The sequence below is a fragment of the Limanda limanda genome, chromosome 4, assembly GCF_963576545.1.
Source record: "Limanda limanda chromosome 4, fLimLim1.1, whole genome shotgun sequence".
NCBI classification, from domain to species: Eukaryota; Metazoa; Chordata; class Actinopteri; order Pleuronectiformes; family Pleuronectidae; genus Limanda; species Limanda limanda.
This window is the reverse complement of record NC_083639.1, coordinates 20,413,458-20,557,636: the sequence shown is the minus strand read 5'-3', so window position 1 is coordinate 20,557,636 and position 144,179 is coordinate 20,413,458. Positions and strand designations below refer to the sequence as shown.

The 144,179-nt window shown below is 40.4% G+C and overlaps 5 protein-coding genes across 5 annotated transcripts; 2 read left to right on the top strand and 3 right to left on the bottom strand.

Moving 5' to 3' along the window:
* Positions 1-36,174: 36,174 nt before the first annotated feature.
* On the top strand, positions 36,175-38,667 carry svbp (small vasohibin binding protein). Its single transcript, XM_061069898.1, has 3 exons — positions 36,175-36,283; positions 36,936-37,069; positions 37,158-38,667. The coding sequence occupies exons 2-3, from the start codon at positions 36,956-36,958 to the stop codon at positions 37,242-37,244; spliced, it is 201 nt and encodes a 66-aa protein (XP_060925881.1). The 5' UTR covers positions 36,175-36,283; positions 36,936-36,955; the 3' UTR covers positions 37,245-38,667.
* A 1,164-nt stretch (positions 38,668-39,831) lies between these two features.
* fbxo2 (F-box protein 2) lies at positions 39,832-44,507 on the bottom strand. The gene is made up of 6 exons (XM_061069968.1): positions 44,424-44,507; positions 43,461-43,526; positions 43,060-43,186; positions 41,964-42,056; positions 41,740-41,878; positions 39,832-41,205 (listed from the first exon to the last, which is right to left on the bottom strand). Exons 2-6 carry the CDS (start codon positions 43,495-43,497, stop codon positions 41,071-41,073), a joined length of 531 nt encoding a protein of 176 aa, XP_060925951.1. The 5' UTR covers positions 43,498-43,526; positions 44,424-44,507; the 3' UTR covers positions 39,832-41,070.
* A 1,587-nt stretch (positions 44,508-46,094) lies between these two features.
* LOC133000464 (integrin alpha-5-like) lies at positions 46,095-93,443 on the bottom strand. The gene is made up of 30 exons (XM_061070410.1): positions 93,238-93,443; positions 85,933-86,057; positions 83,732-83,832; positions 82,590-82,713; positions 81,199-81,260; positions 80,988-81,033; positions 80,673-80,798; positions 80,174-80,218; positions 79,860-79,903; positions 79,598-79,654; positions 77,029-77,081; positions 69,690-69,898; positions 68,958-69,149; positions 68,821-68,866; positions 68,630-68,737; positions 66,837-66,892; positions 66,281-66,438; positions 63,607-63,744; positions 59,691-59,758; positions 54,085-54,235; positions 53,715-53,807; positions 53,291-53,370; positions 53,082-53,162; positions 52,890-52,995; positions 52,302-52,460; positions 52,081-52,188; positions 48,552-48,665; positions 47,500-47,601; positions 47,262-47,384; positions 46,095-46,901 (listed from the first exon to the last, which is right to left on the bottom strand). The coding sequence occupies exons 1-30, from the start codon at positions 93,441-93,443 to the stop codon at positions 46,818-46,820; spliced, it is 3,165 nt and encodes a 1,054-aa protein (XP_060926393.1). The 3' UTR covers positions 46,095-46,817.
* Positions 93,444-105,174: 11,731 nt separating this feature from the next.
* Positions 105,175-115,355, bottom strand: bin2b (bridging integrator 2b). The gene is made up of 12 exons (XM_061070060.1): positions 115,121-115,355; positions 113,368-113,448; positions 112,130-112,184; positions 111,588-111,682; positions 110,479-110,574; positions 110,249-110,356; positions 110,074-110,159; positions 109,760-109,835; positions 109,536-109,618; positions 108,144-108,828; positions 106,649-106,741; positions 105,175-105,645 (listed from the first exon to the last, which is right to left on the bottom strand). The coding sequence occupies exons 1-12, from the start codon at positions 115,211-115,213 to the stop codon at positions 105,532-105,534; spliced, it is 1,665 nt and encodes a 554-aa protein (XP_060926043.1). The 5' UTR covers positions 115,214-115,355; the 3' UTR covers positions 105,175-105,531.
* Positions 115,356-120,835: 5,480 nt separating this feature from the next.
* txnrd3 (thioredoxin reductase 3) lies at positions 120,836-135,464 on the top strand. The gene is made up of 16 exons (XM_061069183.1): positions 120,836-121,168; positions 121,837-121,897; positions 123,700-123,809; positions 125,283-125,390; positions 125,633-125,705; positions 125,814-125,933; positions 126,066-126,208; positions 126,668-126,783; positions 127,363-127,588; positions 127,904-127,996; positions 128,441-128,517; positions 130,591-130,747; positions 130,881-130,988; positions 131,401-131,496; positions 131,600-131,734; positions 134,270-135,464. The coding sequence occupies exons 1-16, from the start codon at positions 121,052-121,054 to the stop codon at positions 134,330-134,332; spliced, it is 1,803 nt and encodes a 600-aa protein (XP_060925166.1). The 5' UTR covers positions 120,836-121,051; the 3' UTR covers positions 134,333-135,464.
* Positions 135,465-144,179: the final 8,715 nt, after the last annotated feature.

Sequence of the window (144,179 nt, the reverse complement as noted above, 5' to 3'; positions counted from 1 at the left end):
GAAGTTAAAGTGTCAAAGTGTCACAGTTTTGAACAGAGAAGTTTACTTGAATGGAGTTTTTCTATGTACATATCCTCTTCGATAATTAAAGTTGGTTAAAAACAGTCAGATTTTCTTCACACCACAGTTCTCTTTTCCTGTACATCTTCCATTGACCTCATGATCTTTTCCATCGAGTTCAAAGATTGTTTTATTTTACTTTTAGCCTTTGTGTTTTGAAAATGTCCATTTCCATTCAGATCCAATTTAAATGTGCATGGAGCCAACAGGAGCTCAGCCACCTTGTCTCGGTTGTGCATGCTCTCAACTGCCTTGGATGTTTTCCTCAGAAGGGAAACAGTGAATCACTATGATAATAGTGTGTAAAACTCTGTATTTATACATACAGTTGGTATGTATATATGTGATAATGACTTCACATGTGTGTTTACATTTATATATGCAAGTGTTACACATTGTTCATGTGATTTAGCACATGTGACAGTGTTTGTGTGTGTGTGTTTGTGTGTGTGACAGTCGAAGCCCTCTGATCTATTTTCAGCATCAGTGTTCATTGTTCCGTCTGGAGCCAATTAGATAACCTGAATGCAGCACAGACAGTGTTTTGATACGGGGAAGCTCTGTCCTGTTGGTGTCAATGATGAGATCCCTGAAGAATGTTCACTCGCACACACACACACACACACACACACACACACACACAAAAGCCATATGATTACAAATTCTTCATAACTCTGTCGCTAAATTACACTATCGTTCTGTCACGCATCAACCCTCTTTGTCCTGTTCCGCCCATCCACCCACACATAAATGTTCTGTTGGCGAAGGTACTGGTGATGTTATTTGACAGAATTCTGATCTGTGTCTGCCACACGCAAAAGTCTGTGGTCCAAATCAAGTAATCTATCAAACATGTGTCCTTTCACAAAGCACAAGAGAACAAGGCGCTTGACACACACACACACACACACACACACTACAATCCTAAGCATAGGCGATATCAATCACTTCATTGGCATTCTCACATTGTAACATACTCTCCCACAATAAAACTGTATGTGTGGCTGACCACAGATTCTGTGGGCCAGAGGAATGTGACAATTTCCCAGGGAAGTACATTCAGGAACACATGGCCTGACCAACACTAGTTAACCACTATTATGTTGTGGGTCAATGTGACCCATCTTTACATCAGTCAAACAATGGTTGCTCTCATTTTCCCTTCCTGAAGTCTTTTGACCTTTTGTCATTGAGGGTCACGACATTAGGTATATTGTGAACATATTGATTTGTATACATTGATAATGTTACACTTTGGTAATTACAGTAATTTTAATTTGGAGGTGTATTAAAGGTACTCTGTTATGGCGCTTGGCACAACTCCCAAAAGCCCAGTCTGCTCTGACTGGTTCGCTGGCCATCTCTTTTGTGATTATCAACCACTTATAGTCTTTGTTGCGAATGCCAAGCCCCTCAACCAGAGGTTTCCTTACCAGTTTTAAACACTGCGGCAGCCACGGTAACAACTGTGTATTTGCTACCATACCAATGCAGGTCTGATTCAGATATTGAAAGCCCGGATGAACCAGCTGAATGACCCTAACCACCTTTACAAACAAAACTGGAGAGGGACATATGTCACCACTGTGAAAAGTTTTTATTCTGTTCGTCTATTATATTTCATACATAACTGTAATTGCATGCCATCACAGTAAAAACAGTACGTAGGCGGCCATGTTATTTAGTGACGTAGCAGCTTCATGGGAAAATAACAGGACCATTCATTTCAGGCTCTTTTTATGTGGGAGAGAAGGACTCTCTTCGCTGCAGATCTTGGCCATTGTAACTCAGCAGACCCTTTACATTCATAAAACAGATGCTTGGGCAGACATAAAATAAAAATGTGCCTTTCATGTATATTGTTGATATAACAGGTTTTATTGAGCCGACTGGTTCTAATTGGCCTGTCAGAGTAAAAATGACATTTCCCAAACTTTTCAAAAAGATGTAAAAAATGTTACCAAAGGTTAAAAATGGGCTTCAAAACACTGAACACTCGTCCGTGTGAAGCCAAATGTGTGTGTTGCATCATTCAGCGATGTTTTCTTTTATACTCTCATGAACAATTTGTACAGTTAATACATGTTCTTCTGTTTATAGACTGTCAGGTTCATACATGCTGGTCCACAAGATATAAATATATAAGATATGGTTGCGTGGGTTTTCTCCAGCTTCTTCCCACAGTCCATAGACTGGAAGCAGATTGGGACTGGGTTATTGGAGATAACTATTGGTGTGAATGGTTGTGAGTGGTTCGTACTGGTAATTAAATTAGTATGTAACCAGTATGTACCAATTAACCATTTATGAGGAAAAAAGATAACATAGTTTTCTCAAAACAAACCTCACAGCTCACAACAGGTACACTCGAGTAGAAAGCAGACATACCTCTCTCAAAGTGCATGGCTATGGAAGTTGGTAAGTAATATTTATAATGATACATTATATTATTTATATTTATAAAAATAGAAATATAACAAATAACAATAACGATTTACTGTAGTGGATTTGCAATCTGTCACATCTTTTACTTCTTGCAATTTAAGATTATAGATGTGCTTCCAGTGTCATTGTTTCTTGAACACTGAAGAATTTAGTTTTTTAAAAGCAGATTATCAGTAAACATAATCTTGTTGCATCAATAGAGACAAACTATTTATCTTGATTCAACTCTGGTGCTGATTCCTCCTGTGATTACACAATCAGGCACTAACACACAGTAGAAGACACACAAATGGATAAACACGTGTAATCATGTGCGCGCAGACACACACACAGATACAATCGTCACCCCCACAAAATTGCTACTGCTTGTTCGCGTCAGAGGTGTTTATGCTGGTAAGAATGGTGCCCGCAGAGCCGCAGGCCCTAACTGCCGTTTCTACACCTAATAAAACACAAATCTGTTGACAAGGATCAGGACTTAAGTGCCCCAGAGGAATGTATACAGAAATGCTGTATACAGTGTATGTATAGAGTTCATAGAGAAGTTTCCTTATAAGCTATTTCTACATGTGAGCAAATTACCCAGACTTGAGTTCTGTAGAAAGGTGTTTGTAAGAAATATTTTCTTCTTTATATTGACTACGTTTAAGTTATATAATGTTACTTTTCATTGCCTATTACAAATAACTTGGAGGATGTGAAGCTGTTGTGATCGCAATTATTTGGTTTTATTTTGTTTTATATCACTATAAAGATGTCGCCTTATGGTAACGAGTTAACTATTTCGATTTCTTTGATTTCTGGACGACTCATTGCATGAGATTGTTTTCTTTAGATGACAAGGTTGTGATGTCATCTTAGTCCAATGGTTTTTAAGGATAAACTAGAGCTGATGACTTTATAACTATGAGCAATGCAGTTTAGTTAGATGGCATGCACCATAATCAATGTGCAGAGGATGTGGCATCAGACTGTGCTGGCTTTTGTTGCGCCCTCTGGGCACATATGGATACAGGAGGGGATTTGGGAATTGATTATCATAATCATTGGGTGTGTTAGAGGTTGGTTAGAGTCCGGGATCAGTCACTACACTTACTCCTGTTACTGTGTAAACTGCAATGTTCTTCCAATCTCTATCATGATTCACCAATAGTTAAGTGCAGGGTTAAATCAAACAATGATGATCATTTAAAATTTGGTTTACTTATTAGCCTGTCATTGTGTATAGTGTCCCACAGTGTTTCAAATAAATGAAGTTGTATTGAATAGATAATCTCACAAATATGTAACAATTATTTATAAAATAATTCAAGAAAATTGTATTCAATACTCAAAACACTTATTATTGTCTTATAAAAATGGGCAACATGGTAGCTCCAAAAAAATTGAAGCCAAAGTTTTTGATCGCCACCTGGTGGTAGGCTGCAGTTTAGGGTATTCTCTATGTTAATGGAAGGGATATGGACCAAACTAAAAAGTCAAAGGACAAGTCCGATATATATTTGTCACACTGATGTATTTGATACTATAAAAGCTGGTAGAGACATCATGATTGACGACTCAGAGAGTCAGGAGTGGTCAAATATATATTGTATTGAAGGGAACCGGCTACTGCACCAACTCTGGCTCCACATGCACAAGATGGCAGTCCATAGTCGGGATACTTCATTTTTGTAATGGGAGGAAGTGGAGGTATATCACTGTGCACTCAAATAGACCTTTAGGTGCCATCTCTTTACAGATGTCAAGTTGTAACAGCAGTAGCTGTCTCCTGATTATTTGATAATTATGTTAGCCTCTTGTAACTTCTGAGTGTTCATGTATCATTGTAGCTCTCATCCATAGACGGTCTCTAAACTCATTATAATTGTGTAGGAGGTAAAAGCGTTAGTGTTGTTTGAGTCTGTAGTGGGGACAGGTCTGTAATATCATTTGCAAAGTAGGCTATGGCTTTTCTGGTCAACGTCCAACTTTTCACATCAACCACATCCATGGGCCACAAGTAGCCTCTCTTTTTGGTACGAGCTCCTTGTTTTGTCTTGGCTGGTCAGTCTTTCTCCTCTTTGGAATTACCCCATTCTGTGCCATTCACTCCATGCCGTGTGGAAGAACTCAAAGCAGCGTCCAAGTGATGAAAATGTTTGCAATAAAAAGTGATTTGCAGCACATCAAAATAAGTTGAGGATAATAGAGGATAATCGAGAATAATATGGTACGTAAGATGTTTTTCTATCATCACACGATATATATCGTCATATCAAGCAGTCCTCAAAGGAAAAAAATTCCGCCCCTGGTTAGTGGTTGCCGTGAACAGTACCCGCCCCATCGGCCGGTCATCTCGTCTTATGTCTGAGTGACACCACAACACACACAAGCTCGAGCAGCCTTTCATACCCAGACGGTCAGTCAGTCCATCTGAGGAGGTTCTGATGGCCGCTGGCCTCTCACGGTTTCCCATGGTTCAGTGTTTTTACGAGCAACTGGAAGCCATTATGGAGATGAGGGAGCTGAGCAGAGCGGAGCAGTCCTCTCCCAGTGATGACAGGCCTCTCAGTCTGGGTCCCCTTCCCTCCCAGTTTAAATTAAACACAAATGGCCTCTGTGCTGTCACACACACATTCTTTGGACATAGTTATATGCACATGTATTCACACACAAAACATGCACAGTACCACATAACCACACAAACATGTTTTCTACTATCACCAGAAGGTTTCACACATGGCTAAAACAAACATTTGTTATGTATGTCGCATATTTGAGTTCCCTGGTTTCTGAACTCAAACTCTATAAAAACCAAATGTGAATAACTGATCTATTTTCCTTTTACTTTTCGTTCTTTCATTCACTCTTCCTGGTCTGGACTTAATCATGAAAACATCTAAAGCTGATAGAGGACAAAGTGTTTTCTACCACAAGTGTGAAGTGTGTGTCTGACTTGTGTGTGTGTGTGTCTGTGTGAGTTTTGGACCTGCGATGTATCTGACTTCATATCTATCTGAGCTGATCACAGGGACAGGTGAGTATTTCCTACCTATGGACTTTTTTTGTGCCTATTCACACACACACACACACACAAACACACACACATGCGTAAATCTTTTAGTGAACACACTCACTTATCTAGTGGAGAGATAAAGTGATGCATCATCAATGTTTGTCTACGATCTGAGGTTTACATCAGACAAGTAGATTCACATCAAAGACTATTTGTTACAGTAAAAACGACTTGAGGTTGTCCAAACATTTTGCAGCTCTTTTACTTACAGCAATACTTACTGTATTAATATGGTACTTTCACTGTTAACCAGGCTGTAAATCAAGATCTTTGAAGAAAAACTTTTACAGATTGTCAAGAACTCCATCATTAATTTCCTCCATATGCCTGAAACAAAACTCCCCCTTAAACAACAATGAAAACTGCTGGCACAGATGTGACTCACACAAGCTTACCCTTCTGGTCTCTCTGGCAACCAACCGGCTTTGTTCTCTAACCAAGAAGTAACATTCAACAACAACAAACAATGCTGAAAGTGTCTTCAGCTTTGTTCTGTGAGGCAGCACTTTTTGTAGTTTTTGTAAGTAGACAGACAAAATGTTTGACCTTGTGATGTTGCCACATAAACAGTCAAAAGCAACGTTACTGCAGTTCATGCAGAATGGAACATGATTGCTTGTACCAAATTATATCTATCCACTAGTTGTTGCGTGAGTTTTACTCAAAACCACAAGTATTAGGAAGGTTGGCTGTAGAAAAGTAGAAGAATTACTAAGAACATCTATGTTCATCCTCTGGGAACCATGAACCAAACTAACCCTAAACCCAACGCCATGGTAATCCACAGAGTAGATGTTGAGATGTTTCGTTCTGGACCCAAGAGTTGAGTGGACAGACAGACAGACATTGGCATATTTTATTCATGCTGTGGCTAGTGAACATATGTGCCCTTTAAAAATGTATCTGTATTTACAAAGCTGGTAAAACAACAACACAGTGCAGCTTGTGGTGCACAAAATAAAGTTTCTACTTTGCTGTGCAATGGCAGAGCCAGAGCCCAACTTGTCAGCAAAGGGTGCTCTGAAATTTAGGGCTGCCTATTAAGGTGCCAACACGCATGCACATACATGCATGTGGACATGCACACAGTACTCACGGTTATTACAATGTCATTCTGTTAAACATAAGGTGAGATACTGGATAAAGATGACAGAAAACAGCAGCAAGCCACACACGCATGTTTGCATTACTGCCCCAGATTCTAACATCACTTCAGGCTACCACTTACCAACACTAGCACTAATGAATAAACAGTTTATTCCATAGACCTAATGTTATATCAATAACCATCACGTAGCAATAACTACCTTTAAGGATTCCGAAAATGTGCCTCAGCCACCAAATGAGTTAAATGTACAATAGCCAACAGAGGAGGATAACAACTGTTAAGACATCATAACACAATGTGTCATTTGTTTGGGTGGAGTGCAAAGGCATCAGTGATTTTGTCCAGGCTTCTTGGAGTTTGAAGCAAAATCTGCCAGGTTACTGGTCTGAGTCACCACTGCTGTAATAGTGGAGCTTATAGTAGTTCCTCATGTAGTAGAAAACTGTGCTCACACAGCTTTGCATATTGTTTAAGTCTATAAATGCATCCTCCTCATCTCCATCGATCAGCCTGTCCTGGTCCTGCTCAATGACTGCATTGTTGTTGTCACCTTAAGTCAGCTTCATTTCCACGTTTTTGAGTCTCCACATGTGAATATTAAGTAAGATCAAAAGCCCATTGACTGAAATGTATCACCCTGCCAGCACGCATGTGTCCAGGCCAGCTATCCACCTCGTGTCAAACTGAACATCACCTGAACAGAAAGCTCCTTTTGCCAAAAGATATGATATTTGTTTCACAGAACATTTCACAGTTTCACGTTTCTTCCACTGATGCCTCAGTGCCTCTTTCTGTGGAACAGAGTGGGAGGGGTAGTTCAGTTTACATATCTGGGCTTGCCAAACAGACAGATTAATATGATTACAACTAAGGTATTATTTTACACCATTTTATAGGCATCTCGCCTCTGAGTGGGATGGTCCCGCTGCTCAACATAAATCTACTAGTACTTCATCATGTCCACTATATACTTGATGACTAGGTTTGGGCTGTCCAAAAAGCACTCTTCTTAACTGTAATGGGTGAGTGGGCTGTAGGTGATGCCCTACAGAGCTGGAGAAAAGAAAACAAATAACATCCAAACACCCCTGTGTGTCTTTGGCCATCTATTATCATGAGAATATATCAGGGGACAGCTGAAGTAAGTTTGGCTGCTAAAGATGGTAACAGAATTACATACAGCCCTGGCAAGTTCATGCCAAAGTGATATATGGCCCATGTGGGCCGAAGGCTGAAAATAAGCAGGAATTTACTTCACATTGCATTATCCTTTATACCTTGTATATTTGTTTCTTTAAGGAAGGTTTACCGGCTAAATTAATGCATGGTTGTGTTAACAGTAGATATATGAAAGAAATAGCAAAGAAGTTGCTGTGAAAGAATTCCCCAAATCAGTTTGTCAGTTTAGTAGTTTTTGGAGTGAATGGCATGTGCCTAACAACATCAACAATCCTTCTGTACCACTCTTGTGAACATGGTTTTTCAAGACCGCCATGAGGGAATGTCTTCAAATCCGATACAAAGGTTCAGTTGGACTCAAGAATGAACTGATTACAATTTGGAGGTCAAGGTCAAGGTTATTGTGTCCTCACATAACTCTTTTTGCCACATGAACCCGTTGTCTTAAGAGCAGCCTGAGGGAACTCTTTGAAATTTGGGTGGTCAAAGGTCAGGGTCACAGTGAGTTAATGTTCTTGTGAACATGGTAGCCTATATCAGTAACACCCATAAGGAATTTCATTACATCTGTCACAAACTTGGACTCACAGATGACCTGATTAGAATTTTATAGTTAAGATCAAGGCCACTGTGATCCCACAAAAACGTTTTTTAGCCTTAAACGTTGTCAACGCTGCCAAAGAACTTGCAAATTTGGCACAAATGTTTACTTAGACTGACAGATGAACTAGATTAGGTTTGGGTGGTCAAAGGTTAAAGTTCAAGGTCATGGTGGCCTCAAAAATGTTCTAATTGGCCTCAAGAATCTCAAGTCTTCCCCATGGGAGTTTCAAATTATGACCAGTTGTCACTTGGATTTAAGGATTAACTGATTTGATTTCAGGGGTCAAAGTGAGTCTAGAAAAAATCTAAGGAGACTCAAACTGCACTGGATTACAAATACAAATACAATTGAACGTGTTTCACTTGTCCAATGATTCCATAGATGTTTTAGGAGAGCTACATTTGTATTTTGTGATTCAATCTCGGATATAAGATTTTTTAACAGATGACATATTTTTCTGTTAAATAACCAGAGGTGTATTTTTTCTTTCAAACATTATCATTGAGTCATGGTAGAAAATCTTGAACTGATCCTATTATATATCCTAATGTTTATGCTGATCTGATATGACAACTGATTCAGCTCAGAATAATTGAAAGTTAATTTTTAAAAAAATATTTTGCAAACTTTATAATCTGAAGACCTGACATATATGATAAAAAGGCCAATGTTAGCACTATCATATTGTATATAGTGAGTAAACAGATCAAAAAAGCTGTGTTCTGTTAGAAAAGGAAAAACTCACTAGGTTTGTTTGGCTGCCTGTTGTCTGTGATAAAGTGATGGTGAAGAGATGAGACTGAGAGAGTTGGCTGACCAGTGCATGTGTTTCCATCCATCACAGCAAGAAACAGATCGAAAGCAACAAACAGGGAAGAAGAGAATGACGGGAGACAAACTAACAAAAGGGGCGACAGGGGAGAACATGAGGAGAGAGGAAAGAAAAGGAGGCAAGAGGCAAAAGGAAACTACGGAGAGGAGACAGAAAAGACTAAAGAAACCGAGTAGGGGACTAAAGAGGGCAGGGAGGAGAGATGACTTAAAAAAGTGGTAGGGAAGGAAGAAGGGTGGAAAATAAAGAGGGGAGGATGCAGGGCCAGGACAAAGGATGAGGAATAGTGAGGGGGGAAATAAGTACGAAAGAACGAAATGATCGAGAGAATAAAAAGGTCAGGACAAGAGTGGAAGACAGAAGAGACATGACAAAACAGGCAAGGAAATGAGAAGAGGGAGCAAGTGGAGCAAGGGCACAGAGAAAGGATGAAAGAGCACAATAAGAGGAGAGGAAAGGAAAGAATATAGGACAGTGAATATAGAGATGGCGTGATGGGGAAAGAGAGAAATGTGGCAAGAAGACAGGAAATGAAGAATAGACGGTCCAAGATGAGAAGAGGTTAGAATGAAAAGAGAGGAAAAAAGAGGAAGATATAGAGAAGAGAGAAGACAGATGAAGAGAGGCAGACGGCAGGACAAAAGGAAACAAATTAAGATTGGATGAGAGGACATAAAGGATAGCATAAAGGGGCAGAGGAGATAAGTGGATAAAAGAAAGGGAAGGATATGATATAGGTGGCGAAAAAGGGGAAAGATAGGACAAAAGAGGAGGAGAGGAGAAAAGGGGGGATGAACAGGCAGACGGAAAGGTGAGCGCGATAAGAGCAGAAGAGGAGAGAAGACAAACAAGGGTAGATGAGGTACAGAAGAGGAGGAGAAGGGAGAAGATGACAAAACAAGAGGAGAGGAAAGGGGACATGAGGACAAAAGAGAGGTTAGAGGAGGTGAGGAACAGAAAGAAAGCAGATGAAAATAAAGAGAGCAGGACAAAGAAAATGGAGTAAATCAGAAAAGAGAGGATTGTAGATATACGTTCCAAACATGAAGTGAACCTGTGCAGTCTTCTCTCTATCAGTCACTGTTCAAACAAACACCATCGCTGCTGCTGCCTCCATGTGTCCTGCTGCGTTAACACACTGTGAGGTGTTCCAGGCCTCTCTAATATCCTGCCCTAAACAGGCAATGAGCACAGTACCACACACACACATACCTACACAGTGTAAGTTTTATTAGCGCTGTGTAAAGCAGATAAGGAATTCCAGGCTGAAGAGCTGGAGAGTTCAGGAGATCAGGTCGTATGCTAATAAAGATGTTTGGGAGCAGAAAGCATGTCTCGTGATGGATTATGCAGGAATGTTCGGTTATTCTGGTTTAAGAAAGCAAATAGAAGCTGCTCCGTGATGAATAATCAGCACGCACACATCAAATGTTCCCTCCACACCACCGCTTCAATGTTTCAGCTGTCCTGGATGTCTGCACCGCCCGACCTCAGGACTTGACTTCATGTCGAGTTCAAGGCTTGTGGACGGATCGTGCGTCTCGTTCCTGCAGTGATCACGTTTTTTGGTTTGTAGTGCTGATTCAGCTGCTCACAACAACAACATATAAGACACGACGAAAAGGCTTTTAGTATTTGCCGTTTACTTAAAAATGTTACAATATTTAATATATTTTTTAATTGAATGTTGAACTTTTGTGACAGTTATGATTATGCAAAAACTACAGCACATTTCGGTGGAAATTTAAAAGCTGCAGTTACAAATATGTTCATGTTTAAAGGTTCAGTGTGTCGACTTTAGTGACATCTAGTGGTGAGGTTGAATGTTGCAGCTGAATACCCCTAGCCTCACCCTCCCCATCTAAACAGGAAAGATAACCTGTGGTCATAAAAACTCAAAAGGTGTTTAGTTTGTCCGGTTTGGACTACTGTAAAAAAAACATGGCGGCGTTTGTAGACAGAACCTGCTCACAATGTGAAGTATTTTAAGAAATGGCCCATTTTAGGGTAAATAAAACAACCATTCTTACAATTTAGATGAAACACATTATTATTTTTTATTCAATTTCTGCCACTAGATCCCCTTCACCTAAATCAGGGATGCCCACACTTTATTGGCTTGTGAGCTACTCTTGAAACAACAGCTACCGACCAGTTAACGTTGGTATCCAACCCACCCCCCCGGTACGTACCCCCTCTGACAAGGTAGATGTTTCACACAATATGACCGCCTTGTTTGGCTCATTTGCCAGATAAACCTCTATCAAAGGCTTCTGAAGATAAACTAGTGACAACTTTACATTTTCAGTTTCAGATATGACATGTGGAAAAAGTCTGGAGAATTGGGTCTGGACTTAACCAGCAGTTTGCCTTTCACACATGCACAAGACCGCGGGAGGTTCTCTACACAGACGAGTTCACAGTTCGCATTATTCAGGCAAGAGGTGGAGCAGTCGGGTACAGCAGAGAGAGACAGGAAGTGTATGTAAGTCTTATTATTTTTTTATTTTTTTTCAGCAATTTCTTTTATTTTGTAAATTTTTACATATTTTGGGAATGAGAGAGCAATGCAGTTCAACCACCCACGGTCAAGGGTCTGGTCATATCTGGAAAGCAGCTTCACGGTTACTCTGGCAACATGCTGTCCCACCTTAATGACTACACACCAGTAATAAAGGATCTACTGGTGTGCCAAGTCTTATTATTAAGGTATTAATTCCACTGCAGAGATCACTTGGTTTTCAAAGACAAAGACACCGGCGTCAACTCTTATTGCCACTAACTCTCTTTAGATCTTTGTCGGTGTCTTCTACGTGTGCTTATTGACCCAGAGATATTTGTTATCTTTTCATTTGTTGCATTTTTGCATTTGTCGCATGTTAGAAGCTTCATCAATCACCACCATGAAAACTTCAAGTTTTTCTTCTTTTGCCAAGAAGACTCAATTGTGTTTTCCTCCTTTTATGAATATTTTCCATTTGCAGGCAAGTTCGGAAAAAGTTGAAATATTGCAAGTCAGGTGTTTTTTGCTTGATTGAGGCAGAGAACTGTTTTGACAAGTTAACAAAGAATAATGGAAGCACTCTCTGTGAACAAATACATGTTCCTTAAACATCCAGATGAAACCTCGGACCTGTGGGAAGCAATGACCTTCATCAAATTCATATGAAGACGAAACAAACATAAATGTCACATTTCCATCATGTGCTTTTTCCATCACTTGAGGTCTGATTGGATCTAGTTTTTCAATAACATAATTTGTCATGTTAGAACAACAGTTGTAAATGGAAACATATTAGTCTGCATTTCTAAAGCTGTAGTTATAAATATTGTCACTATAAGACAGGGCTTGTATTACAACACCCACACAGAATTTGGTTGTCTTGAAATTGTAATGAAAAATGACTTGCACGTCCATCTCAGTTATTATAAACAACAACATCTGCAGTGGTGTCATCATGAAGCTCACTTGTGCTGTGGCAATGTCACATCTTTTCCACTCTGAGGTCTCAGACTCATCGCACTGGGCAGAAATCATTCAGGCCTATATTTCAGTCAGGAACACTTTGTCATGATTTAACCTTTTATTGCACAATGGGAATACAGTTACTTTTGGTGAGGATGGCTCCATTCTTGTGATGTTCCCTGGATTAGCGGAGCAGCATGTTAAGATAAAACAAGGAACATGTGCAGAACCCCCCGGTGGGCATAGCAGGCAAGATACATTTGTTCAAGATGAAGACAATTTACCACAATCATGTTTGGACTCAATGGGGTGGTGGAGACAAGTTGCCGGCAGCAGGGTGTGTGTAGCAGTGTAGCTGAGCAGGGATCAGTGAGGAGGAGGTCATATTCAAAGGGGCGCTTTAGTGAGAGAATAGGCTTTGATTGGCGAGTGACTGACGTGCACCCATAAACCATCAGTAGCTGACAAAGCTGAGCTTATGGCGCTGAGCACATGACTCTTTGTCCTTCATGAAGTAACCAAATGCTTCATTTAGTTTACGTGACTAATGCTATATCCAGACTATTGGTTTTGTTTGAAAACGCACCTCGCGAAAGACAACAATGCTCTTAGAAGTTTGGAAGCACTACAGGTCACATTGAGCTTGAAAAATCCGGAGCAGCGGAGATCTATGGAAAAGATGAGGTTGACACTCACAACCGCTTGCTGATTGGGTCTTTTTTGTTCGCAAACTAGCCGGATTTGTCAAGCTCTCATCACATGTTCCCATTCCAGAAGAAAACACCGGGAATTAGCATCGCCTACCAGTGTAGAACACAACATGGCTAATGAATTACACGCGTTTCTGATCATGTTGTCTTTGCTAACAGCTGTTGTGCAGTTCGATTCAGAATTTAGAATTGTTTCTGATTATTACGCTGTTATTTGAGAAATACGAGGGAATTCCTGTGTCCAAACGGAACATGGATTACTTCCTGTTTACACTGGCATGCATATGCCCAGTGTATGTGAATGGTCACACATGTTGATATGGACAGGATTCAAATTGATATAGAAATCTTTTTACATCAATTAGCTGAGATTTTAGTCGTTATCAGTCCAGGAGGCTTATACTTAAAAAGTAAGGTCGTACAATACAGGTGACAGTAAAACAAGTGTGGGTGAAACCATTTAACAATGACAGTGTGTTTTTCAAATACTGACAAGCAGAAGGGAATAATATAGGGAAAATAAACTATGTAAATAAAAGATTTTTGGGAAGAAAGCGATGAAAGGGCGGATGTTGGACAGTATCATGAAAGACACTGTTAACATGTCGCCGTCTCAAGGCGTGGTGAATCTAACCCAGCAGGGAAACCAGACACTGGCTTCGGTCTGACTGTGAAGCTGCAGAACCAGATGTTACGAAGGAGACATCAAGTCCAAGACAAAAACAAACTACCGTGCTCTAGGCGTTTATAGAGCTGAAATGAAGAGTTTTAAATGTGTGTGTGTGTCTTTGAAACCACCCTCTTAACGGCCACACACACACACACACACACGTTACTGAGACAAATCTGAGCAATGCTTTGGTACCAGCATGTGACATTCGGAGTGCATTAACCTTGTCATCGCATCTCATTTGTCTGTCTGCATCCGTGTGATTCCTTCTTTCCACAGCTTGACCCGCTGTCACCATGGGTGGAGCTGCGTGATTGGACAGAGAGCGGGAAGTCGTCTGGAAGGTCATTAGCATAACAATGTTGATGGGAACGTTTTGAAACGAGCGTGGTTGTCGTGACATTGGCCAAACCTCATGGAACCGGTTTCCCCCTGTCCGCACGAGTGTTCCCATGTTAGCCTCTGTGATGTGTTTTTCATCCTGGGTCTCTGCTGCTTCCAGTGATGACAGGAGAAGCCACAGTGAGGATAAATAATCCCAGACAACAACAGTGGTTACACACAAAATGTGCAAAACATGCACACACACACACTAAAGCCGGACTGATTATACACAACTCAATTACACATCACAGCAAGAATCATCTGAAAGGGGGAAAACCTAATTAAGAACAAGCCAAAAAATGAGCCACTTTTTCTATTTAAAAGAAATATAGGCTGTATATATTTTTGGTTATAAACAGAAATTACTTTATTTTCTTATTTTTGTTGATTTACTGGAAAATTGGACAGAAGCATATGAAATAAATGAAAGTGAATGTTGCTCTATGTCTGCTGAATATGTAAATATGTCCAGTAACTGTTTGCTCCTGTTTGCTTTAGTCTTGCTCCCAAATGACCCAAAATACAATAAATATAATCAAAGTCAAAAGCAGTGGCTTTGCGATGCTGTATGTTTACATGTGCGGAGTGTTACCAGCCATTACATTGGAAACAGTAAAGGGACAGTTCCAAAGTATATGAGATATCGGTAGAGAGTAACTGCATGAGAGGAGCTGATGAGCAGCAGGGTGGCGAGCTGTAACATCACCCACAGTGCTGCTGACTGCAGGCCGCACAAGGCTCCTCATGATCCCGGCCCAGCTGCATCAGTGAGATGTTTTATAAACTAATAATCCTCTTATCTGGGTCATCTACTGTGCTGCTCTGCTCGCTTCACGCTACACTACACCACAGATACACACACTCCTCACCTGTGTATAACCGTGCATGCTCCAGCACCTTTGTTATCTGATGGTGCTGCGATTCCTCTCTGCCAGCAGCGGGACTGTCACTGGAGACTCACAGGTGGTGAGGAATCCTGGTACGCGAGTGTCTGCTTACCATGCTGCAGCCCATATGAGCAAATTTGACCATAGACACCAAAGAAAATGCTTATACCTGTACAGACAACGAGAACAAAACATATGGACTTCAATACATTGTGTTTTATTTTACTCCACTACATACAGCATGTGTTAATCTGGTAAAATATTATATAATATGTGTGTACCCCGACATTTTATTTAATTAGTCAAAGCATGTGGAATGCTACATACACATGGACACATCAGTAACATTTTAAAAGAAGCTGTTTTTACAATTATATAATATTCTATTAAATCATTTCTGTATAATGAGAATGAGAATTCTGATACTATAAGAATAATTTGCTGATAACACTACAGGACTTTAAGTATAATAATGAATGCATGACCTTACAATTCTTGTAGCTATTTATCTATTTTACAATTTTTATGTTACTCTAAACTCTTTGATACGCAAGCTATGCAAACCCCTTCTAATGCACAAATTGGGTCAAAATGACCCGTATTAATTTCCTGTGTTATTTCATGCATGGCTGGGTGTTCCTTTGCTTATATTCTGTTATAGCGTATTCTCCCTTCTCATTTAGGAGAAGGCTCCTTTGATAATATAGAAGACCCATCTGCTGTGTCATCAAAGGAGCCTTCTTCATTAAGGAGAGCTTGATTCCAGGACACACCCACAGCTCCAGCTTGATCCTGTAGAACATATTCTAGGTCCTCAACATCAGAGATTTCAGACTCCCAGGAATTGCCTCCTCATTTTCCTCATCCTGTTCTTCATACAGCCTCTTTTTGACCATTCCAACTGTAGGTCTAAAATGATTGTGACCAGCCATAAACTAACACTATGGATAAAGAAAAGCAAAGGCATAGTTTCAAATGCATATCAATCAGTCTATTAAGTATAAACTGTTATATTTCAAGTTTTATTTTGTTGATCTAGCTATTGTCAGCTAGCCAGAATAAACAAACTAGCTAGCTAGCTAACTGCTAGTTAGTATTGGACATTTTTCTTTCTCACTAGTAATGGATTGTAAAATAAGACCTACGTGCAACGTGTGGGCAAAAGTGGGACCTGTTGTTAAAATATCAATTCTCATACTCTGTCCCCCAACACACCAAGGCATCATCACTGTCAAAACGCTGTCTGGGTAGGAGAGTGATCAGCTCAGCCAGCAAACACTAGTGAGTGACTTTTTATTCTGTCTCAGTGAAGGTTTGCACATGAACAAAACCTCTGAAGCTATTAGTTTAAAGAAAATACGTTTTATTCACACAGGTTCAGGTTGAAAAGTGTCAACATCCTGTCCAGATAATTCTTCAACTAATCCACACAAATGTTACAGGTTATTATGCAAACTATTACAGGAAACAAGCACGTAATATGTTCTTAAAACAGACCTATTCAGTAGCAAAATGCCAAAAACCCGACCAAAAAAGAAGGACAAAAATGTAGTCCCCCTTTGATGAAAATCTATCTTTTGAACATTTTCACATGTCCCACGTGTGCCTTCCAAAAGCCATTTTTTGAGCAAAATAAACAGTCAACACCATGGATGAACATTTCTCCCTTAAAAGAAGTTTAACCAAAAATTATAATTCACTCCTTATGGTCCCATGGGTGAAATGGGATTGAGCCTTGATGTGGAGGCATTTAAGACACTAGATGTTGAATCATACCGAAATATTATTACCTGGGTATACTCTATATAAAAGCCTGGATATGATTAAAAACAGAAAAATACAGAACAGGGAGTGTGTGTTTGTGTGAAGGTAACGACTGACAGATGATTAAAGTTGAATAATGTTACATCAAAAACAACAATGTACAACTGATATAAAAATATATTTATTAAAATATATTCAGCCGTGAATTATAAAAAAAATCACAATCCCCAATAAACAAGATATGTTATTTTCACTTACTTGATGATGCTGACAATAATCTCATATAGTACTTGTACAAACCCCTTAAATTTGTTTTAAATGAGCACTGAATTTACATTCAGCGGCTCTGCAGCTGTGTTGTCTGTGTTATCTAACAGTGTAAATCACAAAGCATTGGGACTCCAGGTAATCACACAGTGTTAATAAACCCATTGAGTTTCTCTTCGTGTGCAGATGGAAATGGAAATGTGTTGTGAAAGCAGAGCTGGAAAATACCCTGCAGCTCTGTGCATGATGAAACCTATCAGATGCTTTATTATTTGTAGTGGAGCAGCACATGTGGAACAAAGCCCTGATGTTGAATATTGCCGTACCGTAAACTACATGATAAATGCACAGCAGAGCAAAGGGGACGGGGAATTCAGAACAGCAGACCCTGCGTGCTAAGACCAAAATGACAAGCATCTGGAGCAGTGTGCTCACGCCAACACACGTACTTTCTCCTGAAATCCACAGTTTGACATGATTGTCGGTCATTAACATCTGAGTGGCTGTCTTTATCTTGTACGATTCATCCAGTACTGTGGGTTTAAGCACTTAAGATGTTTAGACCCTTATCCGTGATGCAAACAGTGAAGCGTCTGATCTTGACTCTACAGCCCAAACATACTGCCATAAAGAACTACCAAGAAGAACAAAGAGACCTGCAATAGACATTAAGGGACATAATTGTCTCAAGTAAATTCAATTGCAATCTGTCTAGTATTTGTTGAGAGATATCACTCATAACCACAATTCACCTCACTGGTTGGGATCACCCTAAAAGGATGTGGCCTCTGTTCTCTAGAAACTTACAGAAGGTCGCTAATGCCATTCCTGCAAGGTCATAGTCTAATCTTCAGTAATGATTTTTCCACCTACAATGGGACATGAGTCTATACAGTACAATGAGGAATGGGTTGTTTGTCGTGATGCCACAGAGGATTGTTGGACTGCAGTTCCCCAGTTGTCTTTTAGTCCATTGGTTTCATTCCATTCCAAACTTAACTGCTTGAAAAAAGCTACAATAAACCCAGTCTTCTCCCAGAAAGCCAAAACAGTTCTGTGCTCTCGTTGTCAGCAGGTTGGGAGCTTTGTTTCCATCTCTTTGGTCAAATTTTTTAGGTTTGCTTGTATTAGCTGTTTATTAAGTGACTGACATCCCCTACCGTAAGCTGATCAGCCATGCTGCCATGTTGCACTCACCTACGTTTTTTGGAGATCTCTTATCGCTAACAGCTAGTGCATGACCCTAGGGGTGATGAGGGCACAGATTCATGCCAAGTCTCTTTTCCTTTATTACATTTCTGTGTGTTTCTGAGTGTGTTTGTGTGTGTTCAGAAGTTCAAATTGAATGAGTGGGCTGTCTGTCTCGCACGAAGGACCTATTAGTGCCAGTTTCATGCTACAGTCCATTTCCACGTCAATCCACTTTGTCAGTCGATTTGCCTAATGGACCTCTTTAACTTTCATGTTGAGCTGTTTATCTGGCTCCTGGCAACTCTGTTCTTCCATGGCCTCTGACAGTCTGCAAAAAAATCACACTATAAACAGTTACAAAAGCCAAGTGATGAGCGTCTACCTTTACCACTTACTTGGACATTTTTGTATTTTGTCATTATATTATCCACCAGGTAATAAAAACAGGTCACGTCAATTTAAACCAATATTCCTCCATGCCTGGAATAAGTCAATATGTACATAGACAAGCGAGAGAAATAAACCATCAGCTTTGTGAATGCATGTCCAAAGCCTTGATATCCGGCTGCCGTCCTGAGCATCCAATCAGGTCTCTGATCCTGGCTGAAGCAGCGCCAAGAGTAACTCTCTGTGGCTGCTCTGAAGGAGCAAGGCCGTGACTAACATGAACCACCGTCACCATCGTTGAGCTGCCAGCCAGGAAATAAATACAGCTGGAGACCAGTGTGGACCAACACGCCTTTCAGTGATGTTTGGTCCCAGGTGAACCTCCATAGAACGGGGGAACTACTAGATCAACACACTCACACTTGGCAGGCTTTTGGGGAAGGTGACAAGACCTCAATATTATGTCACTCAGCAACTACAGGTTCATGTGCCTATAAAATGAATGGTGTTGTGAAAAGACACATGAAAGCAAAAAAATAAAATTACATGGTGTGACTTTTTAATAAACTGGAACTGCAACATAAATAATCAGTCAAAACACATGTTCTGACTAAACTGAAAGAGAGTAACACTGACCCAGCTGCACCAGTCAACCAACTATTGACAGGTTTAAGGTCCTTTAATGCCCCTTCTCTCCCATATCTATTTACTATAAACCTTAAGAGCAGAAATTCCAGGAATTTATGTAATTAAGATATAAATATTGACTTACATTAGTATCATGTCACTTCATAAAACCAGCTGTGTGAAATCGTCTGTGTCTGTGGAGGAACTTCGGGCAAAATGACCCAGATGATGTCATCAGGGTTACCTTGGTTTAAACACTACTCTTTTAAATGAAGTGTGCAATATGAACAAGACATTTATAGTTCAAAGATTTGGGCATTTAGTAGCCATTAGGAGGTCGCACAATAGTAAATCTAGAATACAACATTTTAAGGAATCACAGCCTGGTTTCTTTAAAGAAAACTCTCTCAGTGCCAAATAATCAAGAGAAAATTATTAAATTGTCTATTAATTATAAATATATGATGGTCCAATACTGTTATGCAGATATTAGGAGTTTGACAAACAAGATTATATAATTAAAACAACACCAGTTAGAAACTCAAATTAATTAAATCAATGTAGAAAATGGCCTCCTTCCAGAAGCAAAGATGAAAGCCAGGTGATGGCCCCATTGCATTGCCTTCCACCTTATTTACAGGTAAGCGTAATAATTTAATTACTGTATGATTATAAATGCAACAAAAATGTGTAAAATTTAAGGACAGATGTAAATGTTCTGCAGGATATTAACAACTGTAAATACGAGCCATTGCAGCGTCTGTCACCAAGTACGATCCACGGCCCATTTGAGCTGCCTGGTGGAACCGTGCTGCCCAGGCCTGTGTAACTGTAATACTGGTCTGACCCATGTCCCGTTCTCTGTGGGCAGAGCAGAGGCATTCCAGCAGCTGTCACGCTCCCATCCTTGAGTAAACCCTGCTGGCGTAATCATCCGAGTGAGGCAGCCAGAGGAGTTGCTGAAAACACTGGAATCACGCACTCACTTAACAGTGCCCGCATTGAAAGCAGCTCAGTGAGCGAGGCGGCCCAGAGCAGATCTGCAACACCTGCGACACCTGCCCCCGTTTAATGTGCCGTTCCATTCCTGTGGGAGAGATGGCATAAATGAGATTCCAGCATTTAGAAGTTGTTCACGTCAGATTACAGCCAGAAAAATACCTTTGAACTCAGTTGTCCGGTTTTAGCTGTCGCAAAAATGGTCTGGGGATGGCGTAAGACCTGTCTGATTTGACATATTTTGAAATAACCTACGGTATATGTGGAAGGAAATCCGAAGTTCAGAAATAAGGAAATGATATGTTCAATTTAATTGACCTCAACGAAATGGGGAGCTTTCCCCAGACGCCTATACGGTGTTTACAAGTCAACAACAAACTGCATTTGTGTAAGATGGATTGATTGTTGGATGAACTTTGTAGATCTAGTTTGATTTACCTTTTTAACAAACAAACAACACTGTTAAAAATACAAAATATATATATTTGTACTATATGCAATGCAATAGTACAACAAACAAAAGTGCAGTGGACAGGTAGCAGCAAATTGTATGGATTGGTAGATATACATTTTCATGTTTAAGTTTTGTTTGACAGCAATCCCCCTACTCCCTTTCACTGATGCACGATGCAGTTCCAGAAATTAATTTCCCCAGGTTGCATGTTCATGCTCCTCCTTGAGATTCAGAGGCATTCCCAGGTCAAATGAGATATGTATAATATTTCCAGGATGTTCTGGGTTGACCCTGGGTCTCCCACCAGTTGGACGTGCCAGGAAAACCTCCAAAATAAGGTGTCCAGGACTGTTCCTTCAGGAGTGAAATGCATTACTGTACAGTAGGTATATGTAGGCATATCCTGTACAGTGGGGTCCAAAAGTCTGATAAATGAGATGTCTGATAAATGAAAAATTGGTCTCAGACTCTTGCACCCCTGTGTATGGACACAGTGAGATGAATTGTGTGAATCCTTTATTATAAACTGCAGAAAAGACCCATACATAACAGAAATTGCATGGCATTTACATGCCAGTAGAAACAATTTGTTCTGGGGGCAAACAGAAAAACAGTGAATACATACACTTCGTTATGTAATTTCATAAAATTGCCAAGAAAAGAACAGAAAAGCCCACTGAATATCAGACCATGATATTTACCGAAGCAAGTCTGATGGGTTCTCTTCATTCCATACAGTCTTGTCGAACTCACACTCTCTCACTCTTTCTGCAACACACACACACACACACAGAAGAGGGCCTGTAAGCGTCCTCCTCAATTAGGTGTGTTTAGCCTTAACAGTGCGCCAGCGTCGGCTAAGCCACAGCTCCCTTGAGACCAAGCCGCCAATCTCACTGAGTCAACACATGAATCCATACAGTACCCGGCCTGCTCCACAGGCTGAGGCAGACACGTTCAATCTCACCCACAATTTGCTGACAGCTGGTAGTAGTAGTTTTACTTCGGCAACACAGACAGCGCCCCCTCTGGAGGCCTTACTGCACGCACACACAATGCTGATACACAGGCAGTGCCACCAGCCTCACCTCTCTGAGCTGTGTTTATATGCTGAATTAACGTGACTGTGTGTGTGTGTGTGTGTGTGTGTGTGTGTGTGTGTGTGTGTGTGTGTGTAGGTGGGATACACTACACTCATTCATGCAAAGACACCTGGTTGTCTTGGAGAGCGCGTGTGTAAGTGTGTGTGTGTGTGTTTTGACAGCTGGGTCTAGGTAGGCAGCACTATGTCCTCGGAGGTCCCGCAGAAACCATAACCCTTAACCTTGACCTGGCAACTCGGTCGCCACCACACGCAGCCGGCTACAGACTGCAGCTCAGGCAACTATGTTAAACACAGTTAAACATTAGGTGGATTCAAGAGGTGTGGTTTCACTTCACATTCATGCTAAACGGAGTCTGAATCTGCTGATGACACAGACAATATGTGTATGTTCTTATCATTTAAATGGTAATGGACAATGTGTCACAAGATTAGGAGCTTTGGAAAGTGTTATGCATACTGACAGAGTCCAGCCTGTCGTCACCTGTCGCCCTGGTCAACAAATCAGTTCTCTTTTATTTGGAGAAGACTAGCAGTATGCCATGCTGTTTGAAAACTCAAATGTCCCAACAAATCATAAAAATGGCACAATAACCCTGTTAGAAAGAGAAAATAAACATACATATAAAAGAGAGTGGGAGGAGCCACAGGTTTCAGTAATTTAATCTTTTCAAATGATAAACCAAGAGTTCCTCAACATGTGAACAAACAACTCCAGTATGATAACATTTTTTCACTTAGGGATAATTAAGCAGCTTGTAAACACAATATTCACATATCACCACCATTTAAGTTGATAATGCGCCTTTCACACGTCCAGCAGATGGCTATGTTAGTTCAACATTCCCCCTCTGCCACCTGCTTAGGTCTCGACACCTGGAGGATACTAGCTTTCCAGCTTAATGCTCCTCTGTGTTCACCATCTCGTCTGCTGGGTCTGCTGCAGCTTGGTGCTAAGCAGGTAGTGTACAGAGGCATTTTAGAGCTTTTTCCCTAAGACGTTGAGAGTGAACCAAAACAATTTTGTTTGCCAAACACTGAACTGAAACTCACTGTAAAGCTCCAAAAGCTAGAGTGCACTTGCAGATTCAGGCAATATTACAGCTGCATCAAGGTAACTGTGGTGTCACGTATTGACTTTTAATTAAAAAAAAGAACATTCCACCTATGAGAGTAGATTTTTGGTTTGTTGAATGTTTTTTTATGCTAAATTTGTTGAAATCTTGAGGAGTTTTGATTCTAATGGCAACTGTTGTAGACAATCGCTTTTTTAGAATATGGACATTTTGTCTAGTTTTCTCGATAAATGCTGATCAATGTAATTCTTTAGCAAACACTTAATTTTAGTTATACAAGCAAATGGAAAAGCAGCTCAGTGAGTCACAGATGACTAGTGAGGAGACTAGTGATACTCACGTTTGTAAAGATGCCACAAAAGAGCTGAAGCACCCATCGTTGAAGTCATTGAAGCTGGGAACAAAATAGTCAGTGTTGCAGATTTAACCTCACATTGACCTTTTATCCAAAACTTTACTAATTTCAACTGAATATTCTAATATCAAGTAGTTGTATAATCTGTATAAGAGTATTGTATGGAAATCGAGCCCTGGATGTTGGAGGTGCCCTAACTTTTTCTCAATCTTAATAAACATATTTACCAGTTCAAACAGGAATTTGCTGACAACACTAATAAGTGTACGTATTGTGCTATAAATAACACAGTCTGCCTTGCGACTGACTACTGGGACAATTCAAAACTATATAAACTAAATAAAATAATTTAACAAATTAAGAATCAATACCCCCATTAAGAATGCACAACAGTTAAACTGGTAACTGGTTTTAGCATTGTAGCTGATCATTGTATATGCCACCCTTATGTGAAGCAGTTATGTTAAAGCATCATCACTGAATATACTGTACAGGGAGCCCCTGTTCTATAGTGGCCATTAGTCTCTTTCACACAGTTGATATTTGTACACGATTCATATTAACGTCAAGTTGTGAATGTTCCTATATGCATGACTTGCAATAATGTAATTTTTTTGGCAACTGTGTATTTTTTTCCGGCTTTAACGCTGCAGAACGGGTTCCCATTCCTCCAAAGAAAAGAGTGTCTGTTGGTCATAATTCAACATCATTCTGAAACATTTTAACCACAGGGCTGCAGTGTGTCTGGGCCCTGTTGGGAAACACTCTCTGTGTGTGTCTGTGTGTGTTGAGTGTGTGTGTGTGTGTTAACCTATGTACAGTAGTTTTAATGATTGCTGGAGGGCTCAGCCAGATCTGTCTGTGTGTGTGTGTGTTGACACGTGTCGTACTGCATGTATATCTGCATGTGCATGCATCTGTGTATACCTTTGCCAGATCCTAAGAATGTGTGTATTGTTTATCACATTCTTGGTGTGTGGAGGGAAACCTAAACCTAACAGGGCTGTGTGCTCGCTGCTCTCCGCAGGCTGTCCAGAGGCCGTCCCAGACAGAAAATTGGGAGGGTTGGGGTCCAAATTACACTCGGTGAGAGAAGAGAACGCAGCGTTTGTTTCCTGCACTGTGTGTTCACTGTGTGTACAGTGGCTGGAGTGTGTGTTGTGGAGTGGGATGGCTGTGTGGCAGATGTTTTTCTCTGGGTCGGCCGGCTGTGGGTCAGAGAAACCCTCTGTCTCTCTTTAAGGGATATTATCAATTTTTATCAAAACGAAACAGGGTCAGAGTTCAGCAGAATATAAACAAGAAAGCAAGAACACAACCTCAGATGAAGGCAGATCACTGAGAGCAACACCATCAGCAGTTATTATACGACACAAATCAAAGTTAGAGTAGCCGTTTCTAATTGAATGCCTACTATCACCAGGTCACTCCTACCACTCGATTTGTCTCAACCGCATGGACTGAGACTTCCACCAGTGCTCCCTGTGCCAACTTGTCTATACAATGCAATATTCTGTTACTGCTGTTAACATTTCTTTCCTACTGCGTTGCAACTTTTGGTGTTGCTGTCGTTATTTGTTACATAAGCTGCATTTAATTACAACTGTCCAGATATATGCAGCCTAAACAAGGATATTAGATGTACTAAATACATACAAACATCAGAAAAACAATACTGGGGTTTTGTCTATAATAACACCTGACTACGTCATAAACTGCAATCAAGTCTTTCGCTTGACTATTCAATTGCAAGGAGCGTTACATTTTCAAAAAGACACACTGTACCTTTGCTGTTGCCACAGACGAACATAGTTAGGAGTATTTGTATGTTATGACTGTTTAATCCAGATAAAAGCAGCTGCAGACGTATATAAACTAGGCGATAATCACTTTTTTGGCAGACGACGATCACTGTGATTCTGTCTGCACTGGTGCACCCCCACTGTTCTGGAACCAGGCTTGACAGTACCCACTTTGGAGTTTGAGAGAGAAGTTTAAGCCTCAATTACTTCACACCTCTGCATACCTGGCCGACTGCTGTGGGTAATGAGGGTGCTTGTGCAATTGTTAGTTTATTAAAAAAAGTTGTTGCTCCTCAACTGCGGCGAAGGAGGATAGATGGCTCACATACAATAAAAGATGCAAACCCAGGCTAACATCTAACATTTTTGTGTACAAATGCAAAATGTCCATGATGTGCTTTTGCATTGCTGGGTCATAATTTCTGTGTTATTAGTATCATTATCAGGATTTTAGTGCATTGACAGAGCAGTGTGTGTGTTATATGGTTTTCGAGGACAATTACTGTTTCCAATTTGAATAATGCAAATTAGAATGCAACACTTTAATTACCTCCACCAAGGAAGTTACGCTTTCCCATCTGTTTGTTTGTTCGTTGGTTTGTAAGCAAGCTAAAGAAATTCCCAAAAATATTTTGCTGGTTTGAACCAGTTAATGGAATCTGATCAGAAATCCTAAATCAAGCTTTCCACTCAGTGCATGGGTCTTGCTGACCATGGTATTCTTATGTGAACATTGTCTTATATGCTAAAGAACCATGTTGAACTTCATCTTCAGCAACAACATGTTAGAGAGCTCATGATTACAGTATGCTCTTCCATTCATAGCTCTACAGGAACACTAGAAGTGTTTCTGTGCACTGCCACCTCCACCAGCAGTAGTTGGTGGTAACTCAACTCCTGTTCCATTCAGACGACAGAGATTTCTTAGCAGGTGCCTTTAAGTTACAGCAGTTGTCCCTGGTGGCTAGGATTCGGCGCTCTCACCGCCGCGGCCCGGGTTCGATTTCCGGTCAGGGAAAGTTATGGAACTTATTGTGTGTCAATTAAGATACAGAAAAGTGATTTGCGTGAAATTAATTTGTGACATTTTTCGGTACATGTGGAAAATGAGATAGATAGGAATGCAATGCATCTGAAAGCTAAAGAACAATTGTGTAAATCAGCTGCACAGCAGATCAACAACCTTCTCAAAGGTTAACACGAATCAAATATTTGTCATGCAAACTCAAACGTTTCAATGATGAACAGAAAGTAGAGTGAGTGGAGAGAGAGAGAGTTTACTGTAACAACATGAAGGCATTGATCATTGAAAGTCTCTTTGGTGGTTGACTCAGCATGTTTCAAACAAATAACTGTAAACCGAAACCAAAGGGACGGCCTCATCACTGCAGTAAACAAACAATTAAAAATCAGGAAAAGTAAATATTATGATGACAGTAAAGTCATACTTTTGTGGCATATTCATTCCTGGTGTACCATTTCAAATCCACCACGTCTTCAGCCTGGTTTGACGTGTGTGTATAATCGAAGGGGGGGGGGGTGTCCACGCTTTGCAGAAGTAAACACAGTGGTGTGTTTGGCTGATCGCTGGCGTTTAGAGATTCTACTAAGTGGCACCTGGCCACTGCCAAAACAAACAAACCTGTGTGTGTGTGTGTATGTGTGTGCGTGCGCTTGTGCATGTGAGTTGCATGTGTATCTGCATGCACACATGTGGGCGAGCGTGTTGCTGCTAAGTGCCACTGTGAGACGGCCAAAACAAACAGGTTTAATGAGAAGCAGCAGCTCTCGGGACAGAGAGAGAGAGAGAGAGAGAGAGAGAGAGAGAGAGAGAGAGAGATGGAGAGAGAGAGAGAGATGGAGGAGACCCAGCCAGGCCAAACACACTGACCCTGCTGTCTCTCTCTCACACGGACTTAAAGGACACACTGTTCCCCTCGGTCCTCCTCCTATAGCCATCACCCTCATCAGCCTCACCCCTCTCTCTCCTCCAAGCTCCTTCCTGCCCCCGACTCTCACCCTCCCACTGACCGCTGAGGTGTGAGGGTGAAGGGGGTGCATGTGGGGCAGGGGGGGGTGTCCGAGGTGAGTGAATGCAATTAGAAGTAGATTTGCTGTGTGGGAAACACAGGGCAGTTATGCTGCAGTCTTTCTCTGCACTGGCTCAGCAGCTGTTGGAGAAAAGAAAGAACATGAGAACTTGCCTCAGTGAGTCAGACGATGAAATGTACTGACTCACCCGCAAAGCCACAATATCTCAGGCCATTTGAAAACACATTTATCACATTTAAGGATTGATAAGTTACAAAGAACAAAATAGACGTCTATTATTTATCCCTGATTGATGGTGGAGACCTTGCGATGTTGTTGGAACTCACTGGTTTCCACAGAGATTTATTAAAGGAGCTAATGTATATATAAATTATTATTATAATCTGTACATGACCCATGCAGTCAAGGAAAAGTTATTGCTGTCTTCTGTATATAATGTTGCACTGTCATGGTTTTCTAGAGCAGGAACTGACTGACATTCCTGGAGTGTTTCCTGCCGGCCGTCAGAGTGAATCTGTCAGTGTCACATTGTCAGCTTATGTTGTGAAGTGAAGTAGTTGGAAATTGCTCCGCAGAGAACATTCTGGTGTTCCCACAGATGTGAGGTTTGTCTGTAGACAGTTTTTAGACGTGGCCTGCGGAGGATCTCCAGAGAGTTGGGTCTGGACTTTCTCCGCAGTGCACATGCTCGACGGTTCTGTGCTCAGACGTGTTCACAGCGGCTACAACTATTGAATAGTTGGCAGGATTCAGGTGAGGTGGGGTGCAGCAGGAAGAGGCAGGATGTAATGTATTCATTACACGACAAAGACCTTATCACCACAAACTTGTCTTGGCATCTTCATTCATCTTCTTCTACGCGTGTGACACCACTTTTTTACCCTAACATTCAATTCAATTCAATTTTATTTTATTTGTATAGCACTAAATCATAATATACATTATCTCAAGACACTTTTCATAGAAGGTCAAGAAATTAAAAATAGTTCCCACAATGAGAAGCACTTTGGTGACTGGAGAGAAAAATATCCCTTCATAACTGCAAAAACCTCTAGAACAGGAATGAAAACATATTTGTTTTCTTTTTATTCTTTTTTTTTTCATTTTTTCATTTTGTGGCATGTTAGGAGATAATCAGTCTGGGTTAATTTAGCAATCAGGGGACAACTCCTTCTACAGTCCGAGGCACAGCCACTCCTCTGTGAGCACTGTTTCAATTTGTCCAGGTAAGATTATAAATAGGACATATTTGCCCGTTTAATGGAGTGTACATGGAATTTTCTGCATTCACTTTTTTGCTTGTTTTCTTGGGTTAGGCTCACACATCAACAAACATCATTAACAATCTTTGAGTCATATTTTTTAGAGACACTCTTGAAAACACCCATATAAAATTCAAAATTAAAGCTGCAGTTGTTCATATGCTTCATGTTTATCATGCATTGAGGGGGGTTCAATCTTTCAAAACTTAAAAATGCTTAATCTTACTTCTATAAATAGCACAAGTGCTTTCAATAGGTATAAATATAGTATGTAAACTTATATATCTTTCTTTGCAAAGATAATGAGGGAGGCAACTCTCTGTTACTCCAAGGATGAAGTTTGACCTGAACTTATGTTAGGACCGGTTCACATGACAGTTGTTTCCCTGGAGACTACCTGGTATTAACATGTGGTTTGTGTGATCCGATCACAAGTGGAAAGCTCTAAGTACAGCTGTGAACGCATTCAGATCGGTTATAGATCCGGTCATGCCCGACCACATTCGGAGGTGGCCTGTGCCACATCTAAAAGTGTGAACGTGATTGTATTCCTGGACACATTGAAGGACCGCCTACTCAACTGCCTTCCTCTGTGGGATTTGCTCTGCCATGAACTATCTGTTATTTTTATTTTTTCTTCTTCTCCTTTCTCCTTCCCACCATGCATTGCATCTTTGCAATAGGAAATTATGTGTTTATTTGCATATAGTGCAGGGAAGTGAGATCTGATCTAAGATCTGATCACAAGACGCATCTGGGCCCACATTTTAATGCCAGGTGTGGACGCCAGTCTCATATGTGGCTCAGGACACATCTGCGGTCACATGCAGGTTCATGTGGTGTCGAAACAACAACTTTACCCAAAACTGCTCTGCACATCACAGTCCATTCAATATATTGTGGGAAGTTTTCTCTCCGGAGAGAACAGCCACATTAACATCCTCTTTCTCTTTCTCACTTTGCCCCATCACCGAATGGAAGTGTGTCTTTAGCCCTTTCCTCACACCTCCTCACCACACCACTCGGCCGATACTGCTGAGGTGCCAGTGACCACAGCTACCGGTCGCTGTATGAATATGAATTTGAAGCAGAGTGGTGTTAAGAAGGCATAAAATCATTCCCAGTGTATCAAAATAGGAACATACTGGCAGGGCTCATAGTGTGTTTATGTGTGTGTGTGTGCATGCACTACATTACCCACACTGACCCCTGCTTGTCAGGTCATATCCTGTCCATATCATTTTTTTGTTTTTTTTTGCTAGTTGCTGTTTGCTTTGGCGGGTGCAGGTCTATTGGGGTTCAGGTGTGAAGAGAGCAACAGACTGTGTTCGCATTTTTGTGCCTCAGTGTGTGTGTGTGCGTATATGAAGGTCTTTGTGTGTGCGTGTACAGTAAGCGTATGTTTGTAGATGCGTGTGTGTCCAGTTATTTTAGGCACAGTCACCATGGTGGTTTATTTTTAGTCCTGAAAGACTTTGTGTGTGTGTGAATATGCACATGACTATGGGGATTTGTACACATCATGCTTGCGTGTGTGTGTGTGCTGTGTATGTATGCATGTGTGTTTTTTGGCAGTGGACAGGCGAGCAGGATTAGGAGGTTGTGGTAAGTTTGTGTGTTCAGGGCCGCTGGTGTGAAAGAGCAGTCAGAGCTGTGCTTCCCCTGGAGAGAGGCAGTTTAATTTAGAAGAACAAGGCTCCTAACACACACTTGTGCTGCTGCCGTCTCCTTGGCTCGTCTCTCCACACCTCATCCATCCCCTCTCCAGCGCTCTCTGCCACTCTATAAAACTTTATCCATCTCTCCATCTTGTCTTCCCTTACTTCTTAACCTTTCCATCTCTTTTCCTCCTCAGTCTCCTCACTCTTTTGCTCTGACTTGACACTTAATCCTCTCAACTAATTTGTTAGGTTTTTATCATGTAGGTTATATAATGAAGCTCTTTTTGTGTTTGTGTGTGTGTGTGTGTGTGTTTGTGTGTGTCTGTGTGTGTGTGTGTGTGCGTGTGTGTGTTTTTGCGTGTCTGTTCATTGCATGGTGAATCATAAGTCCTCAGGGCAGAATATTAAGATAATTTTTATTTTTCCATCCTCTAGTGTTTTATATAGATTTGGTCTATATAGGTCAGAGATGTTAAAAGTAGAGGGAACGCCTACACTGAAGCTCCTGAAACCGCTTGACACTAGTCACGCTGATACTTCTGCATCATTGTGACATCACATGACATCACTGTGACCCACACTTATGGCTAGAGCTGCTCCATTTTGCCACACAATTTGTTTGATTAGCTCAGGACGGCTTTACTTACTAGCGTCCTCCATTTTCGTAGCAAAACAACATAACATCACTGGCTTTTTACTGATTTGTCCCCCCCCCCTCCCCAGTTGGTACAACAACATCAATGTGATGAGACTCTGATGAGTGTATGACGAATCATAGGCACAATAATGTAAATAGAGAACCGTCTAAGAGAGCAGTGGCAGGTCATCAACGTCATCTATTGCCAGAAAATACAGAAAAAAATTAAATAAACATGCTGTGGAAATAGTGCTGGAAACCACAAAAAGATGGAGGAGAAATTGTTTTTCCTAAAGTTGCAAATGAAGCCAGCGGATTTTGCATCTGCGTAGACGTGGTTCATAGTAGCAGTCAAACTGTCAAAAATGTTGATCCTACATTTCTGACACTGTCCAAATTTTGTCAAAACCCGTCTTTGGTCACTAATGCTCCAACTGTCTAATCTAGAAGCACAGCTCTGTGTTGAAGCCCATAAATTTAACCATGTTTCTCTCACAACTGTCACCACCATGATAATAATGGGAATGAGAGGTTAAAGGAATCCTGAAGAGGAGGAGAGGGTAAGGTGGGCATTTATATACCACCAGATTAGGGGAAGTTGAGTTGTGGTCCTGCACCTGAGACTCTGCTGGACATCTTCAGTCTGTGAAAGGCAAAAACATCCGTCTGAATGGGCCTTTATAATAGGACTTAGATAATCTTGTGCATATGATCCTTTAGGAAATAAGAGTTTCATGGTCAGATGCTCAGAGCACAAGGTACAAGTTTGTTAGATAACTCTAGTCATATACTGTCTGTCCCCAGAATATGATGCTTAATCCCAAATTAATTGACATAGAGAACATTAGCTGCATCACAGTGATTTATAAAGGTCTGAGAATACACAAAAAAGAAAAGTGTACAGCTGTAGGAATTTCATCAGCAATGCTTTTTTTCAAGAGGACTCTACAGAACGTCCATGGTGCCAGTGACATTCATGTAAGATAGTGAACAAGCCATTATCCTATTGGTTATCCGTTAGCCCTATGACCTTTGTTAAAGACAGTTCAGAAATGTACATTTTTTATATCAAAAAATAGATGTGGACCTAAAGGCAGAGACAATGTCATTTTGAGTTGCAGTGAGTTGTAAGCTAACCACTTCTAAGCGGCAGGCAGAAAGTGGTGTTATCCTGGAGCCTGTCTGTGGATCTGCTTCCATCTCACTCTGACTCCTTCTGGGTCAGAGTCAGCAGCTGCCTGTAACCATCAAAGATATCTTCAACATAAAGGAGCGCTCACTCTGCTGCTACTTCAGGGGACCGAAATGTCCTCAACTTGAAGACTGTCAGTCGACTGAGGTATCACCAACTAATCATTTGAATCTCACATTTGCAGGAGGTTTACAACCCGTGTGATAATGTCAGATCTCAGTGGATCTCAGCAGCTACTTGGTTTTGTATAGTGTCAAACACAATTGATTCTTGGCAGTCAAATTAATTAAATGGTTACATTTCCATGCTATAACTGGTGAATCATAAGAAAACCAGTACTAAAAGCACTTTTTACAATCAGCGTCCCGATATGAGCGATAGGCCTCTACAGGAACATTCAAGTTTCTGCCTTGGTTATGCTTGTTTGTTGTTGTCTTTGCTCTTCTTACTGGTTAAGTGTGTAGTGGTTCTGTGCACCAATCACAGATCAGTAACTTTAGAAACTTGATGCGATGACGGTTGTGGTGCTTATTGGCATCTCTCCATCTGATCTGATAATACCACATCAACACGGTCCCAGTGAGTGTTTGAGAGTTTAACTTGTAACATCTCTCATGAGAACGTTTTGTTTGCAACTTTAACAACAATGTAATTGAGTCTTAAATTACTGAGGGAATCTTCGGGGGATTTAAATGGATATCTGACAATTAGACTATAAAGCCAGCAGGCCTTTACAGACCAGAAGCATGATGCAAAGGTATTACTCAGTAATTATCTATATGACAAATATTACATATCCTGTAATATAAGTAACAATATCACTTATGCTTTAATCTTCATCAATCTACTAATTCCACAAACATCTGTCTGTTTGTGGAATGTATATCTCGCAAACCGTGCACCTTATGGCCTTCACACTCGGCTTCTGTATTGTGAATGACCCAGGGAAGTGCAGTGGCAGATTGTGTCAATACTCAACTGATCTCTGAAATAGCCAACATGCAATTAATGAAAAATTAACCCAAGTTCAGTAAAATCATTCAAACAAAATTCATTCAGAAAAACATTGACGATAAAATCTTCATTGCAGATGAATCAGGTAAGATGAACACAAAGCTTTGTGTGTCATGACATTGTAACTTCAACCTGAACCATAGACTGTTATTAAAAATCTCTGCACAAAACATTGAGGACAAACAATAAAAAGACTCACTATTGACAAGGAATAACTCTGAAGGAGCTCTAGAGCATTAACACAGGACAAGCAAGCAGGCAGGTTTACATCGGGCCCTGCACTATAATTATCAGACAATAAATTCACCTCATGAAAAAGGTTCATCTTTAACCCTCCACTGTAATGTCTCTGAACTGCTCTGTCATAAATGCAGCACATATATGCAGGCAGTGGTAAATCTGCTTCTGAGCTCCATCTTTACATTATTAACAACATCTCAGCAGGTCCATTGTGGTGCCATGCAGCCGTGCAGCCGCGCTCCACCTTCTTCCTGTGATTTGCTGCTAAGTTGGGTCCTGTCATTACTGCGGCTGTTTATGCTTTGCTCTTCCCAGAAATCACTTGTCAATCAGACAGTGTGGTCAGCGCTGTGACGTCTTTCACCCTGGACTTTCTGTGGGTGGCACACGTCTCTGACAGCTGACAACTCACTAGCTGCCCAGTTTGTCGACTGTTTCATTCAAATAAACCTAAACTACATGACACACACCACGTCCTTTCGGTTTTGGGTATTTTTCCCGCAACCCTCCCGGCTCTGGAGGTTTATGACAGATCATTTCAAATATGTCATCAGCTACAACTGAGTCAGAACAACTTGTGTGTCACATTAACTGCTGACAGGAATCAGCATTAAATCATTGTTACTTTCATTCCTGGAAATACAACTTTGAGAAGCATTGCTTTCAACCAAACACACAGATCTGTGAGTTCAGCAGCACATTCAACCTCCTCTGGTGATTTCCAGGCTTTTCACGTGTGTTTTCCCTTCATGCTGCTATGTGCATATAGAGCAGCAGGTCTGGCTGTTGTCTACAGCGTTCAGCTGAAGTTGTTCTTGGCAGGATATTATTCCAGGGGAGAGCACTCTCCTGTAGTTGGAGGATAAATCCAGGTAAACCGTTGGTATGCCACGCGATAAATCTCTGTGGTGTAGCTGCTGCCAGAGGGCACACATGCACACATTCAGAGCTCAGGTTCACAACAACACGGGAGACTACCAGTGCTGTCAGGTAGCCTGGTCCGAGAGGACGATTTCCCCACCTCGTATGTGAGAGTGTTCAGTTATTCTGTCCTCTCATAATGACTGTTTTTGTTTCGACTGGTGATAAATGTGTCCTGGACCACCCTTCAACTTGTGTCAGGCTCACTCCTCACCCAACTGATTTATGCACTGCAGAGGAGCCCTGAGGGGGCAGTGTGTGCAGTATGTATGTTTGTGTGTGTGTGCATATATATGGTGTGAGAATTCACTATCAGCTAGGAGCTCTAAATCAAGAGTGAAATGCAGGGAAGCTGTTTGATTGTTTAAACGTTATTATTTTTCGCCCTTTAATCAGCAGTCAGGGGTTCAGACCAAAGATTTCCACATGATTATTTCGTTAGAAACTCTGCTGTCAACCTTCTCTTCTTTTCATATGCACCTTGCAACATTAGCTTATTGTTAAAAGGTGTCCTATGTTAAGAATATTGTGCTATTCAAAATACTCTAACATGTAGCTGATGTGTAACCGGAATGTTGGACAAGGGCGACATCTTGTGGTCAGACCTGGTTGGAGATGAACTGTAAAATCAGGGATAAATGGTAATGATCAAATAGGTAAATCTAAATGTACTCCCCTCTTCTTTTCTTTTCTTCTGTGTAAGGACACTGACTGGAACCCTGCATAAACTCATCTCAGCCTCAGCTTTGAAGAAATTTACTGAATTATCCTTCCACAGCTGCAGTTGTTGACAGATTTCTAAAAGACATCTTTAACACCGGTGGTCGTTATTCCCATGTTGAGTGTGAGCATTAGCTGTTGTGACTAGATACTAAACTTAGGTAATGAATGAATCTGGTTCTCAGTTGAGCACATACCTCGGCCAGGGACCAACATTCCCCTTAAATTCAATCATACTGCACCAAATTACACAAACTTATATCAGCTCCTTAACTCTGCCTAGTATACTTTTTTTATCGAGAACTATGAATTAGTAAAAATTAAGAAAATTGATGCCCTATCTCCCTATGTTGAAGAATGTTTTAAAGAAATTGGCTGGACCAGCTTCTTCGCTGACCTCTTCACTGACCCATGTTGCATCCTTCCACTAAGGTTTGTAGAAAACCGTTTGACTGTTGGAGTGAAACCTTGCTTACAAACATACCAGCAAACGGACAGGGGTAAACAAAAAGATTCCTTGGTGGAGGTAAATGTTACAATGTTTACATGGAACGCCAACCCCGGTTCACCTCACTAAGAGGAGAACAAGAGGGGAGCCCATTTGTTATCGTTCATTTGAACTGTTGTTACTCTTTAGTGTCTGTAAGTTGCTTAATTATATTATTTAAATTCATATAGAAATACAGTGAAATAAGGGTTCCTTTTTGTCATTCTACATTTATGGATGTGAGATCTACCGACTACCATACAGAATCATTGGGTTTGTAATGAATTCAATGAGTAATAAGAATGTTACCGTCAAATCTGACTAAGATACGATTTCCACAATGTGTGATGCTTCAATCGAGTCCAAAAATGTAGAAATGGATGCAATAGTAAAATGAGTGTGTCGAACAATCTGGTTCGTCGTTCTAAAATGTACAAAACTGTTAAACAGGGGGTACCCTTACAGCTAAATTGGCATTACAGGCATAGGCCAGGAAACGAAACGGAACATTTATTCAGACATTTTTTTCTACCCGGACTTGTTTACTGGTGGCACACTGGGAACAGCTGCTTTGATTCAGCTAGGCTAGAAGCTAGCTACAGTCCACTCACTGACTAACTTAAGTGAATTTAGTTTTTTATAATATTCCTCCAGCTCCTATATTCCCCAGGTACGTGCTCCATTATCTGGACTAATATGTTACTGTTACTGAGTTCTTTCTTTATGAAATTTAAATGACAGTTAGCTAACATCAGCAAGTCAAACGTTAGCTAGCATCAACATTAGCAAGTAATTTAGACAGACTTCATTTGCTGACGTTAAACCTACCAGGATTAACAACAGATTTTTAGCGGTTGTCAAAATAGAAACGTTGTTTTGTAGTTTTGGAACGAAGCTACTTTATCACAGAAAATGTCGATTACGTGTTATTGTTGCTAATAAACACGTTACTACCGGTCTGTTTCTCAGTGTGATAATAACGTTAGCTTGAGGAATGTAGCCTCACCGTCAATAAGACAAATCTAAACCAATTGCTAAAGTTGTTCACATTAACACTGAAGACTAAAGAACTGTTTTATGGTCTTCACACCTCAACAACACAGAGCATCACTTATTTAAAGGGATTATAACCACGTTCAGATGTTGTTCATGTGTGTTTGTGCCGTGTTGTTATCCTCTGATCAAGGGGCGTTGCTGATCACTTGTATGTTGCACCAAAGTGGGAACTCAATGTTGTTGTTGGTGGTTTGGGTAATAACAGAGATCCAAATCAGTCTGTGAGACTATGTCAACAAATATCAAGCTCTCTTGAATCCCCTCAGGTTGATCGAGGCCTGTTGCCATGGAGCCCGCCTGCCGTAAGGACAAGCCCAAGCTGAACTCGACCCCGACCAGAGGAGACCGATCCAGGCAGAAGTCTGCACATCAAGAGCTCAAACAGAGGCAGAGAGCCGAGGTGACGACCTTCATCACCACTCCTCATTCTCAATCCTGATCTGATGTCCAAGTTAAATACTTAATATTCCCTCTGTCTTTATTTTCAGATCTATGCCTTGAACAAGGTGATGACAGAGTTGGAGCAGCAGCAGTTTGAGGCCTTCTGTAAACAGATGCAGTCACAGGGAGAATAGAGAGTCCTGCCTGCTCTGTCTTTGTCCTTCACCTGGACAAGGTCACCTGGAACCATCCCAAAACACAACAAACACTGTAACATACTCACTTGAGTCGTTTTCAGACATTAACTCGACGAGAGAATGTCCGGACGAGGGGGTCTAGACTTTCTCCGGAGTTTTCCTTTCACACATGAAGAGTGCGGCAGGAGATTCTCCGCTCAGACATGTTCTCAACAACACATAAATCTCTGCAGTGTTCAGGTGAAGGGTGGGACAGCATTCAGAGGCAGGATGCTACGTATTGAGGGCTCTATGGAAATCACATATTTTGGTTTACTGCATATGCACACCAGCCCTTATCACCAAAGGCTCTCTAGACATCTTAATCAGTGTGGCACCACTTTTTTATTCTGAGATATTTATATATATACTTATTGTTTTTTTAGTTTTGTGTCCGTTGCGGACTCAGGATAATCTCCTGCTGTTTTCTCACATGGGCTCAAGTGGATTTTATCGTTATCAAAGTTTTAACTAGGGAGCGGGCAAGAGAAACCCCGGAGTTCAGTGCATGTCTGAAAGTTGCTTTACATTTTCAAGCTGATATTCGGTTAGATTTAATGCTGTTTGTACTTCTCGAGAAGAGTTTTAAAAAATCCTCTTTGTCCCTGATGTGTTTGTGACTTGAGTCCATAATAAGAGCACAGAGCAGTTTCATATTCCCTACAGACACGTCAAGTCACTGACATTTCTTTTCCTTAAATATCCTTTGTAGCATTGAGGCAATGTAACTCAGGCAACAGAGTTTTTTATACCATTTGTTTTACTTTCCACTAGTGTCCACATTCACAATTAAATGTTGTATAGGTCAAATGCTCATATAAATTGAATTGAAATCACTCAAGACACCACAGTGTTGATAACAAAGGAATGGGCCAGTTAAAAGTTCATACTTTGTAGATAAGATCTATTTGAGTATTTTGAGTATTTGGATAATGTTTCATTTCATGAGTTTGCTCAACATGAGCATCAAACTCAAGTCCTGGTCATCCATTTGATCCATTTGGTTGCTCTTTTGAAGTGCTAGATTTTTTAACATGGGCCGTGATAAATAAACATATTACACTAAACTGAAAAAGCTGGTCGCCACAGCTAGCATTGAAAGACTGCTTTTCACAGCCAAGGGTTGTAAGAATGAGTGGCTGAACTTAAGCTAATTTACTGATTCATAAGCATGTAGCTTTAAACTAAACAGTGCCCTTAATTTGTCGAGTGAGTAAATGGTGCAATGCCAACTGGCATGAATTTTTTTTATTGGGTTGTATTGTCACTTACAAGGTTGCAATCAAACCTTTATTTATGGCTGAAGTTAGTATTTATATTATTTAACACAGTATGTCAACCACTTGAGAATATCAGTTTTAAAGAAATGAATGAAAATTAAAGTGAGTTTTTTAAAAATGGCTGTTTTTATTTGATAGTGTCCACATTTTGCATATATGTTGAATCTTAGAGTCTTGCAACATTTAAATATTATTTGAATTGTCATCCAGTGAACTTGATTCTTTAAACCCAGCTTAAGGGTTGATTTATTGATCCTGGATGAAGTTATCGTGAGTAAACACACCTATTTTGAAATAATACTATACATGAGTAAATGTTGTAATTATAATTTGGTTGAAATACACTGCTGACAGAAACCTTCTGAGCATAAAACTTTAACTATACTAACTTCTTTTATTCTCTGTCTGGCCTCGTTTCTATAGACATTTTGCCAACGTGCCAGGCCTCACATTAATGGTTGGTATTCATATTGCAGCTTTTCTATTCTTCATATTCAAATAACTAATATGCAATGTTAAAGAAAGTGATAAAACATTTATGGAGCTGCACCATGATTATGGTTCAGGATCTTCCCTGAACCAAATTGCACACCCTTTTCCAACTCTGATGTTAAGCTGTCGAGTAGTTTTTGCATAATCTTAACAACGAATAAACCGACAAGCGTGAAAACATAACCACCTTATTGGAGGTAAACAGGGGGAGACTTTAAATATTGGTTCAAACTCAAGATCTGAATTCAGTGTTTCTTAAAAACTGACTAGATATCATGTGAATTAGGTGAGAGTTTTTGAAAATATCCAGAGATCAGCAGTTTCGGAAACACCTAAATAAGTGTTCCTACATTCAGATTTTTCATGTGAATATTAACTGAAGCTATTGACCTGTTTCTGCTGGATTTTATACATTGCGTTATGAACTTACATCCAAATGAGAGTGGAGGATGTTGTAGGGGGCGGGTCCCAATTCCCCTGTATTAACCAGCCTCCACTGATAAACAGTGTATGGTGACCAGAAGATGGAGTCTTGCCCCACATATCCCATCTCTGCACCAGAAGCCCCAAAATATTGGCCGTTGCCACAAGAGGCTAAATCATCATCAGACAAAGCCAATGGGCTCTGAAATTGAGTTAGTAAAAACTGTGTCCAAATCCAATCTCCCACCGTCTTCCACCTTCCCGCTACAGTCTGACGTTATTTTATTCAGTTGGTTAGATCTTTATAAAAAAAAATTACGTGATTAAACAGAAAGTACAGTAGACGACAATATATTTCATTATTTTAATTCATATTTGACTGATTACAACCACCAGTCATGTGGTTTAGCCCCAGCATATGTCACCGTGCAGAGGTAGTAGTTCAGAAATAGATCAGGATTCTTGACTATTTTGTAAGCAGTAGTTTTAAGGTAAGTAAAGCCAAGCTGTCACCATGACAGTGCTCTGTGGTGATTCATAGTCATAGATTAGTAACTAAAGTCTTCATAGCAGCTGCATGTTTCCACAGCATGAGCAGCGACATAAGGTGGATTCAGAGAGTTTTCAGACCTTTCACTCTTTTAAACTAATAAAATGAATGTTTACCCATCAATCTACACTCAATGATCCACAGTGATATAATGAAAACATGTTTAAGAAGAATCTTAGCCGCAATTGCAACTTCAAATTTGGTGGAAAGACTTTGTACAGATGGATTTAGGGCTGTTTAAAACTCTCCACAAAGGTTCTAATCTATGGGGTTTGAGTTCGGACTTTATCTAGGCCACAGTCCTGTGGCCTAGATAAAGTCCTGAATCGCTTGTGTTGTCTTGGTTACATGCCCCGGGGCACTGTTGTGTTGAAAGGTGAAATTCCCTCTATTCTGTCCACTCTCTGTGTCCCTGCTGCTAAGAACCGCCTCCAAAACATGACAATACCACCAGGTTTTCTCATATTTCATAATTATTGTGGTCAGTGTGCTGTTGGAAACACTCAAACATCTGCCATACGTTCACTGGAGGTCTACAGAGAGTTCACTGGAATTGACTCGGTTTTTGTTCTAAAACGCAGTGCGAGTAGTGGGACCTTATAGACACACATGTGCTGTTCCAATTTACAGTATATCCAGTCCATTCAGTTTATCCACAGGTGCATTCAATGTCTGGACACAAGTCGAGGTAAATTAAAGCTGCACCTGACCACAGTATTTAGTGTCACAGCAAAGGGCCTGGCTACTTTTGCAAATGAGGCATTTCAGTTCTTTTAATTTACAGGAATCTATGATTCGCAAAAAAATAAAATGGTTTAAAATTAAATCTACAAAACAATCAAATGTGCAAAATGTGAAGGGGTCTGAATAATCTCTGAAGCCACTATGCAGTGGTGAAAGCTACAGTAGGTGCATAAGGCAAAGCTGGTCCTCCTGAACCCTTAAACCCTTAAACCCTTCACTCTGTGCCCTGATATATCCCCCTGCCTCCCTTCCCTCTTTATTTCCCTTCTCCTCCCTCTCTTCTTTTTCTTTCCAATTAGACTTCAACAGTAACAGAGCTCCCAGTGACCCGCACTCCAAACCAGCCGTTCCAGAACTTGGCGTCTTGTCCTCCATGTTCAAAGGAGATGTGGCGCAGTCCGGGGCCATACTCAGAAAATGAATTGTTGATCTGAGGTTCAAACAGAGAGGGGACAAAAAGCAAGTCACCAAGGTGATTTGCCCCTGATGACGTGCCCACTGAACCTGTCAAGGCCTCGCTCCTGCCCTGACCTTTATTAGGGCATTGCATCACACATGCGTGTTGCGTTCATTTCTCAAGATGTGCACAACCTATGATCCAAATGGATGCAAGACACATGGAGCAGCCCTCTTATGTACACTTTGCATAGTTAATAGCAAATATATCCCGTCCGGCTGGGTTAGTCAAATAGTAACAACAGTTAAGGTTAAAGTGAGTCTTCAGAAAACCAATGTTAAACAAGTAATGTCCTCTGAAGTAATGGAGACTATGTGTGTGTGTGTGTGTGTGTGTGTGTGTGTGTGTGTGTACAGCTATCTTTGTGAGGACCAGACATTTTGTGAGGACCAGACATTTTGGGAAAGTGCAATATGCCAATGAATTTCCTCACTTAGATAGCTGTACAAACTTGTGTGTCTGTGTTAGTGTGTGTGTGTGTCTGTGTTAGTGTGTGTGTCTGTGTACCTGTCTCCACGAGCAGTCGTCACTGTCGGGGTCGAGAATCACCGGCTCAGGTTTAAACTCCTGCATGACCTCGTGATTCTCATCCAGCAGAGACACGGTCATTTGGTAGGTGCAGCCGCAGTCTGTCCTCCCACAGTACCTGCAGGATGAGCTTCAACATTAACCAGTGATGCTCCACATGTATCCACTGTGTCCATTGCATTCTCAGTCCACCTCTGTCTCACCAGTCTTCCACGTTGACGGCAGGCTGAGCGTCCAGCTGCTCGACGGAGTAACCCTCTGCCATCAAGTCGATCACCTGCCTCTTCAGACACAGCCTGGGACACACAAACCGTGGTGCGTTTGTGTGGGATTGATGAAAACAGTCACTCACTCACTTTCATATGGACATACTCACACATATAAGTCATATTCAATGTAAATGAAATAGAAGATACTACTGTGTGAAACATGATGATTTTTATTATGGGGATAATTGACTTTTGTATTGTACAAATATACAATTAAAAAGACAACATAATAATGATCATGTAAATCAGTTTTTGTGATGAAAAGTCCAATACCCAATTATTTATCCATTTGTGAAGACTTAATAACTATCTTCAACGACTTCACGCAAATTATTATGGTTTTATTAAGAAACTGCCTCTTCTCATGGACACGTTATGTGAAACATAATTAAATATTTCAAAGCACACATTTTTAACACTGACAAAAGTTGCATCTCTTTTTATCAAGTTGTTTTCTTTTAGCTCAAATAATCTGATTGATTAGTGTTTATTGCTTCGATATCTTGTTTTTTTATTTAACTTGACTATTCCATTGAAAACCATCCAAACCATCCATACTTTTACTGGTAGACATAAGTAAAGTCTAAAATGAAAAAAATATTTAAATCGTATCATAATAATGATGGAACCATTTTTCATTGATAGTGTCATAGTTCTATTCCAAGCTGTCCAAAAAGATCTCATAAGTTGTCTACAAGCAGCTTATTATAGCCCATAGGTACTATTGTTAAGGCTCCTCTCAAGGGTGTATTAATGGAATCAGAATCGGGTTTTATTGCCAAGCAGATTTACACATACAAGGAATTTGCTGTGGTATGTTTGAGCAAGTATTAATATAAAAAAAATTGAAAAATTCAAAAGTGGGAAAATGTGGGGCTAAATTAAATATAATTAATACTTAGTAACAGAAGAGGGATTGTGCAATCGAAAAGTTGTAAATAAACACTAGAGACTGGATGCTCCAAAGTGCGGCAAACTCTCACCTTAAGGAGGTATAGCCAAACCTAAACCAAACCTGATAGTCACTCACTCAAACGAGGTGGCAAAGTACTTGGTCACTCCATCACTGCAGAAGTCGTGGCCACAGTCTCCTGGCATGTCTTCCACCGTCCACTGGTTTCCACCGTTCTCCGTCAGCTCCCAGAATTCCAGCTGTTCTGGGAGGGGAAATGCACAGTCTCACGCTGCCAATAGTAGTGTGCTGTATTTTATACTGTATATACTTAGAGTCATGTTCAATTACAAGGACAGGTTTGATTAAGATTGACCAGCAATGGAAGACCAAGACCAGAACTATCCCAATTTCTATCTTAAATATAAAAATTATACTTAAGGATAGTGAAAGCTCACTCATGACTTTAGAAATAGTCCACATAATAAATCAACCAGCTACATAGTTGCTGATCCTCTCTAAATAAAATGACACCTCACCTTCCCCACTGGGATTCTTCAGAAGGTTTCTGGCCATGATTACAGCTCATACAGAGAAGGAAGGACCTGTACGCATAAAATGAGGAAAGAACCAATTGGATCATTACATATTTTCACTCCACTTTCTATCAGGCTGTCTGGACGAATCAGCTCACAGCTCAAATCCAACTGAAATGTTTGCAGTGTTTAGAAGAGTTGGAAAACAAACGACTGTGACTCTGATCGGTGACGGATGTAGTGTTTGTTCCCCCAGGATTGAGGTCAAAAATTAAACCAGGGCTGAGTCATCGCCCTTGATTCCAAACCCAAATACCATAATACCCAGTCTGCTGACTCACAGCACTGCAGCTGGGGCCAAAGCTCCCCCTGTGTCCTTCCTGAATAGGAGGCATCACAAAGGATCAACTGTCAGAAATCATCCAGCAGGAAAACAACCTGGGCTGGCACATTGGTATAGGAACGATGATTCAAGGGGCTAGTTTCATTTTACTTCTTAGGGAGAGGTAGTGACTATAGCTGTGTTTTATTTAAATTCGTTTGTATCACTATTGTCCCATGTAGCTTATTTATACCATATCAGAAAGAAACCTGATGACAAATATTCCAATGAAGGTTCCTCCTGAGTCTGTGCCATAATGTTTGTGTTTTTCTGGGTCAGTCATAACACAAGCAATGAGAGCTACTGTAAAAAGTGGAAATATCAGTTTTAACTAAAGCTATATTTGACCAGAGGCATGGAAAACAGGTTTGTGCGTGTTGAACATTTTGCTGCATATTCCCTCTGCATTTCACTGCTCATCCTGGTTCCAAAGGCAAACAGCTGAGTCATCTGCCCCTGCAGACTCTTGTATTGCATTACAGACAGATGAGATTACAGTGCATGCACAACAGTGTCCTGCTCTACTGTAAATGACACGTTCAACTCTGTTTAATCACATACGACAGAAGGAAAGTGTTACTCACAGCCAAGTGGAAGCAAGTGCAGTCGTCTGTTTCTTCTATCCCTTTCTAGGAATCAACACTTGTGCTCCTCTCCAGAGTTCCACCCTTGTGATGGTGGCTTATATAACCAGCGAGCGCACACACACTTACAGTGAGGGGGGGGGAGGGGAGGGGGGCATAAAAACTCAGAGTTGGGAGGGAGCATCCATCCAGCGGAACTCAGCAGAACCGTGCAAGCACACACTCAGCACAAATGTGGGTTACAGCAAACACATCAATATCAACAGTAGGAGAAAACATCCAGGACTCTTCAGAGGTAACCAGGTCGTGAACATATCTCTCTCTCTCTCTCTCTCTCTCTCTCTCTCTCTCTCTCTCTCTCTCTCTCTCCTGTTCGACCTGTTAAAGTGTGTTCAAATGTATCAACGAAAGTATGCTTCTGCTTCTATGACGCTGTGGTGGCACCAGCCATCTGCTCTGGAGTGGTCTGACCATCGACTGCTGACAGGAGGAAACTGGACGGTATCTTGAGAAAAGGCCAGTGGAGGTAGTGGGACAGAGAATGAAAGCTAATCTATCATCTCCAGTCCCTGCAGGACACCATCACTGGGCAGCTCCTTCAGCATCATATTGATCAACTGAAGGGTCTGAAGGAGGGGTAGTGCACCTCACTTCTTCCTGCAGCTGTTAACCTATAAAGTCAGCTCTGCTCCCAGTCGACCATGCAAGAGTATAATCTTGTAAAATAATATATCTGTGCTATAATCATTTTCTATCAGGGCTATTCCAATCATGTTACTCTGTTTGTATCATGTTGGCATTGCATTATTTTCTCTTTTATGTTTCCTTGCGTTCATATCGTACGACTTGTTTACTTTTTCTACTGATGTGTATTTGGACTGTCCCCTCTGCTACTGTAACACAACATATGTTCCCATAGTGCAACTAAAAGTCTTCTCTTCTCTCCTCTTATCTTATACTTCAGTTGGGTATTTCCATTTGAAAAAATCTATGCGTCTACTTCTACATGTGAGAGGTGATTATTACCATAACTTAATACGTTTATCTGAATGCTATGATTACATTTCACATTAACATTTTACATAAGAACACATGACCAGCCTACATTGCAGTAGAGTACATATTTAAATAGTGTATAAATTGTGTTAGTAAATCTTTCTCACATGGTTTATTTTATGCTCATTCCACAAAGCGTTTGAAGGAACAACTTTGTTGTCGAACTCTGATATTTGACATCTGTCCCACTCAAACTTTCCTTCTGACTGGTGACGTTTGTTAACATCACATGATATCCAGCCCAGTTCAAATGGCAAAGGTACAAATAGCAGCTAAAACACAAGCAGTTTATTCAGGTTTTTCTCAAAGAAGTGGTTTATTAGTAGAGATCAAAAACCTGCTCTCATCATTACTTCACTTGAATGTATCAGCTTCATCGTGCCTCATCGTGCCATCGGGACACAAGAGATATGTGAAAACTTGAAACCTCTTGAATGCATCAGAAGACGTGCATGTACAGTGGTAGTAACATATGACACTTAAAAAGGGAAGTAATTAGGCATTAAACAACTTTGCTAGAGTTGAGAAATGCAAAAACTGAGATTGGAAAATGTTGAAAATGTTGGCCTTCTGAAGTTATGTTTTAAATCCACTCTAGGTAATTTTTACAAACCCTCTAAATCTGAATTTAGAAAATTGTCTCAGTCTTTGAGGTCACTATCCACTGCTCATAGAATCAAGTTTTTTTGGATGGGTATACAAAATTAGGCTTTATTCTGGGCCACCACACCAACAGATCATAACACAATGAATACAATATATTACATTACAACAAACACAATACCTCCCAATATGGGAGAGGAATGATTCAAGTAAAACATCGCAGTTTCACCGGGATTGTCCCTCAGACATTACAGTACAACAATCAACAGGAAAAACACTGGGCCATAAATAACAAGTGGTGTATACATTGTACAAAAGCAGGAATTTCAAAAGATATTTAACACTTGGGCTGCAAACGTGGCTTCAAATACACATTTTCCGGTTAAAGGAATTCTGTAGCGTTAGTGCCATTGTTGGAGGTGCATTTGTTTTCCTGTATCTGAGGAGGATTTTCCAAAGTAACATTTTTCCACAGGGATTGGCGATGGAGGAAGTCTGTGTTGTTTTCTTTTTCTCCAGAAGCTTCATAAATCTCACTCCCAAAAGAGCAGTGCGTATTCAACTGCATCACCCTTGTAGTCATTAGTGCAGCACCAGATTGTATTTGTATTCCAGTGATACAGCTCCCAGAATATCCCTTCATTAAATGGGTTGCCTGCTTATCCTTCTTTGTTTGGCAATGCGACGGTGATTCCAGTTCCTTGGAGCAGCTGCAGGGGAGGATCCGTCTTGGATCTAAGCTTCAGAGGACGCCTGGGGTTTGAGCTGGGCCTTCTCCATGGTCGTACCGTACGGATCTGACCTTTTAAAGAAGCCCATCTGGAGGGAAACAGAGGGAGATGCACATCAATCTGACAAATTCTGGAGGAGGAAATATTTTTAAAGGTTAATAACCCCCAGTCTCCTCTATGGTTTGTTATTGTGCTAAAGTCGAGAGTTTAGAAAACAGTCATTTCTGAGCGCGGCTTGGTTATTATAGAAGAAGCTGATTTCAGTGTGGCAGACTGTATGTGTTTGTCACAGTGTCAAAGTCAAAGTGCAAATGCATGGACTCACTACCTTCAACAAGTGTATGACTGCAACGTGGGTATTTACACAATACCTGAAGATTAAGTTTTACCACATGCCAGTTATTTTCTATTGTGATGGTATAAGTACGGCTATTCTTGAGTTTATTACCTTGTACAGTAGATATATGAGCAGGGCGAGTAACAGCAGCCCAGCGAGCACAGCCAGGATGATGATCCACACTGGAACAGAATACATACTGTCCGGCTTGTTCCACATCACGGCCGTCACCACCTAAACAACAGGAACCACAGCACTGAAATGAGCCTCCACATACCTATTCACATGCAAACAAGTTTACAAGGTTTGTGAAATTGTAAAATCGAATAAAAAGATCAGGTTGTGTTACCTTTTTGTATCCCATTGGCTTGGATTTTGGAAGAATAGAATAAGGCATCCTTTCCACTTTGTAGTGAACAGAGCACTCCAGAATATACTGCTTGTAAGCCCTCTGTGGACAAGCAGAGCACAGTAGGACAAGTTTTAAAGGGGCTTCGGTGTCTCAGAGCTGATGATAGCTGATATTTTGTATCATATATTTAATGGGCAGATGTGACTCAGGAGGTAGAGAGGGTTGTCCATTAACAAGAGGGTCGGTGGTTCAATCTCCCAGTCCGTATTCTGAAGTTCCCATGGACAAGATACAAGAACCCCAAATTTTCCCAGAGGGCTGTGCAAACAGTGTATGAAAGTGATGGAAAAAGAACAGTGGATAGACGTGCTGCATGAATATGTCTGTCCACGGTTTTCAGAATGAATCGGGGGCTTCATTCCAGGACGTCAGCAGGAGAAAGACACTCTGGTTTGTGATCAAACTGTTTAAACTAATTCCATGTTTTACATTTACTTTCGCTATATAGAGCTGATTAAAAAAAATATATACCCCTGCCCCCAAACAACATAACATAAAATGTTCTACTGAGCGGTGTTAGTGTCTTTGGGCAAAGTTCTCAAGCCCAAATTGCCCCTGATGAATGTGCCACCAGTAGGCAAATGTGATACAAAAAGCGCTGTGCATAGATTTGCTGTATGAACATGTGAATAGGACCTGTTAGTGCTTAATAAGACTGGAAAATCACTATATAACTACAGTCAATTTATTTTGTCAGAATATTGATATATCAATAATAATATTTTTTGAATTGTATTTATTCCTCAAAATTACATATCACCACTGTGTCCCCCCAATTCTAAAATGATGATGAGCAGTAAAACATTCATAATAGAGCACGTTGTATAGAGCAAAGTGCTGGTTTGCTGACCACCAACAGAGGGCAGTATAACATCAGATGTTGTTGGTTTTCCCTTCAGTCTAGGTCTTCCTTTTGAGTTCAGGGTTTCCTGTACCAACAGTGTAAGTGTGACCATCAGTGCAGAGCAGATTGAGCTGTGTAGTCTCACCTCGATGAAGGTTTCAGCCCAGAGTCTGGAGCGTACAGTCAGGATCACACTGGCTCCTCTCTCCAGCAGCCCAGCGTCACACTGCAGATGCCAGCACTCCACTGTCGAGCAGGTCTGAGCAGGGAAAGACACAAACACAGACAATGTGGCATTAGAGCCTGTTTCTCCTCATTAGTGATTGGACAGGGTTCATATTCTGCTGCAGTTATCACACACACGTTTGTAGAGCTGTCTTAGTGAGGACACCAATTGGCATAATGCATTCCCTAGCCCCTTACCCTACACCTAACCATCCAAACTAAATGCCTAACCCTAACCCTAGCCCTTAACCTAATACTTATCCTCACCCTAACCCTAACACCAAGTCTCCCAAACAGTCCATTAAAGGGTGGTCACAGGGTCGCAAAGTGGGGACCTCACTTTTCCAAAATGTCCTCACTTTGTAGGTTGTAGACTCAACTGGTCCTGACAAAGATAGATGTACAAGGCATACACACACATACACACACAGACAACCACAAATACACGCAATAGAGTAAAACCTATTAAAAAATGCTTTCACTGAAAACTGACTGACCTACGCATCTTTGGCTCGAAGTCGAGAGAAATAACCTTTTTTGGCCTCGATGCTGGGCCCCAAAAATTCCCAGGGTGCACTGTGGTTTTCAGAATTTCACGTGGCTTCCTTCCAGAAAGTCAGCAGCAGAAAGAAACTTGGGGTATGTGTAGTGTTTCTGGTCGAGTTTTAATAACAAGGCTAAGATGTGAATTAATACCCATGTCTACCAAAAAAGGTCTAATGAATTCATTTTCAAAGACATAACAAATGCTCTATTGTTTCTAATGTTATGTTCTACTTATAAACTATAAACATCAGGATTTGTCTACGTTATGTCATTGCATTTTATTCTATTAGAGTGATATTTTGGACTTTGTTTTTCCAGATATTTTCATGCTGTTTAAAAATCTGCTTTTGCTCTCGCTAGACACGTTGTTTAAAAATACTGTTTTGCAGAGGTTCATAAAAGATTTGAAGTTTGGATGTTCTGAATTAAAAAAATCCAAGGAAAGAAGGGGGGTGTAAAGGAAATGTAGAACATGCTCTTGTTATCTGGCTGGTATTTATGCCAAAGAACATCTAATTGTAAGATTTCAAGTTTTTCTGATCAGTCAGATTCCTGAACAAACTCTGTTTACTTTTCTAAATTGCAGGCAGCTATCAAATACTGTGGAGTTTTACTCATTTTTTTCACTGTCTGCAAAGTATCGATTTGAAACCACTTTACATATTTTAAGGGACAAAGCCATACCAGATCTTCACTATTAAAACAAACGTTGCATAGACAGAACCCGAGGTAGTGTTTTCATTCCCTCTTTACATATTTGTCAGCATAGACCAAGAGTCCAAACCGGAGTTGGAACAAATTTTATTACAGTAGTAAATGTTTATTCACACACCGTTCTGTGCTCCACATCTTCCTTTGTACAGAACTGAAACTTTTACTTATGTTTATGGTGTTCGGGGATTCTGAGGCTGCTGCTCGTTCTGTTGTCTCTTCACCAGTCGTGGTGGATATGAGCTGTTTTCATCATTGGGTTTTAGTTCACTTATTCTACTTAAAATGATGAACAAATAGGAAATGTGGACGTTAGTTATTCAGGATAGGTGATTTGTAATGTGACCAAAAAACAAAAAACAGTTCCCAACCTGTTCTGACATCCCCTCATCCCCCTTAACAGAGAGTGCCGTGTGCATATCAAGCGTTTGTGTACAGATCTGCATTCTACAGATACAGCTAATTAAATCGAGGGATCATCAGTTTATTTTTAAAAGTTGAAACCAAATGGCATTGCCTCACTGTCCATCTCCAAAACAAACAAAATGATAGTCTGTTACTGTCAGACTTACCATCAGCAGCACCAGGAGAAATCCTACCATCGTCAGTGGCTGGTAGCCATCCATAAAGACTTTACCATCTTCAGCAGGAAAGCAGGACTAAGCATACTCAGTAGATACTACTTTCACGTGTGCACTTTCACTCAACAAGTGCACAGTTTCCAACTTTGTGAGTGTCGTCCATCACACCCCCACCCCGACCATCAGCTCCAAATGCTAATCATCTGTAGATACTGTCTACACACACACACACACACACACACACACACACACACTCTCAATACTCCAGGCACAGCTGTTTCAAAGAAACAAATGTGTATTTTTTTTTTTTAAACATTTCTTTAGCCCAGTAAACTTGAGAATTAAATGCAAAATCATTCTATAATACATCATAAATTGAGTTGTATTCAGTTGGTTCTGGTTAAAAATCATTTTCATCTCTTACATTATTATCCAACTTACAAACATGTGTGATGAAACATCTTCATGTGGTTAGATTTTCCATTTTAAATCAAGTTCATCTGAATACCATAAGAAATTAGCTGTCAGTGACATCACAGTCAGTGGCGAGCCGCACCAAAGCAGCACAATAGATCACAAACGTAATTGATTTCATCTCAGGAACAATTACGACAACCAACAGAGATGTTGAGCAGAGCTCATTATATCTATTATCATTTCCTCCGCTGAAAGAAAGAATCTCATTAGGATTTAAAATGGGCAGAGCGGCCTCCTCCCTACGGCCTTACTGGACTACTTTAGTTCAAATGTGCAACATGAAGTGTGCACGCCCACTCACCAGAGCCACACACACACAGAAACCCAGGGGGATCGAACAGTCAACACAAGAAGCAGTGACTTTATTTAAGAGCCTCTGTTGTGGTGTGTTTGGACTAAACAGACTTGCATCACCATGATTCCCTCCACATGCTGAGTCAAGGAGGAAAACAAACACTTCCTGGGGTCTTTGGAGAATGCATGGGGTCGACTGTTATCTTGATGAGGAACAAATGTTCTCAGGGGTTAGGAAAGAAACAGCAAATCCAAACAGAGTTTCTTATTTTCTCTCTCTACACTCTACACTAGAAACAAATGACGTGACTGCTCCCCAAAAGCGGTGACAATACGTCTTGATCGCCCCCTGGTGGCTGGATGCAGTACATGTCATAAACCCATCTCAATGTTATTGAATGGGACCGGAGCCAAAGTCAAAGTCAAAGTAAACAATCAAATACATTTAATAGAGTTCTGATCACACTGATGTATGTTCAAATGTTAATTTTTCTCAAGGATTTAGTTTCAATTATTTGCTATAAAAACGTTGTGATTGTCAGCTGAGACTGACTCTCGATTGGTTGAGCGTGAGTATCGGTGGGACCTTGATACTGCACCATTAGCATGAAATACCTGACTGAACTATCACCAATCAAGTTACATTGCAGGTTATCTAGGTGCTAGATTTTGATGAGGAATACTTCAGAATACTGAATCTCTTCTGCATTGATCTCTATGCTTTTGAAACTGTCTTGCAGGAGAAATCAGTCAAGTGTTTGTTTAATGTAGGCAACAGAAATGTAGTTTGTATACAGAGTGTCCCTGCATATAAGCTCTACCTTTTCCACATTGACTCACCAGGTTTCCTTGTTCAGCCAGAGGATCACTGTACACCTCCCTCCTCCGGATGTGGTGCTCACTGTTGGGTTTCAGTGACGTGGGACTCACTGCTGCTGGAGGCTGGAGCTGCACATATGAAGACATTGACGGATTCAGTAATAGACACAATCAAATTTCCAGGGACAGGAATAGAATGAGGCCTCACCCATGCCAATGATGCTGTGTGTGTGTTTCCTCACCTTGAGTTTCAGTGCATTGATGGTTGTTCTGGAGGAGCAGCTGAGCGGCCCCTCGGTCACCACCTCCACAGGGTAGAGCAACTCATGGCCGGGGGTCCTCAGAGGACATCTCACCTCTAAAGTGGAGTGGCTCACCGCACTGGGACCATTATTCACCAGCTGAAAGAGAGGCACAGTTTGACACAAGATGCTGTTTCTGCTTTAACCTGCTTAAGACACTCAAATGGCACATCAATCCTCGTCCCATGGAGGTTATGTGAAGACAAATCTACTATTTTCTATCAACTACTTAGAATATATTCTTTTACTATGATCGTGGATTGTGATCGGGGTGGAAGCTGATCGTGGATTATGATTACAATAAAAGATCAATAAAGATCCTCCCCTGCGCTACAAAAAAACTGTTAGACTTCCTTACTACAAATACTCTCCCCCCTTTCTGACAATCCATCCCAGTGTCTCTGAATAATCAAACAAATCTGCACCTGCAGTATATTTAAACCATCATTGAAAACAAAGAGACAAGAGACAGAAGTGAGAATTGTGGAAATATCAACACGTAGGGTTTTGAAAGAGATCACTGCTGACCTCATAGACCTGCTGAAGCTCAGGGCCGATGTCCTGCTCCTCCCTCAGAGTCAGACGAATATTCCAGTTGGGAGGTGGAAAGATGACTTTGTCTGGCCGAGAAACACTGTGACACGCACAAACATGGAGTTTAGGAGTCGTCCTGGCAGCCATCACACTGATTATAATGATTATATAACAGTAAAGCCTCACCCCTGCAGGATGACGTCGGCCACCGCGGCCACCTCCAGATCGTACAGCACCACGTCACTCTCAGAGTTATTTACATTTTTACTACAACAAACCACAAAGAGACAAAAAGTGTTTCACTGATATTTTAAATCGTCTGACAAAACAGGATAGCAAACGTTAATTGAACACATGAAAAAATGAAAATTAAATCAATTGTAGCTGTGACCTACCTACGTATTTGAAGCTCAAACTGAACTGGAGTGTTAGTATCCTTCAGTCTGGGCACAGTAAACCGAAGGCCGGCCCAGATCTAGGAAATAGACAATAGATGAAAGGAAACAATTATTATCAGGAACAAGAATAAAAACTATGATAAACGAATTTAATACATTTTTTTCTCACAATGAACAGATAAATAAATAGTTATCCGTGCCTCTATTATTCCACTGCTTATAGAAACAGGCAATATTCATTTTACATTAGAGTCAGGACCAAGGTTTTGTGTATTGTAACAGGTCAAAATGAAAACATTTTAAGTTTGCTTGTATATCAATGGATACATTGGAGAGCACTTTAACTTGATTTCATATTACTGAGATGAAAAAACAACAAAAAAGGCAGAAAGGGCAACTTGTGGGCTTTGTTGGCTCTTACACTGCTACCAGGCTTCATAGGGTTTCCCAGATCACAGAGGAGATATCGGGTCTGATTCTCGGCCTCATAGCTGCACGTCAGCTGAGTCAAGCTCTGGAAATGACACAAAACATTAAATATTATCATCTCTTAACTTCTGATATTAACTTTGAGCTTTGAGTTACATGGGCTTTAATTAGAGAATAATAATAACATAATGGCAACTGAGACTTTATCAATATTTAACGGTATTAACTCTGTACATAGACGCACTGTTTGATTGTGTGTATTTCTGAATGGCAAAACTGTACTGCTCGAGACTAGAACATTTCCATATGAAATACAGAATATTCATATGCCTTGGCGAGTAAAGTGACGGCCAACCCCTCACCACATTGTTGCGTGCTATCCCGCTGTAGTCGGCCTCTTGGGGGAGTACCACATACAGCTCCGCCTCGTACGCCCCTCCCTCTCCCTCGTTCCTGGCATTGAAGATCAGACTCATGGAGTTCTCATCGCCCAGGTAAACCTCTGTTCTGTCACTGGAGGAGGAGAAACACAAAACATCATAACTGTATTTTCGTCTAAATGTTCACTTTTTCTTTAATAAAGTATCAAATAAATGTATCAAGTTTAATATTCTTGAATCAAATGTGAAAAATAGCAGTAGTTTTAGTTGTTAAGTACTTTGATCAATGTAATATAGATTATTATTATCATTTTATAAATGAATTAAGTCTTAAAGAAGACCACAAACAGAAATGTCCTATCATGTATCAACATATTACTGTCCTCCCTATTACATAACATTCGTTTTTGGTTTGTTTTGTGCCACTTGGGGGCAGTATATTTACCTGCAAACAAAGTCTTTTTTAATTCCAGATATAAATATTAAACTCTTCAGGAACTAAATGCTCTGCTACGGTCACAAGCTTGTCACTAATGTACTCTGTCTGCTGTTTGGACCTAAGTAGGAGCTACACTGAGAGCTTCTGTTACTGAAAAACAAGTGACGACTGCAACAGGAAGCAAACACTGATGAGAGCGATAAGAATAAAAACAGCAAAGCCACAGGCCATAAAAACAAAAACAAGCAGCTGAAAGACACATGTTCTGAGGAAAACAGTGTTCAGAAATAATTCTCCTGTGGGTTCATCTCAGAAAGCAATGATCATGATTCGCCTTTAATATGAAAACAATGGTCCCTGCAGTGTTAAAGCTACTGAAAAGATGTTCAGGTGGGTTTTATGGATGGTTATTTTCAAACACAGTGTTGGGTTGAGTCTTTGTGCAACGCTCATTATCCTATTATCCAAGACTATTTGATTTGTGCTAAAATGTAATCAAATTAAATCATTATAGGGTTAGGGTATTGGTTAGGGTTAGAAATACAAGAGAAATACTAAAGTAACAGGATAAATCGTACTGACTTGAGTGATCCCCTGGCTTCACCCCTAGGACCATGAGATTCATATTTGTGCTTTTCAGTGAAAGTCTCTTGAACGATTACATTGAAAGCTCAGTATTAATTGTAAGGACTTTGATCTTTTATCTTTCATGTAGCGCCATAAAGAATTCAAATCTTTAATATGTCCTAACCTTTATGGCCAAATACCACCACTGATGTTGTACTTTGGGAACAGTGCTGATTAGCAAATGTTAACATAATAAACCTTTTAAACTAAAATGTTTAATGCTTATATACAATCTTGACTGGATGATTGTGATGCTCTGATTACATGGTTGAACCAAAACATGATTGCACAACTTTAAAATATTGCAAGTCAACCTACAAGGCGCTGCATGTTGAACTGGATACAGTGATCAATCGTTTATATGGATCAAAAAGCTTGGGACAGAATCGTTCCTTAACAAATTCTGTTTAAATATTTCGGTGATGAATGAGTCGGCTTATAGTGTTCATTTGAGGTATTTTCATAGATGTTTGTATGTAAAAAAGATGTTTTCTTGGCAGTATTACAGTCTGACTTTACACATATGTCCAACAACACTGTTTGTGTGAGTCTGTGTGTGTCTTAGTGCCCAAGAGGAAGCAGAGTCAGTACAGGTTGGATTAACAAATGAATGTTCGGAGCTATTATACTCATTTAAGAAAACGATCGGTCATTATGTGATGACCAGTGTTGATATTGTGTTTCTTTTGCCATTACTTTTAAATTATGTTGTATTATTCATCTGCTGACTTTAATTTTGGATTTTATACTTTATTGTTTCTTGTGAATGAGTTTAGATTTTGTTTAGTTCTCTGTTTTTGATTTTAAATTACATTGCATTAATTTGCTTTTTTTCTTTGGTGTTTGAAAGGTGCTATATCAATAATATTATTAATATTATTAACCCTCTAGACTAGAGGTCTTCAACAGGGGGTCCGCGGAGTTACTGCAGGAGGGTCGCAAAATTTATGGTTGATTAAACAATTTTTTATAATTTTTGTATTTTATATTTTTTTCAACGAATTTAAATGTATTTAAATACACATTAATATGAATCCAACATATTGTAGCGAACAGATAAATGGAGGCAGAGGACGTCATCTTTCATTCAGCGACACACAATAATAAAGACATGAATATATGAACCTGTGTATCATTTGAATAGCTTAGTATTGAATGCACAATAACAGGGTAGCTATCTTAATGCATGGCACTAGGCCCAGTTTAATATAAAACACAATTTTTTATTATATATATATCATGGGGTCCCTGCTCCATCTCTCCATCTGTCTGGGGGTCCTTGAACTGAAAAACGTTGAAGACCCCTGCTCTAGACTAAGTTAACTTGTCAAAACAACAACATGCCAAAGTGCAACTAAACACAGCATGGCTGTAGAGTTTCTACAAAGATCTAAGAAGAGGTGATATTTCAACATGACTTTTTTACTGTCAGTGACGAAAAGGTGAATTATCTACGGCAATCAAAATGACCAAAAACAGAGATTGTTTTTGTGCCATCTCTGCTCCTGAGTCCATTTTAAGTGAGTTGGTGCAGCGTTTAACCAAAATGCCCCAGAAGCAGCGATTGTGAAATCTAATGAAAAGCAGGGACGTGAAGTCTTTTCCAGACAATGCGTCTCTTGTTTTCCACAGCTGTCCCCACAGGCCCTTTCCCCCTGCATATCTGTCCATGACTGACCTGGGAAATGACCCAAATCTGATCACTGTGATTTGTCTCAGGAAACCGACCCCCACCTTATTCCGCATGTTCACAGTGACGCCCCTGTATGCAAACACACGTTCAGCGTAGTGATAAATCCTCTCGACACTCTCCAGTTGCAGCCCTCCCCCAGCAGCTACATTCTGTGGTAGTAAATTCATGTTTCTATTGAGCGTCGGGAGGAGAAAGGAGTCTGGTGGAGGGTCGGAATCAGGGTTCTTCTTTCATTCCCCATTTCCTCCTCCCCTCCCCCTTTCTTCTGAGTCTGGACACGGTGACCCCTCGCTAGGTGAGACGACCACCAGATGATTTTAATTAGGCTCAGGAAAGTTTAGCGAATGCGGAGGAAGCAACGCTGATACGCCAACACTGTGCAGATGATGGGAACAGACACATGTCTGAAGCTGAAACTACAGTCTCATTTGTCAAGAATATGTAGCAGTGAATCATAAATTTCATAAAAGTGTAATGGAAGCCAGAGGATACAGCCGGAGCACCAGTGACAGACCTCATGGCTGAGAATGTTAAACATCCAACTGTTTGCAAATTCTTGGCAAGCTAGAGAAAAGCGCTGCATCTTATAGTGTGTCAGTGAGGTTAAACTCTGTTTAGGGGAAAGTGCTGAATCATTTGGTCCCGAGGCAGCTCCAAAAGCAGCTCTTTGACTTTTCATGAGAAACTTTTTTCGCCCTGAGTGTATTTCTTCAGCTAAGAGAAATCACATGCATGTAATAAAAAACAGAGCGAGCTGGCTCGGAAGACAGAGCCTGAGCGAGAGTTCGCTTTGTGAATGGACCAAAACGTTGCCAAACAGTTGGCCCACGTCCATTCACAAGCAGGAATACATGATTAATCAACGATAATAAGTGAGTGTGCCAAGACTCAGGAATCTTTCCTCTGCTCTCCACTGCACGTTATGAGCTGAGCTGTATCTCATCCTTTGAGTCTTTCTCTGATTCACAGAATTGTGTTTACTCCTTTGTATACTTGTCCATTTTACATACGGTTTCTGTTTTGTATATAATTCCTGAGATTCCTTCTTTCTTTTTTCCTGCAATCTAATGATAAACACAGCTTCTCTGTCCATTATCGCTTGTTAACTCATAGGGGAATTAACCATGAGTTAAAGGGAAACTCAGTAAAAGTCTTTTGCAAGAAAAAGACTTGTTTACATTCAGTCCTAACCAAACTAATGTGTGTGTGTGTGTGTGTGTGTACTTTATATTCTTGTGAGGACATTTCGGAGGACAAAGGGCTGTTTGAGGGTTAAGACTTGGTTGCAAGGTTAGCATAAGGTTTAGGTTAGGTTAGGGTGACAGATTATTTTCCCTTGTTAGACACAGGCATTCTGACAGAGATGACTGCATCTCCTCCCATAATGCACTTTGACCCACCCATCATTCTCTAAAAAAGTCATAATTTACTTTGCTTATGTATCTCTTTGCCAGATAGATTGCCGGTGTATAAATTAGATTTATACAAATTTAATCTGTGGAAAATTAAATTAAATAAAACAAAAACCTGATTAAAATAAATTCTGCAAACCCCTGTGGGTTCTCTTCAGGACAAGGCACAACAACAAAAAACTAATTTGTTGCACAGACTAAGCAGGTTGGGATGTTGACTCTGGTCAGAGCAGGAAAAAACACTGGGTTGGGGCTCTGCATTTAGTTAAAGGGAGTATAGGGAATGGATTGATTGTCCTAAAAACTAGAGTGCGTGAGTGTGTGTGTGTGTGTGTGTGTGTGTGTGTGTGTGTGTGTGTGTGTGTGTGTGTGTGTGTGTGTGTGTGTGCGTGTGTGTGTGTGCGGGCATGTGAATTAAGGAGAACACTATAGCTCTATGGATCATGTCAGCTCATTGTTTTTGCTTTACTACAGCTTCACAGTTCTGATTCCTCTCACTGCTCTCAGGCAGCTGTTTCCAACTCAGCTGCTGCTTCCTGCACAGCACCACACAGCAGACAGACAAAGCTGGCAGAAAGCTGAGGAATATATCGGAGCATTTTGCAACTGAAGAGCCGCTTATTTAGCTCAGGAGTTGGTGGAGACCACAGAGATGTCACTTATATCAATAGGGTGGCTGGAAAAAGACTTAACACATTACCGATATGATCCTTATGTCACTAGAGGCTATAGCTTGTTCTGCCAACAAATTCAGTTAATACAGCCTGAATCCCAATCACATTGAAAAAGGTTTTGTGTGTGGTTTCTATAAGTGTTGTTTACTGCTGCTCATCAGCTGGGCTTCGTACTTGTTTTCCCTCCACAGTAATCAAAAACTTACAAGGCATCACTTAAAGTGCATCAGACAAACGTCCAATAAGACGGGTTTTTTTTGCAGATTAGCATTGAGCAGAGCTGCAGGTTTTAAAGCTGGGTTTGCTTTGAATCATTTCACCTTTGAGACAATTTAATATGCTAAAAGGCTGAGAATCTTCCCTTAACTTCTGTATTTACTATGAATTAAATAATTCTTGATCAGGAAATAAAAATAGAATCTTCAGATATTTAGGTTGTTTCTTTCTTTTTGTTAGTTTGTTTGTTCCTCTTTTTCTCTTTCTTTCTGTCTCACTTTTTCTTTCTTTCTATATTATTTCCTTTCTTTTCATTAATTTGTGTCCTTTGTGTCTTTAAAATCATTTGTCATGCTCATCATTACATTGTTGTAATAGTCAATGTTTTTTTCGTGGAATGATACTTTTTTTCTATGTTATCGAAGCATGTTCAAATTGTATTTTCTGCGATCTACAAAACAAATGAAAATATGCAAGTCTAACGTTGTGTTTTTGAACTCAGGTATGTGAAGGTGATTTCCTCTCACCCAATTACAGCCAGTTTGAGGTCGGGCACACAGATGTTGTCCTCTCCGCAGTCTAGTTGAATCTGGGCCTAAGAGAGAGAGAAGAAAAAGCATAAATGGGGAGAAGAGGAAGAGGAAGAAGCAAGGAATGGATATTAGGGCTAAAAGAGAGAGAGAGAAAGAGGTGCCCAGGGAACAGAGTCTGAAGGTACGTAGAGAATAAAGCCTAGGAGGAAGAGGATGTTTACAGAAGCCAGCACACTAGATTCATGATTTAATTAAAGGATAAAGTTGGATATAGATTATACATAATCCTCCATATATGCACAAAAACTGTAACAATATTTGTAACAACCAGAAGCGAAAAAGCTGTGTGAGAGCAGGATCCTTTATACTGGCAGGATAGAAGTGATGCATGTTTTACATGTGGGAGAGAAGAAAGAGAAGAACAGAGAAACATGGTGAAGGTTAAGGAGGATGAAAGGATGAGGAATTCAGTCTGAGCAAGTGTTTTGTTTCAGTGGAGAAGCCACGATTAAAAGGAGTGAAAACCGTCGTTCTTATGGATGACTTGGTGAAAGATAAATGTGATTTCAATGAGATTATCTTTTCAAGTGCATCCATTAAATCTTCTGTTTTACTCTCTCTTTTCTGTCTACACCGTTTCTCCTTTGTGTTCTCTACTGTCATTGTTGCCGCTCGGCCCCGTCTCTCCAACATATGGGAAACATTAGATCCTGAAAGAATGCTACACAGAGCGAAGAATCAGCCTGGCAATGGTTAACAATGTCTCCGTGGAGATTCCTCCTTCAAGTTCCTGGTTTTACATTCACTCTAGACTCCATCGCTCATTTCCCACTGAGCAGACATGAGCTCGCATGCTCTGTGACTGGCTCACTAAGATGAAGTGATGGCTCCCAACTTATCTTTCACTTTTGTTTCCAACCACTTTTGATCTCTGCTTCACTTTCATCTCTCCATATTCCCACACATTTGATCCACGTGAGCCATGTTTCCATCCATTAGACCGAGCTGTTGCCCTTTTGGCCACCTCCAAGAGGTGAAGCGATGAAAATACAAACATGGTAATTAAACCTGGTAGACAAATGACTACTCCACTGCATGTAGAGACTATGTTCACTGACTGTGGGACACCACCAGAGTAGGAATCAAATGTTAAGTGTTCACAATTAAAGTCTGGGAATAGTTTTTTTATCAACTTCAGCAAAACAACTAAATTCGGCAAAATAACAAAACACCTCTCTGTATATTACAATACGTTCTCTAAAAATTATTGGAACGTTGAATCACTTCAGCTAGAATGTCACTTGGTGCACGCAGCACACGCCTCCACTAAAGGCTTTTACCTTACAATGATAAAAAAAAAATTATAATCTGTGCCAAAATTTAATGGGTCTCTTTTTATGTCCTTTTCCTCAACCAAGTCCTGGAATTCTGCTCCATAGCATCCCAACAAACAGGGCAGAGGCATTCGACCAATTTAACAGAATGATGACTATCACAAGAACTCAAATTGAATTTGTTTTATTGGCACAAACCTCACAATGTTTTGTTTCATTCCTTCGATAATGGACATGCTAAACTGTGAGCATAATAGAGCAAAGCATTAGACTACATATAAACTTAATTGCTAAGAAGTTTTCAAACAGTGACTCATTTGTCATTTTTTCATGGTTAATTTGCCAAAATGTAAACAAACAGGGTTAATAACAGCTTAAGCTGTAGCCCTACTGATATATAGAGAGCTACATTGCATGGCCACCTATTTCACAGCTTTCAGTGCAATTTCAATGCAATAATAATAATGCAAAAATGAAAATTTTTCAACTTTATCAATGTTATTAATGATGATAAATAACTTTGATTCTACTGAGCCAATTGTCAGTTATAGGGAATAATGAATAGACGCAGACACAGCAACTGATTCAATGACAATATTATGTTCCAAAGTATCATGGGAACTGTAGTTCTTTTCAAAAGGTGGTACAAATAACAATAATAATAGGTATTATTGTAATACTACTACTACTACTACTACTACTACTACTACTATGTGCAGCACTTTCTCTATCACAAATCACTCACACAGTGCAGACACAGCCGTCAAAATTGAATGAGTTCTTTCTTGACCAATCTTGCATTTTTCCAAGTTTTTTGGTAATCCAGCCGCTACTTTTTGTGTAATGCTTCCAAATAACAGACAGTTAAAAAAACAAATGCCAATGAAAACATAACCTCCTGGAGGTAAAAATAATAACAACAAAATCCATATTCATCAATAAAAAATACTAATGTTTTTGCTCATACTAATATCCAGAATACAATACTGATGATTCCTTTCAAATAGGGATTCTTATGAAAACAAGGATTCCATAAAAACGAACAGTTACAAGCACGTGACATAGACACTCACACACACACCTCACATACTCACTTAACCTTATATCACTCACATAAACATTTGCACGTTTTTTTCGGTTCTGGCTCTTGCTTTGGTGAGGAGACCACTGACAAAATACATAAACAAACCACAACCAGATGTCTGAGAGCTGAGCCCCGCCCCATACGGAGCTGTCAGTCCGCCCTCTGTGTTTTTGCAGAGCCATGACTCGCCAGTGCTCCATAAAACTTCCAGCTCTTTATAATGGAAACGAGAACAAAATGAAAAACCCACATACAGTGCTGTAATCAGCTCCTGCTCTATCAGGCCTGACCCTCCACCTCTAACCATATGGACTTCAGCATCACAGAGGGCTCTCACATTTGATGTCAGGTTTAAAATGGCGGCCTTTGACCTCCGTCTTTGCCTTTCAAATAATTTCCTGCGTGCAGAATGTAAACAGTGCAGTGGTGGGCAGAGTGAAGTTAAACAAATATAGCTCATAACTCCACCGTGTGTATAAGAACAACTTGGACATGATTTTACATTGTTTGGTGAAGTTAAGTAAAAATCTTCCCCGTGGCTTCTCTGCTCTCTCTCCTCTGGTAATCATTGTGGTGACCATCTGTTTAGTTCACAAAATACAAGGCGTGTGGCCATCTAAGTGGTGTGGTCTGGCTGTTTGGTGTGGTAATGTGATATGTAGATACACGTCATAACTCCACACAGACATACACTATATCCTTGGGGATCTCATCTTCCAAGAAGAATCGAAACAGAGCAGCGCTTCAGTCCATCCTGGAAATTCCATTTGGAAAATTCTCAACCTTAATATTTATGTGCAAGCAGCATACACTGTAAATATGTTGCAACCAGACATTTCTATTGAAAAATGACTAAAATTATGAATCCACTTAAATAGCGACTGCTACAGCGATGGAAATATATGTCATGGCACATTTTGTTTTTGACCCAACATAAGGCTTTCCAAAATCCATTTTCTCCTACTAACATTTAATGATTCAGTTTAATAATCAATGATATTTCTCTTAAAAGAATCTTCGTACTGTCTTGTGCCTGCTTACGTTCGAGTTATACTATGGGTTCAGTATTTGATACTTAACAACCATCTGCGGGCCATTTGTGGACCAGACTTTGCCTCTCAGGCTGCATAGAGGCTTCTGTTCTATGATCATATTAGAGAAGGTCATCAACTGTGTCTCAATTCCGGAGCCGATGTCATCACAGCGGCGTGACTGCATCCACATACACCCACACTGTCCCATTTTAAATGCTGCTGACAATGCGTCCTTCCATCCCCGAGAAACAGAGCCTCCAACGGATGGATCCTCCCTGGACCAAACTATCCCAAGATTCCTTGCACTTCAGTGACAAACCGTTTTTGAAAGAGGTAAAGCATCAATCAACCAAACAGCTAACGTTACACGTGTTAAATCACCAAGAGATAGTAAAACGTTCTCATCTTAATTACTGTGGTGCAGATATCACAGTGGGTTGGTCATTAGATAACCTTACCTTCTGCTCTATGAGCTGTACTGTCTGATAATCCAGGATTGGTCTGAGGCCATGCTCAGCCACTGTAGCTTGAGGATCCAGACTGAAGTTGAGACTGATATGAATGGGAGAGAGTTTATCCCGAAACTCCTCTTCACCCTGCAACAAAGAGGCCAAAGTCTGAGAAACTGATGTTAATGACACAAATTACACATATCGTCTCCACAGACTGATAAACCTCTGGTTTGTACTACTTTTTCTTTAATTTCCAACAGTGTTGATACTTTAAGTCTAAGATTTCAGTCTAATTGACCTCATCACACATTGACTACGTCCTCTTCTCTCAGCACAAACAGTCTGACAACTTTTTTTAAAATCAACACATGTCTATAATAGTGTCTTAATCACCAGACAAAAAAGAGACAATACACAGAAATAAACTAAAACAATCCTTTGCTGATATACAGTTTATATTTTGTCCTTACTATATTATTGTTATTATTATTTGTAGGGATTATTTTTGTGATCATGTGATCATATTGTTTATACTTCTTTTGAATCAGTTTTATGCGACCAAATTTACCTGCAGGTTCCTGTGTTTCATATCATATTCAGTGCTTTATTCACAGTTATGATAATGTTGCATGTTTAAGCTGCAAAACCCTGAGATAACTGAGCCAGTTGAAAACCAGCTTGATGATACAGGTTATACAGAATTGGACATTAGGTTCAGTGAAGCCAGATAACCAGAAGATATCTGGTTATGTTTAACTTGTTTTGTTGTACAAGCCTCAGAGATGGATAATGTTTTGTTCTGTTTCCTGGAATATGTTGACAATTCAGGTGAGGTGCAATTATATAAGATGGTTTCAAAAAACCCATAATTATAATGATTATAAATCTGTAGGTATTTTCAGTCTTTGAGTGGAGACTGTTGAGAAACCCTGTTGCAAATGTACGAGAAAAACAGTCACACGGAATGAAATCAAAAGCAGATGTTATTGAAACTATTTGCGTGAATGGGCGATTCCAACTGCTTTAGTTTTCTGTGATGTGACATGAATTCTATTCGACCACCCACAATGACGTGGCCCCTCTAAAGAAACGTGAAGACACATAAGTGTGGACTGACAGGTGAGTGCATGTTTGGCAGCTTCTACTCGGACCATCTCTGGTCCTGTCATGGCACACAGACTCCTCTGATCATTATGCTCTTACAGTGAACACCAACACGTATGACTTAAGCATGTTAGTCAGATATTCACTTTGATGAGGTCGCCACTGAGTGACGAGAAGATTGGTACTGTAGCAGTTTCCCCACAAATGGAACTTCAAACAGAAACTTCAAGCTCGGCCAATTAGGAAATGACTTTAACCTCGCTCTGCAGCGGAGAGTTAACTGCATTCACCTGGTGCTGCAGGTGCAAAACAGCCAATGACTAGAAGACATCAATGAAAAGCAGCAGGACTCCAGCAGAGCCTGGAGAAGCAGAACATTTGTTCAGGCTATAAAGAGCCTGAGATGACTGGACTATGAAACTGTTAGCGCACAATACTTGAACGTTTGTGAATGATCTGTCTTTGTTTCCTTCCTCGGATTGAGGCAGTAAACATCACTGTAACTAGAACTAGGAAAACCACATTTAAATTCACGAGATCCGGATATTTATTTGGTCTGCACCTGATTACACACACTCATAAATACCAGTCCCTTAACCATGACTTTTTCATCAATATCCATTAATTACTCTTAGTGAAGTTAAGTTGAAAAACTCCCTAACAATGTTAAATAATGTGAAAAATGAAATCATGGATCTGCACCATTGGCCCATCATCCTTGGGCTATGTCCCACCCCTCCACAAACTTTCATGCAAATCAATTAAATTGTTTTTTGCATGATTTTGCTAACTAACTGTTTTTTTCCATGTGAATCCTTGTATTTTGCTCTATTGAAACTCCATGTTAATTTTGGTGGAAATCTACCTTTTCCTCAAAGCTGTGGGATATGAATAGGAAGTTCATTGGCACCACTAAAGGCCAAGTAATACACCCACACACGCCCACTAATAGTGCTGGGAAATGTCCCCTCCTCTGAGCCAGCTAGCTTCTGCTCCCTTACCACATGTTTGCATGTGCTGTAAATCAACCCGGTGTTTGGGTTTCTTGAAAGTGGATAATCTCACCATTCAGGCACAATTTAAATATTCTCTCTAAGTTATTTATTCTTTTGTTGCTACTCTCGTCTTTTGACGGTAAAAAGGTAGGACTTATTGTCATTGTTTATAAGATGACAGAGGTTCACCTAGAAACAACTGTATGATAAGCAATAACAATTAAGCCTTACAAACGGTCCAACCTTAAAGGTAGCCATGTGCTAGCAGCAACAGGTTTTGGTCCAAACTGAAATGTTTGAAGAGCCATCAGATGAATGGCCAGACTCACATGAGGTCACTGTGCTCCTTGACCCCTGAAATCCAATCAATTAATCTTTGAGACAAAGCGACAACTGTTCAAAATATGAAGAAATTCCCAAAGGCAGACATGACATACCATGTTCAACCAGAAAACATAACGCTTCCAGCCAGGGCATTAAGACTCTGATATGAATACTTAGACAATTTCCAATCTGTTTTTTCACTGATGTTTAAACCATAGACTGTATATAAAGGTTTAAACACAGCTATTGTTACTGACCCTAAGATAGATCATGGAGTCATGGCAGGAGGGTTCTCCATTGGTGAGGCTGAGGGTCTTCACCAGACTGGGCTGCTGACTGTCCAGGAACAGAGTCCTCCTCGTGGATTCCTTCTGGGTTTTTTTCACACTGTCCAACTGAACCTCCACCACAAAGCCTTGATAAAACACACACAGAGAGACTCACACATGCTGGCAAATATTGTTACGGTAAAGTACTTTTGCATGCTATTTGTTCTTCATACAGTGTAGAGAAAACACAGTGAGGGTACTGCTGCAGCCCACATGACAACAACTATGCAGACATCATAGACAATACACACACGTGCATTTAAAATAAACACACACACACTTTTCTAAACTGCTGGAGCTACCCTTTATTTACATGATTGTTCTTTTATCTTGATCTTAACTGCCAAATTGACCACAGTGAGGTCCAGCATAGTTGTGGCTACACAAAGAAAGCAAGGTAATAGGGACCATATGTTAGTGTGTGTGTGTGTGTGTGTGTGTGTGTGTGTGTGTGTGTGTGTGTGTGTGTGTGTGTGTGCCTCACCTAGATGAGAGGGGAGGTGCTTCCCTTTAGCCAGCAGGCAGAACGTGATGCTGACACTAGAGGTTGAACAAAAACAAACAAAAAAACTTCACATACGTCCACACAGAGCTTCAATCATAAGGCTTAAAGATTTTACTCAAACACTTACTATACTCAAACAGTGTCTGTCAACATTACACATATCTCCCTCAATGAGAAGTCTCCCTCTCTCCTCGTTTGCTCCTCAACTTGAGCTCTTCCTCCTCTAACAAGTAGGGACGACCATCAAAGTCAAATGCTTTCATTGTCCACATCATAAAAAGTCAGTTTGACTCTATAAAATCCAAACTCCTCTCTCCAACTCCTACGTTTTTACCTCCGTCTTCCTGCAACAAATTTCGAGAGTGGGACTCAATTTCAACTCTTGTGAGACTTGGGTTGTTGCAGAGTGGATGAGGAGAGAGAGAGAGAGAGAGAGAGAGAGAGAGAGAGAGAGAGAAAGGCAACAAGCTGCTGTACAGTTGAGAGTGAGATCTCTCATTGAGATATGTAATTTTGCCAAGACCCAGAAGAACAATATGAGCTTTCTATTGGTGGTCATTTAGTGGACTGTCGCAGTTTCCCCATAATGTCACAGCTGCTGATGGAGGCAATCTGCTGTTCTGATTCCAAAAGTACCATTTATATACACACCTACCTTTATAAACAAAGTGCCCAGAATGAAAAATACCAGAATTCCCCTAAAGCCACTGAACAGAACATCACACTGCCACTGATTCACGTTAAAAACTTTCAACTGATGAAACACAGATAAAAGCCACAGCGGGTTTGTCTCTGCACTCTGCACGACCATGATCCTACATGGAAAATGCATCAGGACAAAAGCGATAATACGGAATTTATTAACCAGTGAACAGTTATAATAAGTTCACCAGTTATCTGTTTTAAAGTTGTTGCTGATCTGTTGTATAAAGCTGTGGCTCTTTCTGAGAAAATAGCTCTTTAGACCACACTTGCTTTTACCACAGTAACCATGGGTGTCGCCAAACCAAATAAGGAGAGAAAATATCAAGGATTACAACTTTAAAGCACCAAGTGCTACAGAAAATCAATAGAGACACACATGAATATGAATGTGGTTGTGTAAATGCTCACATGACTCGAGGGTACACCTCATGCTGTTTATGGAGATGTGCTGATGCCAAATAATATCTGAGTCATTTCAAGTTACAGCCCTTTTCCAACCTTTTCAAAGCTCACTACTCAGTTCTACTTTCTCCACTTTTTCATCTTTCCATACAGCGACTCCACCTTTCTCCCACTTCCTCCTTTCGGTTTCCAAGGCAGCAGAAACACCAATAAACACAAAAACAAGACGTCCTTGTATCAACATCCTGGGCAGATGCTAGAAAGTCAGGCAGTTTGGCCAAGTGGTCTTAAAGGGTTCCACGTTTAAAACAAAGGTTAAACTGAGCTTGTGGAAAGAGCTTCATCCAGACTGAGAGAGTGGTGTGTTTTCCCTTTCTTTCACAGCTTCTGAGAAGTATGACAGTGAAGTGCGGAGCAGCCTGAACAGGAAACTGGTGAACATGAAGTCATTTGACATTCTCGAGAGGGAAAGTTTAGAAAGCTGGAATTGAACTAAGACGTGAGTTACAAAACATTTGCAGGACTTTCCATGTTGTGTTATTCTGTCAGAGCGCTCACTACCCTCTCTTAAACTCTTAGGGGGTTATTGTACAACCATTAAAGACATTTCCACTGCAGTCACAAACACTGTATAATCATCTCGTTAGTATACAAGTGAACTTTACCAAGACACATCAGTGGTTTCATTGATCAGCCGACAAGTCTTCTCCTCCTGGTTGAACATGGTCGGCTGCACAGTGAGAGAGGCGGTGGCGCTCACTATTGGTCGAGCCCTGATTGAAAACACAGAACATGGATAAGTATACACGTAGAGGGTCTATTTATAACTCTATAACACTGCAGAGTGGACAAGTACCTGTAAAGCACTGCTTTATCTGCCCCAAAAGCACCAACAATCAGATCTGCAACATGGGAAAGCGAGTTAGAAGAAGTTGGCCAACAAGAAGACGGACTGTTGAGAGAGGTCTGCTGCTGGACGGTTTCCTGCAGTACCTGGGTAGCCATTTTGATCCAGGTCTCTGTTGCCGCGCAAAGAAAAGCCAAAACTGGCTGGAAAAGAGCTGGAAGCCCATTGGCCAGAGAGAGTCTGAGTAGGCGTGTCCATCAATCCGCCAGCATGACCGTTATAAATGAGGACCAATCCCTGCTGGTCGTCTCCTCCGTAGGGAGAGCCAATGGCCATGTCTGATGGTAAACAACAGCAACATGCAAAATGAGCGCATTCAATCAATGCAGATTACATACAGAGCAATGTACAGTAATTGTAGCACAATATACATATATTTGTAAATCTTGGCTAAATCATGACTGAATAAAATGCTGACTTTTCATAATAACTCATTGACCATTTTGATCAGGAAAACATTTACAAGTTCCCACTTGTAAATGTCTGCTGTTCAACAGTATATACTAAATGTTTTACATTTTTTACCTTAAGTAACCTCAAGTTTGCTATAGAATAAACTATTAACTAGGGCGTCAAAAACTGTTTTTTTTTAACAATTAATATCATATATACTTTCCTACAACCCAAGAACGTTACAACCGCAAATTAAACCAACCACATGTTGGGACTCCTCAGTATATGAATCAATGTGTAATATATCACAGAGACCTTCATATCAAGTTTGAGTTTGAAAAAATAAAAAAATATCAAAATATGCTAACAAAATAATAATCATCTGCTGTCCAACATGTAATTCATGCTGCATGTGACACCAGTACCATTGAATCCATCTTGGTTGAGATCCCCCAGTGGAGCCAGGGAGCTGCCAAACCGGCTGAAGGCCTGGGAGCCGATGAGGTTGGACTGGCTCGGCTCCAGCAGCAAAGGGCCCTTCTGAATGTACACATACACCTTGCCCAGCTCCTCAAGGCGCCCATTGGTCCCTCGCCGCATGAACATAGGAGCTCCAACCACCAGGTCATCAAGACTGGGGAGGCAAGCAAATCGTAGCTGGTAAACCCATCAGAGTGCCTTCTCCCATTCCCTTTACTGGGCAGGTGCTCTTGCACATTTGCAGACTGTCGTTATAACAAACAAGAAGTCTAAGAGAAAACCCTTTTCTGCAGAAAGCAGGTGTCCGTTTGTGTGTTCTTCCTAAATTCGTCAATTTTCATGCATCATTTGTGCTGCATGTCCCATCCCAGTGTGTGTACACTCTTCTGGTGTCTGGGAGCATATTTCTATCACTAGCAGTTTTTTGCTGGTCAAAAGCAGAAATACAATAACAATGTCCCAACTATGAACCTGGTCACAACTCATTTTAAATACAATGTGTGAGAGTTAATTTGCTATTTGAACAAAGTGCACTATGGATGGGAAAATGACAATGGGGTTGTGATGGAAATCTGGAGATACAAGAGGCTGGAAACAACAAAGTTATCTACGTGTATTTAATAAGGGGCTTTCTGCAGAAAGGATCAACACAGGGAAACCGCAAGGGTCTCAGAGTGAAGATGCAGAACAGTCAGATACACAGATCTTATATACCAGGGGATAGGGCTGTCTCTCTGAGCCAATCCAGACAGGTTCCCATAGGTGGGGGAAGGACAGGAAACTAAACATAACAGCTGATTCACATGTGTTCCCTGAGGTGATAAGAATAGATACACTCCTTCCTTTGATGGGTAATTAAGTCGCACAAGGTCTTACTATATTGACGTCATAAACAGTTCCGACCATAAAACAGCTCAAGTCATCAATAATCTGTTGTATGTAAATACAAGTCATAAAAGTCTTGAGAAGTCTTTAAACACTTATACAAAATACTTTTTCAACCTTGCTGAGTTAATTTTCTACTACATTTCCCTCCTTTTTGTCATTTATTGACAACATAAGAGAGTTTACAACTACAGTAAAACATCAAATACATCAATTCACCAGGATTTCAAAATGCATCATCATCATCACTGTAGTGTAAAACAAACTGCCTTTGTCATGGACGGTGTGCGTCTTCAAATGGGAGGAAGCACTGATAAAAGTAGATTAAACAGACAACACAACAATATTACATTCTTCATCGATATTAAAGGGTACTGGGGAGGAAACCAGTCAGGGAGGGGAAACACATCTTACATTATCGTCACTGTAAATCTAATTGGCGCGTCATCTGGCGGAGCAAACCATCGGGACACAGCTGGCATCCCCCATAAACCCCAACAGTAACCAAACTGGGAATATAAAGGTGCAGTGTGGGGGAGACATACGTGCGAAAACAGGATGCTTGGAACCCAACAAATCAAACTGGCATGGGAGATTGGATTGAATGTTTCAAAAACGAAATTCGTATCAAGAGTTATCAGTCAGCGGGGGATTGATGTCATCAATATTGAGAGAACAGTTCCTCTACTGCCACTCCGACCCAGCTGACTGAAGTGATGCCACGGAGGTCGGTGTTTCATCGTCGCCTTCTCTGCTGTGTGTGTATTATGTGATTCTCCGAAGCAACGATTAACAGAATGTGTGAAGCAGATAGGGGCTGACGAGCAGCTGCTTTCGCTGCTGCATCTGCCCTGGCATTTCCTTGTGATACTGGGTCATTATTAGAAGTGTGAGCATCACATTTACATACAGCAACCTGTTTGGGGAGGAGGACAGCATCAAGCATCTGAGACACTAGAGCATGATGTGCAATTGGTTTGCCTGATGATGTAAGGAATTCTCTGTGCTTCCAAATCGTGCCAAAATCATGTACTACACCAAATGCATATCTACTGTCAGTGTAGATATTCACCCTTTTCCCCTTAGCCAATTTGCATGCTTCAATGAGAGCAGTGAGCTCTGCTGCCTGTGCTGACAGGGAAGCAGGGAGAGGTCGTGCAATCAATGTATCATGTGCTGTAACCACAGAGAAACCAACTTGATTCGCTCCTGTGTCTGAATTGCGAGACGCTGATCCATCCACAAACAGTTCATAGTCTGGATTCTGCAGTGGTGTTTCCTGTAAATCTGGTCTGGGGGAACAAACTTCAGTTATTGTTACTACACAGTTATGTTGTTCACCATCTCCTTCTGTTGGAAGAAGAGTTGCTGGGTTAAGAACATTACATCTTTTCACAGTGATGTTAGGCATTTCCAACAGAATAGCATGATAACGAAGCCAGCGTGCAGCAGACAAATGAGATGTCTTTTGTTCCAACAAAATCATAGACACAGCATGTGGAACCAACAGTGTGAGTGGGGAGTATCCTACTAAATCCCTGGATGCCAGTACAGCCTTCTCTGCAGCTGCTACAGCTCTGAGACAAGTAGGCAGGCCTGCAGCAACTGGATCAAGTTTTGCTGAGAAAAATGCAACAGGTCTCTGTTTACCCCCATGTTCTTGGAGCAGCACTGAAGTCATGTAGCCACCCTTCTCGTCAACTGCTTGTGTGAAAGGTCGGTCAGGGTTCAGTAGTCCTAAAGTCGGGGTCGTTTGTAAGGTCAGTTTCAAGTCAGTGAAAGCTTTCTCCGCGTCATCAGTCCATGTCACTTTGCTATATGCTTGCAAGCCTTGCCCGTGTGCGATTGCGCTAAGGGGCGCCTCGAGGACAGCATAGTTAGGAATAAATGATCTACAATAAGAGCACATTCCCAGGAATGACATCACTTATTTCTTTGTAACAGTTTTAGGAATCTTTGAATTACTGTTACTCTATTAGGGGAGAGGGACTGCCCTCTGCTGTGATCACATGCCCTAAAATTGATCTTTTACATTTACAAACCTATACTTTTACAAACTTATACTTTAACAAACTTGTACTTTAACAAACTGCAGTTTTTCAGGCTTGCCTTATGTCCTTCTGCATTTAGATGTTTTAGTAGAGCTACAGAATAATTTTCACAATATTCTTCAGTTGGAGCACAAATCACTAATCCTTATATTGTCAACATATCGTAAATGTGCACTTCCTGGTGTTATCTTTAATGATCTTAAGCTTTTTAGTGCCTGGTTGTAAATGGTCAGTGATTCACAATAGCCTTGACGAGGCATGTGAATGTATAACTTTCTCTGTTGAACTCAAATGTAAACCAGTATTATATGTCTTTATCAATTTAAAAACTGAAGAATGCATTTGCCCGATCAACAACAGAGAATCCTTTATAATCCTTCAGAACTTGCTAAAGGATGTTTTAAGAATTTGGAACCGACGAAGCGCGAAGTTGTACTGCGGCGTTGACAACTTACAAATCTTGGATGAATCTCAAATCATCAGGTTGTGTTTTATCAAAAATACTGTTCACCGGAAAAAATCGGAGTGTGCACTAGTGAATCCTTGCAAGGAACAATTACACCTGCCCTCAATAGAGAGTTGAAAACTGGTGTAATACCATCGATGGCTTTCTGTTACAGTAGATATTGTCAGATCATGGTGTAATAACCACAGGTTCCATGTGTTAATTAAACCCACATCATGATTACCTCTGAGCCCTTAAAATGTTGTTTGTATAAACTAAATATGCATGTGCATATTTGGCTTCTGTATTTGTGTCTGGTACCAGTTAAACAACCTTGAAAGTGTAAATAACAGATGTAAATCATTTTCTAAACACTTTAAAAATTGATTTTACTTAACCACGGGATCTGATATCTTTTCCCAAATGTCAGCATTGACACATTTTTGTATCCACGGTCGCAAGTCTTGCCATTCATCATTTTTGTTTTTGACAGCAAGTCATGTGAGTGTGAACCAGGAACATCAAAAAAGGAAAGCATCCTCTGAACATCTGTGAAGGAACTGAGAGGGTGACTACAGAAACAGCACATCTATGTTCTTTCCAGAACATGCAACTTAGTGTTGAATTTTCTTTCACACTACACAACTTATTTTTTCAAACCTGCATCTCTCCCTTTGTGTTTGAGTGCAGTGAAGTTTAAATCTTTTGGATGCATATACGTGGTATCTGTTCTTTGTGTGACTGAATGTGCCTTGTCCACTAGATCTTTGTCGATTTGATGTGACAACAGATGAGCAAAGCTTCCATTCATACGCATATAACAGTGAAGCAGCATTACACTTAATATAATATCTTTCCCTAGCACTGTGAGTGTGTGCATTGGCATATTAGCATAATCATCTCATTGCTATTTAAGCTATGTTCCTATCAATAGTTTGTCTTTCTTTTCTAAAAAACAAAAAAAAATCATTTACTTCTGTGATAAGTGTTTGTGTTTGTGTGGTGCATTCACCCTCTCGATGTGGGATGTGTCCCTCACGGCCTTGTTCTCTGTTCAAAGATGCTGGTTCCTCCCTCTCCTCCATCCCCGCCTCGGTTCATTCAGGCTCGTAAAGTTGCTGTTTCCTTGGCAATTTTTGTTTTGCCCAATGTCCCTTCTCTCCACAGAGAAAACAAATGTCCCAATCATCGTTCCATATGCGTCCCCCCTCCTTCCTTGAAATCCTCTTCTTCTGCATCGCGATGTACCTCTGAACATCTTCAGTGAGGCTTTATGCAGATCAGTCTCTCTTTCTTCTTCTTATTCGCATGAACTGCATGTGCTTTTATTAAGCTCTTCCTGAGTCCCACTTGATGCCTGTACGTTTTAACAGGCTGGCAACATCAGGTAACTTCAACAATTTTGTGATTTGGGCTGGATCTTGTCCCAGTCCATATTGCCCACTTGTCTGGTGCGAGGTGAAGAGAGGAGTTGCGGGTCTGGAACATCATTAGCTGGAAAAGGTTGTTGTGGAACCTGGGCTCCTGCCTGTGGAACATCCGCTTCTGGTGGAGTTTGGTGTTGTTCTGGTTGTCGTCTTGTCGGCGGGGAAGAGTCGAGGTCGGAAACCTGCATTTTGAGACACTGAGACATTTGTGAGGTGTTAACTGTCCCTGCCAGTGTGTGCTTTCTGTCCCTATGATGCAATTCTTCTAACCACATTCAACATACATTCCTATCTGCCTGAAATTTAAAATTTTACTTTTCTGGCCTAACTTACTATTTCGTTCTCCTCTAGATTCAGTCTAGAATCTGTTTCAGCTGTCTTAAAAAACTCTCTCTCTCTCTGGAAACCCACAGTCTCTCATTCCTCATTCACACTTGAAACAAACTTAGTGCTTTGTCACCATAGTTCTTTCACATGAGGTTCACATAAGGATTACTCAGTTCAGTTCCATTATCCAAATCTTATATTTTTCATTTACCTATGTAAAGAATTTTTTTTTTTTATTTTATTTTAAGTAGTTACCTTAAGTCTTCAATCAATCTCCAAAACACTTTCGTAAGGAGCAAAATAGGAAACGTAGTAATATTAATATCCTCAAAATACTGTCGTATCCCCTATATAATAATCAATAGTAATTTCCTTATAATTACTTGGTCAATGGTAATTTCTCAATTCGTCTCTTTTTTTTTTTTTTTTTTTTTTTTTGCGGTTTAATACACTTTTAAAAATCCTGCCTAACCAACATAAAGCATAGTGCCCTAAAGAAGTTCTCTACATAGCGCGCTTTTTTTTTTGAGTTGCCTGACACAATGCAAATACACTCAGTATTATGTCCTCTCTGTGGTTGCAGTCGAAACAACTCCTTAAGGTACCTCGTCAGTCTACCTTCCAGGTTTCTTCTAAACCTTGGTTAAAAATTTACGGGGCTTTCACCCGTCTTGAGGATCCCGTTCCTCTTAGACCAACTTCTCTATAACACTATGTTCTGCTGGGATAAATTACACTTGAAATCTCAGATTCTCACCGGATAGATCGCAGCGCTGAGACGATCCGGCTCGGGTCTAGGTCCCTGCGTCTCACCCGTGGGGAGGTTAAGGTTGGAAACTTTTTTCCAAGATGATCAGTCAACCGTAGACACCGAGTCCAGATGCGTCCAGACGTGCGATCCCACTTCTGACACCAAATTGTGATGGAAATCTGGAGATACAAGAGGCTGGAAACAACAAAGTTATCTACGTGTATTTAATAAGGGGCTTTCTGCAGAAAGGATCAACACAGGGAAACCGCAAGGGTCTCAGAGTGAAGATGCAGAACAGTCAGATACACAGATCTTATATACCAGGGGATAGGGCTGTCTCTCTGAGCCAATCCAGACAGGTTCCCATAGGTGGGGGAAGGACAGGAAACTAAACATAACAGCTGATTCACATGTGTTCCCTGAGGTGATAAGAATAGATACACTCCTTCCTTTGATGGGTAATTAAGTCGCACAAGGTCTTACTATATTGACGTCATAAACAGTTCCGACCATAAAACAGCTCAAGTCATCAATAATCTGTTGTATGTAAATACAAGTCATAAAAGTCTTGAGAAGTCTTTAAACACTTATACAAAATACTTTTTCAACCTTGCTGAGTTAATTTTCTACTACAGGGTATCACTTTGAAACTAGCAAAGCCTTTGTGTCAGATAGAGCCTTCCTGTCTAAATTAGTTTCGACAGGGATACTTAAAGACACAATTAAGTATGCATTTTCTAAATTTATATTCTATGTGTGTTAGAATTTCATCTATCCTTTGCCACATGTTAAAATGTAATTTTATAATATCAAACTCCCAATGCTCACCTCAGAGGAAATATGTCTATCACAATATAAACTACATTAATAACAGTATTAAAAGTTGAACTGTTTAGTTTCTTTATAGTTGTGTTAGCTCTTGAACTTACTATGTAAAGAGCCTTGAGATAATGTTTGTGGTGATTTGGCACTCCACAAATAACAGTGAATTGAATATTCAGTACAATTACTGGAAAGCATTTTAAAATCAAATTTAGTTTTTTTTTTGCATCATTTACATGCAAAGGTCATTTTGAGGTCTACAGTGAAACTGTAAAAACTGAACCAAAGTTCTCAGGGTGTGATTCTACCAGAGTTAGAGAAGTGAAACAGGGAGAAAAGCATCATACAGAGACAAACTATTAACAGAATGAAAGTTCAAAATATTTTCACAAGAGGAGGGGAAATTTTCCTGACACATTACACAGTGACAGGCCGAGACAACAAGTTTGGGTAACTTCTAAAAAAGTCCCAGTGTTGACCTATGATTCTGTGACCTCTCACTTCACTCCTCCAGTTTCTCTCTCGCCCATTTCAGCTTCTTTTTTTGCCACCATCTGTGTCTCTCCATTCACTCACCCGTCGTTGTTGATGTCGGTGGCTGCCACTGCGTAGCCAAAGTAGGACCCCATCTGGAAAGTATTACAAACAAGAGCCAGTTAGCCTGTAATCACACCATGGTGGATAGATCCCTTTTTTTAGATCCTCGTTTTTTCCAATTTCATTTTCCTTCTGCGTGTCCTTTTGACTTTTGTACCTTACACCACTTCCCCCAGAAGCTATCCTCTCCAATCTCTCAATCCCACAATCCCCTGGGGTGTCCTCTTCTCTCTTTTCATGCAGCTCAGAGTGAGAGCTTCTGTAAGTTCGAGGAGAGGTAGGGGGTCTGGGTATCTTGGGCTCAAACTCCTTTAAATCTCACTCAGAGAGAGTACTCATGGGGGCTTGACATTTTACGGTTTAATTTCATACCATAAATGATAAATTAGGGTCAAGTTTCCTCCTTGGATGACTCTCAAGTCAATGTGATGTTGTAGTTTAGCCACACAACAGTGAATTTAGAGAACCTTGTGAAAAACAAGAACGGTTGGCATTTTTTTTCTGTATCTCACATGCTAAACAGCTTCTTGCAACATAAATCAAACTGAAGCTCGGGACAAACTCAAGCTCCTACCGCCCTGTAGGAGCGGTACTGTATTCATTCACACACAGATATGTATATAATATCATCATTTTCTATAGAGATGAACCAGCTGATTTTTCATCAATGGTAGTTTAAGATCAACAATTTAAAACGCATATATTTTCATGTCATCAACTGTCATTGATTGCATTCATGATTCTAAAATGTGACTTCCAGATTGGCGAAAGTAGTGTATGAGTAGTTTTCTCAAAGGTATCACCTTTGAGGAGCTAATTGGGCAAGAGGCAGGGTACAACCTGGACCAATCTCCAGCGTATGGCAGGACTCATATATACAGACAAACAATCACACTCACATTCACACCTATGGTCAATTTAGACTGTCAGTTAACTCCATATGTTTGGACTGTGGGAGAAAGTTAGTAAAACCGACGCAGACACGTGGAGAACATGAAAACTGGGCCAAACCGGTACTCCAAAGAAGCAGTGGCCCTAACACGAATAACAACTGTCATACTGACAAGGATTCACATCACTTGACATATTTTGTTGGCTTCTACCATAAGGTCCCATCGGCTTTCGAACTTCTGAAAGCCCATTTTTACAGACTTGCCTTTGTCGTTGTCTTTTTATATATTTTTTTGTTTAACTGCTTTTATTCTTTTTAATTGTATTTATTTGCTTTTAAGTGATGTTGTATTCTTGTTCCTATTCTTTGTACATGCAATTACTGCTTTAACTTATTGCTTTTTATAAATTGTTTTTGACAATGTGAATGCACACTGTACACTTTGTAACACTTTGTAAACCCTGATTTTACAGTTACTTCTATTATTATATACTGTATTTTATCAGCCACCTGTAGTATGGAGTGTGCAAGTGTTGCAGGTATCGTCTTTGTACAAAAAAAGACACATTTTGAAGTATTTTTCACCAGAGCAGCATGGTGTCTGCACAAAGAACCTCGAGTGTGTTTTCTCAGCTGACTTCCACAGCACAGGCCCAGAACCCACACAGGGAGCAGCGTTCGTCCACAGAGAGCCGAGAGTCAGGGAGGCTGGAGTTTACTTCCGATCACTCTCACTATGACTTCACAGTTTACTCAGCTCCCTCCACCCTGACACTGACACAGTGAACACTTAGTGATGAACTCCCACACCGAACACACACTCTGACACATGTTCTCCCATGTGTGCTAAGTCACATGCTCGTAGGCCTTGTGAAATTAACAACAAGTACGTGTCCGAGTGATGTCACAGAGATTTTTGGTTTCCATAGTAACACCTTCTGTCGTATGTTGGGTCTGAAGAAAGCTAAGTCACACATTAATACCAAAAAAACAAAATGAAAATAATTGGATATATAATTTGATATATATACATATATCATCTTATAAGATTGTCTATCAATTAGGGCAGAGGAAGCACAAAGTGGGAATTTCCCACCAAACTACTGAAGAAGCCTAATAAGACTGTCAGCTGGACTTTCGGAAAGTGTTTTCACAACGAGCAATGGGTGTTGATTTTAATTTAGGATGGAAAAGGTTTGGTCAGGCAGCACAAATACAATGACCAGTGACCTGTTCAATGTGTCAGTTGTGATTCATTATAGACTTTAGCATATCCTTTATACTGTGGATCTCAACTGTTGCACTTGTTTCGAGAAAAAAGTTAAATGCTAGAAAAATAAAATGCGAGTTATTTTGTAACTTAAAGCCTAAAGAGTGTCTCATGGAGCGATGCCACCTCCGCTCAGTACTCACATGCTGAATGAGTGCAGTGATAACACAGTTCTGGCGTCTGCTGCTTCTGGGTTTGATTTACAGATTTAAGAAGCCATGAGCTGTGCTTATGGTAAGCCAGACCTCTGACCCTGATATAGGCGTCCTCTCCACGGGGCAAATTCCTTCATCTTCTACACATGCCACCTTAAATGTGTGTACCCACATATGAAAACAAGGGCCCAGGCCAAAGTACAGCAAATCTCCAGCCAGATGTGCACATACCTGCTCCCCTGTCAAGTTGAGCATAGACTTCAGATTGCTTCCATTTAATATGGACACCTATTTGAGACACACAGAAATCATTATGGATTACACATTGTGGCTCATACTGTCAAAAATGCATGATAATATTCAGATAAAGTTAACTCAGCTGTATTCTTTTTTACTGCATGTAGGTTTTGGAGGATGATATTTTACTTTGTGTGTTTTTGTTTTGACTATTTCCTGTTAAAGGTTATAAAATGAAAAAAGGTTGACTCCTTACTAAACCATACAGCATGAGTCCTTTTGGAACCCCTGTAACAAAATCTGCAACAAGGAAAGAGAGAAGAACAGGGGTCATTCTGTGTTCGATAAAGCTTGTTTACCAGCCAAAAATAAAACAATTATTACATTCCTTCGTAATTATTTTGGTTTCCAAATGTTCATGATTCCTGAAAGATTGAATCGTTCCTTTATGTTACAACCCAATCACCTTTGCCCAGACTGAGCAGTTAAATATAAGACATGATGGAGGGTCTGCCAACTCTGTGCTCAGCCATGCATCTTGTCTCTCAGTAAAGTAAATATGACCCTCACCTTCCTCATCATCCCCACTGAACTCTCCACCAGCCACAGAGTAACCTAGAGGAGAGATGTAGAGTAAAAACGGAATCAAATTTGCAGGAGGAGCCACAGGTAAGACCACAGCAGGATTTTCAGCAAGTGACTGGGTGTGTTGATGACTTTTCAAACACGCAACACACGCAAAAGAAAAAAGAAAGAAAACTAATATATATCATCGAAAGTCCTCTGGGGACCAGCAAATCCTCAGAACTTTTCATGAAATCCAATCAAACGTTTTCAAGGAGGATTATCAAGCTCATGGTGGTTCTCACTTCTCAGAAATTGTCCTCTTGTTATCATGAATATCGACATTGCATTCAATGGCATTCTGTTAAGGAGATGTGTTGCATGGCCCAAAATTCAAATAAGTAAAGTAAGTAAATTGTGAATACATATGGCAACTGTAGTGTATGATGCTTCAGTAGTATGGGTTAGAATTAACAGTAGTAAATGAACATGTGTACATCCTTACCAAGATAACTGTCATCATAGCTTCCCTGCACCTGCTTGGTCTGAATCTGCCCGTCAACTGACAGCAGAAAATAAGAGGGGTAGTAGGCCTTAACAATCTCGTCTGTGGTGGCTGAGATCAGCTGACCTACAGGAAGGAAGGAAAAGGGTTAAAGATCGAAGGTTAAAATAAGACATGTGACTTTTGGCTTCTGAGTTGTTCCACTGTAGCTCATTGACAGACAAATGTGATGGATTGATTCTCTGGATTCCTCCAAGGAAAAAATCCATTGGAAGACTTAAAAAAACACACCACTCCACATTCCTGTGAGCTCACCTTGCCAATAAAAGCTGCCTGGTCCTCCAAGCACAACCCTTCCATCCTGTAACACACAGCAGTAGACAGAGCTGAAGAATCTGCGTGTCACCAGTTGCATCATGAGTTTCAAACAAACTCTGCAAGTCTGATGTTTAATCTCCAGCTGCCTACATCGGCCGAAACAGAGAAACTGTGACTTCAGCCAAACGGCAACAAATTTGTCTCTTACCTTAGTGAAGTCAGCGCTGAATCCACCCTGACAATACCCCTGTCCAGCAGGTCCATGCCTTTCTGCAGGGAACAGCAGCAAAACATTGGGAACATAAATACATTTTCTTTCTCACACAAGCAACCACAAGGAAATATTGTGATGAATGTGATACGCTAAAAAAGCCTCCATTAACCCTTACTGTTTATTTTGTTGTGTCATAAAAAACATTTTACTGCAATATTTTATGGCATTTTGACAGCACCTAACGTTCTTGCCAGTGCATGGATGCAGGCATGAAATTTACAAAAAACATGCGACATGACACGAAACGGGCTTTTTCCAAACAGAAGAAGGACCCTGACCAGCCAAGATCAAAAGAGAGTCTATGGATGAGGGCAACAAAAGAACCAATGAGTGCTCAAAGCCAACCCCAGCCAAGAATCACAGTGATAACAGCAGATAACAGCTGCTACAACTGATATGTCTATGGTTTCCAACAGTATTATATGATCTACACTCTATAGCGGTATCCTGAATATTTAATGCCAGTTCACAGGTAAAAACAAGAAAGACTGTACAACACTAATCCTGAGCTACGGTAGAACCTTTTATTCTCCAATGGTTGTTCTAAGCATATATTTGCTTCAAGGCTGTCAAAATGGCCCCATTAAAACTATGCTGAATTAGCCTTAGCAGTCCTTGTTAGCAATGTACCCACTGCTACAGTGATGGCTCTCTGAACACACCGGTAACAATACTTTAATACTGATAAACCTAAAAAACTGTGAATCTCAGACACAATGAGGATCTTTTCTATGATTTTTAAGTGGGTAAGTTACTCTGAAGCTATAACTACCAAATGTCCTGAAGGATAATCCTTCCATGAGCCGTAACTACCCCTGCTGTAACTGCTGCAGAGCTGCTAATGTTGCTACATGCATTCTGGATTACGTTTGCTAACCTATTCGCCTAATCAATTTAGTGGTGACTATGTTCTTCTGCTGTCTGGTGTCATAAATGCAGCTTTAAGTTCTGTGGAGGTTGAGCTCATGTGAATCTGCAGAATCTGTAGGTGATGGACAAGATTTTAAGTCTGAAAGCGTCTGGTTTCTTTTTCTAGTTTTGTAGGGTCTTTTTCGACCCATCACGTTTGAGCTGGCTTTGGTTGCCAGGTAAACCGTCTGAGTGGAGAGTAAAAGAGGTGGAACATATTGAGCGTGGAAAATGTTTGACTTGTTTGGACTCAGACTCTAAACAGTGTACGGTGAAGAGAAGACAGAGTCTTGGCCCAGATATCAGCTGTTTAAACCGAAAGCCCCAAAAAATATAGACCATCGCCCCCAGAGGCTTATTCATCATGCCAATGGGATCTGAGATGTAGAGGTTAGCTCTCAATGCATTAACTATACCTGTTCTGCAGGGGGCGTATTCCACAAAAGTTTTAAGGCCGTCTACAGAGAGGTAGCAGGTTCCTGTAACATCGGCAAAGGGTGTGTCGTGTTCAGTCCTCCAGTAATATCTGGGAGCACAAGCCTGGAAAGAAAAGAGAGGCAGCTCATTGACAAAGGAAACTGATCATGTTTTTAGCTTACATGTTTTAACTTGACCCTGAACTCCTTCCTTGAACATCAACAGTGCAATAATATTAAGAGAAGCTACAAGTTTATTTTTTAACACGCTAAAGTGGTTTGACGCGAAGCGAGCAGAACTAACATTCTGTCCTATAGTTTGGAGATTCTTTCTAGTGCATTAACGTGCAAACTTAACATCTTTTTGCAGGGTTTCTTAGTATTCAGTGCTCTTTGACTCTATATGAGGCAAATTTCTGAAAAAGAAAGCAAGCCAATTAAATGCTTAACACAGACAATTCCACATTTTCTAGATGGTGACAAGATTCTTAGTACCAAAACCTATCATTTCCATGTGACTTTATTTTTGTGTCGTATTTCAAAGAGCACAGAAGGAGTAATTGTCTTTCTATGACCTGGCCTCTATAGTTCATTAAACTACCCCAAATGCTAGGGTATGGTTGTAACCATGTTACAGGGCAAGAACATTCAGTCAACCTAATTAGTATGCAATATGAAGGCTGGTAGATGCGGATTTCTGTTTCCTGTGACAATGCGGGACTGATCCCATGGGCTTTTAGCAAACTAACCCAGTGTTTTTGGTGCCTAAATCTGGAACAGGTAAAAATAATAATAAAGGGGATGATAACATATCACATGAGTCGTGAGTCAGGAGTTGTGTGTCTCCTGGGTAAAAGTCTTGTGTTTGACCCATTTTATACTAAACATGTATTGTGTGTTTTTGGCACTAAAGCAAGAAGCTAAAAACAAATCAAAAAAGCAAGTAAAAAAAGACTAATAAAGACTGACAATAAGAAACATGACAATATGCGAGCGCAAACAGCTCATGTGTCACCAATGACCATCAGTTGTTTGAGTAACGTGCACTAAAACGTGTCAGTAAATCTGTCTAAGAAACTGTTCAGTCTTCATCTAATAGGTAAATTATCTAACCTGACTAACAACCATGGAACCATTCTTACCAGGATGTTGTTGCCATGGGAACGCACAGTAGCTCCAAACCACTGATGGGACTTGAACTCAACCTGAGTGTTCACGTCATTAACATAAAAATATCGATCACCTGGAAGAACATAGAGGAAAAAAACAAGTTGTAAGCAGCACTTTAACCACCGAAAACATTAGAGTCACTTTTTTATCTGCAAAATTTGTATTCCTCTGACTGAGAAAACTTTAGTAAGGTCAGGAGCAGCTACATTAACAATGATGAAGATTCCCCTGTCGTCAGTGTTTGATTCTTGTGCTGTAGGGGCTTCATTTGAGAGCTTTCTCCACATGTTGTTGGCTTTATACATGGATATTTTATGGCCTTGTTCCCGGAGCCTGCAGTCTTAATCCATCCTCCATGCTATGGCAGACATCAAACAGCTCAGAGGGACTTGGACCTTGTTGTTACTGTAACCCAAACGGCTGTACCTCATTGTCAGGCTCTGTTTTAAGAAGAGGCCCTGTGTGTGTGTGTGTGTGTGTGTGTGTGTGTGTGTGTGTGTGTGTGTGTGTGTGTGTGTGTGTGTGTGTGTGTGTGTGTGTGTGTGTGTGTGTTTGTGTGTGTGTATGTGTGTGTGTGTGTGTGTGTGTGTGCGTGTTTGTCTGTGCTTGCCTGCATTTGCAATTTCAGCAACATTACACCTTCATGATTTTTTTTTCCATATTGTTAATAGTTCATTAAAAAAAAAAAGACATATACTCAGTCATATTTTAGCTTCGATTTCTATTCCTGGTCCAAAGAAATTAACTCTTGAGCCAGGTAGGTGAGCCAGGTTGCATTTAAGTCCTGTGAAAAACTGGCTTGGAAGAAAAATGTTCACATCCAAATCCAAGTGTTATATAAGTTTGTGATGTTTCCTGTCGGCCCTAATTTCTTATCCAGGTAGGACTTCTCTCACCCCTTCAGTTAAAAAACATAAATCATGAAACATTTTTTGCCATGCAGCATCCTTGAGTAAAAGTAATCTTCAATTTTAATTTCAGTGTTTTCACTTTTTAAACTATGGGCTATTTTTCACTGTGTTTGCATACATGTCATGTTATGTATATATGTTTTGCTGCACTTTGCTCATAGAAAAATAACATAATGCTCAGCTGTATACTTTCTATGAGGATGGATTACAAACTTGAAATTTTAATTCAGTCCTTCGATGTGTTTTAAAAATGTTATTGTGCTAAAACATACTTGTCATGTGTGTTATATTTGTTTAAATATGTGCCTGCTGTCAGAGCAGTTAAACCTTGCTGGCTGCAGCTCAGTGCCCACGTTTGGTTAACAGAGTCTGGCCTGTGGAAATGCAAGACTACTGAGGTAAAAAGTTTGTGCGTGTGTATACATATTTGTGTATGTGAACAAAGTGGGTATCACCTTTCAGACACAGTTTGTGTTTGTAAACATTTTGAGCATGTGTATTTATGCAGGCAGGGTTTACACAGTCAGGGCTCAAAGTCTGGGTTTAACTGCCACTCGATATCAGTATGTGACCACGTACGATAAGTTCAACCCTGTGATCCTCAAACGGTGGTCCTTATCGCTTCCTGGATTTGTGATGTAAGTGATTATATTCCTGGCTTTCCTGGGGGCAGCCCCAGCTCCTCTGGGGTCCTTGTCCGCATAATGACTCTGCCCTAATTACAGAGTGCTCACAACATTGGGACCTGAGTCGAGCAGGAAATCAAAGCACTGTGAGAAGACTGCAAACACGGCCCATGTCCCAAGATGGAGACCTGACGGAGGGCCGGAGCAGAGGAAAGCCTCGTCCACCATTAAAATACAGAGAGACATCAAAGGCTGGTCACAGTCAAAGCAGAGAAGCGTTGGATTATGGGCTGCACGGTGGCAGGGGGCTGCACTTCTGACCTCAGGGTCAAGCACTGAGGTGCTTAACTCAAGATGCTACCTACAACTTCCCCCCGCCACTTTTATGGCTGGTTAGAGACAGCTGAGAGTTTAATGTACAGTCTCGTCTCCACTGTTTAACAGTGTCGTTGGGGAAAGGGACATTTTTATATTCTGGAACAATGTGAGTTAGTTACTGCTGCTGATATTACGATGTAGGGAAAATTGCCTCCTTTGGATATCAAATATAGAGCTGGTTCTTTTTCAGATCACATTTTTATCGTGTGAGGGTAGAGTGAGGTCAGCCATCAATTTAGATTTTACAAGACACCCTACCTTGCTTGTCAAAGTTGATAATGCTGCAGTTAGTTTGGCTCCAGGGGCACGAGTACACAGCTCCACCTTCGGTGACGTTGGGCTGACTGGTGTTGGCTTTCGGAGCACCTATCAAAATACTGGTACTAGCCAGGGGAAAAGACAAAACAAATCTTGTAAATCAAAATGAGGAATTCAGCAGAGAAAAAATCTATGTTATATCAAGAAAGATTTGTAATATAAAATGAAAAAAAACATATTATGTTCAATATTCAATATTTAGACAGTATGGTATGATATTGTACAAGTAAAAACAAACAGGCAATATATAACCACTTCCTGCAGCCCAGTCTCACTTCAGACTCATTCACAGGAGTAAGGCGGGCAAAAAACAATAAATAGTGATAGTAAGAATAATGGTGCATATGAATTATGGCCATGAGTGGTGTGTGTTGTGGACAGGCAGTAAGGAGCAGGCCCTTTGTAGGCTGGCATTAGGTGAGATGCCATGGCAACACGTCATTTGAGGGTAGGCGAGCCACAAAGTCAGGATTGTGAAGCCTCTGATTGTGAATCTTTAAATGAGGGTGGCAGTGGGGATTTCCACAAAAAGAAATGTGACGTGAAGGTGATAACGTTTAGATGCATGAACTTTGTGTGGAGGTCTACCAAAAAAATCTATATGAGGAGATCTACAGACTTTAAATAAAACATTTTAGGAGGATGAAACAAAGTTGGGGCAAGACAAGAACCTGTGGGTTAAATCACAGGGGACTTGGGAGCACCTACTGGATTTTTTCCTGATCTATCTGAGTATAGATTCTGGAAAGTTTGGCCTTTCTATAATAAAGTCTATGCAGTAACTTGAATTGTAAAATACTAAACTTAGCACAGTTTGAGGAAGAGTTGACAGCTTTCAGGGTTTCATCCCAGAAGTCACCAGAGAAGGAAATCTCATCATCCCAATAAGCTCTAATCGTATTGGTAAAATACTGCATATTATACTACATACACACTATTGCTGGTGCAAGTTTCAATATCTATCTATTATTCACAATACAAGTTCAGATGCAGTGCTTTATCGTCGGTTAATGACTGAGTTTAATAACCAGTATAGCCAGAGGAGCGTTATATAAAAGCCAAAAATACAACTTCCTACATGATCCTGAGTACAGAAATATTATTCAGGATCAAAGCCATAATGTCAACGTCCTTAGCGTATCATTGACTTGTACTGAAGTCATGGTCTAAAAGAAGCAGAATCACTTCAAACAACATATGAAACAGCCATATATTTGTGAGATTTTCAGTATCACTCTTCTATGCTATACCACATATTTTATACACAGGTATGACTGTACAACATATTCTCATTTAGTTATTATCCTGCTACTATATATTATAATTTACTGAAGTATTTATTTTATTATTACTAGTATTATTTACGTCTGTCTATATCACTTTTTTTGCTGATGTAGCTTCCCTAAAAATGTCTTTCACCTTTACAACATCTTGAATCTAGTCTTTTGAATCACTTTCTGCTCCTAATATTAAGTGAAGTAACTCGTACACTGTTGTTATACTTGAGTTTTTCAATGTTCTTTTGGCTTTGTGTTCGGTCTCGTGGAGCAGCTCCCGAGTGAAATATCTGACTTCTTAACCACTAAATGTTCCACCATGTTCACCAGCTAGCCACCAAGTATGTCTGCCTGCTGTTAAGTGCTGAGCAGGTGGTGTACAGTAATTGTTTAAAGAGCTTGTTTGCTGAAAACAACAGCCTGCTGCTGGAAACAATGCTGATGGAAGTCGTGAGAGTGAACCACAGCAGCGAACGTGCAGACAGTAAAACCAAAACAATGATCTGAAAGACACAAAAAACTTAGTAGAGCTGAGGTTACTTAATATTGACTAGAGCAGCTTTTGAAGTTAAGTTTCTACTTTTCTACGTTTCTGTGTTGAAACTACTACAAAAGCCTCCATGAGAGTGGAATTGTAGTGACATTACGGAAAGCAATTATTGTAGTTCTTTGTAGCTTGATGAATGACAATCATCCTTTTTTTAAACGCTCATTTGGTGATGAGTCGCGGTCATAGAGACATGCTATGTGGTAATTTCAGTGCTCTTACAAGGAGGAGAGGATGTTGCATGGGAAATTGTGTCTGCAGCTTCTCTAAGTCCAAATCCATGAAAACATTTTCATGGTAAACTTGTTAAGATACCTATCTGCTGATAAGACAGGGAGGTGGTTTTAAACATTTCAGTTTGAGAAGAAACATATGATTTTCATTTCATTTTTTTGTGTTTTGGAATTTGTAAAGTCTATAGTGGAAAATAAAGTGAGAAAACCTTGTGTTCATAATTTCTGAACCAAGGTCCTATCTTTCAATATGAAGCTTGAAAACCACAAAACAGAGTTTTGAGGAATTAGTAGGTAGGCTGGATAATAGTCTGGAGATGAATGAATGACAAGAATTGTTTTTGTGAATGTAAATGTGACCATCATGAAAACATACAGTACACGTGCAAGTGGGTGTAAACATGTGAGTGGGTATGAGCTACAGTCTCAGGATTTCAGACAGCTCTACTAAAAGAGCCTGGGCCAGAGAAAATGGCACAACTAAAGACACTGGTGACTGATGACATTAGCAGAGATCACACAGACTCCCTCACCATCCCCCAAAAGTCTGGAGCGCAAAGGAGGAATATTTACATGGCTGGATAAGCTTTCCTTATAAACCGCTCACTCCACAGCCCCCTCAGCCGCCCAGAGCGCAGGCTTTCAGTGGCTTTCTCTTTCAAAGGTACACCACTTTGAACTGCCCACCCTGTGATCTGTGCACATGTTAACCTCGAGTCAATTAAAGGCACTCGTCATGAGAGCTTAACATCCAACAACAGCCTCCCCAACAATGTGATTTCATCAGCGTGATGACGGATGCCTCTGTTCAGACCTGACATCAGGATTCCTTTCCTTTAACTCACAGTCAGCACGAACATCTGCACACAGGGGCATGGCTTTTAGGCAAGGCTGGGTCAAAGATGCAACCTGTAATTTTTACCTAAGGATTTATGAGCTCCACCTAATTACACACATTTATACGTATATATTCAAGGTTAGTCACACACAGGTCGTTCTCAGTTTAACTCAAATCACTTCTTATTCACTTCGTATGCTTATGTTTTAAGACTTTTAAGACTAATTTTCTGTCAAATAGTTAGTAACAAGTAGTTCTATAGTAACTTAAAAAGAACATTGGAAGACGGAACAATTACTTTGGTTGAACTCATTAAACTTAAAAGGTGAAACTCAAAAGACCCTGATTTTAAGGGGGCACAAGCCAAGAGTTGGAAGCCACTGATGTATAATGATATAATCTTCAATTACATTCAGAAGAAATGCAATATATGTCAATATACAAACCAGCATAGCTTTTCTATCCCAACTAATCATGTTCAGGCTACTCAAGATTTTATCTGATTTATTACAATAAACAGGATATGTTTGGGAGCCATATCCCCTGAATATTTGCTTTACTAGGTTAACATGTAAATACACTCATTAAACTCATACATACGTGGGTGGCCCAGAATTATCCGACAAAATACAAAATAATTTGGGAGTTTTCTTTCCTGTCGTCTCAGCAATCATGAGTGAATCAGAGAGTAAAAGGCACAAATAATGCCAATCATTTCTGGAGTATTTACTCAAATGTGCAATGTTGGTTTAACCTACACTAAAGCTGCATTTGCTATTTGCTGTTCTGTAATGTGAAGCTCACTGGCAGGTTGGTAAACATTCAAGAAGTTCACTGGCATCACAGGATTTCAATGGCTATTTCCCATTTCTGTGGTGGCTACTTATTCTAACCAGGGTGTGAGAATAGTGTGTTTACAATGAGGAATTGACAAAATCGTTGACAACACAACAACAAGCAGCTCTAGAAGACTGCACACAATCTAAATGGTCACATCCACAATAACTACTGCTTGGATTCTGGCTTCAAATTATGTCATTGGTGCAAGATGGCAGCACTTGTATCCATTATATTGTGCCTTCATTTCTAGACAGTATAATATATAGTGTAATATTTAACATTATAGTTGCACGTTAGCATTCTAATATTTTCACTAAACACAATTAAACTTATTAGCACTAAACAGGAGAAGTGTAGGTTGATGGGAACATCGTGATTTTGTAGATATTTGGTCATAAAATAAGGTTTTCAACAAACAGAAGTTGCAAGGTCAACAGATAAACGTTTTCTACAATTCAGTCTGGAGACAATGAATATTTGTACAGTTTTTAACAGCAACCCATTCAATTATTGTGGAGACATATCTCTATAAACTTATCGGTGATGCTACACAAACAGTCAGAGAATAATCTTCTAGTAAACATTAATAACTATAGAGAATTGCATAGTAATCAACCAAATGTTTGACATTTCAGTGTGGTTTCAGTACTGTTGTTCCACAATGTAAAGCACAATTACAGAAAAATATAATAAAGTGCATTTAGTGATAAACCATCCTACGTAAAAAAAAAAGTGTTCTCTTTGTTTAAGTTTAATTGGCAGTAGCATTAGTCTGCTGTGTCGGTATGATTGATTTTGGCACATGTATTGTATCATTGTATAATTGTGCAAAACAGTAAAGTATGATTTTCTTAACCCTAACCGCAAAACTGTATAGTATCACAGTTAGTATATAATACATATTGTAAACATTTATTGTATAGTACAGAGCTGGGACTCAGTACAATAATTACAGCCCACTTTCAATCAAAGACATAGATAGTATATAGCACGAATAATTATAGTAAAAAAATAACTATAATGTGTATTGGAGAAGCCCTCATCAGTGATAACATACAAGTCTCCCAGTCCAAAATGTCTCTCACTATTACCTGACAACTTACTGACTATTTGTTCACCATAGTCTCATTCTCCTGATATGAGGGCGGCCCCAGCTTGAACACGCTCGATGGAAGTGCTCATGTGCTGACACGGTGCAAACAGAGATGGCGTGGTGAGCAACAGCAGCGACTCTCAACAAGGCGCCCTACAACCAAGCACTCCAGTAATTGTCAGAATGCATGACAACCAGTAAAAACAATCCCATCGGCAGTGAGAAAACATCTCTCTCATCGTGGAAAGCATCCTTCTCCCGGCTGCATTGTTTACCCACCACATGACAAGAACCACTGGGTTCATATGGAGATGTTCAGCAACAATTGCAAGCTGTCAAAATACATGAGTTTGGTCAGAAACACGGAGTGGTATTGTTCAGTGTCAGCAAAACTATTCGAGGCAAATTGGGCTAAAGTCTGTACAAACTGGTGTAGATGAACATCTCAGTAATTACTCTACAACATGCCCTCTCACTGCCAGAGGCTTAGTTAAGCAAACTGACAGGATCTTAACCAATTTCCTCACAGGAAAATATACAAATTCATAAAAGCAACATTGCTTTAACTCGGTGAGCCCTCCAGGACGTTAGTGAGGGAGAGCTGAGGCCCAGAGAGCTGATAGTGTAACTGGGATTTAGATAGCAAAACATTTATATAGCAGCGGTGCACTTATCAAACAGTGTCTGCCACCAGCTGCTCCGATAAGCTGGAGATCCCTGCCATCATCGATTCAGAGCTTTCAGGTGACGTAAAACATCCTCCAGAGATTCTCGGCTTGCAAGCAGCACAGCTGAGAACAGCTGGCTGTGGGGACGAGCCAGAAATGTATTACACTGGTTCAACACAAGTATACTACACTGAGAGTGATGAGTCAGGCTGTTCTGTGTTACGCCCTCTATAGAATCTGGTCATCCTTGTCTTAGAGTGATGACAAAAAAGGAGTTCAACACCATTATTGCATTGGTGTACGTAGGCTACAGAGCATCATATTTTATAAGCTAATAACCTGTTTGAATGTCAACTCTGTAACAACTAAATCAGAAAAATGAACTTGTTCATCCAAAATACGATGAGGTTGAAATGTAAGTTATCATGTATACCAATTTTACATAATTCTACATATGCACAGTGCATGGTGTGACTTCATTAATGTGGTCTTTGTAACCATGTTGATTTGTGGTTAAGTGAGCCTGCTGGCTTGGTCACAGTTACTTCCTTTTAAAGCTGGGCTACAATAACACTAAGTGCTGAACAATGGCCACCGGGGCCACAAGTGATAATTATGGGATGAGCGTGTGTGTGAGGGGGGGTTGTATTGGCCTTGCACCTTGACCTTGTCCTTAAACAACACTTATAGTGCCACTGCTTTCAAGGTAAATAAAAGTATTCCCTTTGCTGCACAGCAAAAAGAGTTTAATCATATTTCCCTCATCACTAAAAACAAGGTAACCGTTAATGCATTGTTTTGTATGGAAATGTAAAATACTGTATTGGAATATAACATCCTAGTGTTATAACTGGCAATCTAAGAAAGATTCCTTAACCATTAACTACCTTCCATGTTTTTCAGGGATAGCTGGAGATTACAAATCTAATCCTAATTCTGATATATTGACTTCACACCTCATTCATACCCAGACTACTCTGGATTGTGAACATGTGTGTGTATGTCCCAGACTAGAGCCCAGAGTTTGACCTGAGAGTTTCCTTCGTGAGGTAAACAGGTAATGGTAAAGTACACGCTGGGTTTGTAATGTTTGATCATTGACTTGCTATCACTCAGCAGTTCCTCATCTGTAAACAACACAACAGCAGGAAACCTACTGTATGTGCTCACATTCACATTAGCATATTTCTATTGCAGGTTAACCCCCCCTCTCTGAATCACACACACACGCTTACACTGAGAGAGAGAGAGAGAGAGAGAGAGAGAGAGAGAGAGAGAGAGAGAGAGAGAGAGAGAGAGAGAGACTTGCATGTCTGTTTCCAATCATACTGAAGCTGGAATCCAGTTTGTGTGTGTGTGTGTGTGTGTGTGTGTGTGTGTGTGTAGCATCATGAACCATAATTTTAAATTATGATAAGATCATAGGAATGATTATGATGAATACTGCCTACATAAAAAGTTAATAGATTTTCAACAGTATCCAATACACATCATAATAAAACTTTTTGCAAAAAAAAAAAAAAGTAAAAAAACTATGTCTGTAGAAGGGACTCTTTAGAAACACACACACATACACACTTTATAAACCATATATATAGTCTGTCACAATAGAGCAAAAGACTAAAGGGTACTGGAGTCATAAAGACCTTATGAGTGTGTGGAAATAAGATCACTACCACTAAAGAGGTCAGTCCCTGTTAAATCCATATAACCCTACTGTGGCTGTGTGGGAGCGGATGGAGACTTTACCTGGACGAGTCACCATAGAACTCCACTGAATAGCCGAAGTAGCTGCGCGGTGGTCCGGTGAAGACGACGCGCTTGTCCGTGTCCAGGTTGAACGCGTCGCACAGCTGCACCAGGAGAGCCGCCGCCGCCGCCGCTAGGAGCAGCGCGGCGCAGGGACTACTTTTCCCCCATGCCCGGGAAGCTGAAGGTCCAGCAGCGGTGCACATCTCTTCTCTTGCGCGTCTCTTCTCTCATCGAAAAGCCGCAGCACAAAACACATCATCCGTGCCGTTCCTTTCGGAAAGAAAAACCAATAGGCCCAGTTTGCTGAGGAATCATTAGTGCGCGTCCTGGATGTGTCCTCTCTTCAGCTCCAACAGGCTGCTGGTCCACAGTGAGTGGAGAGAGGTGAGGAGAAGCAGAAGGGAGTCAAGGAGAGGGAGAAGGGGGTGTCATTACAACTTCACTTTGGGGTGGAGCTTTCAATATTACCAGTGATATGGTTGTAAGCTGTAAAACACAAGCGAGACGAGGGTTAACATCTTTTACCAGACTGATGCTGGAGACTGAAGGATGATATGGAGTATCACAAAAACTCAAAGGGATAGTTCACCCAAAGGTCACAATTCACTCTTTATCTACTCACCACTATTCAGCTGGAGGGGTGGGTGAAGGGTTTGAGTCCACAACACACTTCTGGAGTTTCAGGGCTAAACAGTGTTGCAGCCAAATCCAATACAATTGTTGGATCAATTCTTCAGACTTAAAAAAACAGATGAAAAATGTTTACTCCATACTACTCCCCTGGAGTCATCCAAGGGTCAGAAAGCCCCCGACATTCAAATGTTCCCTGTGATCCAGGCAATGATATCAGAGGACATTTAGGCTAAAAACTAGATGTACATGATCCCGTTTTGAGGCGAATCTGAACGTCAGGGCTTACTGACACTTGGATGACACCACAGGAGCAGCATGTGGTTGTTTTTAGTTTTTTTACATTGGAAGAATCGGTCACCATTTACTTTGATTATATTATATTTGGCTGCAACCCCTGAAACTTCTTAAGTGTTTTGTGCTCTCAAACACTTTACCCACCCTTCCATCGGCATATTTGTGAGTCGATAATGAGTACATTTTCCTTTTTGGGTGAACTATCCCTTTAATGCATTCATTCTATCACTATGTTATGTAATATGTTTTAACCCAGTGAGGGAAAACCATTCATGAAGCTTCTTGTTATTCTATTATGTTTTCATTGGACCTGGTTGATGGCATCAGGAGAAGCTGATCAGGGGTAATGAACCCAATTCAAAATGTAATGTAATTCTCCCCTCAAATTGCTGTTAAACACTATATAAGTATTGTTTTTCATATTAATCACAGATTTGTTTAACCAAAACCAGTTCTGAAATACCAAATATTCATTCATGCTCAGTATGTTAAACCTTTGAATGAGTTTGTTTGTTTTTATAAAAAAACAATGCATTTTATGCATTCTTATTTTTGTGCAGTGTCACATAAAAAAAATTCCCTCTTAACTCAGCTGTTGTAGTATATGTACTGTAATGGCTAATTCCTAGGTCAGGGTCTGTAACAAAGGGGAATAGGGCTTTTGTTATAAGAGCCTTCACACTTTGGAACTCATTTTTTGTAAAAACACTTTGGAACATTGTTAAGAAAAGTGCTATATAAATATATTGTATTATTATTATGTATTTTTTATTATTATGATTATTATTATGATTATTATTATGATTATTATTATGATTATTATTATGATTATTATTATTATTAACATTATTAATCGCAGCCTGGTGCAATGAATGGATCAGCATGTGCTGTAAACAAAAATGTTCTATCAAAAGTGTCATGAGGTTTAACTTAAGCAACAATCGGTAACCATTTATTGAAATAATCATTCCAGAGATGAACAATTACCGTCTGTTGTGTGCAGCAACAGTCACGTTGCATGAGGAGGAGGAGTCTGTCCTTGTAGCACATTAAAAAAAGACCTTCAATCTTGTGAAAGCCACATTCTGACACCAGGTTTGGAACTGAGACAAGACATGGGACTTGAAATGGGACCAGGAGTTGACAAGACTTCAGGCTTATAATGTGCTCCATTTTATGGTCCATATTAAATAATTGTGATTGAGCCAGCAGCAGTGCAATGAGCTGTCACTTTTGATACTCTGAATAACAGACGTTACTGGCATTTACGATGTAAAATAGTTTAAGCTGGTTCAAAAAGGAAAAAGACAAGTTTCCCTGCTTTAGAAATGTGCGCTAACTGAGCTAAATGTGGATAACTTATTATGACTGAGTTATTGTAATGCAAATATAAGAGAGTTAATTTTCCCAGATTTAAGAAAAGAAGAGGGTTGTACACAGTTGTATTTGAATTAACTGCTATGGTGCAGTTGCCCTGAAGTGAGAATCAAAACAAAAAATCCCCAAACACAACAGCAAATAACAAAACACACAACAACAAATCACAAAGGCATCAACTTCTAATACGTACCTACTATGATCAAGGCCTCTTACTGATTGGACGGATGCATTGTGTAATGTTGTTGTGTTTTGTAGTTCAAGGCCAAAGTAGATATGGCCTCAACTCTTTGTTTTAAGTGCCTAGACTTTCAGTCAGAGGACCTCATGTTCGTGTGTTCTGACTTGGTCTGAAAATGAAAACCAGACATGTGAAGTTGACTTAACTTGAATTCCTTAATGATGTTTACTGTGCAATTAAGTGTTTTAAATTTCCAGTCTGAAGTAGACAGAATAAAGGATTGTTTTACCCATAAATAGAGCATGGTGATGAATGGAATGATTCTTATCATTAGAAATACAGATTACTGCTGACAAATCCACTGAACTGTGGGTGTCCTGAGAGAAAGCACCTGGGTACAAATGAAGTGTTGCGTTGACAGCTCAGACTAGCTCAGGTCACTTTTAACTGCACATCTTCTCTGGATGCTTCCCGTCATACAGAGCTGCTGTTTTGCTCGAACATACTCTTGCAAGTCCCAACAGAATTCAGTGTGACTAAACCTGGCAAACCCCCAGTCATCCATCTTCAGCTCTGTCTCTCATCCGCTGCTGGAAGTAGACCTGCTGTCATGGCAAACTGACAGGCAGACAAGCATACAGGACGGGATTATTTGGAGGTCTCCTCATGCGTGTGTGTGTTGGTGTGTGTGTGTGTGTGTGTGTGTGTTGCCTATAGGAAAAGAAGTTCTCAAATCTGAGAAAGTGTGACTCACGTTGTGTTACCAGCCAAAGGCAACAGGATTTGGACAAAGAAAGTTTTCACTCTGTAAAAGCCCAATCACAGAACAGAGGAAGCATGCTGGGCCACATGGAAGCTGATAATACAAACGTTTTCTACCCTCACAAAGAAACAAATGCCACCTGATGGAGCAATGTGCTTGAGTTTGTCTCATGTAGAGAAAGTTGTTTCCAGCCCTACAGCTCACTGTTAAATGGAACCAATTATACTCTTAAATGAGTTCCTTGATTACAAACAAGACGCACTTTATGTTGTACCTAATAAAAGCCTCAGGTTATACAGGGTTAAACTAAGTTATTTAGTGTACTGCTTGTTAGAGAAAGACCTGGAGCCGCTCAGGTGACAACGTTAGCATATGGTGTTTCTTGTTCAGTGTAGATCAAGCAATCCATGACCTTTATTGACCTCTGTTGGCATGAAGTACAAACTGCAACAAGTTCTTTGAAACATTTAACAAACATGTAAAAGTATGTAGTGCAGATCAGTTTTTACAGTGGTCTCCCTCGCTCATAAACAATAAAGTCACATTCGTATAATGTAAAGCTGTAAGTCAACTAACTACAGCCAATACAGAAAAAATCTGGAATTTTATATCATTATTAAACTATCACAGCTTTGTAAATCTTGCTCAGATGAAAAATAGCAGGCAGAGGGGGATATATGTTATATAGTTCCTCTAAAGCAAGTTGGGATTTTTGGATTATTATTATTTTTATCTATCTTTGCTCTAGAAGCCACATTTGTGTACATACATAAAATGCACCTTCACTGACATTGATAATTGTTTGAAAAACTGAATGGTTTTTTGTAAAAGCTGTTTATTTGCTACGTGCTGAAACATGAAAAACAGTCTTTTCGGTTTTGTTCAAATGCTTGTGGGAAATCTGTGAATTGGTTCGTGAACAGTGGTTTGCAAATTGAACTTGCTACTAAAAAGCTAAACAGTGTGCATGGAAGATAAAGAAGCTGTGGTTACAATTAGTCAAAAACTTGATATAACTTAAAACAGATGCAGTTTTGAGTTGCACTAACCAATCATTTTAAATGAACAGTGGTTTGAATGGTAAACTCTCATGGTGCATCTCATGGTTACAAACCATACCACAGAGAATTATCACCTGACTTTGCAGAGTTTTTCCGCATTTGTTCATTGTTTTATTTTGATGGCCCATAACTGTTTTGATTTGCTCTTGCGCTCTAATCAACCCTGTTTCTAGCAGCAGCAGCAGCAGCAGGGAGAGACTTTCAGTAAAGCATTGGTAAACCCACTGTATGTTAACTGAGCACCAAGGGGCAGAAATTAATGTCCAGCTAACTTGAGGAGCATTAAGCAGACACTAGTGTACTTTCTCTTTGGAGCTGGAGGAGACCAAAACAGAGCGAAGCAGAGGGTTAATATTAGATTCATACTCATCATGTAGCCAGTAACAACTCCACAGGATTGCTAATATTTCTCTTTGTCTCGCACTTGTGTAAATATGCAAATGCTTGCTAATGTGTATCTTGGTCCAAATCAAGCATCAGATTTTTTATTTTGGTAGGATTTGGGCTTTAAAATTGAAAACGGATACTCACCTCACAGGATGTTTCATTTTTTATAATCTTAGGAATGGCACCTGTAACCTCACAGAGGGTAAAACAGCGGAGTGGTTGTGTAATGGTTTTCCAACACTACCTCAGTGCTAACATTGGCCCAAAAACCAAAAGTTGTTATCACATTAGACTTGAAACCTTGGAGAAAGTCAGTGGTAAAATGTTTCATACTGTGGGGACTCTTAACCTTACTATGAAAAAGAAGAAAAGGGGAGAAAGTGAATACGGGTTGACCTTTCCTGATTTGGCTCAAGCCTGTGGAAAAAGAGCATATTCTAGTGAGTGTGCTGAAACTGCAAAAGCTCAAAGACCTTGTGTGCTAATTGCATCTGCAGGCTAATTGAAAAAGCCTGAGGAAAGAATTGTGCTGCAACACCTATTTCAGCTTTTCTTTTTTTTAGCAATTATTTTTGTTATATGTGGATGGTTGTAAAGTTTAAATGCCTTCATTTTCCACTGGTCAACTTGCCAGCCATTTGGGGGATTTTATTTAAGCCTTTTCACAGTCAAAACTGCACCCATCCCCCACATATACCCACGCACACACAAACACACACACACACACACACACATACCCATATGCACGTACACACAGGGTTGTCTCCATTATGTCAGAGTAAGGGTGATAAGAGACATAACACACACCTACTAGAAGTGTCTGCATGTTGTCTTGAGCACCAGAATATTGAGACTCTTCTCAACACACACACGCACACACACACACACACAAACACATGCAGCAGGCCACCTACACACACAGGAAGCTGCAGAATTACCACAATTAAAACAACAACCTGGCTGTGAATGTGGGAGTTTTGGGGGAAGGTTTGCTGAGTATATGCTAAAGTCAAAGTTTAGGTATTTATAAAGCCTGACATGACTCACCTCAGTAGGATCAGATATCTTGTGTGCTGACCTGACGTGACTTATAGCAGAATATGTGATCTGACTAAAAGAACCCAAGGTTAATACCTCACTAAGATATAAATGTTGACCCGAATTCACTAAACACTTAAGAGGGATACTCAAGTAAAGAACCTGCAATAATTTCACGCAAATCTTCATCTCAAACTGATCTACCAACATAATGTATGTAGTTCTAAACACTCTTGAACAAATGGTACAGTTGGTCTTTTCCTTTGCTTTTCCAGTTTGTTGGTTCTTGGGTATTCTTATAAACAAGGGTCTAAAGTGTAAAGTGAAAGATGATACTTGTACAGGTCTCCACTTCCTCCCACTATCCACAGATTAAGTAAAAATATCCCAGATATGAACGCTGCCATCTTGTGCATTTGGAGCTGAAGTTTGCTCAATAGTGATTGATGGATGAAGCCGCAGTAGCAAGTTCTCGCCAATACATGCGCTCAACCAATCGTGTGTTAGTGTCAGCTGTCAATTAACAATAACAAACAAATAACTAAGTAAAACCAAATTTACTGGGAAAATGAACACCTTTTTTGTGATACATTTATTTGACGTATACTACAGGCTAGACTATTTGGTCCCTGTTTTATCTACTGGATGAGGGATGAATTTATGATCTATACCGCAGCCAGCCACCAGGTGACAGTCAAGACGCCTTGGCTTCACTTTTGAGGAGCATACGTGTCGTCTTTAAGATAAACCCGGAGGGACTTTGCAGCCCCTTTTCCTTGCAGCCTTTCTAACTAATTATTTTTTGCATTTCACAGTTTATGGTTCAGGCTAACATCAATCTTGTCAATATTTTACTTAAATCTATCAATTGAATGCAAATAGATTCCAAAGGAATGCTAGGTGGTGTCTGTTAGATGTATAAATAGGAAACTGTTTGTTATATTATATCAACTTTATTTGGTGGGAGTATATTAATGTTTCGTTTATAGCTTGTTTAGTTTTAGAGACACTAATAACAATACTAATCATACTAATACAGGTTTTAATAATCCCTATATTGATAATGATAATAACGATTTCATTGTTGGTCCAAAATGCAGAACAGCTGTGTGAGCTCCTAGTATACAAAGAAGTAAGAATGCATGCACAATACACAGGAAGGTGGTGTTGTGGGTTGGAGGATCATCCTGCAGCACAAGGACCTCCAGCTTCAGCAGTCATCTCCCATGCTGAAGTATCTTAGAGCAACACACTCACTCACAACTGGCTCCAGGGAAGTTTTTGTGTGTCTGAGCTCTGACCTCCGACCTTCCCTGACCTCTACCGTTCCTGAGTCGGGGGGAGAGGAAAAAGAATATTGTTACGGGAAGAAATACAGCCTGAAGATTTCCTCTCTACTATTCCCACTGAGGTTAAACTTGTACCTCCGCCAAGAAGATCATCAGAGTTTATGTTTTCGTTGCTGTTTGTCTGTCTATTACTCAAAAGCTACTGATATTGTTGAAACTTGGTGGAAAGGTGGCACATTTTATTTTAAAACCTAGGACAAGATGGTGAATGTCTCTTGTAAGTTTGAAGGCCTTGCATACTGTAGTCTGATGATGAATTGCCAACCACCAAAAGATGTTCATGACCACCAGCAGTATTAGGGACATATCTTCAGTTGTGTAACTTACTGTCATCTGGGGGTTTCTGCCTATTATTTAAAAGACACCCTCTGTTAAGGTAGGCCCACCAGAGGCTCATCAAACCTGGGTGTGTCCCTAACATTGTGGGGCCCAGTTGGGGTCTTTCCTCTTGATCCAGAGCCATTGGCTGCAGCTTCTGCAGTCCCTGATGTTTCTTTTATGGTCTGGCGCAGGGCTTGTCTGTGTTTTCCCAGCTCTTTTAGCAACCTAATGGTGGCTGCTGCAGTAAAACCCTTGTAGCTGGGCAGACTTTTTGTTGTTTAGCCTCAGTTGCCGTCTCTCATTCCCTTCATCAGCAGCATCCTCCCAGGGTTCTGTCCGAAGTACACGGCATGCAGCGAGTTGGAAAACCAGATCTGGTCCTAGGGTGTTGATTGCAGTATTTCCCAGTCTTGGGCTTGCTCCAACAGACCACTCTTAAGAAGATGAGAAGGCATAACCAGGAATTATTTTCACTTTCTTTGATATTGCATGATAGGGTGCAAGCCGGGAGGTATGCCCTCTGCCAATGTCCCAGCTCATTCTTGTTTTTTTTGTGATTCTGCAATTTGTTGCTACCTCAGTGCAAGTGCATGCCCTATATAGAAATTCATTACATTACATTACATTTCATTTAGCTGCACTTTTATCCAAAGCGACTTACAATAAGTGCATTCTACCCTTTATATATACAGTCTATGATTCTACCCCGAGGGTACAAAACAAGAACATCAAGAAAGTACAATTTCTTCAAAAATAAAGCAAAACTACAAAATGCTATAAGTAAGTGCCATATAAGTGCTACTAAATTGTTAGTTTCAAAAATTGTTAGTAATTTTTTTTTAATTTTTTTAAATTTTTTATTTTTTATTCAAGGTATAGTCGGAAGAGGTATGTTTTTAGTTTGCGGTGGAAGATGTGTAAACTTTCTGATGTCTGGATGTCGATGGGGAGATCATTCCACCATTTAGGAGCCAGTACAGCAAACAGTCATGATGTTGATGAGTGTTGAGCTCGCAGTGAAGGAGCAAGTCTTTCCCTGGAAGGAAGAGTAGTTCAGTCTTGTCAAGGTTAATTTTCAGGTGGTGTGCGGTCATCCACTGAGAGATGTCAGTCAGACAGGCAGAGATTCGTGCTGCTACCTGTGTTTCAGATCGGGGAAAAGAGAGGATTAGTTGGGTGTCATCAGCATAGCTATGGTAGGAAAAGCTATGCGAGTGAATGACAGAGCCAAGAGAGTTGGTGTACAGAGAGAAGAGGAGAGGGCCCAGGACGGAACCTTGAGGGACGTTGAAGTTAATTCTCCTTCTTTTAATATTCCCCCACCACCAACAGAGACATGTATATCCATGAAGTTGTATGCACTCGTGAACATTCGGCAGTGAAAGTTCTGACTGGTTCTCATTTCCATCAGCCTGATCCACACTGAGTTTGAATGATGAGGAATGTGAGCAAGCAGTGGTTGAAACTCCATAGCTCTCCCAGGGACCATATCCGAGTTTATCTATCATTCGGGTTGTCAACACAACACCCCTCCTTAATGGACCCGAGCAGATACACCAGTTTGCCCCAAGTAACCTACTCACCTACTCCCCTCGAGACGCTGCGAGCGCACACTCACACCACAACCGGGCAGAGAAGCACGAGGCTGGCGGAGAAGAAACAGGCCCCAGAGTGATGTGCTCAGCCAGACAGAGGCCCCTCATTGAGAAAAAGACAAATAACAATGCATTATATTCACATTGGAGTGCAGCCTCGAATACTCCACTGTGAATATCACCTTTCAATATTAACCTCGCAGGGACGGAGCAGCTCTATTAATAACAGAGTCTCAGTTACCGCTGGATTCCTATCAAAAGAGGTGGGCTTGACTGTGGTTGCCTGTGTCCTGATCTTTCAGTGTATTCCCACAGGTAGCCTGAAAAATATTCAAGTGAAATGTGTCTATATTTAGAGTGTCTGGTTTCTCTGTCACCGTGGAAGAAGGAAGGAGAGAAAGAAACCAAGAGGAAGATAAAGATGTAAAATGCTCTGGAAGGAAAGGCAACATAATGACTTCATTATTCTGAGTTTGATAAGAAATGCAGAGGGAATTTAAAAAAGCCTAAACCACTGCTATCAACCAGCAACCATGCCCACAACCACCTGAAAGGGCTTCCTGTGAGTTAAAAGAGTAATTAATCGGAGTAAATATCTCAGTGTCGTGTTCAGGAAAAATGCTCCGGTGGAGGAAACGGTTTTTTCTCTGCTCCCACAGGCAAAAACAACAGCTGTAAATCAGCGGCATGTTAGGTTGTAAACCTTTTAATATCCAGATGTTATTTCACAAGAGAATCTCAAGGAAACCACAGACTTTGCGATTTGAATCGATCTCGTGTTCTGCTTTCAGCAAACAGGGAAAGAGAGAGTCCAACCCAAGTCAGGCGACTTTACACACCGAGTCCCTGTGTCACTGGGGTGACTTCATTTAGCAGGAATGGTGCAGAATGAGGTTCACTACTATATTAAGAAAACCAGCAGCAGGAGTTTTTCATCTGGAACAGAAGACACAGCAGGCACACCTTTGTTTCAACATTTATTCCTCCCTCTAACTTTTATTTAATTAAAGTTACTGTTGAAATTCGTCTTGGCAACGTCTGCTCCCTCATTGCACAATTTGGCTCATCAGCAACCTGACAGATCATCGCCACCTCACTTCCTTAAAATGTTCTATTGCATCATTACTGAAATAGAAGGTTTCAGTGAGGGTTTATGATCTCATCTCAAAATCCATCTCTTAGCTTTCAATCATAGATCTTATGGTGTGGTCTTCATCATAGATTGAGTTGACCAGTGGTCTTTTAAATGGTTCATTTTTCTGTAGAAAGACGAACTTGACACAAAGTTGATAAAGTGCTGACGTTGATTGTCGCCATCAGCTGTGTCGAAACATGTTGTTTAATGAGCGAACACCTTTCAATGGAACTTACAACAGTACCCAGAGGCATCAACAAGTGCCAATAAACCACAGAGTGTGAACGCCTCTTCCCAGCACTACTCTCATAGTAAATATGTCTTTGCTCTGGGTGCAATAAAAGTGTCAATCTAACATCTCCTTAGAAAAGACAAGAGAAGCATTTCAGTCAACGACTTTTAGCCGTGCTAGCAAAATGTCTTTACTGATCTCTATACATCTGTCAGTCGATCCACCACTCTGGTGTAGCCTGAAATAACAACAAGGCTGCAGGAAGGACTGCTGTGTAATTTCCATATGGATGAAGATTTTGTTGAGCCACTGATTTCCATGACATCTTGAGTTTGACATTAGTGATCCTGAGTAAAATGTCTTGAAAACAATTTGATGCACTTTTATGAAACTTCATACATTGATGTCTGCCAGTGGATGCTTTGTGATCCATTCACTTTTCAAGACTTGCCATCATTAGGACAAAAATGTTTTTATGATTCCCACAATTTCTTCAGTGGCGAACCTTTGCCTCCCATTCACTTCATTCTTTGACAAGGCATATCGCAGCTCGGCTTTACGTGAAGTTCAACTTCATTAGCTTCGACCCATGAAATTCACTTTGGATTTGTGTATGTGATCGGGCCCTTAGCCAGTGGTGTAGCAAGGAACTACAAATTTAGCATGTATTGTTAAAAAGTTGGATTAAATGCATGAATCAGAAGTTAAGTGGCAGAGTGGCCCTCATCACAGGATCAACGTCCTCTCCATTTGAGCTACACAATCGTTCTGTTGCATTCGATCTACCCAGTGACCACGATTGTTCTGATCCGTCGGTTTGAAATGGGTGTTCACTGTCGGGCACCACAGGAATGGTAATCGTCTCTTCTTAGTCTTGTTTCCCAGACTAAATATGTGGTCCTGCCTTGTGTCAGACCTTTGGATATGTAGGAACTGCAGCTAATTGATTTGCTAGTTCAGAAGCTTGTTGACAGCCCCAGCTGTTGGCCCTTAACATGACCACACCAAACTCAAGTCTCATATATACAGTTGGTCTCAACCCAGTCAGCACACCACAGCTATCTGTCTGAAAAGCCATGAAACAACTGTGTAACAGAGAAGCCTTATAGCTGCATTTATCCACACGGATCCTTCAACTCCCTCTTTGGTGTGAGCTCATTAACCAGCTGGCTACAGTAGATCTGTGTATAATCTGCAGTGAGGAAATCAAGTTTCTTGTTTCCACACAGCAGAACTGCCAAACTAGATGGCATCAGCCCCAGCTCGGCATGTTTTTATACAAGACAGACCTCTCTTCCACAAACTTCTCACAGTCAGTCAGTCAACAAGTCTCAGTTTCCAGGTCTTCACATTATTTTCACATTCCAATCTGGTGATTCATTGGAGTCCTTTTCTCGAGGCTATTTATCTGCAGTCCTGCCACAACTTTATTTACAAAATGCAAAATCTCTTGACTGAGTCGTCTCAACTTGGATTCATCAAATGAATACATGGCACAATAAAGAAATGGTTGTATGAAAATTTCAGAGTCACATCCTCCTTTTTTTATTTAGAACTTTATTGGGAAGTTTATCACAGGGTTAAAGAATCAATTTTAAAAAAGATTTTCACAGTGTTTCGTAGAAAGACATTTAAAATACAAAAAGAGTAAAATACTGTCAATACTGTAACTTTTCCAAACATCTCTTACAAAATGTTCTGCAGCTCATTCACTTTTGTTCCACATGTTGCAACATCTTAGCATGTGAGTAACCGTGTGGGACACGCTCATCTGTTTGTACAGGATCTGCACCCAAAACATATGGGTTCACTCCCTCCATGTGTGTGAGTGTGTACGTGTATGTGTGAGTGTGTGAGAGGGAGAGAGAGACCACAACTCTTGTGTGAAAGAAGAACATTTTTCAGACTGAGGAGTGACCATTGCCTCATTCTGGCTGAACAGGCTTGATGAGTTTTTCCGAGAAGATCCCAGAGTGATTTTCTAGATCTGTGTGCTGGTTCCAGCTCTCCTCCCTGATCCCCCTCACCAGGCCGTCTTGCTGCGAGACACATTAAACACATGTGAGATCTTAAAGAAGCAAATCAACAATCAGATCTGACATTTAGTCAATGTTAACAATTTACTTTTCCTGCTTTATGAAAAGAATGACAGAAATATGCAGCGGTGTCTTATATTTCCTCCAAAACAGCACCAAAGGTTCTTAGAGTTTCCTCCTGAGAGCAAGCGATGGTTAATGTCTCAGTTAATTCGATATTCATTAATATACGAGTGTGTAAGATACTAGAAGATTGAATTACATCCAGTTGAAAAACACTTGTTAAATCTTTAAAAAATATAACTAGTAATTGGTCCCAAAGAACAATATTTGATGTAACCAAAATAAGAATTAAATAACATTGAATAATGTTGACATTTTAAAAAAAGTAAAAAGTTATTCAAAATATGTATTTATTTATTTTATTTTGTGAGGAATTAATATTCACCTAGTGAACCATATAACAAATGTTTTGCTGATGAGCCGATATGATTTTTGAAATGTGCTTTTTAAAAAGGACATTATCAATGACTGCACTGACATAATGGGGCAGTTTACCTCTCAGTTATTTATATGCATTATTAACAACAACAGTTTCTTCCAGTGCTAAAGCTTGACAGGAGTGGACAGGATTCCTAAACCTAAATGCCACTTGTTTTTACAAGCTTTTTCCTGACTTTCAGCATGAGAATGTTTAACGAATCAACTTCTGATTATTAGTAAGAATATTTTAATTTGAAACATTTTCTGCTTTCAGATCCGCAGTGGTAATCTCTTATGCATCATTTGAAGTATCAATCCACTGTAGAAGAAAATCAAAAAGCTGTGAAAACAGTGCATTTCCAGCTGGATGCACATATACAAGTCTGACGAAGAAAAAAAATCCCCACAATGTATTGACCAGGACACAAATTCAGTTAGAGGGAGCAGACTTTACTCTTCTATCTCCCTCATCTCTGAGGTAGCACAGGAAACAAGAAATGCTTTAACAAGAACACAAACCAACCTCTTGAGTGTCAGCAAGTACCAGGATGACGTCTCCCTGTTCAAACTGGAGAAGGCCCTCTTCAGATGCTGCATGGCTCTCCAGCGCCACCCCCTGGTGTAAAACGAAAGGCACATCAATGCAAGCTTAGGAATTTACATTACATCACAGATCATTTAGCTGACGCTTTTATCCAAAGCGACTTCCAATAACTATTAGGGGCAATTCAGGTTTCAGTATCTTGCCCAAGGGCACTTCGGCATGCATATGGGAAAGACTGGGATCGAACCGCCAACCTTCAGTTCACCAAAAGGATTGAATGTTTTTCAGATTTTGTAGTACATGTTCGAGATTTTCCTTCCACCAAATAAAAAGGAGGTAAATGCAATTTGTACCTTCATGGATTTGAAAAGGTATTATTCAAATGAATCAACAGCCACTCCTTTATACACACAGAAGGAACACACTGTCACCTATTTCTTGAGTACACTTGCTCCCATTGTAACATTTCACTGTGAGTCTTTTAAATGTAGCGTATTGGCAGAGACTTTTGAGACTGGAATCTCACGACCTTGACAAATTCAGTCAAACTGTCTCCATGTCGTGATACTGGAGCTTAATGAGAAAATATTTAGCTTTTTGTAATCTGGTGAACCCTTTGACCCAGACAACCATCGAGCTTTGACTTAAACACTCCACATCCTACCACAGTGTGCAAGAGATATGAACACTATGTTCACTACCAGCTTGTCTCTGACTGTGGGTGTCCGCTGATTGGTGTTGAGCAGGCAGTGAACACTGAGTTCTCCTGCTGCAGAACACAACACTAAAGATGCTTTTAGACCTGCGCTGAACTCTGAATAATCTCACAAATGTCCTGCCAGTCCCCTAGTAAAATCTCTGGAATGAGACCATGTGAGAAAACAGCAGACGATACTGCGGTGGATTCACCCGGAGCGAGAAACAGTGCTGATGACAATTCTAAAGCGCACCAGACACAAAACTGAAAAAAATAAAATATAATACAAGTATCTCAGGATGATAAGAGGAGCCATACACGAGGTGACCCCAATGGAGATGTCAGAGCTTTGACGATAAGAGCCAACGCTGGTGTTGTTGTGCTGTGAACAGAAACACAGGATCTCAAGAGTGGAATGAATAAGTTGCATCCTGCTTCTGCCTGCAGCACCACACCTCACCTGAACGACCAGGAGATTAGGGTGTTGTAAACATGTCTGAGCGGATAATCTCCTGCTGCTTGTCAATGTGGCAAAGGTAAACACGAATTGTGAGGACATTCTCAGTGGTTCATGTCTGAAACTGCTACTGACAGCAGTGATGCTGAACCAAAACATTGACAACTACGCAATGAGCTGCAACTTACTTTAAGGCTCTATCAAGCTGAAGGAGGCTTCAAATTCACCTGATAATTGTCTGTAGGTTCATTACTTAAATTGAGTGTTTTAAATTGTTTCAAAAATATTGATTATAGACACTATAAAGGGTAGTTGGGTACCTTGTACAAGAAGCCAGGTGGACTGTGGGAACTGGAGTCCTCTTTAGATTCTGCTGTCTCCTGGTCGGATGTTGCTTCTTGTGTCTCCTCCTGCTGGTCAGCAGTTAGGAGCGGGGGTCTGTCAGTGCAGCGGAACGAGAGGCGGGGAGCAGGAACCGGTGCAGGTTTGGGCGTGACCTCCTCTGATGGTGGATCCACCAGCGTCTCCTGCTCAGGAGTGGGTGAGGCATCGCTGTCTGCAGAATCAGAGGGATTGGACACCTCCTGGCTCACCGCCTCCAACTTTGGCACTCCCACTCCCGAGTCGTCCGACTGGTTCCCAGCGAGCTCTGCTTCTGCTTCAGCCACCTCCTGCTCCTCCACCTCCTCCAGGCTGTGACCCCCTGTGCTCCGGTCACTGTTCTCATTTTCACACACCGACTGCCTGTGGGGTGTGTTGGTGCCGCTGGAGCTGAGATCTGAGTCTGACGAGTTGATGTCTTTGGAGGAGACGCTGCCCTCTTCTGGTGGGCTGGTTTCTTCAGAGTTGCTTTGGGTCTGTGGAGCAGTGGGGGAGGAGGGCTCGCCGTCTTTTCCGTTTTCGGTGGTGGGGCGTAGGGAGACATGGTCAGCTGGGAACGCAGTATTGCAGGGGATGGGATTGGAGATAACCAGGGATTTTCTCTTCCTCGACTTGCCTGCCGTACTAGTTGAAGAAAAAAAATGTATTTTTACTGATCATAACAAGTCATTTTGTAAAACTAACGAGCCATTGAAGAGAGTTCACATCGGCGCAGACTAGTGCAGTGCCTGTTCTATACCTGTTCTCTTGTCCTGTGTTGAAGCTCCAGAGATATTTCAGAATGATTTATTGTCATTAATGAGTCCTCCTCAAACAATATACTGTCACTTTTTATACGTTTTTAGCAGAGCTTTTTATAAACAGTCTTTGGTGCAGAGTTAAGGTGAGTTTATAGTCAATGTTTTTCATAAAATTTAACTGAATTTGCTTTATTACTGTTCACGTATGTGGCTTATATATAACTTTCAATGATTTACTGAAGGGCTATTTTTCATACATTGCATGTCGGCTATTTCCAAGGTTTGTTAAGCAACCAACACCATCTTCAGACCCAAGTTCACAACTTCTCAAAATAAAGCTCTAAAATTCCGCTTGTGTCCACATCACTCTAAACTCAGCACTGCACTCCAAGACCACTCAGAATACACTAGTCAATAACTGTGCTGAGTCAATAAGTTCAGCTGTTCATGAGATATGCATCTCCAGAAAAAAATGTTTGTAGAATTAGTGGGCAGTCAGGCTGCAGTCAGCTTGTGTGTTGCTTAAGACATTTCTTGTTGTGAACACTGTGACCATAGACAACGAAACAACAGCAGCTACACAATCCTTACCTGTTCAGGCCCTTGATGATGAAAGCTTTCCCTGAGTGTTGAGTCTCCAGTTTTTTCATCACATTGTAAAGCTCACGGTTCAGCTGCAAAACCAAACCACAACATAAACACTTCAGTGGAAATTCTTCATCAACCTTGTGTATAACTAATGCAAGGCAGATATCAGATACTTCATATCAGCAACATGAGAGTGATGTAATAAAATGCTGGGTGTTATCTCTTACCACACTCATTTCCTTGTAGAAGACGTCTCTCAGGTTTGATACGTTTTGGAACACTGTCACGTAGCAACCTATACGGCTACAGAGACACAGACAGCAGCTCAGTTTATTTACGTGACCTTCCTCAGTAACAAGCTCTGCCTGGACTTATAAATCCTTAAATGCACATTTACACATCAGATTTCAGTTTCAGTCAGGAATAATGTCAGGCATGTTAATATTGTTTTCTTGTGTACTATAGGAGGACACCTACTGGAATTTTGAGGCCAACCCTGGTATTGAAATTCATTAATAAAATTCCACACGGTCAGACGTACCTCTGATAGAGAACAGGCAGTTCCTCCCTCATCTCGTTATTTATCTCTTCAAAGACGCTCTGGGTCTTGTTAAACTCCTCTTCTGCCTGTAACAGAGCATTGGGAGATTCTTAAAAAAAACAAGAAAAACATTGAGACTCGTCATTTCAGCGCTGTACCATAAAAACAATCCTACCTTTGCTATTTTGGCGTCATCCTTTTTCTTGGCACTCTGCAGCGCCTCCAGGTGGTGACGTGCTGAGTCGTAGTCCACAAGCTTGCGTCCGCGTTTAGCAACTCGCTCCTGAAAAACAGACGTCGGCCCTACTTCAGTAAAAGCATCATCCTCCAACCAGAAACCGAATGGACCATTTAAACGTGTCATCAAACGTACGAGCTGCTTCATGTGTAAAGGCATCACGTTACCTTGACCTCCGGGAACTGGCTTGTGTAGTTCTCCATTGTGCGGACAATCTGGTCACTCAGTTTCTCTTCATAGTCGTTCCTCAGCAGGTCTTCACTCTAAGAGACACAGCCAGTATCGCATCAGTACAACTGTAACAGGCCTTTCTAACTGTAACAGAGCCACATACAATATTTCAGTAAGGGAATGTTGTGCAAAGACGATGGGATCACTCATGCACAGTTGTGAAACGCCTCATTCCCTCCCTTTCAATAACAATATGCAGCAACTGAACTTAGCAGATGGATACTTCTAATCCTTCTACGTCAAAACAAATGAATTCCTCAGCTGTTACTTTTATTATCTCCAGTGCAGTGAAGAATATATTGTGTATATACAACATGCCATATTTAAAAAGGCAGTGTACAAAAGGCGGCTGCTTGGTGTTCGAATCAGTTGCAGATGTTAGAAGACAGGTTTTTTTTTATTATAAAGTTATTTAATACAATAACTTAATAGTTAGTCAATCTTAACTTATTTCAAGGGCAATGGCAGAGACTGTAATATCAAGAGTTTTTAAAGTATTTACACAATCTACTTTTGAGATTTCTTCCACAAGAATGACAAGAATGGGCTCCTCAGCTGCCATACTAGGTGCAATGCTTGCGTATCACAACAGGATGTTCAATTCACCACCGTTTTTTTATATAAATGTTTTGCTCTCTCTTGTTTAGGCTGAATGTCGCCACGATGGGAGATGGACAACACTAAAAAGTCATAGAACACATCTCACTTTAGGTAGTTCTTATCACACCAACGTATGTTTAAGTGTTTGCGTTTCTGATGTGTTTTATTTTGGTTTGACTGACTGGTTGAGCATGTGTATCAGCAGGAGTCAGATATTTCAGCTTCATTTTTGTACAATGAGGGGAAGTGGTCCATGTTTAGATACAGTCTATGGGCTTGAAACCCATGTCAGCATGGTAAACTAGATCATGCTCGATCAGACTTGTTTGGTGGAATGTAATTTCCCTGAAAACAAACCTGACCCGCTGAAAGGAAAATGATGTTATCAGATTATTTGTTATCTGGCTCCCATGAGACATATGACACTTGTACATGGTGAACACACCTCGGTGATGACAGCCAGGTCCTCCACGCCGTTCCAGTCTGACTCATAGATGTCCTGCAACGTCTGGGACAGCCGCTTGGACGTCTCATGCACAGCTGTGGAGAAGAGCAGGAAATTGTGTAAAAATCTCAGAACCTAATCTTGACTCCACATGGAGCAACTTATCATCTAGCATCAGCAGCACACAGAGCTTTGTGGTGGTATTGTTTTAGGGTTTGTGGCACAGTTACACCCACACCGAGAAGGTCAGAACAACACTGGTTTCCTGAGTGGAGCCCAGTATGCAGAAGCAGAAGCTGACAACACCAGAAACCCAATGGATTCCTGCACATGAATCCCATGTGCAATGCTGCGTCGGCTGTTTTTCACGGCAAGACGGACAACACAGCAGCACCGTCAGAATTGCAAAAGTGAAACAAAGGATCCAAGAATAGAAGAATGTCACTTCCCTATTCTTTACCTAGTTTGCTGAGCAAAAGGGTGCTATTCTGATAGCACTGTATTGTGTGAGTGTAAATGAGGTACAAGTTGTGAAAACCCACCTTTCACTGCTGCGTGGTAGGCTTTGACGTCTTTGAACAACCTGACTCCATCGACCTGTGTGCGGATGCAAGGGACAAAGCAGAAAACAAAAAGATGTTAAATTTGATCCTCTGTAACAGTATCACTACGGGAGATCTATTCTGCATATACTCAACGCACAAAGCAAGACAGTCTGACAACACAGTTTGAATTATATTGCAATCAAAACAGTTGATGTGGTGATGGTGGTGAAGTGAAAGTCCTGTTGTGTCAGCGCGTCGACTTCCTTCCCGCTTCTCCCCGCCAGTTTCCCTATGCTGTGTTGCTGCCTTAGACACCGAGTGAACCCTGAACAACCTAAAAGTGAAGCTGTAATGTTTGCACAGCAGGCTGTGGCCTCAAGGGAGGGATGGGATCATGATGGATGTAAAAACAAAGCGTAACTGTAGCACAAGTAGAAAAACCTTATAAAGTCGGTGCACTCATTTTAGAGTGATGCCAATCTAAAGTTTAGCACATGAACTAAACAGTCGGACGAGAGCAAGTAAGGCAATAACAGCAATACTTCAGGAGTAATACAATTAGAACGTGTGAAGTTTATTGATTTTAATTTTCTAATTTGTAAAAAGAACATTGTGTTCTTACTCGTATGTCCCGAGTCAACTTTCTGTCTCTTCAGTCAAAACTAAATTATACTTACTCTGATTTTATTATCTTTTTCTATGTAACTTTTGTATTTCTTTTAGAATGCTTCCTTTTAGTACTTTCTTATATTGCTTTTAAAATTTGTCATGACTTATATTTTATGTAAAGCACTTTGAATTGCCTTGTTGTTGAAATTTGCTAAACAAGCAAACTTTGAGTCTTTAAAATTGAGAGTTCCTTAAATATGAGTATATAGACTGCATTAGTGCTTAAGTTAAAGTTTATCTACAGATAAGAAAGACACCAAACAGTATTTATGCAGATTTGATAAGAAAATTAGAGAGTTGCAACTTGTACAAGTAAGTATTTCCAATCTTCCCGGGTGATGTGTCTGTCTGAACCTGCGGGATGGAATCTAAATGCAACAACAAACTGAGCATTAATCCACTAAACTGGAGATTTCTGGTCAGGGGGGATAAACATGAGCTGCTTAACAATAAAAAAGCTGGTTTACATGACCTTAATTTGAGCCAGGGAATGTGAATGTGTGAATGGCACAGTGCTGCCATGCAGACAGGCCTCCTTATAATGAAGAGGTGAGGTGCTGGTGTACCTGCTGCTTGTTGAGGCTCGTGAAACACTGCTCAAACTGTTCGTCTTTGGTCTCCATGGTTTTGCCCAGTTTCTGGAGGACCTAAGGAGCAGAAAACAGAAACAGAGAAAGTGAGTCTCAACATTGTAGTCAGACATGGGTCTTCACTCTCCATCATTAACAGTTACTAGAGGGGAACTAGAGAGTTCGGCTGGCTGATTAATGTTGGACCCACCATTTGTGCATTTCACATTTACAGCCGCTGTTGTTATCGACACAAAGTACAATGAAATACACAGAAGGACTACTTACATTTCAGAAGGCAAAAATATCCATTAGCATGAGTCATGAATGTAGCCACAGAGGAAAATAAGTAATAAGTAACAAAGCAAAGATGACACTGAAAATAACCAAGAGTGAGGATAAATCTATGCCGTTGCAAATTCTTCCTAAAGATGGATGTTATATCTGGTCTTTTTTTTTTTTTATAAGGTCATTCCAACCTCATATCATCATGGTATTTGTAAATACTAAATTACAGAGGGCCGTCTTTCCAAAGATAAATCAGTCTTTACATGAGGTTTTGTGGTTATTTTTTTCGGTCAGGTACACATTCTTTTTTCTCTCCTGCCATTGCTGTGTAGTGATTCATTAATCAGCCCACATACATTGTCTGGAAATATTGATACATCTGCAATAATCAAATGTGTGGGTTTCATCTGAACACATCGGCCTGACTGGAGTTTCTGTCTGGCACCGTCAGTAATGACACACTGATGCACCATACAGGACCATCTGTTGCTGTGGTCCACCTGAACTAGACACACTTGGCTCACTCTTACAGCGTCCTTCACATTCCACTGCACGCAGCGGTTTGAAAGACTGACTGACACATTTCAAGGACATTCAGCTTTAAATCTGCAACAAAGGCTCTTGTTGTTGTTATGGCTATCCTCCCAGTTTCCATGACCAATAAATAAAGCTATAAAACAAATTCCAGAATCCCCGCATTAGACTTCGATCTTGCAGCCACTCATTGGAGTTGCTGTTTTGAGGTGGAGCAGAGTGAAATCTAACAACTCAGCCACAAGCAGAGCGAGAGAGAGGAAGTGCACAGGCAGGAAGTGGCAGCTTGTGTGTCCACGCACACGTCTGTACAGCACTCAACAACACTATGTGTTTATGCATTGATCTTTCGCAACAACAAAACATGTGTACAGTTAATAGAACTCCTGAGACAAAGGCCTGGAGCACCCCTGAATGGTTTGCATATCAACACTTTGCCAGATGGTGAATATCACAGCTTCTCACTCCCAGTTTAGCCCTGTCACCTTGGAAGATTTAATTTTTGGGTTACAACTATCTACAGACCTAGATAACGGTAGTCTGCCCCAGACTGGGAGGGTCCCAGTAGCTACACAAGAATTTATTTATGAGCAAAACAGTCAAGTCTGTTATTCAACGTTATCTTTGCAGTGGAATAACGGTGAAATCAAACTATTTCTACACTCAAACTCGACTCAAAATGCTGAGTGTGCATGTTTGGGGTCGACCACAAGTTACAACCCTCATCACAAGTGTTCCAAACAAGCTGTTCTGTATGTTATTGATAAGGAAAGTGATGGTTAATTGTAAGGCAGGGATCCTGATGATTCAATTTAACCACAAGATAAAGCTGCCTGACAAAGCAAGCTCTGAAAAGACAATGCGTGAAGTTTACAGCGTGCACAGTTCCATGGAACACAGCGGGACTTCACCAAACTGGTTCTCTCACCTTCTCCTGAGCTCGATTCAGAGACTTCTGGACTCGTTTGGCGAGGAATCCAGCTCCTGCCTGGAGGTTCGGGCCCATCTTGTTTTCAGCCATCGTCGCTTCTTCTCCTCGGGGGGGTTCAGTCCACCTCCTGTGCGCTCGCTTGCTCTGGAGAATCTGCCTCCTCCTCGGCGCGGTGACGGAGCTTCAGGGCGGAGGAGGTGGAGCAAACGTCAAGAAGACTCAGTGAGGCTCAGCAGCTGGGAGGGAGAGCTCCTTCAATGCAGCGTCATCGCTCCTGTTCACACTTGTCGGAGGAAGGATTGTTTCTGTGCGTGTCCCGATCTGTTGCACAAACACCGTGGGCACCGGAGCAGGGTGGAAGTCATGCAACCGCACTCACCTGGAAACCACGTGTGCAAGTTAAAAGTCCCCGATGACGCCGGCCTGAATCAGCAACGTGACGTCAGCAGGGACCGAGATGCTGCCATTTCTCTTTTGTCGAATTCATAGCCATCTAGTGTTGCAACTGATGTTAATTGGTTTATTGCCTTAAAGCAGGGGGTTTTCAACCGGGGGTCCCCGGCCCCCTTGGTGGTCCGCGACGGCATTGCAGGGGTCAGCAAACACATTTCCAGGTTACTCTTGAATATCGTGAAAAATATCTAAAATTAGAAAAATATGTCTAAAATAATATAAAGGTGAGTGGACTTGACCATGCCCAGATATCACACTGATAGGTATTCCCTCTCTTCACACACACACACACACACACACACACACACACACACACACACACACACAGAAATACTACTCAACCACCACCCTCCCCCCCAACACTAGGAGTAGGTGGGATTTGCTGATGGTGATCCTGAGGTTAAACTTAAGTAGGCCTCAATTGTTTGTGTGATATTGTATGATTATCATTTGTGACATATTCTGCATTACTTTGTCATCTCCCCTCTTCAGTTGAAGCCCCAGTTTATGTTGATTGTTATTGATCACCGTTACTTTAACGTTCTCTCCACATGTCAGCTACATGTCTGTACATTTAAGTCATGAACGTTATATACTGATGTACATATGGTTCTGAGATGCAGTACAACTACAAACTGCATTTTAATTTTGTTTTTAATTCTTAAGCACTGAAAATCAACCGCTTTTGATGTTTTTTACACAGATTTTTCTAGATTTGTTTGAGGTGTTTAAATAAAACCAGCATGGAAAACCAAATGTTAAAACTTCCTTCTATCCACATGCACGCACGCACACACACGTGGGCACGCGTGCGCATAGGCACATCAGTGGGCCGCGGATTACTTTCTAGTCAGAATGGTGGTCTCTGGGACAAAACTAGTTGAAAACCCCTGCCTTAAAGGGATAGTTCACCCAAAAACGGAAGTTTACTCAGTATCTACCACTTTGGAGATGGAGGGGTGGGTGAAGTGTCCACAAAACACTTTTAGGAGTTTCAGGGGGAAACAGCGTTGCAGTCGAATCCAATACAATTGAAATAGATTGCGACAACTTCTGCAAACGCAAAAAAAAAACAATTATAGAAATAAAAACCCAAACTGATACACAAATGAACATGGCTCCAGAGGAGGATATCACTGGACCTTTTGGCTAAAAACATGATCCCATACCGAGTGAAATCTGAATGAAAAATCTGAATTTCGGGGTTAAGGGACACTTGGATGACACCACAGGAGCGGTATGGAGTCAGGTTATGCTTTATTTCTGTTTTTAGTTTTTTTTTACGTTTGAAGTAGTGGACACCCTTGACTTCAGTTGTTTTGGATTTGGCTAGATCACTGTTCACCCCTGGAACTCCTAAAGCGTTATGTGGACTCAAACACTTCACCCACTCCTCCATCGGCATAGTGGTGAGTAGACATTGAGTAACTTTTCATTTTTGGGTGAACTATCCCTCTAGATCATATTTCTCTTCCTTGGAACACTGACACATCACATTGCCTCATCCTACCTCTGGTGAGGTGTTTGCTGAGTTGGTCACTGTTGACACATCTGCTTCTCACTATAGTGACATGACTAATGGTTCCACCCCAATGTTTACCCTTCACATCTCATTTGACTGGAATATTCAGTAATTACAGTTACACTGACTAAACCTGTCAGTCCCCAACCTCCTGACACATCAAATAAAAACTTGGGTTTTATTGTAGATCTCATGAAAAATAAACCTGAGGCTTATAGTTTACTGACGACAAACAAATATGTAACACAATTGTATTGGCACATGTCCACTGTGAGTCAGATTAAGTAGAGTCATACCATATGTATATGCTTCTCTCCTCTGAAGATGTCTTCTGTGGTTTTTCTGAGGACGGGGCTACATTAACAAAAAGTCTGTTTGTAATACTTTTCTGACTTTTGTTCTGACTCAATATACTCTATGCTCACACAAACACACACAGAGACACAAACACACACACACAGTCGGGTTTCCATGACTTCAGAGGACCTTACATTGACTTACAATGACTTGCTCTAACCATAACCACAGTTGCTACTTGCCTAACCCTAACCTTAACCTAAACCTAACTTTACAACACTCTTACTTAAAACATAATTCCACCTTATAATGTAAAATGTAATGTTTTACATTATGGAGACTTGCTCTTTGTCCCTATAAGGTAGACAAGTCCCCATAATGTGACTGTGTTAGCAGCTTTGTGTACCTAGAACATGAGTAATACCTGGACACACACACAGGTTTGCACAGCTATGCTCATTAAGATTTTGCATTCACTTCCATTCATCATCGACAGTCTAACCAAAACCTGATCCCTTACCACAACCATGACCAATAGATGCCTAACCTTAACCTTAACATTAACCTTAATCTAACCATTATTCACATCTTACTCCAATAACCAGGACCAAACAATTATTGGCCTCATAAGGACTGAACTTTGGTGCCCATGAGGTTTACTGGCTCTGACTGTCAGTTTTCATACTGGAAAAAATCCTAAAGCGGTAAAAAAAGCAAGTTGCCGTAAAAATATAATGTTCAAATTATAAAGCTGCTATAACCAAGAACTTTTACGATTGTATCAAATGACAGTTCCATTCAGTTTTATTTGGATAGAGAGATGGGAGATGGCTACACAGGAGAGGAGCCTGGTAGCTGAAGCATCTAGTTCCCATTCTACTCTTACTCAAGGATACCAGAAGTGAGCCTGTATTTCCGGAGCAATTTCTGTTTTAAAGCACATGTTTATGAACTGTATTATGGAGCTAAACTCCTCTGGTATATTATGCCAACCTTTCCCACCGCCCCTACTTTTGTTTTCAGAGGGGCGGCAAGGTTGAATTTCATACACATTGAGGCTGCTGCACTATTAACAAGATCATCAACTGTCCTCCATTTTAGGCTATTGACTGATGGCAATGGAGTAAATAAGAATTGAAAAACAACAAACAATATCTCCTTAAATTTGGTTAATTTAATTATCTGATAGATATCGACTGCAATTGATTTTTTCCCAAGATTATATAGTCCAGCAATGGTTGACAGAAGAGGATTGGGGGATAAATAAAATAATTCCAGCGAGTGAGACTACATGAAAGAGGTCGGCTAGTGACGCTAGTGAACAGTAAAAATCCAGATATCACAGGGGCAAAGGTATCGCTAAAAGAAAGAGATTGTTGATCCTACACTCACCAGGTAGTGAAATGTGACTCCATGTGCTAATGTTGCTTTGTGTAGCTGCTGGATGTCTTTACTAAGCAATATGTTTGTTCACAGGTTCACTGATTGAACTACCATAGAAACAAAATAAGTAACTGTTAGATTAAATGGTAAAAAAATGTATTACTGGTTTTGTCGGGTTAAAGGGGAAATCCACCTTATTCATACATAAAGATTTGTTTAATTGTCAGAAGGTCCTCTGAAACTCATCATCTAAAATATCTGCTCTAGCTCAGAATGGGGTTATCTAAAATCTGAAAAAAATTACCATGATAATGCCATGAGGGTCATCTCAGTTTGGACATGAGACATCACATTTTGTAACAGACAGTCTGACGACAGATGGTTTGAATCTGCCATATGAGAAGTGTGGGAACCAGTGATTCTAGAGCTTGACACATATAAGGGTCTTAAAGTTAAGATTAGTCTGCCTCATTTTCATCGGCCTTGACTTGATTATGTGAATCCCTCAACTTTGGCAAGTGCAATGCTAAATCACCTACTTGAACAGACAAATATAACGCTACAGAACAGTGAAACATTGATTTAAGGGGGAAGTGTGAGTAGAAGACATTATGATTTTTAACTTTTCCAACAACAATTACATAGACAGCATTCAGTTGGTGAGCTGAGAAATACTGAAGTGAACATTGGAATCTAACGGGAAATAAAACAACTTGTTGTAGTGAAGAGGAGGTATGTATTAATATAGTGAATTTCTATTCTTGTTGACCACTTACAGTACAGCCAATAACCTTTGCACACATATTCTTACATTTCATCCATGGGCAGCACTTTTTCCATAAGGAGGAATTTGTGGTTCAATCTCTTGCCCGAGGGCACTCCGGCATGCAGATGGAGGAAGAGCTATTTTTTCCATGGTCCATGGTGTTTGCACTATTTTATCACTCTAACCCTAACCCTCTGGAAAATACATACATATTCTTATACAGTTCATCGCTGTCACTATATATTTGCAACTTCGAAAGTTACACTGCATATTTGAATGTAAAGGAATTTTTAGTATTGTATTTGAGTTTTTGACATGACACTCTTTCTACTTTGTTCTATTTGTATTTAATAATTACACAAATTACCGCCTCACTGACCTGGTAATTGTCGTCCAACTTGTACAAGACAATAAACAAACAAAATTCTATATATAAAACACTTATATATAGAATTTAAACTTGAACTGTGTATTAAATACGATGCACCTGTTACTTGTCATATACTATATTTACCAGTAGGTGGCGCTAAATAACTATGTATTTGCGTATGTATTTGCGTATGGACTTGATGGACTCAGTCCAGACTAGGTGACAAGATATAAATCTATAACTCTAAGCAGCCACATGATCATCCAGTGACTCTGCCTTGTGTTGCAAACATTAAATCTCCGCTTCACTTCTCTCTTAATTCAGGATTAGCTGTCTATCAGAAGTGCCTGTAGGCCCCCTCACTTCGGTTATAGTTGCACAAACTTAAGTAAATTCTTTATTTCTTCATCTTAACACGCGTGTAGGACTAAAATAATTGTTTTTTAATGTGAATATTTAGGGGGTGATGACAGTTTTGTGTGTTTATTTATTTTATTTATTCTATCAACAACCTTTATTATAGGCAGTCCACATACAGTATTGAAACAGAAAGATTAAATGGTCATAAATTGTCACATATCAATTATATATCAAGAAGATCAAACAGAATAAATAATCAACAATGAAAAAACGAAAGAAAACAACAACATAGAGGAAAAGGAAATAGGACGCGAGAGTTTCACTTCAAATTCATAGAAACATTGAAAAACATCGATGGTTTTGATGGATTTGTAGGTTTGTGCCTGAATGGCACGTAAAACGACAAGCCAGTGACGTTTTGTGGGTAGGTACGTTTTGAGGCCCTAGATTGAACGCGCGGGCGGAGTTCCTCCCTGTCACAGTGGCTGTTACGGTTGCAGGCGGGGAGCGAGGAGCCACGGATCGAGCGCACCCAGATAGTAAGAGCCCATAATAAAGGAGGTTTGGCGCGGCTGGTGCATGAGTCACTGACCGCAGAGGAGAGCCCCAGGCCGGCTGCTTGTTACCGCGGGCTCCCGGAGAAACAACCAAGAGACTGGAAGACTCTTTCATATCCACATCCAGAGACCCGGAGCGGCGTCATTAGACACCCCACCCTACAGCCAGTCGTGTTTCCAGGCTTTGCTCCGCGGAGGCACACGGATATCTGCTGCAAAAATGCCTCCTGTGGACCATGTCACCGGGAAGAACGAGCTCAAATCTCGGATAGAGCAGCTCATCGCTATCAACCAAGTGATGGTGTTCAGTAAAAGCTACTGTCCGTTCTGCATCAAGGTAAGACGTCCGTGTCTTCACGGGGGGGGGGGGGACCGGAAACTTCCGTCTTGTCCCGCGTAGTGGACGGGCTCGGTCTAATTGCTGGATGGTCCTTCGCTAAGTTAAGTCAGTCTGCCACTTGGACTTGAGCCCCGGTGCTAAGTTTATCACTACAGCGTTAGCAAAGCCACACAAGGCGGCTAAGGTCAGACCGGTTGACAGGCAGTGTTAGGGCGGCACCTTGTACATGAACATGTCAAGTACTATTAAGTAAGTTAGAGCCAATAGTTAGCAGCTCATCTCGGGTATACAAGTTTAATAAGTCATAGCACTTAGCTAACTGAGCACCTAAACTATGTGGAGCTCGTATACAACATGTGCTGTCGTTAAGGGTGTCCGGTGTACACGACAGCCTTATTCTTAAACGTTCCCACATAGTTAGTATCCCATTAATAGTTTAGTTTCCTGTTGCCAAATCATCTGATTCAACACAACTGAGGCACTGAGGTTAACTACTTTTAACACATACGATATTGTTCATGCTGTCATGTATATTATTACGTTGTGGTGGTGAAGTTTGCTATGAACAAAATCAATAATAAATAAAAAGTTTGTTTAAGGCTATTTGCCTATTGTTCATTTGGAAATCTGTACCATGTGACATTTGTCATTTTGTGTCTCTGCAGGTGAAAGATCTGTTCAAGGAGCTGAAAGTGGAGTGTAACTCTGTGGAGCTGGACCTATTAGGTGAGATAGACTATTATTTATTATTCTATATTAAAAGTATAAAGCGACGTGCCAAGTATAATGTTTTGTGTTGTCCGTTTGTTGATCTCTCATTTGCCTGCTATGTATTTCATCCTTCGATTTAATATGGAATATAAAACCGATTTCTATCTATTTCATGATGTACTGCTCTTTCTTTGCAGCAGTGTAAAACATGCTGAGTCACTCACAGAGGATATCTTGGCCTCGTGCCTAATCTGAGTAAACACCAACCTCCCTGCTCAGTCTCGCTGAGTTATTTCTATCACTGTCTCAGCTGCTGTGTTAGACGTCACATGCAGGCAGGTTAAAATAAATCACCATTGAGAATATTATACTGTTAGAACCTCAAGCCAACATCTGCTTGATTGTTTACTAGGGGTGGGAATTGGCAAAAATGTGACGATTCAATAGTATTGTGATATTTGGGCCACGATTCAATAGTATTGCGATTCTGCGATACTGCAAGTACTTCGATTCTGCGATATATTGCGATTCATGTCCCCATATTATTCAAAGGCTTTACAAAAAATGAGGAAAATAAGACTGCTCAACTCACTTCAAATGTCACATTTAATTCTGTGAACAACATTGTCTTCTACACATTAACTGAAGTGCAAAAACTTTGTCCTTTAACATTCAGGACACAGGACTTTTTTAATTATTTTCTGAATAGGAGACCTCTCACATGAACACTGAGCTCCCAGCACATAAATTATTTACAATTATTTAAATACAATACAGTAACATCAAGCAGACATAATAGAGTAACATAAACCTGAGAATAATCATATAAATAAGAGTAACCTAGAGCTTCAATCAAATTGAGAAAAATAAACAAATGTGCACTACTAGAGTCAAGTCCAGTTGGCTGCAAGGTCATGACCCAAAATGTTAAATTCATTTGGGAATATTGGAATTTTTGTTCAGAAAAAGGAGTTGGTCAACATGCTCAGATGTTAAAGTGCTCCTCTGGGCCGTTACTATATCTCCTGCAGTGGAGAACATCCTTTCCGCATACACACTAGGTATCTTTTTTTTAAATATTGCAATACTTTGTGCTTCAGTATCGATATTATCACGGGCGCAAAATATCGCGATACTGAACAGAATCGATTTTTTTCCCCCACCACTATTGTTTACCCTCCTGTTCAAACCCAACAGGCATATTAAAAAGCAGGTAACTATAGCAACTATGCTACTTTGCATTAAATGTCAACTGTTACCGGTGAAACAGACGGTCAGGTTTAAAGCAGACTAAAAAGTCAAGAAAATAAACTTTCATGGCATAGCAAGTTTGTGCTTAGGTTTTTCCCTCATATTTGTGGATTGTCAGGTATGATGTAAAAGAAAAGCACAACCCAGAGCTATTGCCTCATGAACATTGCACACAGTATATGGAATGAATGAGTAGTTTGTTTTAACAACTCCAGTGACTTGTTCCCCTTTTTACATCAAAAATAGCAGTTATTTACATGTTTTTTTCTTTTTTATTGTGGACAAACTCGTTCTTTCTCCCCTGGTGCGCCATTTACAAAATCACAGACGTACCAGAAACAGAGATGCTTTCACACTGTCTTGCCAGATCAGCGTGTTGACCCAGGTGTCACGTTTCATCACTGTTGGTCAGAGCTGACTTTAAGAAGGAAAAACAACAAACCAACCTGCATCTAGTCATTTGAGTGAATACTGATCGATTCCCATTGCAGACAAAAACCAGATGTTATGCACTTGGCCAGTGGAAAGTGTCTTTATGTGTTAACTATATCAACTCTTCTCTCCAGAGGATGGAACCAGCTACCAGGAGATGCTGCTTGAGATGACTGGACAGAAAACTGTTCCTAACGTCTTCATCAACAAGACGCACCTCGGAGGCTGTGACAAAACAATGCAGGTAGAGAACAAATGGGTGGCTCTGTTTGACTTGTTTTGTTCTTTGCTGCTCAGAGTACTTGTTGTGTTACTCAGTCGAATGGAATTTCCAGACACCAGCAACCGTGTTCAAACATGTCAGTTTGTTCCTGGTGACTTGATATCCAACACACAATTTTTTTTTATATACATATAATGACTCGTGAAGGGCTACAGTGTTTTCTTTCCTCTGAATACAGAGCAGAATATCAGAAGTTTTCTATATTTATAAAGCAGTTTTTCTAGTCAAAATGACCAACGTTTTTTTACGGTACAGTTTTGCCGTTCATTCAAATTCATGCAGTGCATCTATGTGCAGCATTTTGTCTATCACATCTCCCTCACACACTTGTGGCACAGCTGTCAGGGGTAATTTGGGGTTCAGTGTCTTGCCAAGGGCACAGGCAGTGAAGGACCTCCTCTGCTTTGGGGCCCTAATCTACCCAATCATATCTGTAGCTGCGAGAACCACTTCTCCTGATGCTCTGTGTGTTTTCTCTTCATGCTTGTTCTTCATTGAAAATAATATCTGAGAAAATTTTTGCCAGTGAGGTTTTTTCAGCTATTTGACATTGAAGAAACGTATCAACATCAAGCAGTTGGAATACTGAAAGCGTAATATTTCTAGCTACCATATTTCTAAAAGCGATGCATTATTTATGTCATGTCATACACTTTGATGACAGAGACTGACGTGAAACAACATTAATGCTTTAAAATCCAAAAAAGAGCTCCGTTTCCAATTTTAGGTAAATATGTGAGATTTTGATGATTTAAATATTTTTGATATTCACATTATCAGTAATCTGGATGTATTATGTTGTAGGTGGGGGTGTTACATTTCATGCAAAGGGATATTTAAGTAACAAAGTATGGACTTGCAAACTATTTTTATGATAATCATTTAATGTTTTTTTTAATTGCTGGGGTCAAAATGACCCCAAGGATAAACCATGTTAGTAAATTTGAGGATAACGGGTGGGTTACGGTTTGCTAAGAGGTCACGTCAGTGAGCCATATTAGCAAATACTAGAAATATGAGGATTATGGCTAATGCTAATAATGTCTACTGAGTTGTGCTAATGCAGGAAAATATTACGCTTGGTGTGGGGCCAGCAGCTCTCCCTTTGTATTTACCACTTAGTGTTAAGTGAAATTAGCTGGTAAACAAGCTTAAATGGACTGCATATTAAGTATTGGATCTCAGCAGTGCACAATGTGAACTTTAATTTAAGAGATGTGAGAATTTAATTAATTAATTTGATCTGATTGTTTTCCTCAATGAATCCCTTGGTTTATAAAATGTTGGAAATTTGTGAAACATTTTCTTAATGTTTTCCTAAAGCTTAATGACAGATCTTGAAATGATTTTCATATTTGAAATTGGTTGTGCTTATTGTAGCCTTGTGAGTTGTATTTTAGGTATTGATCAGTCTTGTGTTCATGTTTGTGTCAGGCTTACAAAGATGGCAGCCTGCAGCAGCTCCTGAGTGGTGAAAACGAATCCTACGACTACGACCTGATAGTCATCGGCGGAGGATCTGGAGGCCTGGCCTGCTCAAAGGTGACGAGATAAGCTCCAACACACTGACACTGGTACCTGTTCAAACCCTTAGAGGCTGCTGCTCTGTGGTGCAACTCTGTGGCTTGTCAGAGGATCCGAGTGAAACTCAAGCTGTGGTTACTAATAACCGCATCACAACGTTAGATCTGTTTGAACCATTAACTGAACACTTCTGTTGAGATTTCAAAAGATGTTGGGTAATCTGTTAAACGTTACAGTAACATTGACTCTGTTGACAACAGGAAGCTGCTTTATTGGGGAAGAAGGTCATGGTGCTGGACTATGTTGTTCCCACACCTAAAGGAACCACCTGGGGTAAGATGCTTCCACTTCAGGATACCGACTTGGATGCACGTAATACAGTAATTATTTGCTAACTGAAAATTTCCTTGTGTCGTTCATGGCTTCTGCTGGGTCAATCAGGTCTTGGTGGAACTTGTGTGAACGTGGGCTGCATTCCCAAGAAGCTGATGCACCAGACGGCCATGTTGGGTACTGCCATGCAGGACGCACGCAAGTTTGGCTGGGAGTTTGACGAGAAAGGTTAGGGGCTCAGATAACCAATCCACAAAGTCATGAAGTCTCAACGGCTAGCTGTAGTAAATCGGAAGCAAGCCGTGTCTAGAGGTGCGTTTTGTCATTCTGCTAATTACGTGGATGTGTGTCTGTCCTCAGTGAAACACAACTGGGAGACGATGACGACGGCGGTGAGCAGCTACATTGGCTCGTTGAACTGGGGCTACAGGGTGGCACTAAGAGACAAGGATGTCACCTATGTCAATGCCTATGCAGAGTTCACTGAACCACACAAAATCAAGGTAACTGAGTACTTTTCATATAAAGGAACCTTCTGTGTGTGTGTGCAGATGTTTAACTTGGATTGCTGGTTTGGTTTGACTCTTAAGAGACTTGACAACATTGTTTTATGTATATTAATTTATTTTACCCTAGTTGGTCAAGTTATCATCTCAAATCTCATCTCTATTATAGGCTGTCTTCCTTGTATCTAGTCTGTCGTTATGGTGACCCAGTTGTCTTGAATCGACCTTGCTAAACATCTTGCCTCCCCTACAGGCTGCCATCTCAACATTGTTGTCACTGGCCTTCCTCCTTGTGATCACATTACTAGCTGCACCATGATTCATGAATGTTTCAAAACATCCTGTACATCATTGACAAATATTTTCTTCTTGACGAATCAGTCAGAATTGCTTGTTGTAACTCCGCTCCTTGCCTCAACAATATTTTGAAAGCTTCTGTTTTGTGTTTTCTGACAGGCGACAAACAAACGAGGGAAGGAGACATTTTATACCGCAGCAACTTTTATCCTAGCTACAGGTGAGAGGCCACGCTATCTGGGCGTCCCTGGAGACAAGGAGTACAGCATCACCAGGTGAGCACACAAGGTCCACTACATGCTACATGATAGCTGTACTGTAATAACAGTCATGTCTAATAACATGCTTTGATAATGAAAGCTCTGTGCAGAACCAGGATTCAGCAGATGCATGATCTGTGAAAACACAAACACGCCCTTTAATGATCTGGAGTCTTGTTGCCTCTGCAGGTGGTAATACCTCTGGGTATCCGTTAATCTCCCAGCAGTCTAAATGTTGTGTAAGATTGTGGTGTTTTTTCACGGGATTATGCTGCCGTTTTGACAAACTGCAAATGGTCTCGTGCTGCTCAATCAGTTCCACAAAGAAAAGGTGGAAGTGTGACATAATACACAACCCCAGTCTGGACACATCTGTAATGCAGAGTTATTTTGTGTCCATTACTGTTTTGTTTACCTGAGCATGTAGTATGAAGAGCTGCCATTTTGTATATTTAATCAGGAATCCTCTGCTTCCTGCTCTCACTTAAAAAGCAAACCAACAATTTGAAAAGTGATGTTTGCTTGTCGGAGAAGCTTTGTTTTTACCTTTCACTGTTTGACGTCCTCCGCTCTTTGTCTTTGTTATTCCACAAGCGATGACCTCTTCTCGTTGCCTTACTGCCCGGGAAAGACTTTGGTTATCGGTGCGTCCTACGTGGCCCTGGAGTGCGGTGGTTTCCTAGCCGGCCTGGGCATTGACGTTACCGTCATGGTGCGGTCCATTCTGCTGAGAGGCTTTGACCAGGAAATGGCCAACCGTGCTGGGGAGCACATGGAGGAACATGGTGTAAAGTTCCTCCGTAAATATGTCCCTGTGAAGGTGAGTGTTAACTGGTGCTGTCTCCAATGGAAATATTGTCAAATTGAAAAATAGTCGAAAGTTAAAATTGGCAAATATGCATTACACAGTAAATAAAATAAAACTAGACTTTTTTGAAGATAGATGTTGATGTAAAAAACGTGATCTTACAAATTGTAAGACAACAGGCGGTCAGCAGATTGTGATCTGTGCATAACCAAGTTTATTGTCTGTACGTATTATATCATAAATCTTACAATCTTATTTTTAAGCTTAACCTTTGACAGAAGGTCAAAGATTGTTTTCCCCTCTGACTCTCCTGCATCTGTGTGTCAGATAGAGGAGCTGGAAGCAGGCACTCCTGGCAGGCTGAAGGTGACAGCTAAGTCCACAGACTCAGACGAGATCATCGAGGAAGAGTTTAACACCGTATGTACTCATCTATCGTGTCATCTTTCCTGTTACTCCATGTTCTACAAGTTATTTATGACGTTTCTCTCTGGCCTCATGTTGTATGGAATTCCAAAGTGTTCAGTCATGAAAGACATAATATAGTCAATTGCCACATTAATATGTTGTACTTAAAATGGAAAAGAAAACAGTAGTTGTGTGATAGTTAAAGAAATCATTGACTAGAATTCTGTCTGGGGTCAAAGTAACAAATTAAATGATTAAAGTGCACATGAATAAAAAGAGAAAGAAAGTATCGAGTGATTTCATTTGAAACTGGTTTGATGAAAACCACAATGTTGATTTTAGAAATTGCCCTTTATTTCATAATTTTCTCACAATGAAAAAAGGGAACTATTTATTTTAACACATGTAATTTCCTACTTTTTTTCAAATAACAAAAAACTTTGCTCTGTTCTTCAGGTGTTGGTAGCAGTGGGGCGAGACGCATGCACAGACAAGCTTGGACTGGACAAAACAGGCGTCACAGTCAACCCCAAGTAAGTTTATTATCTCCATTGCATCTTTTTTTTAACTAGGCAGTCTTCTTTATTCAGGGTTCGTACGGTCATGGAAAACCTGGAAAAGTCATGGAATTTTAAAATGTGTTTTTCCAGGCCTGGAAAAGTCATGGAAAAAAATAATTTCCCAAAAGTTTTGGAAAAGTCATGGAAATTTGTTATATTCTTATTTTCATGTCGTTCGTTTTAGGGATGGGCATAAATACTCGACTATTGATTAATTGATCATTAAGAATTTCATTGATGACATGTTTTCATCGATAAACTATTGCATGTTCGCTATGTGGCAGGAGGTCGGAATATCCGAGTTGCCCTGAACGCAGCACAGCGTGTCTGTTAGCAGCTGGAGGAAGCAGCCCGGAGCTAAGCCTCCGCGGCTCGGCTTCATGTCCGCACACGGACCCTCAGTCCACGCGGAGGGTAACCCGGACAGACCCGGGTCTGGGTGAGGGGTTCCGGGAGTGAGGGCGTTACAACGACCGGACTGAGAGGTCGAGAGCCGTCAGATCGAGCTAGCTCTCAGCGGCTAGCTGCTCTCTCAGCGGGGCTTAGGAGGACAGCAGCGCTTATTTACAAGTGTAACATTGAACGGATCCTGTTTAACTGCAACAAGAGTTGTTAATCTTGTAATAAAGATCTCAATGAGGAAACACGCTGTTTTTTCTATTTTCACTGCATTTTAATATAGGCTATAAATAGTGAATTTTAATATAAAAATATGAATGATTAATCGAAAAATTGATCGTTAATTCTTCCGACGATCGATTAAGACAATTTAATCGAATGCCCATCCCTAGTTCATTTACGCTGAGTTTTAAATAATTCATACATTTTTAAAGAAATATGCTCAAAATATAAGCAGGCATACTTTGGTTTGTGTCATTTAAGGTGTGCTGTATGCCTTGGAATTCTCATTGTTAGTTTGAATACTACATTTTGTCACTTTTTCGCGTATACACCGAGATTTCACGCAATGTTCGGTCATGGAAATTTGGTTAAAAGTCATGGAAAAGTCATGGAAATCCATTGGTCAAAATGTGTATGAACCCTGTTTATTACTCATTGCAGCCTGTGCCTTTAAGACTCATAGTGCAGTCATAGTGATTCAGCAGTTCTTTCCGTCCTGTGGCTCTCTTCGGGGGTTGTGCGTGCGTGCGTGTGCTGGGGATTTTATCAAGAAGAAGGAGGGGGGGTTGTCTTGTTAGTAAAGTGAGAAAGCCTTCATACAGTGTCAGCAGGTTTTCAACAGGTTATCAAAGTGTAAGAGCTTAACATGCAGTTGTCATTACTTTACATCATCTACTCAGATTGCTTTGACTCAGTTTGGCTTCATGTTCCTCTTCTATGCATTTCCTTTTCCCCTCTTTCCTACCTGTTAGTAATTTCAGGGATCTGGTTAGAAAACTAGAGCTAAATGGAATGTTTTGCAGTTGATAATATATTGCTAATGTTACTGAATTGTAGCATTTTCTTTGAGGATATCTTTCTACCTCTTTTGAATGACTGAACGGTTCAGACTGAGGCTAACAGGGATTAAGAGAGCATGAGGCCAGTTTATGAGAGTGCTCTGAGTCATATGCCCCAGTCTTATGACCATAGTAGTATTTAGATGAAGCTGACACAAAGCCTCAGGGCCCCCGGAGTCAGGGGCCACTTTAAGGTTTGCATGATCTGCTGCTTGACAGAGTAGAATGTAAACATGGTTTATAAAAAATACTGCTCCACACACATCGCTCCATGCAGCCAAACATGACCTTACGGTGCGTTCACACTGAACACGCAATGCATTCAAAGTCGATGCAAAGATGCGTGTAGATGCAAAACTTGCATCTCTCACTCCGGGCGTCGAAACAATCAGATTAGCTTGACACGATGTTGTGTCATCTGATCAGCGCTGTGAATGAAACTCACCAGATATACTAAGCGCACTGTCAGATATAATATTGGTTAAATTGTAGGCAAATACATGTCATTCATTACACTAAAAAGCCACAACATTTAGATCAAGTATGTTTTATTCTTCCTTGCTGAATTCTCCATACCAACCTCTAGGAATGGAAAAATTCCAGTGAACGATGAAGAGCAGACCAATGTGCCCCATATCTACGCCATCGGAGACATTCTGGAGGGCAAGTGGGAGCTGACGCCTGTCGCCATCCAGGCTGGCAAGCTGCTAGCACGACGCCTTTATGGGGGATCAACGCTCAAGGTACACGGGCATCAAGAGACACTTGGACTGACGAACTCAATGATTCCCTCTGCACAATCTCGCAACATGAGACAATAGGAGGTTTTATTGTAACTGACAACCAAGAGTAATTATTAAATATCTGTTTGTGCAGTGTGACTACATCAACGTTCCCACGACTGTTTTCACTCCACTGGAGTACGGCTCCTGCGGTCTGTCAGAGGACAAAGCCACTGAGCTCTACGGGCTAGACAACCTGGAGGTAACACATGCACGCTCTCACACAGACTCATCTGAATAATTTATTAGTTATCACGTTCAACTTACTGTGAACATTGAACTGTGCTGACTCACTTTGGCATGTTGGTAAACCTGTATTTTTGAGATGAAGTTTGTTGCCTCTGACAATAAAAGAACTTGTCCAGTCAGATAGTTTTGTCGACTGCATATTTGTAACTATGTGACAATCACTGCTCTTATCTGTCTCCTATTTTTTGTGTTGATGGTCCGTGTGACAGCCACAAGATATATATCGCTCCATTCATTTTATTTCAGTTATACAATCCCTGTGTTGTATTCATTTCACGCCACGGATCTAGGCATTTTATTTATAAGATGCAGCTGGTTGCTGTTTACGGCCATGGACCTTCACTGTGTTTGTTGTCTGTGTTCAGGTGTACCACAGTCTGTTCTGGCCTCTGGAGTTCACTGTGCCTGGCAGAGACAACAACAAATGCTACGCCAAGATCATCTGCAATAAACTCGACAATGTGAGATCAGTAATACTTTAATATATTTGTGAGAACTAAGAACATAGCAACTAACAACTTTAACTCCTTGACATGTCACATAAATGATGTTTTGGTTTTGTAGGATCGAGTCATTGGGTTCCACTACCTGGGCCCCAACGCAGGAGAGGTGACGCAGGGTTTCGGTACAGCCATGAAATGTAGAGTCACCAAGGAGCAGCTGGACGGCACCATTGGCATTCACCCGACCTGTGCTGAGGTGAGAAGACAACTCACTGTTTGCCACTTTTTTTTTTTTTTTCATGCTTCTGCACCAGGGACTAATGTGGCCAGAGGTGTTATGTTTTGGAGTTTGTTTCTGAACCCCTTGAAAGTACTTCTTTTAACTTGGTAGAAATGTTGACTGGAACACAAGGATGACCTGGTTAGATTTTGGTGTTACCTCACCACTTTCTCATTCTTGTGAGCATGCTTTGTCAGGAACACCTGAAGAAAATGTCATATGTATCCCTGTCCCTTAGTGGTCGGATTCAGTTTTGGTCACTTCAGTTAAATTCAAGCCGACAGTCTGTACTAATAATTCTGTGGTCAGTTTCCCAAAACAACCCAAGGCATCTCAGTGTCTGGAGGGACCGCTAACGTTTTCACTTTTGCTGAGTTTATGCTTAAATGTCAACTTCGTATTAGTGGTCTGAAAGTCCAAACAGATTTTCACAAGGCAAACAAACAGAACCATGGTCCAGTTTTATCCATAACCTCTTTTGGTTGGACTCAGTTGTGGTCCGTTGGTCCAGACCATAGTTTGAGGTACCTTTTCACTCCAAACAAGGTTGGTGAGAAAGCACCTCAAAGCATTTCTGACCAAGCAACTACATCACACCTCGCCTTCACACCAGCAGATATTTGTAACAGGAGGTTTAGCTGTGAAAATTCATCAGTGTTTGTAATAAGATTAAAAAAAAAAGTGGCATGAAATCTAAAATTGGTTCAGACCTGATGCAGAGCTGTGGGGGCGTGGCTTCTTAATGTGTCATTTAGCCTGAAGGTACGGCGTCTTACCTTTTGAGCCAGAAAACAAGTCAGTCTTTTTTTGTCTGTTTTAAAAAACTGTTAAACTCTCATTAGACTAATCAAAGAGCAATATGACGTCTTGAAGTCTTATGTCACTTTATGTAACCAAGCCCAGTGCTTAGGAAACATGTCATGGTGTAACAGAACGTGACTGTTTCACACTGTCAAACGTCTGTTAACTAACAAGTAAGAACACAGGAAAATCTGAAAATGCAGAACTGATGGAGGAAACGGTTTGTGTAGATGTCATGCCAGGACATTACAGACTGATTTCAAAGAATTGCACTTGGGCTTCTTGAACAGTATGAAATGTGATTAAGACGGCGACAGTCAATCTGCTGTTTTTCTTTGCTAATCTGTGTGAATGATCTGACTGCCACACATTTGGTCAGACCATATTAATTCACAGCTTTAACACGTCTATGTTTTTATCATCGGGTGAAAGGTCATTTTGGTTATTTTTTAACATTTATTTTCAAACCTCAACTTAATACTAGCTGAACATTAAGGCTTTTATAAATGAGGTAATTTCCTAAAACCAAACGCCACAGGGGAAAATCCTTTACCAGTGACAGTCCTATGCATTTCATTAATTAATCCAATTATTTTAAGATGGTAAGATTCACAAAGTTGCATGAATGCACTGACATAAAGGTGAAAACAACTATTGCAAAGAAAAGGCATAATGTCCACAAAGGATGTGAAATGACTACAGATTGAAAACAAGATAATGGGGCATACCTCAAAGAGACAAAGTTAAACAAAACGATAAACAAAGTGTATGCAAAGAGATTGAGATTAACTCCGGACCAATACATTTTTACCTCCTTTTAGTGAAAAATATTGTTTATACATAGTTACTTATTTTATATTTAAATTGTTTCCACCTCTCTAAATGGTTCAACAAAGAAAGACTTAACTCATTTAAGGAAAGTGTCGATCATTATGTGGTGATCAGTGATGATATTGTGCCGGTCATTTCAATCAAAATCAACTTATAAAATGTAGGCGGTCTGAAACTGTGTGTTCGCGAGTCAGTGCAAGAGAGGGAGGGAAAAGGGAGCGTGTGTGCAACGTGATATCGCCCTTATCTTTAAAAGCCATTTACTTTCCCTCAAGTTCTGGGACTGTCTGTAATGGAGCTGCCTAATTTGGTTATAGTAATCAACCACTTGTAGTGATCAGTTTGGCCCGGACATATGTGATCCCTATTAGCTGTTGCCACTTTGTTTTTAACGCTGCATATGTCTGTAATCGGGGAAAACAAGCAACAAGCAATAAGCATGCATGTCAGGGACAGAGTAACACATAGTGCAGCTTACATTAACTGCATGGTGCTCAGACACAAACAAATGCCTGTTGGGCTTGGTAAATTTTCCCTCCATGTTTGGACAGAAAAGTGTGACCAATGCTGCACTTCATAAATAAAATAATCCCACAGTAAGACTGAATCGTACCTTATCTATCAGTAGCTGCCTCCTGTATCTTTAAATAACCAGATCAAGGTCTATTGCCCCTGATGTTTTAGTGTTTGCAATTACATTTCATAATCAACTTATGCCACAAATCTCTGAGATTGTGGTTTACACACAGCCAAAATATTCACTCATTTTTTAGTTTGATTCCAGGTAGCCTCTAGAAAAAGTTAGGACACAATGTCTGTAAAAGCCACATAATGAAACTGCACTGCCTAACGTGTGTGTCTGTCTCTATATCCTCTCAGATCTTTACCACCATGGAAGTGACCAAGAGCTCCGGTGGAGACATCACCCAGTCGGGCTGCTGAGGTTAAACCCTGCTTGTTTAGCGGGCTGCTCTCACGTTCCACTCCCTCTCTACTCCGCTCAGCCTCACCTCACACTGCTCACTTTACAGGGCAGCTGTGTCTCAGGGCAAGGCTCACACCACAGCCAGCGTCTGAATCATTTTGGTTCACCGATGAGCTGAGAGGTGGCTGAAAGAATCCCGAGCTGAGGCTGAGCGAGTCTCCAGCTCTGAGGAAGTTTAATGTGAGGGCAGCCTGCTGAACAGCGGGGTTACTCTGCTGATCTCCTGGGCTTCACCAGTGTGATGTTCTCAGAGAAGCACCAACACACACACACACACACACCCTTTGAGTGTGAGTGTTTGGGCTGTTTTTGACGTCCTGGCCTGTAACCTCAAATGATGAGGTGGGCGAGGATCGATGTCCCTCTGCAGAAGCACCTGATGGTCCCCAACCCTTCGTCCAACCCCAACTTCAAACATTTATCATTCACTCCCCAGTTTACACCCGGTGCGAAGGCTGAATTAGACTTCAGTAGAACAGATTGAAACAAGCATACACAGGGTTTGAACGGCTGCACGGCTCTGAACTCTGCTGCAGCGTAATTATTTCATTTGGTGTGTGTGTGTATTCGTCGAATAAATGTTGAGCCTTCATCATTCAGCACATTCCTCTTATATGATCTTTATATAATATAAAGGTCTGTACATGTTGTCAATATTTGTGTCTGGTGTGAGGAGGCACCAGGGTTTTTCTGCCGTGACAAGAACATTTGTCCCTCCAAAGTGTTTATTTAAAACAAGCCTGCACAGAGAAGAAGAGCCAGCAGGTGAACACCTCTCAAACCTCTGCTGTGCTGCATCACAACACGTTCAGACACACTCAAATGGAAAATAAATACTGTACTGAATGTGGTTTCAACAAAACATTTTCTTAAAATTTGTACTCTTATTAATTTAATGCTTTGTGTGTTGCATCTTGCTGTTTGCCTCTGCCTTATCTGTATGTAAGCGATATATTCAGTCTTCTAGAGGACAGCACCCGGGGTGCCCTCAGTGAGTTAGTCAGTGATATAAACGACTTGTTCGTTGGTGTCAAACCACTGTAGATTACTTCTCTCTTAAGATTTAATAAAGGAAGAGTTAACCTTCAATTTGTCTGACTCTTCACTTTTATAAATCATTAAAGAAAACAAACGGTATATGATTTGTTTTCTACAGAGTTCTTGTTCTTACTGGTTTATAGTCAGAACATTGGCAAATTGTCGGCCTAAGTTATTAAAGGACCAGTGTAACGTGTCCACTTTTCAAAGCTTATCACTGTTGTTTTTAGTCATTGATATTCCATTACATAAGGTTGTTACATAGTGTCTACAACAAACTGTTGCTTAATTGATTTTAGGGCTGGGCAAGTTAACTCGAGTTAACTCAAGTGATGAGTTAACTCGATTAATTATTTTATCTCGCATTCACTCAGGTTTGATTATTTATTGTTTTATTGTGAAAGTCAGGCTTTTATTTTGTGAAAGTCTGTTGCTGACTGCTGCAGAACAGGAAAAAAGAAAATAATTGGCGGATAAACAATCGAGTTAACTCATCACTTGAGTTAACTCGATTAAAACGAGTTAACTTGCCCAGCCCTAATTGATTTACAACCACTGATGAAAAGATGCAGTCCTGTAACAAATTGACCTAGTTTCTTATGTAAATGGACACTTGATGTTATCAACAATGGTTATAAAGTTATGAATATATTTTGGCACATTTCATGATAACCCATGGTTCACAATAATTGAAATGGTGATATAGATACATTTTGTCGATTTTTTTACAATGTGTAAGTGAAATAGTCCATATTTGACATTTGTTGTTTAAAAAAAAAAAAAACTCTAAATGCCTCTTCCCTCCTCGATGACTTTTATGTAACATTTTATCTCAAATTTTATTTAATGAAGTCACTTCCTCATCCAACAGCCAATCATATGAAACCTAACAATATAGACATAGGGTTACAGTATCATTAGGAAAAATGCCATGATTTACTTTAAAAAAATGGAAAGAATGAAATCCCTTTACAATCGAGAAACACTACAATCTGAAGAGATTTATTCCTCATGCAATTGATTACATTGTATGTATTTGTCTCTCATTGAAGACCCTTACACTGCAGCACAGTTTAAATGAAGGAGGTGAGGTGGGTGGGATATTTTGAGCACTGTTCAGGCACCGGGATCCCAACCACCATGAAGGGGTCGTCTATTCACATCATCTACATCAGAGAGCGGCACAGAGATATTAGCATCATTTCAACCTGTGTGTGTCTGTGGGACCATTCAGCCCTCACAAGTGGTCTTCATCAATAGCATCTGGGCTGGTGTGAAGCCTTTGTCGGCTTTGTGGGCTCATGTCTGAAAACGCTGTCACCTGCGCTGGCTGCCATGACGACCACAGCTTTGATGGGGTTTATGTGTTTACCTCCACGCCGGAGACAACCAGTGGCAGGAGGCATTATGTTTTCGGGTTGTCCCATTCCCCCCAATGCAGTATCTCAAGAATGGAAATTAATTTCTTTAAATTTGGTTGAAATATTCCCTGGGACTCAGGGACTTACTGATACGATTTTGGTGATCAAAGGTCAAGGTCAAGGTGACCTCACAAAACACATTCTTTTCATTGTGAAGGTTATATCTCTGGAAGGCCATCACGGAAACCTTTCTAATTTGGCACGAACATTCACTTGGAGTCAAGGATTATCTCACTCAACTTTGGCAGCCAGAGGTCACGGTGGCCTTACAAGTATGTCTATGTTCTATGATGTTCTATGATATCTTAAGATCAGCTTGAGGGAATGTCTTCAAATTTGGACTTAAAGATGAACTGATTTGATTTTGTTGCCTGGAGGTCAAAGGTCAAGGTCACAATGACCTCATGTTACATGGTTCAGCTGTCAAAGGTAAAGGTTACAGTGACCTTTCTATGAAAAAAAGAATGTTGTAATATCTACACAGAAGCTGCACTGGTCGGCAGAGGCATACAACCACAGCGCAGGAATGTTATTGATGACAATATATCAGTGATATGAGACAACTGATTCACTGGTGTGTGTTATTCTAGCAGCTCACACACAAACAGGCCTGTTCACATGTTCGTGAGGCTGCACGTGCAAAGCTGGAACAGAAATCTGAGCAGTGACTGAGGAATCCTTCTTCCACTGAATTTATTTGATTTCCGCGAACATGCCTTTTTTAAACAGCTACAAATAGCTTACATACACCATATATGCATTTGTGTACATATTCATGGGGGGACAAGAACAAAAATAAGAAAGAAAGGTAGATTATCTCACTGTCCTGATGGCCTCATTATTGCATCAGACTTATAACCGTAAATTTTATAACAAAAAATATTGTGTGTGTTATCAGATGAGGTGGAGCTACATGCAATTCTGGGGATTTTATTCAGTTTAAAGGGTACAGGTTTATCCTGTTATTGCTGTTTTGAGTCTCTCTTTTTGGTCGTTTTGAATTTGTTTTTAGTAATGTAATGTTTATTTTGTGTCTCCACTCTTATTGTGTCTCTTTCTGGCTATTTTGTGTCTTGTTCATGTAAAACTCTCTGTAGTTTTGCATCCATTTTTGGCCATTTTTATGTTTTTGTGTTTCTCTTGCGTCACTTTGTTGTTGCTTCGTGTGCTTCTCTTGTTTTGCATCTCATTGTATTTGCATATCTTATGTAGTTTTGCATGAATGTGGTCACTTCACACCTCATTGCGTGTCTATTTGAGGTTGTTCAGTTTATTTCATGGTGCTTTTTTGGTCCATTTTGGTCGCTTTGCATCTTTGTCTTTGCTTTTCTTTTGGTTGTTCTGCGTGTTTGAATGACAATATGTCCTCATAACATTAAAAATTAAAGACATTCTGTCAACAATCAGAGAGCAATTGCTCTACTTATGTCAACGGATCGAAACATGTAAACATCAAACAATGATCAAAATCAATCAGTTTCAAGTTTGTTTTCCTCGTTGCCCAGTTGAGTAGGTTTCTACTGTATTTGTGAGAAAAATCTTGCTGCAGCAAACTTACACATGTTGCAAAAAAGGAAATCCTTTCTATTACTCAACCACCCACATATAAGGAAGAGACATTCTAAAGAGCCAATGTTGCAAACTGTGATGGCCGCACCAGCAACCACACAGTGAAATTCAGTAACATGGTGGTAACCTGTCTTAACTTCTAATATGCTTAGTTTGTTTCTCTTTGCACACGCACCCACATCACAGATAAATAACTGGACACATAGATATTTGTTTCATACAACATACTTCATTTATTTATATATTCCTTTACTGTAATGATTAATCAAGTTTTCTTTGAGTGACCATGTCCTGGGGGTTGCTGCTGGAGTCGTCTGGCCGGTCAGCAAAAGGAGGCCCAGCTGCAACAGAATACATTAAATGGCTTTGAGCATAAATTGGACTGCACCATGACTCTTGTAATCATGGGGAGGGACATTGTTTCCTTATTGCGATTTTTTGTTGTTAGTCTTTGACTGCTGTTGATATTTATGTTTAATTTTTGTTCCTTAGTTAATATTATATGGCATTATACTGGGGTGTTATGTTGTGGCTGTAGTTTGTCTTCAATATTTGTCTGAATCTATAATCTATATATATAGTGGCTTGATCAGCCACTATATGTTCCCCTCTGTAAATTTAGTGGCAGTTTTTGTGGCGATATTAACTTGTCTTCACTTTTTACCGGAGGCTAGTGTGGTTGGTTGGCCCAGTTTTGTGAAGTTTATCCTTTTGCATTTTTGTTAATGAAAACTAAAATAAAATACATTTTTTTCATAGAAACTGCCTGTGGCTCTCTGATCTTCCTGCTCGGTCCCTGACACAAACCAAGACAAGACAAAAAACTGTGGGCTTGGCTTGTCTCTTATTGTGTCATATAACTTGATCTTTTATATACCTGAACTATGGCTTATGAAACTGTCCGTCTGTGGTAAACCTATGACCTTTGAACTAATAATACGATCGTTGCTTGAAAGACTCAATTGACTCCTTCTTCGGACCAACCTCTTTAGGGGAAGGGATTCAAGATAGAATGTCTTAGAAAAGCTGAAAGTTGCCAGAAGGAAACTGGAGCCTTTCCTGACATGTAGAAGTCACGATGACTTGATGGTTTTGATATCGCTCTTATCACCACTGAGCTGCACAGGCCATCGGTACAACCCAGGCACCCATTATGTAATCAAATCACACATTAATCAACTGTGGAGTCATAATGACGAGGAAAATCTCTTTGCATTGTCCTCGCTGCCAATGTTTAACCAGCGTGATGCACACTGAGCGGGTGAATTTCAACTATAACACTCCAAGTGCTCTCACACTGCTCTTTTACATGGTTATTGATTAATAGGATTTCTCCAGTCAGGAGTGGTTTTACCTGGAAATTTTCTCATTTCCCGTAAGAATCAGGGGAGTGGGTAAAGCTGGACAAGGCCATTTCAAACACAAAAGAAGAAATCTGAAAACCTCCTTCAAATCAAACATAAAATGTACAAAAACCTTTTTAGTATGAGCTCAGGAGTTAATGACCTGACATGAGTGACTCCGTTACACAATATTGATCTTTTATTAAACTTTAATTCATGGTTTTGTTCTAAATGTACATCTTTATTAACTAAGCTAATCAGCGCCTTAATTTTTATCAAAATGAAATAATCATTTAATACAGAAAATAGCGGTATGTCTCCCAGGTTACCTTAACTACCAGATTATCCAAACATTATAGTGTTAACCTATAAACATACTAAAAGCACATAATTATATTGATAACAAACTTTACCTTTCAAGTTACAAGTTACAACTTAGAAAAGAGTAAAAACAAGGGTTAAGCTCATCTATTATATGTGTCTTTAAGAGAGATTTAAAAGAGATTAAGAAGATTTTTGGACAGATCTCCTCAGCAGTTCTGACAGAAAAGGCCCGGTCACCTCTAGTCCTCAGCTGGAACAGTAACAACCGGGCACACATGTCAAAAGATCTTAAACGACTAAGGTAAAAGTCTAGAACAGGCCTTGAGAGACAGCAGTAAAATCCGAAAATCTATTCTAAAATCTACTGGAAGCCAATGAAGAGAAGCCAAAATCGAAGTGATATATTTTCTCTGAGTAGATTTTGTGTGAAGTCCATCTGCTGTAATTGATGTTTGTCTTTATGTAGGCAATTGGGAAAAGATCTGGGCTCTTGAACACGATTTGTCTCCCTGTGATAAATGTACTGTTTAATATTTAATAATATTTAATAATAATAATAATGTGTTGATTTAACATAAATCACAATTTGTATGACAGAGCTGAAGGAGCTCCAGACACCGGGACTCAACTCTCAGCTTGTGGCTGTATCCACTCTGCTGCTGCTGACACTCATCAGCCTCTAGGTGGCAGCTCAGTCTTACTAATGGGTCTGTGTTTAACTTTCAGGTACTTTCCACGTTTACTCCAATACATACATTATCAAATGTCTGTTCTTTCTACTACACTTCTTATTTACAATACAATTGCAGTACACTTTTAACATTGTTTTTTATTTTTGTAAAAGTTATCTATGACCAGAGGGAGATGGTTCCACTGATCCAATCAGTGCAGGCAGGTAACATGAGAACCCGCCTCCTGCATGGCAGCGTCACAGGTGAGACTCAGCTATAATGATGTTGTAGACTGTTGCATTGGTGAATAGGCTGCACTTGGATGAATAAGTATTTTACGTATATTTGAAAGCAAGTACTTTTACCCAAATCTCAAAGTTAATTTGGTACTTTTTCTTGAGAACATTCTTGTCTATTTTTTTGCACTTTTACTGAAGTAAGATGTTGGAGTACTTCCTCTATCACTGCTCAACAGTATGTTTTATGACAGCATGACAGACTTTACAACCTAATGTGCACTAGACCTTTACATCTTCAAAGCAGGAGTCATAGATAAGGATCACTTCCTGCTGACCACACCAAAATGAGTAACAATGATTCAGCTAAATCTCTTCATTCATGCAGGTTACATGCAAACAAAGCTCTGTCTCGTCTTCCTTTGTACTGATGTACAGTACTTTTGGTGTCCTCTGCTCTCTTGTACATTATGTTCCCTATAAAGCAGCACATGTCTCCTCCTCCTCCTCCTCCTCCTCCTCCTCCTCCTCCTCCTCTGCTGCAGAAAATGTGTTTGTGATGAACGTTGAGAGGAGGGCTCGCTGGGTGTAAAGTGTCTCTCCAGCTGGGAGTTCAGATTTGGACTCGTGTCGGATACGTAGAGAGAATACAGATCTGCTCTCCCTGCAATGTGTCACCGTTCCCTCGTGTCCCGTACGCCACACAGCTGCAGGACAGAAACATGCAGTGGAACTGTTCTGGTCCCCTGACATCCTCTATCCTCTGTTGCTTTGCTTTTACTTTATCTATGTATTTATTTACCAAGGGCTGTATATTAAAGGGTTACTTGCTTTTACACATGAAAATCAGTTTACAGCAGTTGAGGAGTGCAACTGTATATGTAAATCTAGAAATACTGCTTGTGTGACAATTGCAGTTTACATCCATGTCCGTCCACTGTTATGTGTAATGTGTGTGGTAAAGACTGAAGGAATAGAAAAGGAGGTATTAAGTCTATTTTGTCCTAATAAGGGAATTATCCATTCTTGAGTCACGGCTTGTGTTTCATGACGTCACATTGACCTTGAACTTGACTGAGAACATTTTTACTAAATTTGCAGAGATTTCCACATAATGTTGCTGATACCCGAAAACATAACAGTGGGGGAGCAGAAATGATATGAGTTGTAATGGCTCCAGAGGGAGCTATACAAATGACCTCCAGTGATGTCATCAATTGCATCACTTGTGGCTGATCAGACTGCAAGTTTGAAAATGAGTGGTGTTTTGTGTAAAGTGCGTCACTTATAATGAAAACAATCTAGAACAACACAACGGATTAAGGCTTTTTAAACCAGCTGTATGTGTAGTGCAGCAAACTGAGGAGGACCTGGCTGATCGGCAAGATAAACGTTTCCTTTCTGGTTTGATTCAGTAACATCTGTTATCAGCTTTAAAATTTAAAATGTGTGCTTATTCTTCCAAGCTACTAAAATGTCCCAGTTTCAACAGTGTGTCAGATCTCTCAGGGTTGTTTGAATGTTTTAATAAACACATTTACAACTTGTCAGACAAAGTGTATGAGGAGGAATTTTGAATGAAATATAGTATGAATGATATATAAGTATTAACTACCTCTGATATCCAAATATTTAACCAAATGTTTACCCTACTTTCTCAGTAAAATACATCAGGTTGAACACCAGAACCTGTTTTTGTGCTGTGGTTTAGAGAAGAAGCATCCATCCTTCCCTTCGCTGACAGACAGAATTAGGCTGGAATGTGTACATTGCCTCAGCTTGCTGCCGTATCTAGGAGCCGAGAAAAAAGAACCTTAAGGATTCATTGGTTGTAAATTTAACTTTTAGACATCAGTAGCATTCCTTTAGATCGGGTAATGCAGATTTCACCATTTTTTTGTATTTGTTTCCTTATATTTGTACCAATTTGAAAATGATGTGTTTATGATGATCTTTAATAAATAATGAAGACACGATAATTGTAGGTTTATTTCACTTTCACGCGTTATGGTTATGATTGCCTTAGATATTTGTTAAAGAGCTTTCATATAATTTTCCATCTTTTGCTGTTAAATACCATTACCTTATCGTTCATTCGTTTGTTTCTTCTACCAAATTTGTGTACTTTTTAGTTAAAATTATTTCTCCAGGCAGAAGCTCCTGATAGTTTTGAACCAATTTCATGTTGGGGGATGTTATTACCTCATATATCTGTCAGCAGCGCAGAGCTCCATGCACTTTTCCCACCAGCCTTCTCCTAATAAGCAGTTAGGAACATATTGCGCCGCTCAGACCAATTTGGCATCTATTTGTAGTCATTTTGTGTCTCTCTGTGGTCGTTCTGCATCTCCCTCTGGGCCTCAGGGTGTATGCCGGGTACGCCTGTTTAGATTCTGTCCACATTTGGAGGAAAATAAAGTCAGTTCTACTGTTTAAAACTTTTTCTCACTGACTTTAGATTCAAACTGGCAGATCTGTAACCTTTGACCATGCATGGACTCTGTTTGATCGGTCAGTCGCTAGATGGGAATGTGCCCTGACTCTTGGCCAGTCCCCACCCACAGACGGTTACCCATCATTCCATTCTCAGACAGTAAACACTGACAGGCTTCACACCATCTTACCATCAGGCCTGGGGTTTGATCAGTCGCGTGGCTCCTAACTCATCCTGACTTCTCCCAGGGATCTGATCTGTGATGTCCGGGGGAAGACAGGCCTGAGGAATGCAAGGGGGGGTCACAGGTTGAAGGCAGCTCAGCAGGAAGTGCTCTCCACTCTAATTAGCTGAACTTAGGGTTGTGACTTGAGATGGACGGAGCCAGATTAAAGTCAAACCTTGACGGCCTCGCTGGGGTCATGTGCTCTCCCCCGTGGAGGTTCTACTCCCTGAGATGCCTCCATCATTTACAACGTGGGCCAAGTGGATTTTTGTGTTTTACGACCTTTTTTTTCTTTCTACATTTACTTAAGCTCCACACATTGAGCAAGAGCCAAAGTCCTAAGTGGATCAAGAGTCTCTGGTTTGGTTGAACTTTGTTCCACCAGACTCATCTCGTCACGTCTTTCTCAAAACAGGGAGGATCGGGAGACAAGTATTTCCTGTATATTTCTTAAGGGACAGATGATAACAGAGTGTGACTGTGGCTGCAGCTTTACCAGGAAGTGTTTGGGGAAAAGTTCATTCAAAATATCAAGTCGATAA

What these genes read in the sequence shown, in the direction of transcription:
- svbp (XM_061069898.1), top strand. Translation starts at nt 36,956, where the DNA reads ATGGAGCCCGCCTGCCGTAAGGACAAGCCCAAGCTGAACTCGACCCCG. An exon ending in AACAGAGGCAGAGAGCCGAG is followed by an intron (nt 37,070 to 37,157) that starts GTGACGACCTTC and finishes CTTTATTTTCAG; the next exon opens with ATCTATGCCTTGAACAAGGT.
- fbxo2 (XM_061069968.1), bottom strand. Translation starts at nt 43,497, where the DNA reads ATGGCCAGAAACCTTCTGAAGAATCCCAGTGGGGAAG. An exon ending in GAAGAATCCCAGTGGGGAAG is followed by an intron (nt 43,187 to 43,460) that starts GTGAGGTGTCAT and finishes TTCCCCTCCCAG; the next exon opens with AACAGCTGGAATTCTGGGAG. An exon ending in TACTTTGCCACCTCGTTTGA is followed by an intron (nt 42,057 to 43,059) that starts GTGAGTGACTAT and finishes TGTGTGTCCCAG; the next exon opens with GCTGTGTCTGAAGAGGCAGG.
- LOC133000464 (XM_061070410.1), bottom strand. Translation starts at nt 93,443, where the DNA reads ATGTGCACCGCTGCTGGACCTTCAGCTTCCCGGGCATGGGGGAAAAGT. An exon ending in TTTGAGCTTCAAATACGTAG is followed by an intron (nt 53,163 to 53,290) that starts GTAGGTCACAGC and finishes GGTTTGTTGTAG; the next exon opens with TAAAAATGTAAATAACTCTG. An exon ending in AGCCAATGGGATACAAAAAG is followed by an intron (nt 47,385 to 47,499) that starts GTAACACAACCT and finishes CCTGTTGTTTAG; the next exon opens with GTGGTGACGGCCGTGATGTG.
- bin2b (XM_061070060.1), bottom strand. Translation starts at nt 115,213, where the DNA reads ATGGCTGAAAACAAGATGGGCCCGAACCTCCAGGCAGGAGCTGGATTC. An exon ending in GCCAGTTCCCGGAGGTCAAG is followed by an intron (nt 110,357 to 110,478) that starts GTAACGTGATGC and finishes TCTGTTTTTCAG; the next exon opens with GAGCGAGTTGCTAAACGCGG. An exon ending in CACCTGGCTTCTTGTACAAG is followed by an intron (nt 106,742 to 108,143) that starts GTACCCAACTAC and finishes GTTTTACACCAG; the next exon opens with GGGGTGGCGCTGGAGAGCCA.
- txnrd3 (XM_061069183.1), top strand. Translation starts at nt 121,052, where the DNA reads ATGCCTCCTGTGGACCATGTCACCGGGAAGAACGAGCTCAAATCTCGG. An exon ending in TGTGGAGCTGGACCTATTAG is followed by an intron (nt 121,898 to 123,699) that starts GTGAGATAGACT and finishes TCTTCTCTCCAG; the next exon opens with AGGATGGAACCAGCTACCAG. An exon ending in ATGGGGGATCAACGCTCAAG is followed by an intron (nt 130,748 to 130,880) that starts GTACACGGGCAT and finishes CTGTTTGTGCAG; the next exon opens with TGTGACTACATCAACGTTCC.